The sequence below is a fragment of the Somniosus microcephalus genome, chromosome 1 (genome assembly GCF_052327205.1).
Source record: "Somniosus microcephalus isolate GS21.2 chromosome 1, FLI_Smic_1.0, whole genome shotgun sequence".
NCBI classification, from domain to species: domain Eukaryota; kingdom Metazoa; phylum Chordata; class Chondrichthyes; order Squaliformes; family Somniosidae; genus Somniosus; species Somniosus microcephalus.
In genome coordinates this window covers 116,533,039-116,677,217 of record NC_140987.1, presented here as the reverse complement: position 1 = coordinate 116,677,217, position 144,179 = coordinate 116,533,039, and the positions used below count along the sequence as shown (strand labels likewise).

General features: G+C 46.5%; 1 protein-coding gene across 2 annotated transcripts; it reads right to left on the bottom strand.

The window, feature by feature from the left end:
* Positions 1-29,588: 29,588 nt before the first annotated feature.
* Positions 29,589-141,245, bottom strand: hsd17b3 (hydroxysteroid (17-beta) dehydrogenase 3). Of its 2 annotated transcripts, XM_085984952.1 has the most exons (11): positions 141,053-141,245; positions 113,859-113,905; positions 110,895-110,970; positions 91,296-91,403; positions 81,433-81,500; positions 78,260-78,304; positions 77,438-77,472; positions 66,095-66,176; positions 62,916-62,981; positions 29,956-30,102; positions 29,589-29,825 (listed from the first exon to the last, which is right to left on the bottom strand). In XM_085984952.1, exons 1-11 carry the CDS (start codon positions 141,204-141,206, stop codon positions 29,727-29,729), a joined length of 927 nt encoding a protein of 308 aa, XP_085841078.1. In that variant the 5' UTR covers positions 141,207-141,245; the 3' UTR covers positions 29,589-29,726. The 2 variants fall into 2 exon arrangements, with proteins under 2 accessions (XP_085841078.1, XP_085841082.1); XM_085984956.1 differs by lacking the exon at positions 29,956-30,102.
* Positions 141,246-144,179: the final 2,934 nt, after the last annotated feature.

The following is a 144,179-nucleotide window of genomic DNA, read 5'->3' as shown; positions in this document are numbered from 1 at the left end:
GGACGGCACCACTGATCACCTGGCCAGTCGCTGACAGAGCTGCCCCGAATTCCGCCCGACTCGCTGCCTGATCTGCCCGGTATTCCGCCCGACTGGTGGCCTCTGAGGGCCCGAACTCGGCCACACTCCGAGAGAGGGAATCGATGGACTCAGGCAACCGTGCCACTGCCGCCATAGAGCTCCATGTGCCGGCACTCCGAGTCCGCGGACAAGTCTTCGAGGCGTTCCATCTCCTCGGCGAAGAGCATCTCCTGACTGGAGGCTGGACTCTCCCTCTGGGGAGAAGGCCGCCGAGCTGGCCGACCCTTCCTGCATTGCTGGAGGCCGCTGGGCCCAGCAATTGGACTCCCCTCCGACGCTTCCCCCCTCTGGGGAGAAGGCCGCCGAGCTTCCACCCCCCTCCCGCCTTTCTGCAGCCCGCAGGTCCCAGGAGCTCCCCTCCCCTTCAACACTTCTGCCACGCTGCCCTCCAGGGAAGACGTGTCCCCTACATTGGCCTGCGTGGCCGCGGCTGAGGGTTCCCCTGATGGGCCACCTTCCTCTTGCTCCTCCTCCTGCTCCTCTTCGGAGGGTCTGTCACTGGCAAGTTCAGGGACCTCCTCTTCACCATCTGAAAGCAGGAAGGCACAAGAGTAGCTTTAGAGTGAGGAGAGGGCGTCAGTGCGGGATGCATGAGTGGTGGCATTCAGCGCATTGGTCGGACAGTGGCAAAGGATGTAGATCTGATGCGCAAGTGGGACGAGAGAGGTGCAAAAGGTGATGTCCTTACCACTGCTGCCCAGAACAGGGTCGGCATCTCCACATGCAACGGGCCCAATCACCCGGCCACCCATGAGGCGCTCCACGCGATGTTGCAGGTCGGTGAGTGGCTGGATATGGGGTCGGCCTCCCCCGGTCGCAGTCTGGCTCTTGCGATTATTCGCCAGCTTGGCCTGCAAGATAAAGGACGGCCTCTAAGTACAGTGTGTCGCCATGATCTTGTGTGCACTGCCTCCCATGGTGGAATAGCTTGGCCAGTGTGTCACCATGATCTGGTGTGCACTGCCTCCCATGGTGGAATAGCCTGGCCAGTGTGTCACCATGATCTGGTGTGCACTGCCTCCCATGGTGGAATAGCCTGGCCAGTGTGTCGCCATGATCTGGTGTGCAATGCCTCCCATGGTGGAATAGCTTGGCCAGTGTGTTAAGTGCAGAATGTGCAATTGATGCTCATGCCTGTCCCGTAGCTGCTGGATGAAGGCTGGCCATTAGAGCTTTCAGGTCCCTTTGCCCATAATGTGAGGTGCACATGCAAGGATGAGGAGGTCACTGGAAAGGGTACGCACCCTGACAATGCGTGTGAGGTCATTTAACTTTTTGCGGCATTGGGCACCGCTCCTGGGGACGTCCCTGTTGGCTGACAGCTTGGTGGCGACATGCCTCCAGGCTCTCCTGTAGACGCGGACCCTCGCCTTCTTGCCATTGTCCGGGTACAAAACATGGCGCCTCTTCTCCACAGCAGCAAGCAGCACACTCAGATCACGCTCTGAGAAGCGCTGCGCACGTTCATGGGCCTTCTCCATGTCTTCAGGCGCTATTTGGGTCCAGCAGCAGTGTTCAGGCCTAGCTGGAGGGCTCCACTATCCAGGGCGTGGCAGCAGACACAGTCGACCCTTCCCCCTTAAGAGCTGGCTGGTGCCAGGGTGTCTGCTGTCAATCATGAGATGGCCGCACCTGTGCTGCGCCCGGCCTCGGCGCTATCGACCACCACCTCCGGCTTAGCGCCCAAAGAGAGGCGTCCAGCAGCCGTTTTAGCGCTCGCCCGAACTCCTAGGGCGAAGCTAATGAATATCGGAGAAGTGGCATCGATTTGGCGGCGGCCGCAAACTTTAGCGGACGCCCCACTTTAGCGCCCCAAAAGTGGCATCAATGAATTTCTAGGCCTGTATCTTTTACTGTTTCTTCTGCTATTTGCTTTGATTTTGTGTCTGACATGGGCAGCGCAGCAGTGACCATACTCACATGAACATCCACGTCTTCTTCAGTAGAGCTCACTTGACTCATTGTGGGTGCTCGGGATAGTGCATCTGCTAACACTATGTATTTGCCTGGTGTGTAGATCAGTTCAAAGCCATATCTTTGTAGCTTCATCATGAGTCGTTGAATCCTTGGAGACATCTCATTCAGATTTTTTTTTATGATGGCAACCAGTGGGCTGTGGTCTGTCTCAACTGTGAAGGTGGGAAGTCCATATATGTAGCCATGGAACTTTTCTAATCAAACTACCAAGCCTAGACATTCCTTTTCAATCTGGGCATATCGACACTCAGTATCAGTCATAGACCTGGAGGCATAGGCAACAGGCTTCCAATCTTCACCCTCTGCTTGTAGCAAGACTGCGCCTAGGCCATCCTTTGATGCATCCGTTGACACTTTGATTCTCTTTGTTGGGTCAAGGAAAGTGAGTACAGGTGTGGTTGTCAGCACGGTTTTGAGATTCATCCACTCTTGTTCATGTCTTTCTGTCCATGCGAACTCATTTGTTTTATGTAGCAGGTCTCGCAGACAGGTTGTCTTGGCTGACAAGTTCGGAATGAACTTTCCAATGAAGTTTATCATCCCCATGATGCGTAGCACTCCTTTTTTATCAGTGGGTCGGGGCATGTTGAGTATGGCATTTACTTTTTCCATATCTGGCTCTATTCCTTTACCAGATAGATTATCTCCTAGGAAAGTGACTTCCTGGACGCCAAACTGACACTTGGCTTTGTTGAGCTTCAGTCCATTCCGGTGTATGCTCTGTAGCACTTTAGTCAGTCTCTCATTGTGTTCTTTCAGTGTGGAGCCCCAGATGATGATGTCATCAACATAGACACGGGCTCCTTCCAGACCTTCAATTATGTGTTCCATCGCTCTATGAAAGATTTCAGATGAAGATATTATCCCGAAAGGCATTCTGAGGAAACAATACCTGCCAAATGGTGTGTCGAAGGTACAGTATTTGGTGCTTTCATCCAGTTTTAGTTGCCAAAATCCTTGTGAGGCATCGACCTTTGTAAAGTATCTGGCACCTGACATTTCACTGGTGATTTCTTCTCGCTTGGGAATCTGGTAGTGTTCACGTTTTATGTTTGCATTTAAGCCCTTTGGATCCATGCATATTCTTAGATCATTGGTCTTTTTCTTTACACATACCATGGTGTTAACCCAGTCTGTTGGCTCTTCGACTTTCCTGATGACTCCTAGTGTGGTCATTCTGTCCAGTTCTTTCTTGAGCCGGTCACGCAGGGGTGCTGGAACTCTTCGTGGAGCATGTACCACTGGCTGAGCATCCTCCTTTAGCTGGATCTTGTAAGTGAATGGTAGAACTCCAAATCCTTTGAACACATCCTGGAAATTACTCACTACAGAATCCACTGAGTCATCTGGTCTGCTTATGGCAGAGTTTATACGGTAGACTCTCTTGACCAGTTCTAAGTCTTCACAAGCTTTGTCACCTAGTAGTGAATCAAGTCCTTCAGCCACAACAGAAAACATGAGATGATGCACTTTGTCTTTGACTGTCACTTTAAGTCTGCATACACCTAAGCTATCTATTTTCTGACCATTATAGTTCTTCAGTAGTACTGACTTTTTCTGTATTTTGGGCTTTTCTTTCATGTTTTTAATGTCACTCATACTGATTAAGTTTGCTTTTGTTCCAGCGTCTAGTTTCAATGTAACTAATGCTCCATTTACCTGCAGTGGGATCATCCATTTGTCCTCTTTTACTGCATTGACGTTATGTTCAGCATTGTCCATATCTGAGGGCTGCACATTTCCTGTATCATTTTTGATATTGTCACATGACACCATTCGTACAAAAAATGTCTCACTTAAATCAGTGTCCTCAATCACATTGACTTGGACTTGTTGCCCTTTCTTTGTTTTTACTTTTGAAAAGCATTGTTCGGCAAAGTGATTCTTTCCATGACATTTTGTGCACATTTTTCCAAAGGCTGGGCATTGTCTTAACTGGTGTTTGTAACCACAGCGTTTACAATTAAAAATTCCTTCCTCCGATTGCTTTTCATTTCTGTTCTGCCCATGTTTCTTCCCTTTGTAGGACACAGCACCGACAGCAGCACTTACTACAATCGCATCATTATTGATTTCACTGAAAGTCTTCGCATGCTTTTGAGCTAGCTCGCTGGCTTGGCATATTGTCACAGCATTTTCCAATGTTAGTTCGGTTTCTCTCAACAGACATTCCCTGACCTTTTTATCATGAATACCAAACACAATTTGGGCATGAATCATGGATGCTTTCAGCTCAGAGAAATTACATGTCTGTGCTTTCAGTTTCAGATCGGTCACAAAGCTATCAAAAGTCTCATTTTGCTGCTGTGTCCTTGAACAGAACACGTATCTTTCATAGGTCTCATTCTTTTTTGGAGAACAATGTGTATCAAATTTCTTTAGCACATCGTCTAAATTTTCTCTGTTCTCCTCTGGATTAAATACAAATGTATTAAATACCTCTATCGCCTGTGGGCCTGCAACCGTGAGCAGCAACGCTATCTTCCTTGCGTCTGGCTTCGTACCGTACCCGATGGCAGCAATGTAGAGTTCGAATTGTTGTTTGAAAGCCCGCCAATTGTAGTCGACATTTCCCATGAGATTCAAACCTCCTGGTGGCTTCAAATTCTCCATGTCGCGTTTCACAATGTTTAGCAGATTTTCACAACTCCTGGTACCATGTTATGTTCATTAATAACTAGACATTCTTATTATGAACAGCTAGCTTCTAGCTAGTCATTTATTCAGTACACGTTCTCTAGGTACAGCATCTGTAGAGATCCAGCATGTGTACTTCTGTGTGCAGGCAGCCATCTTGACTACTGCCTTGTGGGTAGCCTAGTGCATCGTGGGTAGTGTAGTCTTAAACACATACAACTAAATATACAGCTCTATACAGCTCTACGGCTCCATCTAGTGTACCACTCTAGAATGACATGTTATTGATCATTACACCAATGGTCTGCTCGATGGCGTTCTTCATGGCAGCATAGCTGTCATTATATGAGTGCTGGCCACGAGTGGTGGGGTTGCAGAGGGGTGTCAACAGCCAGGTGCAGAGCAGATAGCCCTTGTCTCCAAGCAACCACCCTCGTGGTGACTGGAAGATTGCTGACACACCAGACTGGTGCAGGATAAAGGTATCATGACTGCTGCCAGGATAGCGGGCATTCACCATCATGATGCGTTGGGCAGGGCCGCACAACAACTGCATATTAAGTGAGTGTTGGCCTTTGCGGTTATGAAACATCTCAGGTTTGGTATACGGCAACCGCAAAGCCACATGTGTGCAGTCAATGGCAACCTGCACCATGGGGAAGCCTGCTATTCTGGCAAAGCCACTTGTGCTCTCGTCCTGCTTCTCTCTGTTCAGAGAGAAGACAATGAAGTCCCTTTTCCTGGAGTGCAGAGCCTCTGTGGCCTCCCGGATGCACAGCAAACTGGGAGATGTTAGCTATGTCTCCTGCTCCAGACTGGAAAGATCCGGTGGCAAAAAAAGTGAAGCCCACGATGACCTTGAAGTCCACTGGGAGATCCATCATTGCCCTCCTCCGAGACTGTAGGTCTGGTTGCAGGAGGTGGCAGAGTTTTGTGACCACCTCCTTGGTGAAGCGGAGCCTCCTCTAATACACTGCTCCTGGCTTAAGTGCAGGTAGGAGAAATGCTCTTGGAAGAGCCTAGGTGAGTCAGGCCTCCTGCTAAGAGCCCTCCTGGCCCTCCCCCTCCTCCCTCTCTGTGAGCATTGTAAAGTATTATCACATAGTTTGTCACATGGTTTAGTATGGCCTAGTAAAGCAAGCACATGAACTAGCAGCTCATCATGTCTCTGTCCTTCATTTGTTCTATCTACATATATTACATTTTGGCGATGAGAATCGGATCCCAAAGCCATTTTTAGGGATAATGGAAGGACACAGTGTTCAACCTTGGAGTGGAAAAGTTTAAAGTGAATTTGTGACACCTAAACTGAATTTTTGCGATGTTTTACTGTTGATGCTCATGCAGAATCGTCTGTGCTTCACCTTTGTGTGTATGTATACAAAGGAACAGTGGCGTTGATTCTCACAGGTACACAGGTAGTGTGCTGAGTCACTGCTCGACATGATCGGGACAATCATGGGTGCACCTACGGGATTCATCGGAAGCCTCGACATGTATGACCGAGCTCGCAAGCCATTCAGTTCTTACATTGAGCAGATGGAGATGTTTTTTAAGGCCAATAACATTATTGAGACCGAAGGTGCAGACGAGAATGTTCAAGCTCAAAATAAAGTTAAGTAATTTGTGAATGTAAAAAAGCAATTTTTCTAACGGAGATCGGGCCAGATGTCTACGAAACATTGACAAACCAGGGAAAGCGAAGGATGTGTCGTTTGAAGATATTGTCGAGAAACACAAGGACCATTTTGACCCAAAGCTGTTAGAAATAGCAGAGAGCTTTACGTTTGGTACCAGAAACCAAAAACAAAGTGAAATCATCAGTGAGTACATTGTAGCTCTTAAGAACCTGTCTTTGCATTGTAAATTCGGAACATTTTTGGATCGTGTGTTGCAAGTTACTGAACACTCTGAACCTAACATTCGACATAACATGCAAAATTGCCTTTTCTATGCAAATGGCGTCTAAGAATGCTAGGGAGTTCCGTCCAACTCAAGTGACTAGTGCAGCTGAGGTCTACCATCACACGAACCTAAAGCTATGAGACCAGGTCAAAAGCATGTTGGTGAGAGCAGTTCAGTGAATTGTTATTGCTGCAATAGAAATCACTCACCACAGTCCTGCCAATACAGAAATGTGAAGTATTTTCACTGCCAGAAGCAAGGCCATATTTCAACAGCTTGTAGAGCTAGATCAAAAGCAGGGAGTAGTGGCAATGCATAACAGCGACAACAAAAGGGAGGAATTCACAATGTTGAAGTGAACACACCTGATATTGAAGAACTAGGCATCTACAGTATCTATGCCACTAGCAGCAACACCAGCAGTCACAAGAAAGACTTCCATACAAAACTTTTGATCAATGAGCAATATATTGATATATGTATCGACACATCAGCGGACTGCTCTATCATGAGTAAGAACATAAGAAATGGGAGCAGGAGTAGGCCATTCGGCGTAGATGCTTCAAAAAAGCGACTCGACACAATGCTGAAGAAGTATGAAAGCATGTTCACAGACAGTTGTGAGGGCATCACTGGGTATGACGCACATATCCGCATAAAGTCCAACGCGAAGCCTGTCCATTGACTCGGCCAACGTTGTCTACCTCATACGTTGCAGGAAAGGATGCCCCGGAGCATGGTACATCGGCGAGACCATGCAGACACTGCGACAACGGATGAATGGACACCGCACAACAATCACCAGGCAGGAGTGTTCCCTCCCAGTCGGGGAACACTTCAGCAGTCAAGGACATTCAGCCTCCGATCTTCGGGTAAGCATTCTCCAAGGTGGCCTTCGAGACACACGACAACGTAAAATCGTCGAGCAGAAACTGATAGCCAAGTTCCGCACCCATGAGGACGGCCTCAACCGAGATCTTGGGTTCATGTCACGCTACATGTAACCCCACCTGATGCAGGGTCATCCAGACTCGAGTCGACATTGGCTTGTTCTCTCTACACAGATGCGGCCGGACCTGCTGTGATTTCCAGCCAAAAAAAAATAAAATGTTTTTTGTCTGTTTTTTTGTTTTTCATACAGACCCCAGCATCTGCAATATTTGACCCCTTGTGACCCCACCTCATTGTTCTTTGATGTAATGTTTCCCTGACTGACCTGTTTGGACGCCATTCACACCTTTGACTGCTGTGATTATCTCTCTGCCGAGGTGTGATAAATGGCAGTTGGAAAGGTTACCTGTAAACATCTGACATGATTCTCTGACTATATAAGCTGTGTCTTTATGCATTTCTCCACTTCACCTGAAGAAGGAGCAGCGCTCCGAAAGCTTGTGATTTCAAATAAAGCTGTTGGACTATAACCTGGTGTTGTGTGACTTCTTACATTTGTCCACCCCAGTCCAACTCCGGCATCTCCACACCATGGCTACTATCGACACCACAAACTGCCGGCTCAAAGTGGAGAGGATCTCCAAGAAGATCGCGCATATCGACACAGACATCAAGTTTCTACAGAGATGCAAGAAAGCAGACAAGATCCCGAAAGGACTACAGATCACTAACCCACTCAAGTCAAACCACAACACAGACTACGCTGAGAGAATCTGCCGTCGTACCTCTCGCACACTCCTCAACCATCTCGTACACCAGCTCTACAGCAGACGCCGCAACCTCGAAACCGAGATGGAGTCCATGTTCTCAGCCTGTGCTCAGGACGCAGCAGACCAGCTACGAGACACTGCCAAACAAACAAGGCAACGGAACTACGCTACCTACATGCACACCAAGAACAGGAAGCTTGAGAAACTTGGCATCACCAGCAGCAGCAACCAAGCCTCCCCCGGTACCACGGTTGAAACCACAGGGAAATCCATCGTCAACCTGTCCGACCACACCCTTCAACCAGACGAAATTGAAGTTCTCAGCCGAGGGCTCAATTTCTGCCCCACCACCAAAATAGACCCCATCGGTCTCGCGGCAGACACAGAGGAATTCATCAGGAGAATGAGGCTCCGGGAATTCTTCCACAAATCCCAAGATGTCAGCAGCGAACCCAATGAGACAATCAATGATCCGGAACAGCAGACAGAGGGATCCGCAGTGCAGCAACCGAAGAAGAAAGAGTCAAATTGGACCCCTCCGGAGGGTCGCTGCCCTAAGCTTGACATGTATGCTCAAGCTGTCAGGAGATGCATCAATGCCAGATTCATCAGCCGCACTCACAAGACAGCCCAGAATGTCACCCGAGCACAACGCAACGCCATCCACGCTCTCAAGACCAACCGCAACATCGTCATCAAACCAGCAGACAAAGGAGGTGCCATCGTCATACAGAACAGAACGGACTATTGCAAAGAAGTATACTGACAACTGGACAACCAGGAACACTACAGACAGTTACCCGCAGATCCGACCAAAGAACACACCCGCCAACTCAACAGACTGATCAAAACCTTCGATCCAGACCTTCAAAGCATCCTACATGCTCTCATCCCACGTACTCCCCGCGTGGGAGACTTCTACTGCCTCCCAAAGATACACAAAGCCAACACACCTGGACGTCCTATCGCATCAGGCAACGGAACCCTGTGTGAGAACCTCTCTGGATATGTCGAGGGCATCCTGAAACCCATCGTACAGGGAACCCCCAGCTTCTGTCGCGACACTACAGACTTCTTACAGAAGCTCAGCACCCACGGACCAGTTGAACCAGGAACACTCCTCGCCATGATGGACGTCTCGGCACTCTACACCAGTATCCCCCACGATGACGGCATCGCTGCGACAGCCTCAGTACTCAACACCAACAACAGCCAATCTCCAGACGCCATCCTACAACTCATCCGCTTCATCCTTGACCACAATGTCTTCACCTTCGACAACCAGTTCTTTACCCAAACACACGGAACAGCCATGGGGACCAAATTCGCACCCCAATACGCAAACATCTTCATGCACAAGTTCGAGCAAGACTTCTTCGCTGCACAGGATCTCCAACCAACGCTATACACCAGATACGTCGACGACATTTTCTTCCTATGGACCCACGGCGAAGAATCACTGAAAAGACTACACGATAACATCAACAAGTTCCATCCCACCATTAAACTCACCATGGACTACTCCTCAGAATCAGTCTCATTCCTGGACACACGAATCTCCATCAAAGACGGACACCTCAGCACTTCACTCTACCGCAAGCCCACGGACAACCTCACGATGCTTCACTTCTCCAGCTTCCACCCTAACCACGTTAAAGAAGCCATCCCCTATGGACAAGCCCTGCGAATACACAGGATCTGCTCAGACGAGGAGGAACGCGATGGACACCTACAGACACTGAAAGACGCCCTTGTAAGAATGGGATATGACGCGCGACTCGTCGATCGACAGTTCTGACGGGCCACAGCGAAAAATCGCATAGACCTCCTCAGAAGACAAACACGGGACACAACCAACAGAGTACCCTTCGTCGTCCAGTACCTCCCCGGAGCGGAGAAACTACGCCATGTTCTTCGCAGCCTTCAACATGTCATCGATGATGACGAACACCTCACTAAGGCCATCCCCACGCCTCCACTACTCGCTTTCAAACAGCCGCCTAACCTCAAACAGACCATCGTTCGCAGCAAATTACCCAGCTTTCAGGAGAACAGCGACCACGACACCACACAACCCTGCCACAGCAACCTCTGCAAGACATGCCAGATCATCAACACAGATACCATCATCACACGTGAGGACACCACCCACCAGGTACATGGTACATACTCATGTGACTCGGCCAACGTTGTCTACCTCATACGTTGCAGGAAAGGATGCCCCGGAGCATGGTACATCGGCGAGACCATGCAGACACTGCGACAACGGATGAACGGACACCGCGCAACAATCACCAGGCAGGAGTGTTCCCTCCCAGTCGGGGAACACTTCAGCAGTCAAGGACATTCAGCCTCCGATCTTCGGGTAAGCATTCTCCAAGGTGGCCTTCGAGACACACGACAACGTAAAATCGTCGAGCAAAAACTGATAGCCAAGTTCCGCACCCATGAGGACGGCCTCAACCGAGATCTTGGGTTCATGTCACGCTACATGTAACCCCACCTGATGCAGGGTCATCCAGACTCGAGTCGACATTGGCTTGTTCTCTCTACACAGATGCGGCCGGACCTGCTGTGATTTCCAGCCAAAAAAAAAAAATGTTTTTTGTCTGTTTTTTTGTTTTTCATACAGACCCCAGCATCTGCAATATTTGACCCCTTGTAACCCCACCTCATTGTTCTTTGATGTAATGTTTCCCTGACTGGCCTGTTTGGACACCATTCACACTTTTGACTGCTGTGATTATCTCTCTGCCGAGGTGTGATAAATGGCAGTTGGAAAGGTTACCTGTAAACATCTGACATGATTCTCTGACTATATAAGCTGTGTCTTTATGCATTTCTCCACTTCACCTGAAGAAGGAGCAGCGCTCCGAAAGCTTGTGATTTCAAATAAAGCTGTTGGACTATAACCTGGTGTTGTGTGACTTCTTACATTTGTCCATTGTAAGGCAAGGCCGGTCCCCTATGCATTGAAAAGTCAGGTGGAAGAAGAGCTAGTGAAGCTCAGAGAGAATGGAGTGCTAGTAAAAACTGACAAAAGTGAATGGGCTATCCCGATTGTGGTAGTGCCCAAAGCAGACAAAACTGTACTCTTGTGCGGTGACTACAAAGTTACTATCAAGTATCAACTAAGCAGTTGATGATGAGCAATACCTGTTACCTACATTGCAAGATTTGTATGCAGCACTCTCTGGATCAAAGGTTTTCTCCAAGCTTGACCTGTCGCACGCTTACACTCAGCTGAATGTTGACAAAGAGAGTCAACAGTATCTCACCATTGTAGGGGGTGGTGTGTGTGCAGTCCGCTTGCCCCTGACTGCTTTGAGCGGTTCGAATCACTCCCACACCCCTGGGTTCTAGACACTGGACTTAGGTACAGGTGGCGATACAGAATTGGAGTAGACAACTGGTTTGGTGCAAGAAAACTGTATTTTTATTAAAGGCACAATAAAATCACAACACTGAGAAGTACTAGAATAGTTACAGGCATACAAACGTACACTCAATTAAGAATGGGGAACACACGGCACAACGAGGGAAAAAAAATCACAGTAATAATCCCCCTACCCTTGTCCCACCCCCAATAGCTAACTAATTGTGCTGTAAGGGGCCAGGGATTATGCCCACCAATAAGGGTTTCTGGACAGGTCGAATCCTGTCGATTAAGCCAGTTGCGGTTTTGGGGGTTCGCTCTTTTGTGTCCTTTGGGGCCTGCCGTCGTCACGTGGTCTCAGGACACGGTGGTGGAGTCATCTGAGTAAAGTACCCTCTTTTCTCCATTAGAGATAGGGAGTAAAGTCTTTGTTGGGTACTTTACCTTGTAGAGTGGAAAACTTCGGGTTTTGTTCTTCTGGTGGTGGTCTGGTCATCGAAGTTTTGTTGCGGTTGGGGTTCAGTTGGCGGTCTTCGGTGTTATCTCAGTCGCGGTGGCCTAGATCACTACCTGTGCAGTGGTAATGATCTGAAGGTATGGTTTACCCGGCCCTTTTGTTACCGCGGTGCTCGTGGTCGTTCTGCTTCGTTGAGTTTCGAGTATCTCTGGACTGGAGCGTGTGCCTGCTCATCCCCAACTCTTCTCCACACTGCCCTTCTCTGCTTGTTCGTCGGCCTTGCCGTTCATCTCGCCTCGCTTGCCCGCTTGCTGCACCGTGTCCTTTTGGTTACCGGTGGGCCTACAATTATACTATTTTGGAGATTGTTATCTGCACGCCAAATCAGGGTTGGTTAGTTCTTTGTCTAATTTTGGTGGGCTCGTCTAAGGTGATTATAGTCATTCACCTTAACTGCTTTTTGGGTGGTTGCCTGGTTGCTAAATGATCTTTAATGTCTCGGTGTTTGTTATTCATAATGTTTAATCGGCGTCTTCCTGGCTTGGTAGCTACTTCGAACTGTAACCGATTATTTATGCAAAGGTTTGATGGGTTCAAGATTAAGTCTTTCCTGAGTTGATTGGTTTCAAAATGAAGAATGTGTATTCTGCATTATCTAGTTGTCTGGCTTCAGAAATAACAAGTCTCTCATAGGCCCAGGCATGTCATTTGACCTGCCGTTTTTGCAGGGTCCTGCTTTCCAATCTTGCAGGCTTCTGCCATGAGGTCCAGAAGCCATTTTCTTTAGGGTACCCTTATTAATAACTTTGTCCTTCAGGGTCCCTTTATTACTAACTTTGGGGAATGTGGGAATTTTGAGAACCCTACACCATCAACACAAACAAGGACTGTACTCATACACCAAGCTGGCGTACGGTGGAAAGTCCTCCCCCAAACTCTTCCAGGCTATGATGGATAAGATTTTGCAAGGAGTTCCAAATTGCTTACACAATCAAGACGATGTGCTGATTGCAACAAGCAGTGAGGAAGAAAATCAATAAGTGTTAGATTTAGTGCTTCAAAGGTTGAATTTCCACAATGTCAAATTGAAAAGGAGCAAATGTGCTTTTGTGCAGCCCGAAGTTGTGTACCTTGGTCTGAAAGTTGATCTAGTTGTCTTGCAACCAGTTAAGGAAAAGGTTGATGCTGTCATCAATGCTCCAAAGCCACAGAACGTGTCTGAATTAAGAACTTTCCTTGGAATGGTCCAGTACAACACACGTTTCTTACCTGAGTTAGCGACCATGTTAGCTCCATTGCACGAGCTTCTCAAGAAAGATGTCCAGTGGAAGTGGACAAAAGCACAACAGGAAGCTTACGATGCTTGTAAGAGAAGTCTCTCTAGCGATGCTCTACTTGTGCACTATGGCACAGAGCGTGAGCTTAAGTTAGTGTGTGATGCTTCTAGTTATAGTGGGAGCTGTCATAAGCTATGTAATGGATGATGGCAAAGAGAAACCAATCACATTCGCATCGCGAACCCTCACAAATAGCGAAAGAAATTACCGCAAATTGAAAAGGAAGCACTCGCCATAGTGTTTGGAATCAAGAGATTCCAACAGTGCCTGATCAACAGAAACATTACCCTGATAACCAATCACAAACTGCTCTTAGCAATATCGGGGCCTAAATCTGCCATCCCTGAAATGGCCGCATCAAGAATGCAACGTTGGGCAGTGTTGTCACAATATGACTACACGATTTAATATCGCACTTCAAAGCAAAACACAATCACAGATGCTTTGTCCAGGTTGCCACATGAAGACTCATGTTGGAAGTGAAGGTGAGATTTTCACGCTAGATGCAGTTGACAAAGACTTTCCCGTGAATGCAACTGAGATTGCAGATGCTACTCAAAAGGACTCAGTACTGAAAAGAGTGTATGAAAACAACTTGAATGGATGGACTGATCAGTGTCTGGACACAGAATTGAAACCATTCCATAACCGTCGTACTGAATTGTCTTGTGAGCAAGGTTGTATCAAGTGGGGAAACAGAGTGGTGGTACCTACTTCTTTGAGAGATAGAATTCTGACCAAACTTCATACTGAACATCCAGGAATCGTCAGTATGATATCAATTGCAAGAAGCTTTGTTTATTGGCCTGGATTGGACAGTGATCTTGAATCACTTGTCAGCAAATGCAGCATTTGCCAAAATTGCAGAAACAAACCACCCAAAATTCCACTACAACCCTGGTCCTGGCCAAGTAGACGTTTTCAAAGAATACATGTAGACTTCTGTGAGAAAGCAAATGATTATTTCCTGGTACTTGTAGTCACTCAAAGTGGATTGAAGTGAAACACATGGGTTCAAATACGACAACTGAACGTATCATAGATGAGTTGAGGTCTATCTTTGCATGTCATGGCTTACCTGAAGAGCTTGTTTCTGACATTGGCCCTCAGTTCCATTCTGTGCTATTCCAAGAATTCATGAAACGGTATCAAACGCACTCTTGTTCCACCATATCATCCAACTTCAAACGGAGCAGCCGAAAAGTCAGTCAGACTAGTAAAAGAAGCTCTCAAAAAGCTAGTGTTGCAGGGTTGTTCGTGACTCAGCATGAAGCAACGTTTGGCAAATTTCTTGCTGAAGTACAGAGCTACTCTGCAAAATACAACTGGAAATATCCCAGCAGAACTCTTGATGAAGAGGAGATTGAGAACATGATTGAGTCTTGTTCAACTGGATTTGGCCTCAAGAGTTGAACAGAAACAGTTGAGTCAGAAACGTTATTATGACACCAATCAGAAACAATGCAGTTTCAAACAAAATAAGTGTGTTCGTGTTCTCAGTCTCCCTGCAAAGTCGAGTTCACACAAGTGGGATATAGGAACCATAGTAGAGGTTGGTGGAACCAAGAGATATTTGGTTGAAATTGGTGACAACATCTGAAGTGTTCATGTAGATCAAATGATCTCTGCTAGAGGTGAACCAAGACGTGATCTTGAACCACTTGATCATGAGTTTGATTCCGTTCAACCTTCAGTAACTGAAGTACCAGGTTCAAACAAATCTGAGATAGAAACAGAATCATCTTTGAGTTCAGTACCAAAACAGTCCGAAAATTGGTTCAACACCTTCTTTAAGGAGGTCAGGAAGGCTCCACAAACCAGTTATTAAACTGGATTTGTAGTTCATTTGTAGGATTTGTAGTTCATTTAAAAGAAAAAAGCCAGGAGCGTTTGTTGTGTGGTACATGTAATGCTGGGAAAAGTGGGACCATATTTTTGTTGTATTTGCGAGGGGAATACATACTTTTTTTTAAAGGGGAAAGCAGTGCAATGTGTTATCACATGGTTTGTCACATGGTTTAGTATGAGCATGCACAGTTCACTCTGGCCTAGTAAAGCAAGCACATGAATTAGCAGCTCATCGTGTCTCTGTCCTTCATTTGTTCTACCCACATATATTACAAGCATCTTGTCCTCTTCTTTGCTGCCTCCACTCCATCTCCCTGTCATACTCAAGTGCGAGGGGGACTGCAAGTAGAGCCCCCATAACTGAGAGCAAGTGATATGAACAGAAGCCTTTAAATAAGAAGCAAGGCATTTTCCACTTGCAGCAACACTCTGTCACCTCGGCAACTTTAAATATCTTTAGAAAGCTCCAAGCAGTTGCACACACTTAAGACACAACCAACAGAACTGAACAAGCAAGTCAGCTGCAAATTGTTGATGATCCTTTAAATAGCATTGCTGGAGATCCTTCCTGCAGCTGAACGCATGGTCAGCTGATCGTGATTAAGAGAGGGCGTGAAATGAAGTGGCGACATCCAAAATGGCAGATTGTATGTCAAATCAGTGTTGCACACTCATTGATGTCACAATCTGCCTCATCTAAATAAGTGGAGCAAGCGCAGGCAACGGCAGCGCTGCCGACCTCCCCAAAATGGGGGCAACCGTAGGACCTGCCGGAAGCGGGTGGAAGTGAGGCAGCCGCCATTTTCTTCAGCAAACCTGCCTTAGTGGCCAGCACTAAACCTCCAAATTTCACAGCCTCTCATTTCCCTGAGTTTCCGCTCACTCATTTTGCATATCACCAAAAGCAAAATCTACCATGAACCAGTGCAATCGGGCAGCATTTTAAAATGTATTTTTTTCTTTAAATTGCTTTAAGAGAGATTCCTTGATATATTTAAGAGTGGTAACTTGGTAAAGTTTGATTAATACAGCTGAAAATGGGTTTATCACAAAAATAAGCAGTGTCAATCCACCACCTGAGTCTCCCAATTTTAAATGAAAATAACTTTTAATAAATATACAAAACTATTTTCTAGTTAGATTGGGGTACAATAGTAAATTTAAAAATTAATTCAAAACGAATCCTATTAATGTCCTTGTGCCCAAAAGTTCCAGCTTAATTTTTGGAGCCTCTTTGAAGGCCTGTAAACGAGCGCAATTAGCAGAAACTCCCAATGGTGATTAATTTACCCTGTGGGGTGTGGCCAGTTTTGTGGATGGGACAAGCCTCTAGTGTGATGTTTTTAAAACTAGCATGAAAGATTGCGGAAACTTTAGATGCGCTGAACGCAATTTGCCCTTAAAATTCTGTAAACTTTGGTGCCGGTTCCGCTGGTATTGGGGGAATTGCGCCGAAAAAACAGTGCAATCTAGCAGAAACTGCAGGCCAATCTGTGTTAATCACATGTGTGAAGTGCTTCCTGACGTCAATCCTGAACTTGCCTTTTTAGCAGTTTTAACCTAAATCCTTTTATCCTGTAGTAACTTGAAATAGTGCTGATGATTAATATGTTCTATGCCACTTAGTATCTTTTGTACCTCTGTAAGGCTGCTTCTCATTCACCTACATTTCAAGACTGAAGAGTCCTCATAACTCACTTTTCTGACCTGCCCAGCGGTAAACTGACAGGATCGGCTCAGCCACCCATCTTACAATTGCCGATTTTATTTTCCATTAAAGTCATTGGAAGGGAAAATCGGACAGGGTGTAAATCAAGCAACCAATCCGATCCAGAGTTAGGTTAAAATAACCTTCTGGCCTTTCTTTGCACCACTTCCAGGGTTTGGGTGTTTCCTTTGTGCTTCGGTGACCAGATCTGGATGTAATATTCAAGTTACCGTCTAAGGTTTAAATTTTAAATCTACAGATTCATGGGCCGCAGTTGTGCTTGTTGAAACAATGTCATAGCATAGTGCCCTGGACAGAATTATGATTGGTAACTGTTGTGACATGTAAAATGGTTTGCCAGACATAGCCTATTGGTTATGATTTTTTTAAATTAATTCACAGGATGTGGGTGTCGCTGATAAGGCCAGCAGTTATTGCCCATCCCTACCTGCCCACTCTAGCAGGTTGCTTTGTCTTGGATGGTGTCGAGCTTCTTGAGTGTTATTGGAGGTGCACTCATCCAGGCAAGTGGAGCGTATTCCATCATACTCCTGACTTGTGCCTTGTATATGGGGGAAAGGCTTTGGGGAGTCAGGTGAATCGCTCGCTCCAGAATACCCAATCTCTGACCTGTTCTTGTAGGCACAGTATTTATGTGGTTGGTCCACTTAAGTTTCTGGTCAATGGCGACTCCCCCGGTTGTTGATGGTTGGGGGATTCAATAATGGCAATGCCACTGAATGTTAAGGGGAGGTGGTTACACTCTTGTTGCAGATGGCCATTGCCTGAGACTTAAGTGGCAAGTAACATTCACACCACACATCAGCACAAGTCTGGATGTTGTCCAGGTCTTACTGCATGCAGGCACAGCCTGCTTCATTATTTGAGGGATCAATTTGGCCATTTGTCAGCTTGTCACCACCAACCCTGTCAATTGTGGATGATGTGCAACCTCATCAAAGCTGGCTGCTAAAATCTAAGCGAGATGGAGAGGCGCAAAGACAGAGACAGACAGAGCTTTTACTGCTAAAGTGTTTAAAGTGAAGTTTGAAATGAGAAAGCTAACTTGTTATTGGACATTATCAAGCTGTCTGTGTATGCAATACCAATATTATGTTGGGCTAGTCGGACCAGAAATCCGCAGCCCTTCCTGGTCTTGTATTTTTTCTCAATGGCCAAAAGCTATCGCACTCTTGCGGTAACTTTAGCAGAAGTGTGCTGGAAGGGCAGCAAATGAGGCTGGGATCCAAATACACTAGGACCCAGCTTAACATTGGGGATTCTGCAATAGTCTGTTGAGGGCGGTGCCTCGGCCCACCTCAAACAAGGCTTTTGGCATAACAAAGGGTGGGGGGCCAGGAACAGTGACTCCTTACATCAAGAGTTCTTGCTTTCCCAAAGGGACCCAACGTAGGGTTGGCAGAGGAATACCAGGTGTGCCATGCCATCAAATGGTGGAAGTGAGGTCTGTGTGTGCCCCATATCACCAGTCAGTGGCATAGTATCAAACTGTCATTTGCATCCTGGACCTGTAATTGGTCAATTTGGCAAAACCCAGGAGCAGACCCACCAGGAAGTCCTCCAGGCTGCTTGCCCTGCACACTAGATGATCAAAAATGAAGAGAATGAGGGAAATATGCAACCAAAAATCTAATTACAACCTCCTCGAAAATTGGAGAAAAGGGATGCAACTTTTCACACTGCACATAGATGAGAAATACAGACTAAGAAGTGCCACAAAAAGGGACAATCAGGGAGGGCCTGGAGGTGTAAAAGTGTGTCCATTAGTAAGGGTGAAAAAGGGTAAGGATTTGAGCAAAATCACTTGATACCCAGAAAGTATCTAGCCAATGTGAAGCAGTTGCCAATAAGTAAGCATGGTTGCATCTGGAGGGAAGTCAGAACAAATTACTATATTGTACAGGTCATGGGTGAGGCTGGCCTGGCGTGTGACGTGCAGCTTTGGTCAACCTATGTCAAAAAAAATATACAAACATTGAAAGGAGTCCAAGGCACAGTTATAAAGCAACCAAAATATACCATGTTGAGGTTGGGTACCAGGGCTGAGCTGGAGTGACCAGGAGCTGTTGCGTAGACCCTGGATGGTCCTGCTACAACCTCCCTTCTGGCTTTTGGACAGTCATGGGGAGGATGGATGGAGGTGTAGTGTAGAAGTACTTCTCTCCTGAGAGAGCAGCATCTTTCATGGCCTTTTCCACCCTAAACCTACCTGGAGCCTCTATGTCACTATGCCCTCTGATCTGCAGGTGCACAGACCTGATGGCTTCCATGGCATCTCAGAAGCCCAACCCTTTCGTCACACTTCATTTGTGTAACCATGCCCAATGATGTGCTGCTGGTACAGCCTAACATTCAGCTATTAACTGTGTGAGCTGTCTGGCAGACGACTGCGGTGCAGATAGTTCGGAAATTGCCATTCTATCCAAGGCTGTCAGTGCGCCATATCAATGATATAGGTTTGGATAAAGATGATCCGAAGGTAATACTTTGCCTTGTTAACTCAATTGATGTGGAACACAAGTTGGAAATAACCATTTTAAATACAGAATGTCACTGAAAGGAAAGAAATTGCTGTGCATTAAAATCACTACAACTGCTCAAAGAGGCAACTTGTGGAAATTCTGGCAACACACACGTGCCTGAATGAGCAGTAGCTAAAGCCCCAAAATTCACTGATGTCTCTGTGGAGGTCCTTCTGGCAGAAATAAGGGTGTATGCTCAAGCTTAGATGAGGGAAAGTACAGAATTTGGATTTGGTACACCTCTTGCCATCAGCTTAACCTACAGGTCTCAGTAAAATGAAGCAGTCTCGCTGTACAGAGGAAAATTAAATTCAATGGGAGGAATTTTAACCCCCAAGAAAGGGTGGTTTGGGGGCAGGTGGGTAGTTAAGAGATTAATTTAAAGATCGCGACTGCAACCTGACTCCAACGCGCCCACTTCCAGTTAATGGAGGCGCATTTGGATGCCATTGAGTAACCTACTCGCCACAGTCGAGACCTTAACTAGTGCAGGCGGGCGGGTACTTATTGCAGCAATTAACGTCCTTGGGAGACAGCTTTTTGAATTGAATTTGACCTACCTTTAAATTTAAGATCTCCAGCACAGGTGTCCCAGGGCTCAGGAAGCTGACCAGTGAAACGGAGGCGAGATTGAGCCACAGTTCAGGTGTGTAAGATTTGGATCACAGGTCACACACAGATTACCCAAAGGAGTCATAGGTCATAGGTCATAGGTCATTTTTATTAAGGAGCAGCAGTTCAAATATAATCAAATACTACACACAATCAGGATAGACATAGTAGACATATAATCCATAACAGCAGAGAACGGTTTACCAGCCTCGGAACGGATGAAAGGACAGACATTGAGGCAGAACGGTGGTCTCCGATCCCCACAGCAGTGGCTTCTTCCCTTTTGCTACTCCCTCGAGCTGGTGGAGGTGTTGGGCTGAAGCTAGCACGGATCCACCCGGGGAAGCCCTTCCCTTCTCTGCCTCCCCGGGGAAGCTCTTCCCCTTTTTGCCTGTTTTTCCCTTTCGGCTGCCCGTTTATATACCTTATTTTGGGGGGCCGGTGGATAGCTCACGTCAATAATTTGTTACCCATTCAATTGTCCAATTACAGGGGAACAGGTACCTACAGCAAACTCCGCCTGTCCCCATGAGTTCATCCCTCCACTTATCTCTTGTTTGGACCTCTGGTTACCTTCTCTTGGACAGGCTGTTCATCTCAAGGCTCCTTGCTCAATCTTCTTATCAGACCCAGTTATACCTACATGAAAGCCTGTTTCTGCATTATGCCCTTGTAAATGACCTCAGCCCTTTGTGCAACTCCTTATCTGACATGATTGGAATTCTTCTGCGTCATCCTGGCTGCTGAGCTAGGCAAACCCATTTCTTTTATAAAACCATTATTTTTTTACAAATCATAATTTCTTCCAATTCACAATTTCTTACAGGTGGGTATTTAAACTTGTGATCACCCTATCTGAGTAAAAACTCATTTATTTAAACAGTTCCCTCTGGCAAACGTTTGGCAGACAGTTTTTGTGTTGATGCAGCTTTTTCTAAACTTGGGAGGCTTTCAAACCGACAAGATCAGGATGGGAAGTGCATTGGATGTGTTTAACAGCACATCAGAAGAGGAAGGCCACCATCCACAACAACAACTATGTGCTGTGGTGGGATCAGCATGTGCACAGGAGAGGGGCCAAGGTTGCAGCAGGCGCTACCCAGGTCAGAGTTTACAGATAGAGACTCAGCTTCCTTGATCTCTCAGAAGAGCAGTGCTCATAGTCATAGAGTCATAGGCCTAGAAATTCGGTTGGTAGCGCCAGCGATTAGTGCCTAAAGAGCCCAAGAATTGGGGCGTTACCCAATTTTCGGGCGGGCGCAGTGAATATAGCGCCACCTCCCATATTGAGTACCCTTTTAGTGCCGGCGCTAACTCTTTGCGCGCGCCCGTGGGCGCAGGCAGATCATGACGTCATTTCAGTGTGCAACGCCTTTTTGGCGCCCCGGACCGGATATTCAGTGGTGCCCGCAACCTTTCCGCCTGGCACTATTAGTGACAGTTGGATGGAGCATTCCCAGGCCCTTCTCGGACTTGGGGGGTGCTATTTAAAGGGGACAGCACTAGTATAAAAGCTGCAGCCTTTTGGGCTGGCCATTCTGATCGTTGCTGGAGAGATTTGCTGACCTTCTGTTGGACAGTAATTTTCTCATTGAGCCTTCGGAGGCACTGGCACTGGCAGCTTGAGGGCCCGGCTCCCGAGCTGGTGATGCAGCATCTGAAAGCAGGGAGGTGGAAGAGCGGCTTTAGCAAAAGGACAGCTTGGCAGCAAGGGATGCCAGATTGCGGCAAGGCTATGACATGGGTCCAAAGTGAGAAAGCATGCTGGCGGGGGGAACAAGTGGAAGGAGACAGTTGTAAAAGGTGAGAACCTTACCATCGCTGTCGACAATGGGGTTGGCAGCTGCAGTGGTTACAGGACCACTCAGATGTCCTCCAAGAATCTGGTGGACTCTCTCCTCGAGATCCATGAGAGTGACCACTTGTGGAGGTCCTCCACCGGTGTGAAGCTGGTCTTTGCCAATCCTCGCCAGCTTGGACTGCAGGGGAAAGGAGGGGAAGTTATGTTACATGATGCCCTGAGTGATCATCTCATGCCCCCCATGGTGCAAGAGCCCTTACATGACGCCTTGAGTCAAATGTGCATGTGTGTGCCCAGAAAGGGCCATGGGTGCTTGCTGGCAGATGGCCAATGGGGCACAGCTCACCCTGTAGCCATAAAGTCAGGTGCAAATGAAGGGATACAGAAGTTTGCAGAAACAACACCCACCCTCACGACCCGAGTGAGGTTGTTGAATTTCTTTCTGCATTGGACAGGGCTCCTGGTCACCATGCTGCTGGAGTTGACCCTCTGGCATACATCCTTCGAAGCTCGTCGGTAGTCCTTATAATTCAGCCTCCTGCCATTGTCTGGGTAGAGAACATCTCGCCGGCGCTCCACTGCGGCCACCAATTGCTCCAGAGCCTCATTGGTGAAGCGCTCTGCTCTCTGTCTCACCTTCTCCATCTGGTCCAAGTTTTTAGCGCCAGAGAAGGGCCTGCGCCGATTCTGAGGCCTGCAAGGTGCAGAGTGTGGATGCTGAAGCTGACTGACCCACCCCTTTAAGAGCTGGCCAGCGCCTGGAAGTCTTGTGGTCATCTGTAATTGAGAGCACCTGTGCTGCGCCCGTCCGCTCCGATATTGGGTTGCGCCGGAAGTTTAGCGCCTTAGGAGTCCCATGTAATGCCTGAATTCGCGCCTCAATCACCTTTAGGGGCGATGTAACCCAATATCGCGCCAGGTGGCGATAAGTTTCGTCTGGCTATAAACTTTGCGCTGCACCAATTCTAACGCCCCAAGCGGGGCTATACCCAATTTCTAGGCCATAGAGTTATACAGCACAGAAAGAGGCCCTTCGGCCCATCACATCCGCGCCGGCCATCAAGCCCTGTCTAATCTAATCCCATTTTCCAGCATTTGGTCCGTAGCCCTGTATGCTATGGCATTTCAAGTGCTCATCTAAATGCTTCTTGAATGATGAGGGTTCCTGCCTCTACCACCCTTTCAGGCAGTGAGTTCCAGATTCCAACCACCCTCTGGGTGAAGAAGTTCTTCCTCAAATCCCCTCTAAACCTTCTGCCCCTTACCTTGAATCTATGCCCCCTTGTTATTGACCCCTCTACTAAGGGAAAAAGTTCCTATCTACCCTATCTATGCCCCTCATAATTTTGTACACCTCAATCAGGGAAGCTGATATCTGCAGCCTACTAGAAGACCTGGGCTCTACCAGAGACATAGCAAGGGTCTCGCAGTCCGCTGCACATAATACATGAGGCAGATGGCAGATGGATTGTTTGCCAGGGTTGGCAGTTATGTAAACTTCCCATGATGACAATGAGCAGGCACCCAGATTACCACAGGTACAGGGTGCCACCGATTGCACACACACACATGTAGCAATCCAAGAACCACCACAGCAACCAAGAGTTTTTATAAACCACAAGGGATATTCATCCATCAATACGCAGCTGGTGTGCAACCACAAGTGGTTCACGCAGATGTGCGCCAGATTCCCTGGGAGTCGTCATGGCGCCTTCATACTGCGGCAATCCAACATTCCTAGCCTTTTTGTTCCAGGAAACAAGGGATAACCTCTTCAAACATGGCTTGACACCCGTGAAGAACCTCAATGAGGCACAGGAGCGATATGAGCGCCACATGGCCACCAAGTGAGTCATCGAGAGAGCAATCAGAATGTTGAGATGTGCTTCAGATGTCTGAAAGCACCCTTCAATACTCACCAGCAAGGGTCCCCAGAATAGTGGTGTGCTGTACAACATTTAACAGCAGAGAGGATTGCAGGTGGAGGAGGATGTAGGGGTTCAATCTTCAGACGAGAACATAGGAGGAGGAGGATGAAGATGGGGCATCCATCGTCAGACCAGCCGTGTACATTGCTGGCTGGGCTGCCTTAATAGCATGAAAGTTCAGTCAGTGGTGATGCACAAGGAAACATCACGAATGAAATCCTCCAGCCAAAGACGGTACGGACACGGCAGCAACGGAGGCGGGGCATAAAGGGAGCGGAGAGGAGAAGGCCTAGAACACAGCGTGGACCTGAGCGGGAGCGGTGGCATAAAGAGAGCTGAGCAGCAACTTAAAAAGAACAAAAAATAAGGAGTGACTTCACAAGAGAGTAGGAGGCAGTGTATAAATTGAGCGGGAGGACCAGAGAGCAGATTCGAGCAGCGGCGGCAGCGAGGATGTGGAGGTCCTCCAAAAAAAAACCAACAAAAGCAACAACTGCGAAACAGCTAAAGTGGCATCACAACCAGGGAAGGAGCTAATTGGAGAGCAGCTGGTAAGTTATTTCTACTTAATAGTCTATTAAGTAAAGGCATGGCAGGGCAGCTCAGTCCTGTGGAATGCACATCCTGCGGCATGTGGGGACTACAGGACGCTTCCAGTGTCCTGGACAACCACATGTGCAGGAAGTGTAGTGAGCTGCAGGAGCTTGAGCTCCGGGTTTTGGAGCTTGAGCAGTAGCTTGCATCACTGCGGTGCATCCGTAGGGCTAAGAGCTTTGTGAATAGCACATTTCAGGAGGTGGCCACCCCACAGATAAAAAAGTGTGCGCAGGCAGAAAGGGAATGAGTGACCACCAGCCAGAAAAGAGGACGAGGAGACAGGTAGTGCACCTCGCTCTCCAACCAGTATTTCGGTTCTGAGTACTGGTGAGGGCGGTGGTTCCTCTGGGTAGTACAGCCAGAGCCAAGTTTGCAGCACCAAGGGTGGCTCAGCTGAAGGGGGATAAAGGGAAGAAGTGTGGGAAAGCAATAGTGGTAGGGGAATCGATAGTTAGAGGAGCAGGCAGGTGTTTCTGCGGCTGCAGACATGACTCCGGGATGGTATGTTGCCTCCCTGGTGCTAGGGTCAAGGATGTCACCAAGTAGCTGCAGAAGATTCTGAGGCGGGAGGGTGAACAGCCTGATGTCATTGTCCATATCAGTACTAATGACATAGGTAAAAAGAGGGATGAGTCCTTCTGGCAGATTTCAGGGAGTTAGGAAAGGGATTAAAAAGCAGGACCTCAAAAAGGTAATCTCCAGATTACTCCTGGTGCCACACGCTAGTGAGTATAGAAATAGGAGGATAGAGCGGATGAATGTGTGGATGGAGAGATGGTGCAGGAGGGAGGGCTGGCTTTAGATTCTTGAGAGATTGGGACCGGTTCTAGGGAAAGTGGGACCTGTACAGGCCAGACGGGTTGCACCTCAACAGGACTGGAACCAATATCCTCACGGGGAGGTTTGCTAGTGCTGTTGGGGAGTGTTTAAACTAATTTGACAGGGGGATGGGCACCAGGATGTAACATTAGGAAGGGGAAATAAAGTGCTCAAAAGGATTGGGAGAAGCAGAAAGCACTAAAGTAATAAAGGAAACTCTCGTTTAAACAGCACCGAATTATCCGGAATGCTCTAATAACCGGCAAAATTCTGGAGTAGGTTTTGAGGCTTCCGTATACTGTATATTTGTGGCTGTGTAACCGGGGTTCTCGTATCTTTTGCCGTGTAATCATGGCTCCTGCACCACTGGTTGTGTAACCTGATCCCCAGCACCTGTGGCCGTGGAAGGGGGCTCCAGCACCTGTGGCTGTGGAACGGGGCTCTCGTACCTTGGGCCATTGTCACTCCATGTCCCTTCTTTGTTATCCGGAATTTTTAATCAACCGGCACCATCCCGGTCCCGTATACCAAAGAGTTTCCTGTAGTAAGGTATTAGCAGGGGGTGGGGGAGGGGGGGTCAAACTAAGAATACAGGATGGTCTAAGATGGGTTTACAATGTATGTATGTGAACACACAAAGTGTAGTAAACAAGGTAAGTGAGCTGCTGGCACAAATAGCCACATGGGAATTTGATGATGTGGCAATAACAGACCTGGCTCAAAAAAGGGAAGGATTTGGTATTAAATATTCCTGGTTATAAAAAGTGTTCAGGAAAGATAGAAGGTGGTGTGGCAGTATTGGTCAAGGGGAATGTTAGTGCTGGAGAGGCTATATATAGAGAAGGTCAGAGGAGAAATGAAAAAGAAAATAAGAGGGGCAAAGAGAGGGTATGAGAATAGAATGGCAGCCAACATAAGGGTAATTCAAAAGTCTTCTATAGGCATATAAATAGTAAAAGGGTAGTTAGAGGAGGGGTGGGGCTGATTAGGGACCAAAAAGGAGACCTATGCATGGCTGAGGTACTAAACGAGTACTTTGCACCTGTCTTCACCAAGAGGATGCTGCCATAGACATAGTAATGGAGGAAGTAGTGGAGATACTGGATAGGATAAAAATTGATCGAGAGGAGCTATTAGAACGTCTGGCTGTACTTAAAGTAGATAAGTCACCAGGAGCAGATGGGATGCATCCTTGGATGCTGAGGGAATTGAGGGAGGAAATCGTGGAGGGACTGGCCATAATATTCCAATCCTCCTTAGATACGGCTGGGGTGGGGGGGGGGTGCCTGAGAACTGGAGAATTGCAAATATTACATTGTTCAGAAAAGGGTGTAAAGATAAACCCAGCAACTACAGGCCTGTCAGTTTGACCTTGGTAGTGGGGAAGCTTTTAGAAACAGTAATCAGGGACAAAATTAACAGGTCACTTGGACAAGTGTGGATTAATTAAAGGAAAGCCAGCACGGATTTGTTAAAGGCAAATCATGTTTAACTAACTTGATTGAGTTCTTTCATGAGGTAACAGAGAGGGTTGATGAGGGTAATGCAGTTGACGTAGTGTACATGGATTTCCAAAAGGCGTTCGACAAAGTGCCACATAATAGGTTTGCCAGCAAAATTGAAGCCCATGGAATAAAAGGGACAGTGGCAGCCTGGTTACAAAATTGGCTAAAATGACAGGAAACAGTATGGTGAACGATTGTTTTCGGACTGGAGGAACGTATACAGTGATGTTCCTAGGGGTCAGTTCTAGGACCACTGCTTTTCTTGATATATATTAATGACTTGGACGTGGGTGTACAGGGCACAATTTCAAAATGTGCAGATGGCAAAACTTGGAAGTATAGTGAACAGTGAAGAGCAGAGTGAGACTTCAGGAAGACTGACAGACTGGTGAAATGGGCAGACACGTGGCAGATGAAATTTAACACAGAAAAGTGTGAAGTGATATTCTTTCTACCGAAATGTGAGAGGACATAAACTAAATGGTACAATCCAGAAGGGGGTGCACGAACAGAGAGACCTGGGGGTATGTGTACACAAATCGTTGAAGGTGGCAGAGCAGGTTGAGAAAGCAGTTAAAAAAGCTTACGGGATCCTGGGCTTCATGAAGAGGTACAGAGTACAAAAGTGTGGAAATTATGATGAACCTGTATAAAACACTGGTTCGGCCACAACTGGAGTACTATGTCTAATTCTGGGCGCAACACTTAGGAAGGGTGTGAAGGCCTTAGAGAGGGTGCAGAAAAGACTTACGAGAATGATTCCAGGAATGAAGGACTTCAGTTACATTGACAGACTGGAGAAGCTGGGATGTTCTCCTTGGAGCAGAGAAGATTGAGAGGAAATTTGATAGGTGTTCAAAATCATGAGGGGTCTAGACAGTATAGAGGGAAACTGTTCCCATTGGTAGAAGGGTCGAGAACCAGAGGATACAGATTTAAGGTGATTGGCAAAAGACCCAAAGGTGACACAAGAAACAACTTTACTCAGCGAGTGGTTAAGATCTGGAATGCACTGCCTGAGAGGGTGGTGGGGACAGATTCAATCAATCATGGCTTTCAAAAGGGAGTTTTTGGCCTACGCCCTCTTGGTTTTGGAGCCCAAGGGCCATGCCAAAGACTGCTCCACTTGTATCATGCGGGGTGTGTAACTGGTGAGAAGTGGCTGCACTTTGATTGGGGTTCCAACTCCCATTTCCCTGTTCACCATCATTCCTCTCCTGGGCCAGTGCCACATCAAGCTGGTCTGCAGAATGGTTGGAGTGGAGATCAGTGATTCTTAAGGCAATGGCTAAGGTATGGCATCCTGGTTAAGGCAGCAGACATGTTGGCATCCCAAGTCTGCACAGCCATGGTCACTAACACATTTCGGAGCTATGCTTGAAGCTCCATGGAGGTAGCCACACTTGCCATGACAGACATTCTTGCAATTCCCTGAGCCACCAATCCACTAGCAATCAAGTTGGATTTCTCCATCCTCTCTGCTATTGTGGAGTGTGTGTGGCACAGGTCATTATCTCGCTAAGTTGCTGATGCACCACTAGCACTTCTCAATGATAGCCCCCAGGGCTCAGCATCGGTGTCCAGCTGAGCAAAGCTGAAAGGGTTGCAGCCCACCCCCGTGCAGGTGCTCCACAGCTATCCTACCACCAGTGTCTGCTCGTGCTCACTGGAGTTGTGAATTACCAGGTGAAAACTCAACTATCTAAAATGGACCTACTGCAGTGAGAGTATTTGTGCTGGTGCATGGCTGTATTTCCTATGACTGCATCCTCTGAGGAATTTTCCTCATGCATGTCCAGTGGCACTATGCATGAAGGCCTTAGAAAACAAGAAAGGGAAATCTGTGGAAGACCACCTCCGGTGCTCTATTCTCCTGCAATGGGTGAAAGAGCAGACCTATAAAAGTGACTACTGGCAGGTGTTCAGACGATGGATGCAGTGCATTTGTCGAGGGTGACAGGGGGCGGCACCAATTACATAAGGGTCAGGGCAAATGGATAGATGGGGCTGTGAAGACGTGCATCAAGAGAGAAGGATGGATGCACGTGCAAAGTAAGTCGTTGTGAGGAGTGATGTGATGGAGTAGGCTTGACAAGGCAGAGTGGGTGGGGGTGGTGGTGGTGATGCATAGGATGTAGGTGAATGTGCCACTGTACTCATGTTCCCTGAGCTGGTTAGGTCACTAAAACACATCTTGCACTGAAGCCAGGAGTGTGCCACAATGCTCCTGCTGCTGACCTCCTGGGCCGCCTCCAGCCATGCCTTCTTTGTTGCTGCTGCAAGTTTCTTCCTCCTGTTCTTGAGGAATAGAACTTGACTCCTCACTCCACCCAGCAGTACATCAAGCAATGCACCATTAAAGTGGGATGCAGCCTTTGTTCTGAATTGATGAGGAGACTTCATACTCTCTTGGTTCAAACTCCTAACTCCTTCAAATTCCATCTTTGGATTGGCCCTTTAAGTTGAGATCCTGTCACGTGGATCCGCACCACACCCACTGCTACACATTCACACCATACCCAGAAGTTCTATTCTAACGAGGTGGCTGTGTTAAAATGGCAGAGAGACATGCTGAAAGTTCTTCTGGGTCCCACCCACCCACATAGATATTGCACCACCTCTCCCTCCCCTAAACCCATTCCCCCCACCGCCCCCCCACCACCACCACCCCCCCCCCACCGCCACCCCCCCCCCCCCGCCACATATCCCTGTAAATGCGCCTTTGAGTTATCAGGGCCTATATTTCAATAGCCAAACTTCATTACATATTTGTAATTTTGATGAAAATTGTAGTAGTAAGCTTGTTAATATTTTTAATCAGAAAAACATTAAATATTTTTCAGCAAAGCTATAATTTGAATACAGTAGTGACATTACAGTGGACTATAAAATCACCATGAACTGGATGAAGATAATGAAGGGTTGATTGTTGCTCTATCCTTTGGCAGAACTCTGCACTATACAGTCCTTCATTTTATCCAGAACCACATCAGTGCAAATAATCCAGCGAGGGATTTTATCATAAACATAGGCCTAAAAAACAAATTGTTTAAAAGGTAATCTGATGTATCGAGTGTGATTTACAAATACACTTTTGCAATGATTAGTTAACATTCCATCACTAAGCCTGACAGCAAGATGAATTTTCACTGCAAATGATTACCAGAATCTCATGTGGCAGACACCCATAGCATCGATCTCCAAGCAAAGCACAATCCAATGATTTCCTCACATAGTCTTTGGCCGACTGTGCAATCACCCCAGGCTTAACACGTGACATTTGAGAAGCAACAGAATAGGGCATTAAACACTGTAAAATAAAGCAAAAAACAAATGCTGTATTCTAAGTGCTGCTAGAAAATAATGGAAAAGATTTTGGGCCCCAAATCACATAAATGTGAGTGAGACCCGAACACTGAAGGGTAAACATTTGTTCACATCAAAAAACAGGCACAGGGAACAATCCCTGCACCTCGATATGCCCGAGGTGCACCGAATATTGGGCCTCAAACACCTAATTGGTGTCTCCAGGCAGCTCGACAGAGGCCTCGAAGATCGGGCCATTGCGTTGCTGGCAGCAGATTTCAGTTAAGTCCTTAAAAGGGAACCAGGAGACGGGGGCAATTGAGAGATGAGGTTGTAATTGGAAAGAGGGGTGGTGGGAGTGATGGCCAGCTGCAGCCACTGTTATAACACAAGGTCGGTCAGAACACTCCTGCTCCTCCCGGGTCTACAGTCAGGTATTTTTATACAAACTTGCCTTTTTGGTGACAGCCTGCAGTGGTCCTTTTAGGCTGCTTTTTTTTTAAATTCATTCATGGGATGTGGGCGTCGCTGGCAAGGCCAGCATTTATTGCCCTTAAGGTGGTGGTGAGCAACTTGAACCGCCTGCAGTCTGTGTGGTGAAGGTACTCCCACAGTGCTTTTAAAGGAGGGAGTGCCAGGATTTTGACCCAGCGACGATGAAGGAACAGCGATATATTTCCAAGTCAGGATGGTGTGCGACTTGGAAGGGAACTTGCAGGTGGTGGTGTTCCCATGCGCTTGCTGCCCTTGTCCTTCTAGGTGGTATAGGTCACGGGTTTGAGAGGTGCTGTTGAAGCCTTGGTGAGTTGCTGCAGTGAATCTTGTAGATGGTACACACTGCAGCTAGTGCGCCAGTGGTGGAGGGAGAGAATGTTCTCCTGAATGCAGCCGGCACTGTCTGCCTTGAGGCAAACTGGTGATTCTGGCTGGCCTACTAGTGACTTGATAGTATTGTGTATTCCCTTTCCTTATTGCCCTCCCCAAATGCATTACTTCACACTAGAAGCTGGAAAGAGTAGAGCAGGGTTAGAGGCACAGTAGGAGGGAAACAGAAGGTAGAGAGGCATAGAGGGTGACAGAAAGAGAAATGTAGAGTATTGCAAGAGGTTACAGGTGAATTAGAGCCCTGCAGGGAAGAGAATAGAAGACTGCTGGAGGACAGAGCACAGAGGGAGGGGTGGGGAGGATGCAGCACCTCAACAAGGGACAGGTATAATTATAGCACGACAGGTTTAAATAGGCAGCCTTCATTATAAATATAGACATAGGAATTTGTAATAGAATAAATGGACAGGGTGGGCATATGCAAGATTTTTAATGTATTATTAGTCACTCAACTGTTACATGCTGCACACAGGATCACAGCCGATTTGTTTAATAAGGACAGGAGGATTAGACGGTACAATGGAAAATATAGCCCTAATTTTTTTAACTTGGGCCATGAATCAGGAAAGCAGCAAGCCCCCCATGAGCCAAGCCATTTTAACTCCCGGGTCTCATTTTAATTTTGATGGACTGCCTTCCAGATTGTGTTGCGAATCGGGTAGCCTGCTCACATTATGCATGCGACTCCCTAGGCCTGCTTAAAGCAGGGATGAACCTCAAGGGTGGTTGCATCCTCAGCTTGGATTTTACATTGGACAACTCAAACACATTTTGTCTGCAGAGTTGAGTCAAAGAGCTCGCCCTCCCTTGCTTTTCTGATGCCTCCCTGGAGGTCTTAGTGGAGAAGTAAGAGCAAGGAGGGAATAACTGTTCCCCAGAAGCTACAAGAGCATTCCCAAGGTCATAATATAATAATAATAATAATAATAATAATAATAATCAACTTTATTGTCATTGTTAGTGCACAAGTGCAGTACAACGAAATGTAGGCTTGCGGCTCCCGAGAGTGTACATTTAGATTAAGACATTTAAACATTCAACATTCATTTGGCTTGTAATACATTAACATAAACATAAACATAATAAAGTGCATTGGCAGATGTGCAGGCTTTAGAGTTTATTTGTAGAGTTCAGTAGGATGACAGCCCTGGGAAAGAAGCTGTTCCTAAATCTGGTCGTTCGGGTGTGAATGCATCTGTAGCGTCTCCCAGATGGCAGGAGGGTGAACAGACTGTGGCTGGGGTGGGTAGGGTCTTTGATGATGGTCCGTGACCTCCGTAAACAGCGTTTCTGGTATATGTGCTCTATGGTCGGTAGCCGGGTGCCGGTAATGCGTTGGGCAGTTTTGACTACCCGCTGCAGGGCTTTCCGGTCATAGTAGCTGGCCCAGATAGAGGTGGCCAAGTGTGTCAGTGAGAGGTTCGATAACCTCAAGAGCACCAAGGGCGAGTAGAGCTCTTCACTGCTCAATAGCAGCTCAGTACTCCTTGAACCTCCTCTCCATCCGAACAATTCTTTCCTCTCCATCACATCCTTCAGCATACAATCACTAGGGCACACTGCAACATCTCTCATTCAAACCACATTCACTTCCTTTCCACTCTTCACACCACACACTAACACTATGCTCTTCTCACATACTGCCAATTGCACAACCACCAACTCCTCCCTCACTTCACATTGCATCCACTTTACATGCATCACCTCCTCATCCAATCTTCCTTCTTCTAAAACTCACTACATCCATTATATGCATAAAGCCCACACATCTCCACTTACTTTTACAACAGCCACTCACTAACCTCCACCCCTTTCTACAGGACAAGATCATACACAAGGTTGAGAGGAACAAGACCAGGGGAGGGAGGATGAAGAGTTGTCGCCAACATCGTTGCCCTCACCCAGTATCAGTGGCTGAGACAGAGCAAACAACATCAGGGAAGGCGAGGCTGGTGACTTACCAGAGTAGCATGTTTGCATATTACTTGTAACCCTTCATTCACTTCAGCAAATATGCAGCAAGCTTCACATCTTCAAATTCTATTATGAACATACAAAAATTCAAGACTACTACCAGAAAATGTCCACCTTTCATCTGCCATTCTAACTCATCCCTTTTCTCCTTCTTCTATGTCCTACCCATGCACAGCAAGACACTTCAAAGGAGAACAACCAACCTGAGGCTGCAGCGTCACTCGATCCATCCCTCCCAGGCACCAGCTTAGACATTGGTACTCCGCATGGACTAGTGAGCCAGAGGCGGCTGCACGTGCTGAAATATCCAGAGTCAGTGAGCAGCAGCAGGTACCGATAGCAGAAGACAGGAGACAGTTTGCCAGAGGACAATGTCCTCACCCAGTTCTGCTGAGGAGGATAGAGATGAGGACTTCATGGGCCCAGCCATGAAACAAAAACTGCTGGTCTCAAACAGCTATACATGATGTACTGGAAGGCCTGCCAAGGAGTTTCAATGCTGGCAGAGAGTGTGGTGGAGTCTCTTTAAAGACTCTGTGGTGTCATCTTAGATAACAAGAATTAGGGGCAGGGGTAGGCCATACGGCCCCTTGAGCCTGCTCCGCCATTCAATAAGATCACGGCTGATCTTCGACCTCAACTCAACTTTCCCACCCGATCCCCATATCCCTCGATTCCCCTAGAGTCCAAAAACCTACCTCAACCTTGGATATACTCAATGACTTGGCACCACAGCCCTTTGGGGTAGAGAATTCCAAATATTTATAACCCTGAGTGAAGAAATTCCTCCTCATCTCAGTCTTAAGGGCAGACCCCTTATCCTGAGACTACACCCCCTGGTTCTAGACTCTCCAGTCAGGGGAAACAACCTCTCAGCATCTACCCGGTCAATCTCCCTCACAATCTATGTTTCAATGAGATCACCTCATTCTTCTAAACTCCACACAGTATAGGCCCAATCTTATCAGTCTCTCCTCATAGGACAACACTCATTCCAAGGATCAAATCTAGTGAACCTTCGTGGCACTGCCTCTAAGGCAAGTATGTCCTTCCTCAGATACGGAGACCAAAACTGTGCACCAAGGTGTGATCTCACCAAGGCCCTGTACAATTGTAGTAGGATTTCCCTACTCTTGTACTCCAACTCCCTTGCAATAAAGGCCAACATGCCATTTGCTTGCTGTACCTTCATGCTAACTTTGTTTCATGTATGAGGACACCTAAATCTCTGAACACCAACACTGAATAGTTTCTCACCATTAAATATACTGTTTTTCTAGTCTTCCTACAAAAAAGTGAATAACCTTACCTTTCCGCACATTGTACTCCATCTGCCACCTTCCTGCCCACTCACTTAACCTGTCTATACCCCTTTGCAGGCTCATTGCATCCTCCTCACAGCTTATTTTCCCACCTAGCTTTGTATCATCAGCAAAGTTAGAATCATAGAAAGTTACAGCACGGAAGGAGACCATTTTGGCCCATCGTGTCCACGCCAGCCAACAAAGAGCTATTCAGCCTAATCCCACTTCCCAGTTCTTGGTCTGTAGCCCTGCAGGTTAGAGTATCCCAAGTGCAAATCCAAGTACTTTTTAAATGTGGTTAGGGTTCCTGCCTCTCCCACCCTTTCAGACAGTGAGTTCCAGACTCCCTCATCCCTCTGGGTGCAGAAATTTCCCCTCAAACTTCCACCAATTACTTTAAATCTGTGCCCCCTGGTTTATGACCCCTCTGCTAAGGGAAATAGGTCCTTTCTATCCACTTTATCTATGCTCCTCAATTTTATACACCTCAATAAGGTCTCCCCTCAGCCTCCTCTGTTCCAAGGAAAACAGCTCCAACCTATCCAATCTTTCCTCATAGCTAAGGTTCTCTACTCCCAGCGACATCCTTGTAAATCTCCTCTGTACCCTCTCTAGTGCAATCACATCTTTCCTGTAATGTGGTGACCAGAACTGCACGCAGTACTCTAGCTGAGACCTAATTAGTGTTTTATACAGTTGAAGCATAACCCCCTGCTCTTATATTCTATGCCACAGCTAATAAAGGCAAGCATTCCGTATGCCTTCTTAACCACCTTATCTACTTGGCCTGCTACCTTCAGGGATCTGTGGACATGCACTCCAAGGTCCCTTTATTCCTCTACACTACTCAGTGTCCTACCATTTAATGTATATTCCTTTTCCTTGTTAACCCTCCCCAAAGGCATTAACTCACACTTTTCCGGACTGAATTCCATTTGCCACTGTTCTGCCCACCTGACTGATTTATTGATATCTTCCTGCAGTCTACAGCTTCCTTCTTCAGTATCAACTACACAGCCGATTTTATCATCCACAAGCTTCTTAATCATACCCTCTATATTCAAGTCAAGATCGTTGATATATACCACAAAAAGCAAGGGACCTAGTACTGAGCCCTGCGGAACCCCACTGGAAACAGCCTTCCGGTCACAAAAACACCCATCAACCATTACCCTTTGCTTCCTGTCTCCGAGCCAGTTTTGAATCCAACTTGACACTTTGCCCCGGATCCCATGGGCTTTTAACTTTGTGACCAGTCTGCCATGTGGAACCTTATCAAAAGCCTTGCTAAAGGTCATATACACTACATCAAATGCACTACCCTCATTTACCCACCTTGTTACCGCCCCAAAAAATTCAATCAAGTTTGTCAGACACGACCTTCCCTTAACAAATCCGTGCTGACTATCCTTGATTAATCCAGGTCTTTCTAAATGAAGATTTATCCTGTCCTTCAGAATTCTTTCCAATAATTTTCCCACCACCGAGGTTAGGCTGACTGGCCTGTAATTACTCGGTCTATCCTTTTCTCCCTTTTTAAACAAGGGTACCACATTAGCAGTCCTCCTGAAGCCAGAGAGGATTGAAAAATGATGGTCAGAGCCTCTGCTATTTCCCTTTTGCTTCGCTTAACAGCCTGGGATACATTTAATCCAGGCCTGGGGATTTATCCACTTTTAAAGCTGTTAAACCCCTTAATACTTCCTCTTTCACTATGTTTATTTCATCTAATATTTCACACACCTCCCCCGATAGCAATGTCTGCTTCGTCCCTCTCCTTTGTGAAAACAGACGCAAAAGTATTCATTAAGAACCCTACCGCTGTCTCCCGCCTCCACACACAGATTACCCTCATGATCTCGAATAGGCCCTACCCTTTCTTTAGTTATCCTCTTAATATATTTCTAAAACATCTTTGGGTTTTCCTTGATTTTACTTGCCAAGAATTTTTCATGCTCTTTGCTTTCCTAATATTTTTAATTGCACCCCTGCACTTTCTGTACTCCTCTAAAGATTCTGGAGTATTTAGCCCTCTGTATCTGTCATACGCCTCCCTTTTTTCCTTTATCCTACCCTGCATGTCCCTAGACATCCAGGGGGCTCTAGATTTGTTAGTCCCACCTTTTTTCTTCAAGGGCACATATTTGGTCTGAACCCTCCGGATCTCCTCCTTGAATGCCTCCCACTGCTTGGACACTCCTTTAAGTAGCTGTTTCCAGTCCAGTTGAATATATTGCACTTGGTCCCTTCATCCAAGTCATTAATATAGATTGTAAATAGCTGAGGCCCAAGCACTGATCCTTGCAGTACCCCATGAGTTACAGCCTGCCAGCCAGAAAATGACCCATTTATCCCTACTGTTCTGTCTGTTAACCAATCCTCTATCCAAGCTAATATTACCCCCAATCCCATGAGCCCTTATCTTGCGCAATAACTTTTTGTGCCACCTTATCAAATGCCTTTTCGAAATCCAAATATACTACATCCACTGGTTTCCCTTTATCTACCCTGCAAGTTACATCCTCAAAAAACACTAATGAAAGGGAAATCATGTTTAACACATTTTATCAAACCATGCTGACTTTGCCTAATCATATGATTTTCTAAGTGCCCTGTTACCACTTCCTTAATAGTGGATTCCAGCATTTTGCCAACTAATGTTAGGCTAATCTGCCTGTAGTTCTCGGTTTTCTCTCTCCCTCCTTTCTTGAATAGCAGGGTTACATTTGCTATCTTCTAATCTGCTGGGCCCGTTCTAGAATCTAGTGAATGTTGGAAGATCACAACCAATGCATTCACTATCTCTGCAGCCACTTCTTTTAGAACCCTAGGATGTAGGCCATCAGGTCCAGGGGATTTGTCAGCTTTTAGTCCCATTAGTTTCTCAAGTACTTTTTCCTCTACTGATAATTATTTTTAAGTTCCTCACTCATTAGCCTCTTGATTCCCCCCTATTTTTGGTATACTTTGTGTCTTCTACTGTGAAGACAGATACAAAATCTGTTTAAAGTCCCTGCCATTTCCTTATTCCCTATTATAATTTCTCCTGTCTCAGCCTCTAAGGGACCAATGCTTACTTTTGCAACTCTCCCTTTTTACATACTTGTAGAAATTCTTAGATTCTGTTTTTATATTTCTTGCTAGTTTACTCTCATTCTATTTTCTCCCTCATCAATTTTTGGTCATCCTTTGCTGGTTCCTAAAGCTCTCCCAAACCTCAAGCTTACTACTATTCTTTGTAACATTATAAGCCTCTTCTTTTAAGTTAATATGATCCTTAACTTCTTTAGTTAGCCTTGGATGGATCACTTTTCCCGTGGAGTTTCTATTTCTCCCCATACCCCTTGATGCCTTTTGTGTCTAGAAATCTATCACCTTCTTAAATATATTCAGTGACTTGGCCTCCACAGCCTTCTGTGGTAGAGAACTCCACAGGTTCACCACCCTGAGTGAAGAAACTTCTCATCTCAGTCCTAAATGTCCTACCCCGTATCCTGAGATTGTGACCCCCTCGTTCTAGACCCCCCAGCCAGGGGAAACATCCTCCCTGCATCCAGTCTGTCTAGCCCTGTCAGAATTTTATACGTTTCAATGAGATCCCCTCTCATTCTTCTAAACTCTAGTGAATACAGGCCTAGTCGACCCAATCTCTCCTCCTATGACAGTCCTGCCATCCCAGGAATCAGTCTGGTGAACCTTCGCTGCACTCCCTCTATGGCAAGTATATCCTCTCTTAGGTAAGGAGACCAAAACTGCACACAGTGCTCCAGGTGTGGTCTCACCAAGGCCCTGTATAACTGTAGTAAGACACCCTTGCTCTTCTACTCAAATCCTCTTGCAATGAAGGCCAACATACCATTTGCCTTCCTAACTGCTTGCTGCATCTTTGCTTTCAGTGACTGGTGTACAAGGACACCCAGGTCCCTTTGTACATCAACATTTCCCAATCTATCACCATTTAAATAATACTCTGCCTTTCTGTTTTTCCTACCAAAGTGGATAACTTCACATTTATCCATGTTATACTGCATCTGCCATGTATTTGCCCACTCACTCAACTTGTCTAAATTGCCTTGAAGCCTCTTTGCACCCTCCTCACAATCCCACCTAGTTTTGTGTCATCAGTAAACTTGGAAATATTACATTTGGTTCCCTCATCCAAATCATTGATATATATTGTGAATAGCTGGGGCCCAAGCACTGATCCCTGCGGTACCCCACTAGTCACCGCCTGCCACCCTGAAAAAGACCCATATATTCCTTCTCTGTTTACCAATTTTCAATCCATGCCAGTATATTACCCCCAATCCCATGTGCTTTAATTTTGCACACCATTCTCTTGTGGGACTTTATCAAAGGCCTTCTGAAAATCCAAATATACCACATCCACTGGTTCTCCTTTATCTATTCTACCAGTTACATCCTCAAAAAACTCCAGTAGGTTTGTCAAACACGATTTCCCTTTCATAAATCCATGTTGACTTTGTCTAATCCCATTGATATTTTCTAAGTGTCCTTTTATCACATCCTTTATAATAGACTCTAGCATTTTCCCTACTACTGATCTTAGGCTAACCAGTCTGTAGTTCCCTGTTTTCTCTCTCCCTCCTTTTTTAAATAGTGGGGTTACATTTGCCACCCTCCAATCTGTAGGAACTGTTCCATAATCTATAGAATTTGGGAAGATGACAACCAATGCATCCATTATTTCCATGGCTACCTTTTAGTACTCTGGGATGCAGATTATCAGGTCCTGGGGATTGATCAGTTTTCAGTCTCATTAATTTCTAAGCACTATTTTTTTACTAATACTAATTTCCTTTAATTCCTCCTTCTCACTAGACCCTTGGTTCCCTAGCATTTCTAGAAAGTTATTTGTGTCCTCTTCCGTGAAGACAGAACCAAAGTATTTGTTTAATTGCTCTTCCATTTCCTTGTTCCCCATTATAAATTCTCCCATTTCTGACTGTAAGGGACCTATATTTGTCTTCACTAATCTTTTACTTTTTCCATACTTGAAGCTTTTACAATCCACTTTTATCCTTTTACTCTCATACTCTATTTTTCCCCTCTTAATCAATCAATCTCTTGGTCCTTTTTGGCCAATTTGATTGCCTACTCTATGAAGATTAAAGTCGCACATGATTATTTTATTTCCTTTGTCACACGTTCCTATTATTACTTGATTAATACTCTGTCCAACAGTAAAGCTACTGTTAGGGGGCTGATCAACTACTCCCACCAGTGTTTTCCACCCCTTGTTATTTCTTATCTCCATCCAAACTGATTCTACTTCCTGATCTTCTGATCCAAGAACCTCTACTGTCCTTATATTGTCATCCCTTATCATCAGGGCTACCACCCCCTTTTTCATTCTGCCTGTCTTTTCAAAACATCAAGTACTCTGGAATATTTAATTCCCAACCTTGGTCATCTTGCAACCATGTCTCTAATGGCTATTAGATCAAAGATTTATCTCTATTTGTGCCACTAATTTATCTATCTTGTTACAAATGCTTCGTGCATTCAGATAAAGAGCCTTTAATTTTAACTTATTAATTCCAGCTTTCACTTTATTCATTGATGCACTATTACCGTTAAACTTTGTCCCCTTCCTGCCACACTCTGCTTCTCTGTACCCAAATCGCTACACTGCTCCATTGCCTTGACTTTACTCTTTAGGTTTCTAAATTTCCCTCACCTGACCCCTCCCCTCCCCACCCCCCTTCTTAAAAACCTAGTTAATTGATTCGCCAGGACACTGGTCCAGCCCAGTACAAGTGGAGCCCATCCCAATGGAACAGCTCAATCTTTCCCCAGTACTGGTGTCATTGCCCCATGAATCGAAACTCCTTCCTCCCACACCACTCTTGGAGCCACGCATTTAACTTGGATTTGCTTGTCCCTATGCCAATTTGCATGTGGCTCAGGTAACAATCCAGAGCTTATTACCTTTGAGGTTCTGTGTTTTAATTTGGACCCTAGCTCAAACGCTCAGCAGAACTATGAGGTTCTGCTATGTCGTTGGTTCCTACGTGGACCACAACAACTGGACACTCCCACTCCCACCGTGAGGAGATATCCTTAACCCTGGCACCAGGCAGGCAACACAACTTTCCGAACTCCTGGTCGCAACTGCAGAGAACAGTATCTATCCCCCCTGACTATAATGTCTCCAAACACTACAACATTCCTTTCACTCCCCCCACTTGAAGGGCCTCCTGTACCATTGTGCCTTGGTCAATTTGCTCATTCACCCTGCAGACTTTGCCTTCATACTCAGGCAGCAAGAACCTCATACCTATTGGATAAGGGCAAAGGCCGAGGCTCCTCCAGCACTGCACCGGGGGTCCCCTTACCTGCCAGAGTTGCAGTCATACCCTCCTGTTCCTGATCACTAACCAGACCTGTACTAGTACCTAACCCAAGTGGTGTGACTGCCTACTGGATTAAAGTGCCCAGATAACTGAGGCTCCTTGATGCCCTGTAATGGCTGCCCAGCTTAACAACTGAGCTGAAGTTCCTCAAGATGCAGAGACTTAGGGGTCAATTTTCCCACAGCTGCGGGGAATTGTCGGGTTCCCCGAACGTCGGGGTTCCCACACGAATATAAATGGGTCTGCCAGCTGGATGCAATTTTCCCTCAATTGGCCAATTCATTTGCAGCGTGTGGGCACCCTTGCTAATTGACTACTTCCAGTCAGAAAGCCCCACAATATGATGTCATCATTCATGGTGCTTTTAAAGTCTATAGCAAGCACTGCAACCTCTGCAGGCTTCCCAACGAGCCATTCAGTATGGCAGAGGGGCCTGCAGCAGCTGTGGCCAGTGCCAGACCCCGAGCTGCCGTCAAATTCGACGAGTCGTCACTACAGACATTATTGGATGGGGTGAGGGCCCACAGGGAGGTCCTCTTCCCTAGGTCAGGGAGGAAGAGGCCTCCCACTGAGACCAAGGCTGCATGGATGCAGGTGGCAGCAGATGTCAACTCGCTGGGAGTCACCAGAAGAACCTGGATACAGTGTCGGAAGCGATTCCATGACCTTCACCGTACAGGAAAAGTAAGTATGAAGTTTCCATCACCCTCAAACTGATCCCCATTGCCTTTCCCCACCAGCAGTCAGCTTTAGCACTCTCTTCCTCCACATCCCACTTCACAGTCACATCCATGCACCCATACCCATTCCCCCTCTCTATGCTCACATTCACATAACTATTCCACCATACAGCCCTCACACTCCCTCTCACTCTGATGCTTTAAGCACAACTGACAACACACAGAGAGGGCCCTTGGTCTTGCAGCCTCACACCATCTTTGTCTCCCTCTAAGTAGCTATGCTATGCAATCTACACTCACTCCTTCATTCTCACTCAAACTCTACTTGTCTTCCTCATTGCAGGAAAAGAGAGCTCACAACAACAGAGAGCGAGCCAGGACTAGAGGAGGCCCACCCTCAATAGCCCACCTGACACCCTGGGAGGAAGGAGTCCTGGAAATTGTCGGGGCCGATGTGGCTGCGGAAGGAGAGACAGGGGCAGGCCCGCAAGCTGGTGACAGAATAGTTTTCCATCTCTCTCATTGACATAACATGAGTCGCTGTTATGATTCTGAAGCTACATCATTTGGACCTATGAACATCTGCAAAATCCAATGTGCATGTAACCTTGGCATCACATCTCTAACTCTTTCCTTTACTCCCTCACAGGACTATCCAAAGCCCCCATCCCCAACCTCTGAGGGCGCAGCGTCAGCAGAATTCAGCGCACCCAGCACCAGCGCAGACACACACCTCGGTGGGACCTTCGCGAGATAGGGTAGTGTTGTCACCTGGTGTATCACAGCTCACAAGTGAGCATCAGCAGATTGTGGAGACAGGGACAGCAGTGGAGAGTCCTCGTCAGAGGGCGCAGGACTCTGCCAGCTCAGCTCTGCTGCATCTCGACCCTCTGCCTCTGGGTCCATCCACAAGAGAAGAGGTGATGGATCTCCATGCACAGATGCAGGAGACTCTGGCAGGTTTTGTCTCCAGGGTCGCTGCAAGTGTGGAGCAAATGGAGGAGTCCATAGCGAACATGAGCAGAGCCTTTGTGGAGTCATTGGTGCATGAACGCATCACCACAGAAAGGATGGCAACCTCCGCTGAAAGGATGGCTACAGTAGAGGAGAGGATGGCTACGGCCACGGAGGAGCTAAGTCGCCAGAGTGTTGAAAACATGGTGAGTGTTCAGAATAGACTGACATCTCTGGGGGAGCGATGGTCAGCTATTGAGCAGAGAAACCAGACCTTCATGGCAGGCCCTCCGAGTAGGACTGCCATTGTAGAAACGGGTCCCCATGGCCCCCCTGATGTGCAGCAAGCTGCTCTCAAGCCACTTGCAGGCACTGAGGGGGACCTGACCCATGAGAGGGAGGTTGGTGGCAGACCTCAAGGAAGTGGGGGCTCCTCTCCAAGCGTTCACACTTCCATGCCACTGCAGAGCCCTCGGTCAGAGCCCCACCGGAGTCCACACCCAACGGAGAAAGAGGTCTCAACCCCTGCACAGCCGCAGGAGCAGCAGACTGCTGGTGCGCCCTCACAGGCGCGCCACCCCAGAGGATGCCCACCAAAGGTGTCGAGACAGGAGCAGCAGGAAAGTGAGCAAGGGGCCTCCACATCTGCTGAAGCCACAGGGGAACCACTACGTAGGAGCACGCGTAAGAGAAAAATAAAGCACCACTAATCACAAGGGTAGTCACTTGGGTGAAATGTGTTTATTTTAAAAATGCCATCAGTTGGTTATTGTAAATAAAATTTCAGATGGCAACTTCTGCAGTTGTGGCGTTTGTCATTTCGCGATTGGGGCTGGAGGTCCTCTAATGCCAAGAGGGGAAGGAAAAAAAGGCCTCCCATGCTTCTGGTAGGTGCCTCAGTTGAGGAAGCGCTGAGTGAGGGTGGCGAGAGGGGACTCGCAGGAGGTCACACTGGAGAAGTGTGTGAGGCTCCAACCTTCCACAGCTGTGCCTAAGCCTGGAACAAGTTGCCCCAAACCTGAAACAACAAGTTCCTGCAACCTACAAATGCTGTCTGATTAAATCTCTTCTTTCCTGATTGACCTGCAGCTGAAAGTAAGCAAGCAGACATTGTTCACGCCAGGATCCATCAGCGGGGTTCTCACCAGGCGTGCTTAGTGGGGGGAAAGGCTGAAAATAGCAAGGGCCCCTTAAAATGGCATTAAAGATGCCAATTATTGGTGATTAGGCTCCCGACGACCAGTCCTGCCTGCTGCGGGCGGGACTGATTCGGGTCGGATTGAAACACCAGGGTGAAAGTCGGACGGAGCGGCGAATCAGGCGGGGGGAGGGTCACGACCCCCTATTTTTGCAATTTCCTCCCCCACACGCCTGAAACCCTGCCTGACGGCTCCAGGAAAATCGACCCCTTAGAGACGTGGTTGTCCAGGATCACAATGCTCTCCACAAACTCCCACATGTTGCAGTTGCAGCACACCACCAGCACCGCCATCCCTATATAACCTTTTTTTAGTTATTTAACTAAATACAAACTTTTCTTATAGTTTAGTTTTTAAACTAATTACTTGATCTAGTTTAATTTAATCTACCTATAAATTAAACCTGCAACAAAGTACTACAAGTATTGAAGACAAAATGCAGCACCTCCTTCCGAATTCCCACTCATTCCAAATCCCCAACTTTAACACGGTTTAGAAGCATTCCATTTAAGATAATTGGTGTTTACTTTTATACAAAACAAAAACAGAAAAGGGAAGGTCTGTGATAGATCTCCCCTCCTCTACCCCTTTCCCAGCCCCTACACTTGTTTAAAACCTGTTCGATCTCCAACTTTTTCCAGCTCTGACGAAGGGTCATCGACCTGAAACATTAACTATTTCTCTCTCTATGATGCTGCTGACCTGCTGAGTGTTTCCAGCATTTTCTGTTTTTGTTTCAGATTTCCAGCATCCCAGTATTTTGCTTGTTTACTTTTATAACCTTGGAGCCACACCCAAGTTACAAGTGCTGACTCAGCTCCCTGCTCACAGTAATTAGCACCTATTCAAGACAAACACTTACAACTGACAGTTAACTGCCACTGACAGGCAGTTTCTTCGTCCAGCCAGATTGCCTCCCTCTCTTCTGCGGCCATGTTCGCGCCTGGGTGGCCCTGGAGATGGAGCACGCGGTGTCCGCCGGCGCGCTTGAGCACTTCCGTGACCGGTGGGCGCCGTGGGGACTGGAGTGCATAATTGGATTGGACAACCAAATTTTAATTTGATTTGCTAAGGTTTATTTAAAGTTTTAGAGGTTTAATTACAGTTTATTTGTTTAATTTACTTGGTTCTTTTTAAAAAAGAGGGACAGGCAGTTTCTTCGTCCAGCCAGATTGCCTCCCTCTCTTCCGTGGCCATGTTCGCGCCCGGGTGGCCCTGGAGATGGAGCACGCGGTGTCCGCCGGCACGCTCGAGGACTTCCGTGACCGGTGGGCGCCGCGGGGACTGGAGTGCATAATTAATTTGGACAACCAAATTTTAATTTGATTTGCTAAGGTTTATTTAAAGTTTTAGAGTTTTAATTACAGTTTATTTGTTTAATTTACTTGGTCCATTTAAAAGAGGGACAGGCAGTTTCTGTTAACTACAGTTTTTAAAGTTCTAAGTTAAATTCAAACGGGCAAAAATTCGGTCACGCACCTTTTGGGCGCTAACTTCGCCGGGGTTAGCGCCACTGTGCCCGAAATTCAATGGTTGCACCCCAAGGAGGAGGCGGGGCGCTACTGGAAGCACTCCCCCTCCCTCTTGGGGCACTTCCAGAGAATATTGCGGCGCTATGTGCCGCAGCGCCACCCGCGTTGGCACGTCGCACTGTAGGCCTTCCTCCCCTTAAAGGGGAGGGGCTTTGCGCAGCGTGACCCGGGGCCCAGCTGGCCCACCAGGGATTGGGGTGCCGGCAGAAGAGTCCAGCACTCGAGGAGTGCCGGGCTGCCTGATCGGGGCCTGCACCCTGCTGGGGGATGGCAGAGGGGGCAGGTGCTAGCAGCCAAAAAATGGCTGCCCGGCACCTCCCCTTTAAATATCGTTGCCCCGGCTGCACATACACCCCCCTGACCCTGTCGGGCATAGCGTCCGGTGGCAATTCAGGTGGCTCGACCGAAGTATGCAGCCGGGGCGCTGCACATGATGACGTCACACAGCGCCACCGATAACCACCACCACGAACCTCCTGCTGAATTTAGCAGGAGGTGTTAGCGGTGCTGCGCCCGGGTGCTAGTTGCTTTGCGCCCTGTTACGAGCAAAGCAACCGAATTTTGCCCCCAAAATGTTAACTAAATTTCACTTTTTACAGCTCGTACTCTAGGACAAAGGGCCATAACCTTAAAATCAGAGCCAGACCAATGAGAAGTTAGGAAACACTTCACACAAAGGGTGGTAGAAGTATGGAACAAAAAGCAGTAGGTGCTAGATCAATTAATAATTTTAAATTGGAGATAGATTTTTGCTAGACAAGGGTATAAGGAGGTGGATGGAGTCAAGATGCAGATCAGCCATGATCTCATTGAATGGCAAAACAGGCTCGAGGGTCTGATTGTCCTACCCCTGTTCCTATGTTCTTTTACATCCACCTGGGTAGGCATCTGTTGAACGTCTCATCCAAAAAATGGATGTAGCAGAGGACATGGATGCAGAGTTGCTGAGGTCAAACAGAGGATAAAAGTTTGAATGGGGGTTGGAACAGCAGTTCATTGGGAGCATGCAGTCAGAAATTGTGCTGGGTGACTGATTTTTTAATTGAAATGGTTATCTTTTACATGTTGCCAGGTTGGTCTTCCTTCCTGTATTGAGTGTACATCTGGCAACTCCTCAGCCTTCAGCTTAATATCAGCATCCTCTTCAGGGCTTTTGCCATACTGACTGGCTACTAAACCAAGCAGGAGCAGATTTATGGATTGGGACATGGTTACACTGGGTCTCTGCTCCATTTGGGTTTCTTCAGATGTTGAAAGGTGGGGTGGGGGTGCTTATGTCCACTCCCTTCCTCCAGTTCCACTTGCTATCATCTGGGAACACCACCACACCAAATTCCATCTCTGTTGCCCTTAGTGCAATGTACACATGTATGAAGCAGGTGTATGTTACTTGCCAAGACTGCATCTTGGTGGAAAGATATTAAAAAATAACTTGCATTTATGGAATGCCTTTCACAACCTCAGATTGTCCCAAAGTGCTTTACAACTAATTAAGTACTTTGGAAGTGTAGTTACTGTTGTAATGTAGCAACAGCCAATTTGTGCACAGCAAGATCCCACAACTTGCAATGAAATAAGTGACCAGATAATCGGTTTTAGCAGTGTTGGGTGAGGGATAAATATTGGCCAGGACCCTAGAGAGAACTCACTTGCTCTTTGAAACAGTGTCATGGAATCTCAGAGGGGGCAGACTCTGTTTAGCAGCAACAACTTACAGTTATATAGCACCATTAACGTAGTAAAACATCCCAAGGTGCTTCACAGGAGCATTATCAAACAAAATTTGACAGTCATACAAGGACAAATGACCAAAACCTTGGTCAAAGAGATAGGTTAAGGAGGTAGAGAGGTTTAGGGAGGGAATTCAAGCTTAGGGTCTCAGCAGCTGAAGGCACAGCCACCAATGGTGGAGCGATTAAAATCAGGGATGTGCAAGAGGCCAGAATTGGAGGAGTGCAGAGATCCGAGGGTTGTAGGGCTGGAGGAGGTTAGAGATAGGGAGGGGAGAGTCCATGGAGGGATTAGTAAGCAAGGATGAGAATTTTAAAACACTCATCCGAAAGATGGCACCTTGATGTTGCAGTGCTCACTCAGTACTGCATTGAACTGTCAGGTCTAGATTATCGACTCAAGTCTCTGGAGTGGGACCTGAACCCACAAACTTTTGATTCAATGAAGTGATCCCTATTATAAGGCTGTTTTCCTTACGGCAGCCTGTCACAAAGCAATTGGCCTCGAAGGTTTCCAGCTTTTCTGGAAATGTGACAGTGTGGCGGTTCCACCGGGTGTCCCTTACACATATAATGTATATAATTCACTTTAACCTAACTGTACGTGTATTACTTACCTGTTTGGGCCATTGCCCCTTTAACTTACCTGTGGGGGCCGTTGCCCCTTTAAGATGCGCCCTAATGCGCTGACGTCAGACGTACGCGCGACAGCTGCCGGCACAGCCCGGCCTACCGCGACTTCGGCCGCATCGGCCGGCAGACATGAGCGACGCGATCCCCCACGGCAAGCGCCGGCTCAGCTCGGCCTCCAGCTTCTGCTACCGCGGTCACGACTTCGGCCTCAATGGCCAGCCTCCGCACCGGGTGAACGCGCCGACGTATTGGCGCGGGTCACATGACCGCCCCAAGCGCGGGCCAACGTGCTAGCGTCAGGACGCGGTCACATGACATCCGAAGAGCGGGAAAATGCGACTAAGCGTGATGACGTCATCATGCTCTCCCGAGGACTACGGACTCAGTCCTCATGGAGTCCCCATCGGGGTAAGACCTATCTCGCATTGCTCCTGTATAAAGCCAGCTTACCTGTTGTATTTCGTCAGTTCCAGTTAATAAACAACTTAGTGATTATTCATCCGAACTCGAACTAAATTATTTAGTAGGCATTCGTCCCGAGAGGTCAACACGAATACCTACAACAGTTTTTCCCCCTGCCCCCCCCTCAGGCCAGCTTCTTCTGGCCCTACCTGCTCTACTGCATCACAGCTAGCTTGCCACAAATCTCCTCCCACCCGCTGCTGCAGGTATCTGCCTACTTTAAGGGAAGCAACAAGAACAAACACCAAGTTATATGTACAAAATAAACAATGTAAAGGATGGAAACAGTTTGTTTCAGCTGGGTTTATACTTGCGCCAATAGAAAATACATATTTACCAGATTTGTACATAGGAAAGGGTGTAATATGCAAGGGTGCAGGTGGAAGATTTTTGTTGTTCACTTTATGGCAAAATGAATGCAAGGCTAACCATAACATTTTCTTTATACTCATTTATGATTTCACTATAAATTGTGAACAGCAGAAATAAAACCATGATAGCTATTGTAATCATGTTACTCATTGCACTAGCCCATACAAATTTTGTAACTATAAAACAGAACAAAGTTAATAATTTAAAACATATATTTTTTTAATTCTGTGCATTTAGGATGCATTATTAACAGGCCTGTGCCAACACAGGAAAGCAGCTTCCAGAGTAAAGATCCATAAACAAAGATCCATAAACAAAAAAGTACTGTATGTCAAACTTGACTGACCACCTAAATCAGACAAACTGGGATTCAACATTTGAATTTTAACTGCAAAAAACAAGCAAAGTTGTTAACCAATTTTAACAGCAATAATCTTCCTTTAAGAATCCAAGTGAAGCAGGTAAGTTTGTAGGATTACTCATGCATCCATTTCACATGGGAGAGTTCAGTGCTGTGGCAGAGGCTGCCCAAAATGCATGAAATCCTGAAGTGCATGATCTTCCTTACCTCCAAAACCCTTCATCTATAAAATATAGCAAAGCTTTGTATCTGATGCATGGGCCTGCAAGCTCAATTTTATGAGCTCACCGTGCCACAACAACACTCCCCCCCCCCCCCCCCTTACTGGGAGTGAAGTCCCACAAAGTGACCATATAGCCACTACTGCAATAGTCATTTATGGTAAAGCATTCCATATTTTAATAATCCCCTGAAAAAAGATTGCTTCCACTTTTGTGCAACTGGTCGCATTCCTGAGTTTGTACCCCCTTGTTACTAATTCGCCAACCAGAGAAAACAACCTTTACCCTCTGCAAACCTGTCAGAATTGTGAAAACTGCAATTCAATTCCCCCTCAAGTTAAAACACGCCCCAAGCCTTTCTTCACTAGAACCCTTCATCCCTGGTGTAATTCCAGTGAATTTTCACTGTACATAACTATACCTCTAGATCCTATTCACCCACTTGAAGAATCGTACCATTTAGTGTATACTTCATTTTGGCACCAGAACTTGCCACACTTGCTGCACAAAGAGCTGACCACAGAATAGAACATGAGGTAAGCTAATTTAAATAAATTCTGTGCCCTTCCAGCACTGTGCATGGCACAACAGGAGCACATTATGCAGCCCTCAAGACAGCGGAGAAAAAATTAAAGGGATGCAGCCACTTAAGGTAAAATGGCCACATTGGGAAAATGTGATCTAATTTTTTTTAAATAATCTAATATCTTTCAATTTAAAAAAAGATTTATAATCTTTCCAAAGCTTCCAAAAAGAGTCAGGCCAAAAATGATCCAATGTCATGGCTCAAAGTCAGCAGGTAAGAAATAGAGCAATGTATACTCTGACACCCTACTTGATGGCTGGTGAAGTGGGTATGCTATGGCACAAGGTGAATGTGAGCAGGGCACTCTCCTGCTCCTTCTGGATCCACACTCAGGTTAAAGTTAAGTATTTTTCAACCAACGTATCTTTTTCATGGCGGCCTCCTGCAGTCCCTTTAAGAATTGTTGGTTAGGACGCATGTGTTAAGTCTGTGTTATGGTTAATATGAATCACTGCACACAGACCACAAGAATAACTTTAACAGGTCTTTACTAGTAGTCGAAGGTCAGGGCTGAACTACCCAGCAAATTACTACACAGCACTTATATACCGGTGTGGTCACCACCGGTATTACCGTATACAGCAGCCAGAGAAAGTAGTACATCTCTTAAGGTGGAACAGGTTTAAGTTCTCTTAAGGTGGAACAAGTTACATACACCACAATCCTCCCTTTTTAGCTTAACAGTTATATCCCCATTTAACATAACATAATAACATATATACATATACTTCATGTAGAAATAACATATATACATATACAACTTCATGTAGAAACAGTTCAAAGGTTCAGTCTCTCAGGAGGCCTCCTGATTCGAGTTGGATAACGCCTTTCAGGGGTCTCTGATTCTTGTTGCTGAGGTGACTCCTCTAGTTGGTCTCTTATGTCTTGGACATCATCATCAGGTACATTCACTGCCGAGGTAGATGCTTCAGGTTCACTAACTTCTTCCACGGTTGTCTCTGTCGTAACCATGGGTTCGACCCTTGTTCTCGATTCTACCAGTTGGTCAGCATGACGCCGTATTACATTTTTACCAACATCTACCGTGTACATCAGGGGTCCTTGTCTGGCCCGAATTGTTCCGGATTGCCATTTCTCGTTTCCATAGTCCCTGGCCAACACTGGTTGTCCTACCTCAAAACTCCGAGTGGTCTTGTTATTTATATGCAGGAACTGTTTGTTTTCAACTTCCCTCCGCACATTTGGTTTTAACAAGTCCAACCTGGACCGCAACCTCCTGTTATAAAACATCATGGCAGGACTTTGGTTTGTCACTGCATGAGCGGCGTTTCGATATGCCAATAGAAACTTGTCCACCTTATGTTGTAGTGGAATCTGATCTTCGCTCATGGCCTTTATTGCCTTTTTGAATGTTTGTACAAATCTCTCGGCCAACCCATTTGTAGCCGGATGATATGGGGCAGAGGTATAATGTTTCACCCCATTCTTCTTTAAGAATTTTTGGAATTCTTCTGACACGAACTATGGTCCGTTGTCGGAACATATTTGTTCTGGCAATCCGTTCCTTGCGAATATCGTTCTTAACACCGCAATTGTCTTTTCTGAAGTAGTGGTAGTCATCTTGATCACTTCTGGCCATTTAGAATGTGCGTCCACCGCAATTAGAAACATGGAGTCCATGAATGGACCAGCAAAGTCAATATGTACGCGTTGCCATGGGGCTGAAGGCCATTCCCATGGATGCAGCGGTGCATCGGAGGTGCATTTTGCACTTTTTGGCACCCTGAGCAGCTTTTCGTCAGCTCCTCTATCTGTTGGTCGATACCCGGCCACCACACATAAGCCCTAGCAAGGCTTTTCATCTTGACTCCCCCCAGATGACCTTCATGCAGTTCCTTTAGAACTCTTTCCCTTAACTTAGGAGGAATAATCGCTCTCGTTCCATACATCAATGTTCCTTGACAGACGGACAGCTGGTCTCGTCTTGCCGAGAATGCCGGTAACAGAGAATCACCATGTGCTGGCCATCCCTTCACTGTCACCTCGTAGTGTCGGGTCGTTCCTGGTTTCTCTTTCAATACTTGCATTGGTGACTGGTAAACACTTGATGATGGTCGAGTGAAATAACTCAACAGGGTCAACCTTCGTTGTCTCCTCTTCTTCAGGTAGTGGCAGGCGCGACAGCCCATCAGCATTACCATGCTGCTTTGTACCTTTGAATTCTATCTGATATTGATGTGCCCCTAGGAAAAGGGACCATCTCTGGAGTCTCTGTGCTGTCATCACCGTCACACCCTTCTTGGGGTTAAAAATGGATACCAACGGCTGATGGTCTGTCAGAAGCGTAAACTTTTGGCCCTGCAGGTAATGATTAAACTTCTTTACTCCCCACACAAGGCTGAGAGCCTCCCTATCTATCTGAGCATAGTTGCGCTCAGCGGAGGTCAATGATCTGGATGCGAACGCGACTGGCCTCTCCGTGCCATTTGGCAACTTGTGTGAGAGTACTGCCCCAATACCATATGGAGAAGCATCACAAGCCAAACGAATAGGCAGTGTTGGGTTGAAGTGAGCCAACACTTCCTCTGAGGTTATCAATTCCTTGCTTTTGCGAAAGGCCTTCTTACAGTCCTCGCTCCACTCCCATGGTACTCCCTTCTGCAAAAGAGCGTTCAGCGGGTGCAGTACCGTGGATAAATTTGGCAGAAACTTATGGTAATAGTTAATCAATCCTAGGAACGACCTCAACTGAGATACATTAACCGGAGCAGGAGCCTTCACAACCACTTCGATCTTGTCAGGAGACTTATGAAGTCCCTCCTGGTCAATGACATGGCCACAGTTCGAGATCCGCTTCTGAAAGAACTCACATTTCTGCCGATTAACTCGAAGTCCATATTCTTTCAATCTGATGAGCACCAGTTCCAAATTTGCGAGGTGTTCCTCGTCACCCTCTCCTGTAATCAGAATATCGTCCAGGTAACATTGTGTGCCTGGAATTCCCTGTAATACCTGCTCCATGGCCCTCTGCCAAATTGCTGGAGCCGATGCCACTCCAAAAACCAGTCTATTATACCGGTACAAGCCTCTATGCGTGTTGATCGTGAGGTACTGGCGTGACTCTTCCTCAACTTCCATCTGTAAGTACGCCTGCGCCAGGTCTATCTTGGTGAAGTGTTTCCCGCCTGACAATGAAGCGAAGATATCCTCAATCCGCGGAAGCGGATACTGCACCGTGTGAAGCACCGGATTAACAGTGATCTTGAAATCTCCACTGATGTGAACCTTCCCTGGTTCTCCCGGCTTGTTGCTCGAAGGACGTTTCATCACGGGAACAATGGGCGTAGCCCACTCACTCCAGTCTACCTTAGACAGTACTCCTGAACGTTCTAGCGCTTCCAGCTCCGCTTCCACAGCAGGTCGTATCGCATAGGGTACCGGTCTGGCTTTGAAAAATTTTGGTTGTGCATGTTCTTCAATCTTGATGTTTGCCGTAATTCCTCTCAGTGTTCCCAGTCCCTGCTGGAACACCTCTTTAGCATTGTCCAATATTCTGGACAATCGTTTAGGTTTGACATCTGTTTCCCTGGCATCTACCGTTAGTGCTTTTAAGGAATGCCAGTCCATATTCATTTTTCTAATCCACTCCCGTCCCAGTAGTGGTGGACCTCCTTCAGGTAGCACATATAAGTCCATTCCTCGGCTTTCTTTGCCCTTGTGGACCACCTTTACCTCTATCTTTCCGATGGGGTATACTCTTTGCCCCGTGTATGTTTTCAATACAATCTCCATATCCTGTAGGGGAATATGTTGGAATAACCTTTTGTAATCTTTCTTATTCATGACCGTCAATGCCGATCCAGTGTCCAATTCCATCTTCACTTGGACTCCTGCTATCTGAAGTGTGACCCAAATTGTCTGGAGGTCTGCTTCCTTACCAACGTTGTGTACTCTTAAGCTACCCAGTTCATTACTGCTGGCGTCTGAATCTGACTTCTGTTCGTTCGAACTGTTCTCTGTCACCTTGTGTACCTTTCTGTACTTTTCCTGCGGTGACTTTTTGTTGCTGGTCTTCTCTCCTGACTGGCATACTTTAGCTATGTGACCAAGCCTGCCACATTTTCTGCATTCGTTATTTTTGAACCAGCACTGGTTCTGATCGTGCGTTGTCTTTCCACAACGATAACATTTGACTGTACCCAAGACCATTTGATTTGTGCTGAGTTCCGGTGACCGTAGCTGCATTACCGCCGTGCCTCTCGCTGCGGCTTCATGCGATGCTGCCATAGCGACAGCTTTATCAAGCGTCAGCTCATTCTCCTCAAGCAGTCGCTTTTGTGTCTCTTCTTTTAACAATCCACACACAAATTTATCTCTTAGCGCATCTGTTAGTCCTGTTCCAAACTGACAGTACTTTGCTAGCTTACGCAATTCAATTAAAAATTCAGCATTGCTTTCATCTTTCAGCTGCTTTCTGCTGTAAAATTTAAATCGTTCCGCTAGCATCAGCGGCGTGGGGCTTAAATGATTTTTCAGGACGGTAACAATATCCGCGAAAGTCTTATCCGGCGGTTTCTCTGGTGATAGAAGGTGTTTCAATTGCCCGTATGTCTTCGCACCCATTAAGTTTAATAAGGTTAGTGCTTTATCCTCATCTGATATCTTATTTGCTTTACAATAAACTTCTATGCGTTCTACATACGTGGCCCAATCTTCAACATCGGCATCGAAATCGTTGATGTTACCACGCTTAGGCATCCTTGCAATCTTCTTGAGAAACAAAAAAAAATTTCCTTTTTTTTCCTTTTATTTTAAAATGGCGGTTTCCCGTGCTTGTCTTCTTCCCCTGCCTATGAAAAGGGCGGCTTCCCGTGTTTGCCTTTCTCCCCCGCTGGCTGTAATGGTGATTGCCGTATTGCTGCCGATCGTGCCTCCCCAGCGGTTCTCAATTCGTGCCTCCCAGCCCCTCTTGCAGTCCGGTCCTTTCCACCGGCTGCGGCTGAGTTCTCCGCGTTTTTTTTTAAATTTTCTCCCGTGCCTTACGCTGTCCCGGTCGCTGCGCCTCGCGGCCTCGGTAGCTGCCCGGCCTTTTTCACCGGTCGCGGTCGAGCTCTCTCTCGATGCTGTTGCGTCTCCCAGCCCGCTTGCAGCCCGGTCTTTTACACCGGCTGTGTTTGCACTCACCGCAGCTCCCGTGCCTTACGCTGCCCCAGTCTCAGCGCCTCTGGCCCCGACTTCTGTCCGGCTCTTTTCCCTGGCCGTGGTCGAGTTCTCCGCCCTTATATCCTCCGTTTTCCCTCCCCTACTCCACAGCCAACGTGGCCGACTTGCTGCTCGTCGCTGATCGGCTTACCCACCACCGTGGTAGAAGGGATGATCACTGCCTGTCGCTGATGGAAGGCTTCGTGTCAGGATTCTTCCTTTGCTCTTCAGACCCGAGTCTCTTCTCAGCAGGATGATGAGGGCGGATGCCTCTTCTCGACGCCCGTTAAACTGCCTTGGATGTATCTCTGCCGCAGGGTAAGATCGTACTCGTCGCCACTGTTAAGTCTGTGTGTTCCAGTTATGGTTAATATGAATCACTGCACACAGACCACAAGAATAACTTTAACAGGTCTTTACTAGTCGAAGGTCAGGGCTGAACTACCCAGCAAATTACTACACAGCACTTATAGACCGGTGTGGTCACCACCGGTATTACCGTATACAGCAGCCAGAGAAAGTAGTACATCTCTTAAGGTGGAACAGGTTTAAGTTCTCTTAAGGTGGAACAAGTTACATACACCACAGCATGCATACCCTGTTTTGTGTTTAGGGCAGAACAACTATGCAAAGGGCTCAAACAGGCATTTGGCACCTTATTTACATATGCAAAAGGCCCAACACTTAAGTCAGGGCCTGGACACCTCTTTTCTGCCATTACCAACTTGGCAGGCAGTGCACTTCTGGTGTGCAATGTGCTAATGCACGCTGCCCAACATATTGGCTGCTTAGACGCCCGTAAAACAGATGTACGAGAGGAGCTTCCGACCACATATCCATGCCCTCAATAATACTGCCTATTTCCACCTCTAATATCCACCCCTGCCTCAGCTACTCCAGACTTTACTCTTCCACACACTCCTGCCCGGCCTCCCATTTACTGCCTTCTGTAAAACTTGGTCATCCAAAACTCTGCAGCCTGTCTCCCAACTCACACCAAGTCCTGCCACAAAGCAACACCTCGATTTTAAAATTCAACCTTGTTTTCAAATCCCTCCATGACCTCGACCCTCCCCATCTCTAATCTCCTCTAGCCCCATGACCCTCATATCGGCGCTCCTCCAATTCTAGCCTCTTGAGCATCCCTGATTTTAACTGCTCCACCACTGGCTGTGCCTTCAGCTGCCAAGGCCCCAAGCTTTGGAATTCCCTCCCTAAACTTCTCCTTAAAACCTCTCTGACCAAGCTTTTAGTCATCTGCACAAATATCTCCTTATTTGGCTTGGTGTTGTTAAGTCTGTGAGTTATATTGAGAATTAATACACAGACCACAAGAGTAAACTTTAACAGGTCTTTACTAGTCGAAGGTCAGGGCGGAACTGCCCAATAAATCTTTACACAGCACTTATATACCGGTGTGGTCACCACCGGTATTACAGTATACAGCAGCCAAGATAAAGTAGTGCAACTCTTAAAATAGTTCTCTTAAAGGTGGAACGGTTACATACACCACAATCCTCCCTTTTTAGCTTAACAGTATATATTCCCCATTAACATAACATAATAACATATATACACAACTTCATGTAAAAACAGTTCACAAATTCAGTCTCTCTGGAGGCTTCCTGACTCGGTCCGGATAACGCCTCGGTGGTGCAGTAGTTTTCGGTGGTGTAGTAGGTTCTTTTGGCAAGGTCGATTCGGCTTGAATGCCAGTGTCGGGTTCATCTGATTCCAGTATCACCGGATCGGAGGTAGATACTATGGGTATCTCTGCTTCATCATTAGGCGTATAGTGTTGTGGAGTAGGTTGTCCCTTTTCGGATGACTCTATGATCTGGTCAACATGGCGCTTTATTATGCTTTCACCAATGTCCACGGTATACATCAGCGGTCCTAGTCGTGTGCAAATAGTTCCAGGCTGCCATTTCTCGGTACGGTAGTCCCGGACCAAAACTTGTTGACCTATCTGGAAGGTTCTAGTTGGCCTTTCATTCATGCCTTGAAATTGCCGGTTCTCTACATCCCTTCTGATGTTTGGCTTGATCAAATCCAGCCAGCATCTTAGTCTTCTATTGAAAAACATCATGGCGGGAGTTTGGTTTGTAACCGCATGTGTTGCATTCCTGTACGCCAACAAGAAGTTATCTACCTTATGTTGTAGATTTATGTCTTCATTGCCCATGGCCTTTATGGCCTTCTTGAAGGTCTGGACAAACCTTTCAGCTAATCCATTGGTGGTGGGATGGTATGGGGCGGACGTGTAGTGCTTAACCCCATTGTTTTTTAAGAACTTCCTGAATTCTTCGGACACAAATTGCGGTCCATTATCAGAACAGATCTGTTCCGGCAGCCCATTCCTGGCAAATATGGTCCTTAATACTGTGATGGTTTTTTCCGTGGTGGTGGAGGACATCTTTATTACCTCCGGCCACTTGGAGTGGGCATCCACCGCGATTAAGAACATTGAGTCCATAAATGGACCAGCAAAGTCGATATGTACCCTTTGCCATGGAGATGAGGGCCACTCCCATGGATGTAGAGGAGCTTGTGGTGGGGCGTTTTGGACCTTCTGGCATCCTAGACAGCTCTTGCTCATTTCTTCGATGTCTCCATCGATACCTGGCCACCACACAAACGCTCTGGCTAGGTTCTTCATTTTTACTCCACCCAGATGCCCCTCGTGAAGCTCCTTTAGCACTTTATGCTGGAGTTTGGGTGGAATCACCACTCTGGATCCACACATCAAAGTTCCTCGGCACACTGACAGCTGCTCTCTTCTTTGCGAGAATGCTGGCAACAGTGGTTCGCCATGTGCTGGCCATCCCTTCACCGTTAAATCGTAGACTCGTGAGAGAGTCGGGTCATTTCTCGTTTCCTTTTCGATGGTAGAATTTGTTACTGGTAGACATTCCACTATGGTTGAGTGGAACATCTCCACTGGGTCCACTGTAGGCGCCTCTTCTATCGTTGGCAACGGTAGGCGCGATAAACCGTCAGCATTCCCATGCTGTTTTGATCCTTTGTATTCTATGTCATATTGGTGTGCCCCTAAGAAAAGGGACCACCTCTGTAGCCTTTGCGCTGTCATAATGGAAACGCCCTTTTTAGGGTTGAATATGGATACCAACGGCTGGTGGTCTGTCAGCAGTGTAAACTTCTGGCCCTGCAGCTAATGATTAAATTTCTTTACTCCCCACACCAGGCTGAGAGCCTCCCTATCTATCTGAGCATAGTTGCGCTCAGCGGAGGTCAATGATCTGGATGCAAATGCGACTGGCCTTTCCGAGCCATTTGGCAACTTGTGTGAGAGTACTGCTCCAATACCATAAGGAGAAGCATCACAAGCTAAACGAATAGGTAGCGTTGGGTTGAAGTGAGCCAACACTTCCTCCGAGGTGATCAATGCCTTGCTTTTGCGAAAGGCCTTCTTACAGTCCTCGCTCCACTTCCATGGTACTTCTTTCTGCAAAAGAGCATTCAGCGGGTGCAGCACCGTGGATAGATTTGGCAGAAACTTATGGTAATAGTTAATCAACCCTAGGAACGACCTCAACTGGGATACATTTTCCGGAGCGGGAGCCTTCACAACAGCTTTGATCTTGTCAGGTGACTTGTGCAGCCCCTCCTGGTCAATGACATGACCACAGTACGAGATCCGTTTCTGAAAGAGCTCACATTTCTGGCGATTAACTCGAAGGCCATATTCCTTCAACCTGGTGAGCACCAGTTTCAAATTTGCAAGGTGTTCCTCATCGTCATCTCCTGTAATCAGGATATCGTCCAAGTAACATTGAGTGCTTGGAATTCCCTGTAATACCTGCTCCATGGCCCTCTGCCAAATTGCTGGAGCCGAAGCCACTCCAAAAACCAGTCTATTATATCGATACAAGCCTCTGTGCGTGTTGATTGTGAGATACTGGCGTGACTCTTCCTCAACTTCCATCTGTAAGTACGCTTGCGCCAGGTCTATCTTGGTGAAGTGTTTCCCGCCAGACAATGAAGCAAAGATATCCTCAATCCGCGGAAGCGGATATTGCACCATGTGAAGCACCGGATTAACTGTGATCTTGAAGTCTCCACAGATGCGGACCTTTCCCGGTTCCCCTGGCTTGTTACTCGATGAACGCTTCATGACGGGAACAATGGGCGTGGCCCACTCACTCCAGTCCACCTTAGACAGTACTCCTGAACGTTCAAGCCCTTCCAGCTCAGCTTCCACAGCAGGTCGTATCGCATAAGGTACCGGTCTGGCTTTGAAAAATTTTGGGTTTGCATGTTCTGCAATCTTGATTTTTGCCTTAATTCCTCTCAGTGTTCCCAGTCCCTGTTGGAACACCTCTTTAGCCTCATCCAATATTCTGGACAATCGTTCAGGTTTGACATCTTTTTTTCCGGAATCTACCGTTATTGCATTTAGGGAGTGCCAGTCCATATTTATTTTCCTGATCCACTCCCGTCCCAGAAGTGGTGGACCTCCCTCAGGTAGTACATATATGTCCATTCCTTGGTGTTCTTTGCCCTTGTGTACCACCTTGACTTTTATCTTTCCGATGGGGTATACTTTTTGCCCCGTGTATGTCTGCAATACTATCTCCGTATCCCGTAGGGGAATATGTGTGAATAACCTTTTGTAATCTTGCTTATTCATGACCGTCAACGCCGATCCGGTGTCCAATTCCATCTTCACTTGGACTCCTGCTATCTGAAGTGTGACCCAGATAGTTTGTCGGTCAGCTTCCTTACTCACATTGTGAATTCTCAGACTACCCAGTTCCTTGCTGTTGGAGTCTAAATCCGAATTATGTTCATCCGAACTCTTCTCAGCCACCTTATGTACCTTTCTGCACTTTTCCTGCGGTGACTTTTTGTTGCTGATCTTCTTTCCTGACCGGCATACTTTAGCTATGTGACCAAGCTTGCCACATTTTCTACATTCCTGGTTTTTAAACCAGCATTGGTTCTGATCGTGTGTTGTCTTTCCACAACGATAACATTTCGTTGTCCCCAAAGCCATTTGATCTACGCTGAGTACCGCTGCCTTCAGCTGCATTTCCACAGTGCCTCTCGCTGCGGCTTCGTGCGATGCTGCAATAGTGACAGCCTTATCAAGTGTAAGATCATTCTCTTCAAGCAGCCGCTTTTGTGTTCCTTCTTTCGACAATCCACACACGAATTTGTCTCTCAGTGCCTCTGTCAGACTTTCCCCAAACTGACAGTATTTCGCTAGCTTCCGCAGTTCAATTAGATACTCCGCGTTGCTTTCCTCTTTCAGTTGCGTTCTCGCATAAAATTTAAATCGTTCCGCTAACATCAGCGGTGTGGGGTTCAAATGATTTTTCAGGATAGCAACAATTTTAGCGAAAGTCTGATCCGCCGGTTTAGCTGGTGCTAGAAGATGCTTCAATAGCCCGTATGTCTTCGCACCCATTGAGTTTAGTAAGGTTAATGCTTTATCTTCATCTGATATTTTATTTGCCTTACAATATATCTCTATGCGTTCTACATACGTGGCCCAATCTTCAACATCGGGATCGAAATCTTTGATGTTACCACGCTTAGGCATCCTCGCACTCTTCTTGAGAAACAAAAAGAAATTTTTCTTTAACTTTTTTTTTAAATGGCGGTTTCCCGCCCTCGTCTTCTTCCCCGCCTACAAAAATGGCGGCTTCCCGCGTTTGCCTTTCTCCCCCGCTGGCTGTAATGGCGATTGCCGTATTGCTGCGTTCGCCCTCCCCAGCGGTTTTCAAATCGTGCCTCCCAGCCCCTCTTGCAGTCCGGTCCTTTCCCCCCGGCTGCGACTGAGTTCTCCGCGTTTTTTTTTAATTTTTTTATTTTCTCCCGCGCCTTACGACGTCCCGGTCGCTGCGCCTCGCGGCCTCGGTAGCTGCCCGGCCTTTCTCACCGGTCACGGTCGAGCTCTCTCTCGACGCTGTTGCATCTCCCAGCCCGCTTGCAGCCCGGTCTTTTACACCGGCTGCGTTTGCATTCACCACGGCTCCCGTGCCTTATGCTGCCCCAGTCTCAGCGCCTCTGGCCCCGACTTCTGTCCGACTCTTTTCCCCGGCCGTGGTCGAGTTCTCCGCCCTTATATCCTCCGTTTTTCCCTCCCCTACTTCACAGTCAACGTGGCCGACTTGCTGCTCGTCGCTGATCAGCTTACCCACCACCGTGATAGAAGGGATGATCACTGCCTGTTGCTGATGGAAGGCTTCGTGTCAGAATTCTTCCTTTGCTCTGCAGACCCGAGTCTTTTCTCAGCAGAATGATGAGGGCGGATGCCTCCTTCTCGACGCCCGTTAAACTGCCTTGGATGTATCTCTGCCGCAGGGTAAGATCGTACTCGTCGCCACTGTTAAGTCTGTGAGTTATATTGAGAATTAATACACAGACCACAAGAGTAAACTTTAACAGGTCTTTACTAGTCGAAGGTCAGGGCGGAACTGCCCAATAAATCATAACACAGCACTTATATACCGGTGTGGTCACCACCGGTATTACAGTATACAGCAGCCAAGATAAAGTAGTGCAACTCTTAAAATAGTTCTCTTAAAGGTGGAACGGTTACATACACCACAGGTGTCACATTTTTTTTGGCAATGCTCCTGTGAAGCACCTTGGGACGTTTCAATAGGTTAAAGGCGCTATATAAATACAAGTTGTTGTCAACTAACTTCTAGGCTGCAAAGTCCAAAATGAATAACTTCATGAAGGAAATACAAAGCATGAAGTAGAAAAACTTACAACGTTGACGTACCTTTGGCACAATTCTCATGGAAGACAGAATTGAAAGCATAACCATGAGATACTGAACACAATCAGTAGCATGTGGATTATGTAGCAGAATTATGCATAAAACATACATAGAACAGATTTTCTGAGCTGCTTTGCCTCTGGATGAAACATTTGCAGCACAGAATTTTGAAATGGAAAATGCTCAAACAGCTGTAAAAAAAAAATTGCAGACAAAATATGACTTTAAATGATACTAAATAACATTGCTTCATTCTTTATCTTTTCCCCACCAATATTATCTCTTTCTCTGGCTCTAAAATAAATTGTAGATTTTGTCCTTGAAGATTTGACAACTCCAGCCCAATAAGTCTGTACTTCCAGCACAGACTTTGAAAAATAGATCCTGTGGAGTTGTACAGGATAACAGCCATACCATATTCAACTTGACCTATTCAACATGACCTATTCAGCAGAACTTTAATGGACAGCTGGGAGTTTTTGAAGCCATGCCGAGAAGGATGTCTCCACAATAATGTTCCACACTGCACCACAAGGTATGCTCTGGGCTTTGTGATGGTGAGATAGCATTCTTACTTCAATAGAGCACTGTAGATCTACATCAGCCAGTAGTCACTGCCAATGGTTGGTAATAGAAATACCACCAACACCATTAAAAAAAAAACAAGTAAAGTGGGCAGCAAAGATGTCTGATGACAAAAAGCCACAACTAGACAAGTCAGGCCCAAATTCTCTACTGATGTCCAGAGATTGTATAATAATACTTAATAAACATAGCAAATAATCAGTGGGAACCCATCTGTAGTAGTTATGCAGCAGTTTGGAAGGCAACCTTCACATACATTGGTAGTATGACTGCAGCAAGAATTAAAAATACTGCTTAGAAACCAAGGTGGTGAATTTCCATGGGGGTTCCCCAATTGTTCACTGTAACTTCAGCAGAAGAACCACAGAAACCCCTGAAAATGGCATGGTGTCAGGAATCTAAGTTATGATGAAAGGTTCAAATAAATTGGGCATTTTATCTTTGGAAGTGGAGACTTAAGTGATTTCAAGATTAGAAAGAAATTGACAAAAGTGGCCATGGAAAATTCTTCTTTTTGGTAAAGGGTTCAAATACCAGGGGGTAGAAGTTAAAAATTAGGAAGCTAGGGATAAGAAGGGAAGTGAGAAAGCACATTTTTCTCTCAAAGGGTAATACAGAATTGTGGAATAAATCATCAGAAAAGCTATTAAACCAGACAATATAAATGGGTTCAAGAAACAAGTTGATGCATTTCTGGAGAAAGGACTGAAGGAAAGTAATTAGGAGGGGTTGACCCATGAAATGGGACAAATGGCCTTTTCTTTTCTCAAGTTATTGTGTTCTAACTCACTATGTAAGGAGTTGTGTGAAACCATGTCCATTCATCCCTAGAACATTACTGCAATATGAATTGAACCATGCTATTTTGGATATATTTTTACTGGTCTGCTTCAACAAAGTTTACTATGAAGTTTATCTAAAATATTGTACTGCAAAACTAAAATACTAATATTTATATACAGTGGAAATGCAGCAGAAACACAGCACAGGCACCATGTTTTTGCATTTCACACAAGCATCCTCAAAAAGTATAATCCACTTTTACCTGTATGATAATTCCCTTTGAACCATATTCAGCTTGACAGCCTCTGGAGAATCTTTCCATAAAAACCTAGCAAATCATTTAAGAGAAACATAAATTTATGCATTTTAAATTATCCAGAATACTTCAAGCAAAAATCTATTTTAAAGATCTCAGCTTAATAAGAGGATTTCTTTAAATCAAGCGATATGCAATAGAATGCATTCATATCTATGGAATTTCAGACCTCACATTCATAAAGTCAAGAAAACAGCAAAACTGAATATTGTGGTGTTCTGCGTTGCCATTGTTCCTATTTCAAAGACAATGACCTTTTGAGGTGTATGTGCTCCCTCCTTCTGTCTCCAGATTAGTACCACCCTCTTTTCACTTGCTACTGACGTAGTTAACTGAACACGATTGGATGAGGAGAAAATAATTTGTTTAAAGGGTATGGTCATAAAAAAAATTCTAAGCCAATTTGCATTGTGGGAGACTTCAACTTTCCCAATAGTAAATGGTCTGTTGGTGAACCATCTAGTGTAATGGGGAGAGTAGCAGAGACTTCTGTGGACGCCAATGATTGTTTCCTCACACAAGGTGAGGCAACTAGGGGTAACAAATTCTAGGTCTTGTTTTTTAGCAATGACCCTGGTGCTGGATCAAACCTCCATGTGGTGGTGGGGGGGGGGGGGTGGGGGGACACCTGGCCAGCTCTGATCATAATATAATTAGGTTTAATCTTATTGGCCAATCCAAGGCTGCAGCCAATCTAATGCTGGTCCCAGGTTTAAGAACTAACTTTACAAAAATGGCTGAAAATCTGGCAAAAGTTGACTGGGCAACCCTACTAGATGGGAAAAGTACTGCATGCAAATAAGAAAGTCAAAAACAGCCATAAGATTAGCCAAGAGATCGCTGGGAAAGATGTTGCATGATTGTGGCAATAATAGCAAAAGTATTTTTAGCTATGTCAGAAGTCAGAAGACAAGGACAACATATAGGACCACTAACAGGTACTAGGGAATTTCAAATGGATTCTCAGGTTATGGCAGAGCTGCTAAGTGACTATTTTACATCAGTCTTTACTCCTGTAGATGAATCTTATGTTCCAGATGAGGGGTGCTCAGTATTGAATAGTATTGTTAAAGTAGATAGTAATGTTACCTTGGATAGATTAGCAAAGCTCAAAATTGATAGGGCTCCAGGTCCAGATAATATTCATCCAAGGGTAATTAACAAAATGGGACATGTGCTCCATGAGCCCCTTGCCTGTATCTTCAATAGTTCAAGAGTCAGGGATAGTTCCCTTAGACAGGAAGCTAGCTCATGTAGTTCTTAGTTAAAAAAAAAAAGACAAATCGGAGCCCAGGAATTACAGGCCTATCAGCCTGACATCCATTATTGGGAAGATGCTAGAAGTGATCACAAGAGATGCCCTGTATGATCACTGGGAAAGGGAAGGGGCCATAAGAAATTCACAACATGGCTTCTGAAAAAAGGTCATGCTTAACAAATGAGTTTTGAGGAAGTCACTAGGGTAATGGATGAAGAAAATCCAGTAAACATTGTCTACTGCGACTTTCAGAAAGCCTTTGACAAGTTACCTCACAATAATGGAATTTTGTGGTATCAATAGAAATGTGACATGCTGGATTAGGAATTGGCTCCAATCCCACCGCCAAAAAGTTGTAGTTGACTTGCGGTTTAGCTTGGAGACATGTTACTAGTGGTGTCCCCTAGGGATTGGTCCCAAGCCCGCTACTCTTCAGTCATGACCTGGACAGCAGTGTTGGAGTATGGCAAGTAAGTTTGCAGATGACACCAAAATCTGTACAATGGGTAAGATGGTAGAGAAGTGCAATCAAACCAAAAAAGATTCAGATGTGCTATGGGAGTGGGCTACACATTATATTTATCACAATTAATTTGTCAGTGTCATGCATGTTGGGTAGGGCCAACACAGAATACATGTATATTTGCAGGGAACAGTATTGAAAATGTCAAGAGAGAAAAAATCTTTGTTATTGTGCATAGATCACTGAAGGTTCATGAGAAATGTAGAGAAACTGTATCTAAAGCCAACAAGAGTGTTGTATTAATAGAGCCACTCATTACAAGGACATAATTTTGACACTGTATAGGTTGCTGGTCAGACCGCATCCAGAGTCATGCACCACATGAGTGACAGTGGCCTTGGAAAAAGTCCAGGAGAGCCATAAGAATGATTCCTAGATTAAAGAACCTCAGCTACTCAGGATCTTGGTCTATTTACTTTAGAGCAGCGTAGACTTAGGAGACCTGATAGAGGTCTATCAAATAATTAAAGGGCTGGATAGCGTCCCTATTGATAGATTATTCCAGTTCATCAGATTGGGGAGGGGAGGATCGGGACATGACTTTAAACTATGCAAGAGTAAGATAGACTGGGTGTTTGGTGGTTCTTCTTTTCCCAGAGATTTGTGAGCCTCTGGGATACATTCCCAGCTCTGTGGTGGGTGCCAACTCTTTGTATGCCTTCAAGAGGGAGCTAGACAGGTTCTTGACTAGGACAGAGATCACATCATAAGAGGAAAGTGTCTTTATAGGCAACACTTGGTCTATGTGATCGCCTGGACTGGTTTCAATCACCTGAAGGGGTTGGAGAAGAATTTTTTGAGTATCTTTATTAGCCCTGGGTTTTTATCCTCTCCCAGGAGCTTAAATGACTGAGGGTGGGGGGAGGAGAAGACAGGAGGAATTACTAAGTTTCACCTTCCAATAGCATTTAATTTATTCAGTTTCCTTATTGAGAGCATCCAAAATAATGGTAGTCAAATAAGACTTAAGAAAAATAATTTTTTGAAAAACCAGAAACAAGTTATCAGAATTCAGTTTTCATAATGCTTCCTGTATATTTTTCTGATCAGAGCTACACATCATTGGTTTAGACCAGGAATTTCTTCGAAGCTGCTCCTGCTCCACTGCTGTAACTTCACCGGAAATACAACAGAAACCCCATTTATGCACATAAATAAATGGGGTATCCACCATGCTTGTGATGAAATTACAAGGGCAGAGCTGGAGCAGATGTGAGGAAATACCCATCATTAATTGCTTATTCCATACTTTAGGAATTGTTACTTCTAGTTCTAAATAGAGGAATACAAAAATATATTTTACAGGGAAATATAGGCCTACTAGATTAAAATGATTAAATGCACCTTAGTAGAACTGTACAAACAATACAGAGGACATGGGGCATTAGCCACACCAGAGGAAATGTTCAGGATCAGACCCTTTTGCCTGAAAGTACAATATTGCTGTATAAGATTAAAATATACTTTACAGATAACCTTAATTGTCTTTCCAAAGAGAAAACAGATTAGATTCAGAATATCCAGTTATTTGCCATAACACTTTTTGTACATGTTTCTCTTCAGCCACATTGCCCCATTCTCTGGAACTCCCTGCCTATACCCATCCCACTACCACTCCATTTCTTTTTCCACCATAATAAACTCTTCTCAAAACTCATCTTTTCAACCAAGGTTTTAGTCACCTCCCCATGACTTGGCACCAGTTCCTTTAGTTTTAAAAAAAATGTATTTTACCTCCCCCCTCTCTAAAGGGTCTTGGGACATTTTCAATCTTAAGGGTGCCATATTTTTTAAATGGATGACATTATTCATCGACTTCCTGGAGTCAGCCACTCTGCTAGAGAGACACTGAATAAAAAAAACAGGCACCTTGGCTGTAAGTTTAAGTTTCTGACCCCATCCGGAGCAGGGGGCCCCCTGGTAGGCCACAGGAAGCCCAGAAGTTCCTTGCCCGGAAGTCAGCCTGATTGCACAGCAGGTTAAATCAGAGGCTTCCGGGTCTTATTATCATATTTAAAGTGCCAATCCGCCTCCTGGCAGCAGGTTGGCTGCCCAACTGGTCTCCATTCAACACGGAAGTGGGTGGGTTGGGGTCGGGATTCAGATTTTTAATACTTAACTTACCCCACTCTACCCATTAGGTTAAAATCTTTCTCCCCTCTTGTTCTCCTCCTCATCCCCTCCCCCCTTGTTCCTGGGGTCAAGAGAAGGGCAAATAATCACTGACAGAAGTGATTTCAAGTCACACTGCCAGAAAATGACAAAAAAAATTCCAAAAACCTGGCAGCATGTCTACTATCTGCCCTTTTGATCACAGCACCATTGCATCTACGATAAATTTCTCTTTTGCATTCAACATCGGAAACAAGTGCTGCAATTGAAGAACAGGTTTTCCACTAACACGTTGCAGCAGCAATTTAATTTCAGGTGCAAGAAGGGAAATAGCCTAATGTTCCAGAGTCTCATTCATCTAATAATTAGGCAGCACGCCCAGCACCGATTGGCCCACATGCCAGCCGTGGCAGAAATATGCCACAGCAGCACAGTAAGTGTAAGTGGCAACAAGTCAGTCCAGGTGCAGCAAGACTAGATCAGAGCAGATTGAAAATCTTACAGCTATGCTTCGCCAAACAAGATCATATCAGAAGTGGCTCATAGCAGTTAAAGTAATTGTGACTAGATTTCACTTCTTGTATTTAGTTATGTGATAAATAAAATTGAAATGAAATGAAATGGAGAATAAACAGGTTCACTTTGACTGTTTTTATGGCAGTATAGATAAAAGTCAAACTTAGTACAATTGCATCCAACTACCAACAGGTTATTTTCATCCTAGTACATGGCAAATGTTAATTATACATTTAACAGAAACCCAGTTTATACTACTCAACTCTGGGCTGGATATTCCAATTTGTCACTGTTTAGTCAGAAGTATGATGGTGCGGGAATTCTGCCTGCTCTTGTGATCCAGCACCCATCTCACTGAATTTTCCCCAGAGATAGGCTGGAGCAGCACAGCTAATCCTAGTGGGTCTACTCCCAGGCTCAATAAAATCCACAGTACACGTATCCCGGTGGCCAAAGATCACTGGGCATGATCTTTCAGAATGACTGCCCAGGTTTAGAGCTCTGGCATATGCCCACCAGTTCTCTAGAATCTTTCCCTAACCTGTGGGTACCAGAGGGATTGAATGCATCAATCCAATAACCGGACATTTAGTTTGTACAGACCGTCTGTTTATATTAGTGGGGACCACTTTAAATGGAATGGGGTGGAGTGGATGCTTTAAGTTGGTCTTGTGGCATTGGGTCGTTTTTCCCCCCCAACTGGTGGGTACTATAGGAAACTAAATGTATAATCCGGCCAAATTCCAGAGTTGTTATTTCAAGAATTTACTAGTTACTGACTTTTGGTTTGGACAGACCATCCATCATTTTATTCATGGTACTGTAGGAACGGAGGTTCCTATCTGAATAAGGTATTCGACTCGATGAATCAAATCAACAGGTTTTAATGAACAACGGAGCTAACAGGGAAACTACAGGAGAAATGGTACACAGGTCTAATCAGCTTGCTGGGCACTCGACGACTACTGGAAGATTCTGGAAGCTGACGTCATGACGTCATGGTGTTCTTCGCGCCACTGGCGGTCACGTGATCGGCGTCATGACGTCATCACGTGGAGTGCAGGAAAACACAATACAGTACAGTTAACAGGCAGTTTAAAGGTGCAGTCCGCGGCTGCACTACACTGTAGTTAAAGGGATTATTACTAATTGTTCTGAGACGCTTGGTGGCTCCGCCACAGGCGCCCCCCCAGAATCCACTTTAACGGACCTTGTCAACCGAGCAGGAGGTTTAATGATCCTGGACGAACAGCGACGAAACTCAGGCAGCGGAAACGGGGCGTTAGTAGACGAACCAGTGCCGGATTGCGGCAGAAGCGGTGTCTCGGGCGAGGCAGAAACGGTAGACAGAGGTGCAGGCGCATCTGAGGCTGAATCGGGCTGTTCGACGGTGGGCTGGCGCACGGCTGGTCTGGCGGCCGGTCTGGCGGCCAACGGCGGTCGACCACGGCGAGGCGGCTGGGCAGCCACGACAGGCTCACTCCGATCTAGGTGGCTGGTTTCAGCCGGTCGATAGAGATGGTATCGGACTTTCCACCGACTTCGACTGTGAAAAACTTTTCCCCTGATGAGATGACATGAAAAGGTCCAGTATACGGCGGTTTGAGCGGGTCTCTGTGGCCGTCCTGTCTAATAAAGACATAGTCCGAACTCATGAGCTCTGTCGGGACGTGAGGCCTCTGCAGGTCATGCTGCGAGGTTGGGACGGGTAGGAAATTCCTAGCCGCCTCCTGATGTAGTAGGAGCTGTTGAGCTGCAGACCATGGTTCAGTGTGTGGAGGGAGAAAGTCACCTGGCACTCTGAGTGTCTGGCCATAAACCAGCTCGGCCGATAAAGACTGAAGATCCTCCTTTGGGGCTGTCCGGAGGCCCAGCATCACCCATGGGAGCCTGTCCACCCAGTTGGGTCCCCTCAAGCTGGCACGGAGGGACGCTTTGAGAGACCGATGGAACCTTTCGCACAGACCATTCGCCTGCGGATGGTACGCAGTGGTACGGTGCAGCTTGGTACCCAGGCCTTGTGCCACTGTGTTCCACAGCTCTGATGTGAATTGCGGACCGTGGTCCGAGGAGATGTCCGATGGCACCCCGAACCGAGCCACCCACGACGAAAGAAACGCCCTGGCGACGTCTGCTGCGGTGGTAGCGGCCAAGGGAATCGCCTCTGGCCACCTGGTGGTCCAGTCTACCACCGTCAGGAGGTGTGTGAATCCACGAGACCCGGGAAGGGGACCTACTAAATCCACGTGAACGTGGCCAAAACGGCGCTCAGGCACCGGGAAGTTGGCCACCGGAGCCTTGACGTGACGGTGGACTTTGGATTTTTGACATTCGACGCAATTGTTTGTCCAGTCCCGGACGTCCAAATGCATGCCTTTCCAAACAAATTTGCGGGACATTAGCCATTGAGAAGCCCGCATCCCCGGGTGAGATAACCCGTGGATTGCCTGGAACACTTTCTTGCGCCATTTGACCGGCACAATGGGCCGGGGCACTCCCATGGATGTGTCGCACAAGAGCGTGGTTCCTGCCGCTTGAAACGGCACGTCTGCAACCTGCCAACTGGAAGGCGTGGTCCTAAATGCTTGTACCTCTGGGTCTGCCAGTTGATCCTCTGCCAGTCTGACGAAATCGATGCCCAGGTGTACTGCTTGGACTGGAAACCGGGACAGGCAATCCGCCACGAGATTATCCTTGCCTGACACGTGCCGCAAATCCGTTGTGAATTCGGATATAAACATGAGGTGGCGCTGCTGCCGAGCTGACCAAGGTTCCGCCGTTTTGGCCATGGCGAAGGTGAGCGGCTTGTGGTCCACGAATGCAGTGAACGGACGACCTTCTAGAAGGAAACGGAAATGCCGGATGGCCAAAAACAGGGCTAGCAACTCTCTGTCAAAAGTGCTATACTTTCGCTCGTTCTTGCGCAGTTGGCGGCTGAAAAAGGCTAACGGCTGCCAACCCCCGTCGACCCACTGCTCTTGAACTGCTCCGATGGCGTAGTCGGAGGCATCCGTAGTGAGGGCAACAGTCGCGCCCGGGAGTGGGTCTGCTAGCATAGTTGCATCCGCCAACGCCGCCTTGGTATCGCGGAACGCCTGGTCCATTTGCGGTGTCCAAGTGAGAAAATCCTTGCCCGACTTTCCTTTTAGTGCTTCGTACAGAGGTTGCATTAAGCGGGCCGCCTTGGGGACGAAACGATGATAAAAATTTACCATCCCCAAGAACTCTTGCAGGGGTTTGACTGTGTGAGGCCGCGGGAATGCGGTAACTGCCTCTACCTTGGTGGCTAGCGGGACGGCGCCTTCTGGGGTAATCCTGTGTCCCAGGAAATCAATACTGGATACTCCAAACGTGCATTTGGCCGGATTAACAATAAGGCCATGTTGGCTGAGCCGGGCGAAAAGTGTACGTAAATGGGCCATGTGGGCTGTCGTATCCTTGCTGGCTATTAGGATGTCATCCAAATATACAAAAATGAAGGGCAGATCCCGTAAGACAGAGTCCATCAACCGCTGGAATGCTTGAGCTGCGTTTTTCAGACCGTATGGCATGCGGAGGAACTCAAAAAGGCCGAACGGAGTGATGACTGCCGTTTTGGGGACGTCTGGAGGGTGCACCAGAACTTGGTGATACCCACGCACGAGATCCACTTTAGAAAATATAGAGTTGCCAGCCAGATGCGCCGAAAAATCTTGGATGTGGGGAATAGGATACCTGTCCGGTGTCGTGGCATCGTTTAAGCATCTGTAATCCCCGCAAGGTCGCCATCCGCTGCCTGGTTTGGGTACTATATGCAGTGGGGAGGACCAAGGGCTGTCCGAACGCCGGATGATCCGAGGCGCTCCATGGTCTGGAACTCAGCCTTTGTGGCTGCCAGCTTGCCGGCTTCTAGTCGCCGGTCATGGAGATATGGTGCTCCACCCCGTGCCATGTGACTGCAGCCGAAAAAGTAGGCCTGGTGAGCTCCGGGAATTCGCCGAGCAGGCGCGTAAACCCGTCTTGCGACGGAACCGCGCAGGCCACCGACCAGGACACGGCGGTGCTGCGGTGGCAGGGCACTGCGTGGAAAGTGGATGCATTAATGAGTCGGCAGTGTTGGACGTCGACCAGCAGACCGTTGGCGCAGAAAAAATCAGCTCCCAGTACGGCCTGTGAGACCTTAGCTGTAATAAAGTCGCAGACAAAACGCTGACCAGCGAAGGTTAAGTTTACCGACCGTTTACCGAACGTACGCATGGCAGCGCCGTTTATTGCCCATGGCCTCCGGATAGTAGGTCCAGTTTCGAAGCTGGCAGGATGCTGCACTGTGAACCAGTGTCGCACAGGAATTGTCGGCCCGTAACGTAAATGAGTTTGCCCGCTGAGCCCACCGCCATAGCTAACTTGCCGTGCTTTTCAGACCTTGTCGTCCGTCCGGGAGGACGCGGGCTTGTTGGAGTTTTTTTTCTCTTGAGGGAAACTGCAAGGAGGCCAGCAGCATCGAGCTTTGACGCCAAAACGGGCGTGGTACGCGGGCTGGGGGAGGGCTGGGCTTCGCTCGCGTGGGGGAAAGGTGCCTCGTGGCTGCACAACATTGCTGCGTAACAGTAAATATCTTGTCTGCCTCTGCAGCGAGTTCAGCACCGTCTGTGATGGCAGTGTTGGCCAAGGCCGCCTGAACCGGTTCGGGTAGCTGGCAGAGGAAAAGCTCACGGAATAAAAAACATTGGGGTTCCGCGCCCAACAGCGTGAGCATTTGACTCATCAGTTCTGACGGCTTTGAGTCCCCGAGGCCGGGCATGGAAATAAGCTCGCGTGCACGCTCCGACTTATTAAGATCAAATACCTGTAGCAAACGGGCTTTAAGCGCTTCGTACTTGCCCTCCTCCGGTGGGCTGCCAAGGATGCGGACAACCCGCGAGGCCATGGCACTGTCGAGAGCGGAAACCACATAATAATAACGGGTCGTATCCGCTGTGACCTCCCGGAGAGCGAACTGTGCTTCTGCCTAGAAAAACCATGCTGCTGGCTGCTGTTCCCAGAACTGCGGCAGTTTAAGGGCGACAGCGTTCGTGTTCATCCTCGACGAAAGTTGTCCGACGAGATCGGGGTCACCAATGTAGGAACGGAGGTTCCTATCTAAATAAGGTCTTCGACTCGATGAATCAAATCAACAGGTGTTAATGAACAACGAAGTTAACAAGGAAACTACAGGAGAAACGGTACACAGGTCTAATCAGCTTGCTGGGCACTCGACGACTACTGGAAGATTCTGGAAGCTGACGTCATGATGTCATCGCGTTCTTCGCGCCACTGGCGGTCACGTGATCGGCGTCATGACTGTGATGAAATATGTCATTCATCAGACTGTATTTAACTACATATATTGTATTGCCTGCTCCTGTGTTTTTACCTTGTATTGTATATAGGGCACCGCCCCCTTTCTCCCCATTGGGTGTGTCGGCTCCGCCCATACCTGGCCCTACTTAAGACAAGCCCAGGCTTGTCTTGCAGCAGAACAGCAGAATGCTAGGTGAAGACACAGGCATCTTTCTTTGCTAATAAAAGCCTTGTTTTATCCAGTTAACTTTGAGCCTTGAAGTTATTGAGGCGCATCAATGACGTCATCACGTGGAGTGCAGGAAAACACAATACAGTACAGTTAACAGGCAGTTTAAAGGTGCAGTCCGCGGCTGCACTACACTGTAGTTAAAGGGATTATTACTAATTGTTCTGAGACCCTTGGTGGCTCCGCCACAGTACCTTCCTTTTATGGGGGAGGGGCCTTGAATTGTTCTGGTGGCTTCACCCAATGCCACCAGTCAGTCCAAACAAAACAGGGCAAATGTTAAAGTAAGGGAATGTATACATTATCAACATCTATCCACTTTTGGACCAGCTAGTCCAGAAGTTTCTGTAATAAACTGGATACCAAATTGTTCTTTTTTGGAAGTAAAAGCCTATTTTCCCCAGCCCACTCTTCTTGGGACTTAAAATGTGGAAAGTTTATCAGCAGTGAAGAAAACTTCAAAAAGCAGTGATTCCCACCCTTTGCCCTGCCTCTATGCTACTCTGTCCTCATTTTGTTTTGGACTTGAAAAAGGAAGTCAACCTTAATCTGGGGAGACAGAAAAGCAATTGATCTATTCACGTACAAGTTTTTTAAAATTCATTTTTATGGGATGTGAGCATCGCTTGCAAGGCCAGCATTTATTGCCCATCCCGAATTGCCCCGGAGAAGGTGGTGGTGAGCCGCCTTCTTGAACCACTGCAGGCCATGTGATGAAGGTACTCCCACCGTGCTGTTAGGTAGGGAGCTCCAGGATTTTGACCCAGCGACGATGAAGGATTGGCGATATACTTTTAAGTCAGGATGATGTGAGACTTGGAGGGGAACTTGGAGGTGGTGGTGTTCCCATGCACCTGCTGCCCTTGTGCTTCTAGGTGGAAGAGGTCGCAGGTTTGGGAGGTGGTGCCAAAGATGCCTTGGCAAGTTGCTGCAGTGCATCTTGTCGATGGTACACACTGCAGCCACAGTATGCTGGTGGTGGAGGGAGTGGATGTTTAAGGTGGTGGAGGGGATACCAATCAAGCGGGCTGCTTTGTCCTGGATGGTGTAGAGTTTCTTTAACCCCATCACTCAAGAAGACGACTTGTATTTATATAGCACCTTTCACAACCTCAGTATGTCCGAAGTGCTTTACAGCCAATGAAGTACTTTTGAAATGTAGGCACTGTTGCAATGTAGGTAATTCATTTGAATGTATACATCAATGTATCATGCATTTGGTTACAAGAAAAAGGTTTGCTAAACAGCTTCAAGAAGACAGTACTCCTTTTAGGTACAGGATTGTTAGTTATTTCTACTTGAGACCCCAAAGTGCATATGCTTTTGTACTCAGTGGAATGGTGTTCAAGGAAGCAGGAAGTGAAGTTCATGTACAAGATGAGCTCGGGAGAGGGCATGAGGGGGGTTAAAAAGGAATTGCAGAAAGTAGTAGGTTCAGGACTGGGGTGAGATTTGGCTTGGTGGACATGGGGAAATGGCCGGGGAGGGGGGGATCCAGCAGAGGCAACTGAACATATGGTCTCAATCTTGGCGATAAAGAAGTCCATGAGCTCCTCACATGTGTTGAAGGATGGAGTGGGGTTTAAGGAGACAGTTGTTAATGGAGAAAAGAAGCCAGGGTTAGCGTTGGTCTCCAGGTGGTTGTTGTTATTTTTTCAAGGAGCAGGAGGCCCAATAGCACCTGAAGTGGTCCAGCCAAATCTGATGGATTATGATATTCCACAAAAGGAATGCCATGTGCTGTTTAAATCTAGCTTTTACTCCACCTTAGATACATTCTTGTACTATCTGGTCTTGTTAGATATGTTACAAAACATTTTAATTTTAGACTGAAAATCTCTCCTCAGATGCTGCCTGACCTGCTTAGTATTTATCATTTTCTGTTTTTATTTCAGGTTTTGAGCATCCGCGGTGTTTTGCTTTTGAAAAATACTGGCGCAGATCACCTGTTATCAACGTGATTTATGCCTCATGGTTCGCAGCCAGAGAGGGCCATAAAAGCCATGTGTGGAGCTTCATCTCTGCAGTCTGGAATCATGGGAATGGACTTTTACATTTCACCATCAAAAATAAGTAATCATTGAGTTCAATCTGAATGAGCTTGAAGCAAATGCAAAATCATTAACCGATTTATTTGATTTGTGAATGTATTTAAATTTGCAACGATAGATTGTGCAACAGGTAGATTGATGAGCAAAACAGCACAAGTCTCCAACTGCACCATTCCAGGAATCTAATTTGAATTCCTTGTAAAAACAGCCCAGGACTTGCCATTTATTTGCTAATCTCCCTCCCCTATATCCATTGATTTCTCTCATATGCTGTTAAAGCATGATAACAATTCACCCCATTTGCCCAATATGCAGCCTGTATTTTATGTGAGCATGCAAGATGCAGTACAATAATTCATCTGTGACTTTGACTCAGACTCGTACTTCTGTTATACTCTTCCTTAAGTAAGAATATTTAGTTGGTATCTGGATGGGCAAGGAGAATACTGGATAATACAGAACATGAAGCAAAGTTATATAGCAATAATTTTAGGCATTTGCTAAACCGGAGAGATTGCTCAGATAAGTATTTATTCCCCCAACTCTTGCTGCTTGTAACCCAGTCTCCAATTCTATTCATTTCTCTCGGTCTTCCTGTTTATCTCTCTGGGACCAATTTAATCTCCCTTTGCCCAGCATAAATGGGCAGTAGCAACTTTAAAATGGAATTACATGCTGCACCCTGCCGTCGCCATCTGAGTTGGATCTCGAGAAGCGCAGCCCATTTCAGGAGGTGGCCACCTGTAATATGCATATCGGGCTTCCAGTGAGCTACTGCTGAGAGCACCCCCAACCCCCCTCTGCCCACCCTTTATACTGCTTCACAGGCTCTCAGACACCAATCCCACTGGGTTTTGCTGGTAAGTCCAAGACTGGGTGGGGCACCTGCAATTTAGAGTTAAAATGCAGTGGGGGCAGATATAACATCAGAGTGTGACTTTGACCTTTTAATTAGGACCCCGCTTGCCTGGGGCAGGCACCTGATGTGCAATCAGCAACCTGGAGCTAAAATGGTTGAGATGCAGGGAGCTCCCAGACACCAATTTAACCCTTCACTCAGTTCCTGCCAAGCGGGGCTAGGTTAAAAACTAGGCAGCCCTGTGGAGGCTGGGATTGAGGCAGCTGGGAGAACAGAACCTGGAATGGACTCAGCAAGGCAGTCATGCAGGATGGGGAAGAGTCATAGCACTGGAGGAGTCTCCACATTCTTTCCAGCCCAGCACCGATTCATACTCCACCTGTGCCAAACCCAGCTATTCCACTCTGCACCCCTTTGAAAACAGTAAATCTAGCCAGTCAACTTCTTCCATAGCATACTACCTTACAATTTCAGGGGGCAGCTGCAGCAAGTTAATAATTAGGATGCAGTGGGGTGGGGGTGTTTAGCAGCTCAGGACTGGGCCAGGGAGAGGAGCACTCACGTCTGATGGTTTCCTGATTGGTGCATGGGACCTACATTCAGATCAACATACATTTAGGGATCATCTATAGTTTGGTAACTTGAGAATTGTTCCAAGTGTCTGGACTCACTGTAAACAGATGTGGAGAAACAGTGATGGTCACAATTTTTGTTTTAATATAGACATTGAATCAAATTTGTAAATTGACCATTGATACTGGCCTGACTTTTCAGCCCCCAATAAATCATAGTTTTTAAGCATCTGGTGCCAATCATTCCAAGTTATCCACAATAAACACACTTGACTCGCACTATTGCTGCGCTGCTAGAGTTTCCAACCGCATTGATTTCTATACATCAGCAAACTCTGTCCTTTATACCCAATGTATCTCATTAGGATGTATGAACAAGCCATTTTTAATTCATTTACATGTTGCCCTTAATTGGCTGAAAGAATGTATGCTGAACTGAGGTGGAATATTGTACAATGGCTACACATAAACAAAAACCTGCTGCCAAGTGCAAATGCAAGTTATCCTATTTAGTGATGTCAGCACTATACAGGAAACTTTCGATTAACCGGCCCCTAAATAACTGGAACGCTCTATCCACCGGCAAAATTCAGGAGTCGGTTCAGATAACTTATTACTTTTATTACATTTTTTACTCCATTTGTTGCTGTGCAAGGGTGTAGCTGAAGCTGTTGCTAAGCTACAGAGACGCTTGCAACTTGTGCCGATTGTTTTGAAGCTAAGCAACAGGGTTTGTTGCTTTATACGGAGCTCTGAGCTCCGTATCTTTTACTATAGCGTTCCGTTATCCGGAATTGTTGATGAACCGGCACCACGTCGGTCCTGTCCGTGCTGGATACCAGAAAGTTTCCTGTACTAATAAAATTCGGTTCCATTTATACAAATAAAATTCGGTTCTATTTATTTTAATTCCATTGATGTTTAGAATATATTGTTTTCCTTTTAAAAACCCCTCTAGTAAAATGATAAAGGACTTCTGCTAATGACTAATCAGACATCTCCAAATTATGAAAAAGTTCAAAGTCCTACCTCTCCTTCATTTTTGGCAGGACAAGCTGGGTCATCTGCAAATGATAGCAAGATAGAGTCTATTTAAAAATATGTTTTGACTGTTCAGCAATATGTATTGAAGAACCACCAAAATCAAACTACACAATTTCTTGCTGATATTAACTTGTAAAGCTTGTTACAAAACCAAGTCTGATCCCTAGGAGTCCAGTAGGAAGAGGGGAATTTGGGCTTATGGTGGTAAGTGTCCATGATGGACTGCTCTACATATGCCACTAATGGATTCCTCCATCTGAGCCACCATCTGCAGCACATTGCTAAACACAATCTAGTGACTGCATCAGTGCAGAGGTTTAGAATTCATCCTTCTTTAAAACAGGTCGCATGAGGTCTAGATCCCCAGGCTCAGTCAAGGAGGGATGCAAGCAGCAGGTTCCTCCTCCTCCGCTGCCACTTTTTATATGGATTAGCTTCTTGAATCCCCTTCAAAATTTAGTAACTATACATCAACACTAAACTGAATCTAAAAGTTATCATTCCAGTTTTGCAAACTTTCAGCATTATACTTCAATAGATTTGCTTGCCATCAGTGGAGCAGTTAACAACTTGTAAATAGTTACATTTTATCATGTATAAAAATACCAATTATTGCATTCATAACATACCAAGGCATCTACTTAACAATGAAAACCAATGACAGTGATTTAACAATTACAAAAGCCTTTCATTTGTAGAATTTACACAGGACATAGTCATGAAATGAGAATCATCCAATACTGCTTTAATAGTACTTGGTGTCACATTTCTATAAAAAAAAGCAAATCATAGTAATAGACCACATACCTTGGCAACAGATACCATGTTAACAGCGATCATATCACTGATGGTCTAATGTACAGAAACAAGAAAATTAGCAAGTGATACAGTAGGATTAGAATCGGTACTATTACAATAAGTGTAACAGATATTTTTGAATACCCATAAAGCAAATCCCGATCTCATATTTCCCATAAAATTAAAAATTACAATTGTATTAATACAAAGCAGGTTTGAAAGCCATCTTCTCAATGGCCAAATGACACTCCATTTACTAGAATGGGCAGCAAGCAGGGTGATGGAGGCAGGGAGGTTAATCCAGTCCCTTTGAGTGTTAATGCTGCAGTCACCAAGCAGGAAATCAGCAGTTCTGTTTAAGTAGAGAGTCACATTAAGTACATTTAAGGTGTAGCTAAACTTAACTATGTAACTATTATAGCTGTAGAAACTTCCAAGATAAAGCTATGTAACTATTATAGTTGTAGAAACTTCCAAGATAAAGCAATGAGTTTTATCAAAGAATATTGCTTTAAAGTAAATCCAACTGAACTATAAAATCTTACAAGGATCCAGATAAAGCAGCAAATGAAACAAAGCCAGCTTTATACAAACATCTCAAAGGGTTTATTTATACATTGCTGTCAATGCAAATCAATATTTCAGCCATATCAACCATTTGATCCACTTCAAAATTGTGTAGAATGTATAGGGGCAGCACGGTGGCATAGTGGTTAGCACTGTTGCCTCACAGCGCCAGGGACCCGGGTTCAAATCCGGCCTCGGGTGACTGTCTGTGTGGAGTTTGCACATTCTCCCTGTGTTTGTGTGGGTTTCCTCCGGGTGCTCCGGTTTCCTCCCACAGTCCAAAGATGTGCGGGTTAGGTTGACTGGCCATGATAAAAAAAAAAAATTGGCCCTTAGTGTTAGGGGGGATTAAATACGTGGGGTTACGGGGATAGGGCTTGGGTGGGATGGCTGTCAGTGTAGGGACCGGGTGCTAGGGTTTGGATGATCAGCCATGATCTCGTTGAATGGCGGAGCAGGCTCGAAGGGCCAAATGGCCTACTCCTGCTCCTATGTTTCTATAAGATTTTTTTCCCTCCTCTCCTGAAGCCACAGACTCCAGCTAGGTTAGAGCCATAGACATTACCATCCCGCTCAGCCCTCTCCCAAGTATTCATTCTTTCTATGGCAGCAAGAACTGGATTGTAGAAATGAAAAATTAACAGGAGTAGGGGAGGATGAACAAATCCCCACGCCTGCCAGCATAGTCAAGATTCTTCTGCCAACACCAACCCCCCCACCACATTAGTGAAGTCAGCCACCCAACCTTTGACTGTCCTGCCACATATCAATGATGACAGATTCCAGGAACCCCAACCAATTTCCTTGCCTCTCTCCTCAACAGCTGAACCCAGGGACCATGAGAGAGGTGGCAGCAGATTGCAAGGTAGTGGCAGCAAGCTCCCTAGTGCAAATGTTAGAGGAAGAAATCCAAATTGTGGGCACCTCTCCTTCTCTTCAGGCCCCTTACCATTATAGCTCAGCAAGGGCCTCTTTTTAAATTGCAATAAAAGTTTTCAGGTTGTTTCTGTCCCCTTTAATGGCTGCTCATTCTCTTCCTGACACTGTAGCAGGCATCCAACTGCAGCACTGCCACATGTCCCTTGTTGGCAATCTTGTACTTGTGGCCGGGATCCCACCAGAAGTCTACCCTGCAAAAATAATGAGCCTCAAACGGGTTGTGGTCACGGTGAGGTTGGGGCACATGAGAAGTACAGCCTTTACCCTCCTCCAGAGGAAAATTCAGACGAAAATGTCATCGGGCTATTTTACCATATACTGTATAAAGGGCATCACAATCAATCCTGATCTGGTTCTCGTCAGATGTAGACCAACATGCACTTTGTAGCAAACGTCAGTCACTGGATAGCAAACAGGAGCAGGAGCCCGGAGGCGATTTCTGCTCTCTAGGCATGTGCAGGCCATTTAAAAGCACCCCCAACTGCTGTCACAGCTGAAATCAGCCATCAACACAATGGCCCGTATTTTCCGATCGCAGGCCTCCCTCGTGGGGTGGCCTGCGATCTGGGAAAAATCTACGCCCTTACCCGAGGGCTCCCGGGATGCACACACTTCCGATCCTAGGCCTCTCCAAACTCCAAGTGCACAGGGCCCACGTATCCGAGGCACAGGCAGTTTGCAGCATCCCTGGGATCACGTGGGCCATGGCGAGCCAATCACAGAAGGGAATCTCCTTTCATACACTCGATAGGAAGACCTGTCAAATATATGAATGGAGATCACCCCCAAAAACACAGTAAAACTTTAAATAAATTTTAAAAACATCACATTTTTAAAATGACTTGAAATTACATTAAATTAAATATTTTAAACAAAAATTCAATTTTGAAAAAATTGAAGTTTTTTTACGGGGCTAAAAATAAACTTACCTTTTTTTTAAAGTATTTTTAAATGATAAATCAAAATGTTTTTTTTCTCACTTTTTTCAACTCTTATCCTGTTAAAAGCAGGCCTTACGCCTGCTTTTACCAGGTGTAAGAATTGTAAGGGTTTTCTGCAGGCGGAGGGCCTCCAAAAAGCAGAACTATCCACCTGCAGAGGCCCTTCTCCAGGGCAGGCGGAGAATCTGTCAAGAGCATTCTTGACAGATCGGAAATGCCGGTTTTTAGCACATGCGCTGTGTATGCCTGAAACTGGCATTTCCGATGTCCCTACGGGTGGGTACACAGCACATACACACCCGTAGGGAATTGCAATATCTGGGTCATTAGGGATTGAACTGCAGAGGGCAGTGTTTTTACCCACAAAGCCATTAGGGGAACATGTTGACAATTTTGACAAAGGAAATCGTCTACTGATGGTCTTGACAATACTGGGCAAAACAGCATAATTGGGATAAGTTTTAAACTCAACTAAATTAATTCTGTTTGCAAAGTATTAGCAAATGTATTAAAATAATCCTTACCATGCATTAGGATTTTTATACTTCGGCAACTCTTTGATGGCAATAGTTACCCCCCTAAATGGACAAAGAGTTACTTCAATGTCACAAAACCACTACAGCTATTTGATCCAGGATACTGTCACATATGGTGATTATGATTGTGAATGTATCGAAAAGTAAAGATTTGCTTCAAAATAACACCCAGATTCTGTGCATATAAAAAACATTGTACCTTATCTATGTCGGTCATTTCAAGAAACCTACACGGACTTGGGTTTGACATCATTCCAACATTGTTTACTACAAGAAAAATTAAAGTAGTTATATTTACTTTTACAATATACAGAAAAGGTAATACAATTTTGTATATACACTGCACTGATCTATTCAGTACCATAATAAATGAAAAAAATCCTTGCCCAAATCAAGTGAAAACAGCTCTGCACACTACCCACATTCAATTTGTAATCCCAATCCAACCCATAGAGCATCTGGTCAGAAGATTGCAAAAGCATTCCTGCTGCCCACAGCTAACTATATTATGGGTCTGTTTTTTATACCTGCATCATCAATCCTCCTCTTGTTAAACAAAAGTTTTAAAAATAAGCTACCAATGCCATCTTTTATTTTTCTGTATTTATATTGACTTTAAAAAACCTGTTAAAATATTGAATACTGTTGATACCATTGAGCTCAGTAACTTCTTTAAGTCAGTTCTTGGTGCAAGATATCTGAACAAAAGAAACTGAAGCACTCTGGGTATAAGGCTTACATCTACTGATTTTAATTTGGTTTCATGTTATAGCCATAATAGGGCACAAAACCCAGCTACTACTCATCCAATGACAATACTCCCACTCATACAACTTTTGCCTTGCTCAGCCAGGCTCCTTGGTCAAGGTCAATTGATAAAAAAAAGTTCTGAAAGAGGCAGCAATGTAGATTACTGGCAGCAGAGATGCTAGTGGTTGCAATGCTGGCTGGTTAGCACTGCCTGTTGGAGGTGGTAGTCAGGTCAGTTGCAGTGACAGCAGCCATAGCCTCAGCTTCATACAAAGTTATTGTATTGAGAACTGCAAGTTTTGTCATACTGAAAATGAAACTAGCCATGTCTGATGTAGTGCACATCCTCAGAGCGCTTTACAAATTACAAAGTCATAGTTATTGAATGTTTCAAACAATAGTTTGTGCCAGAGAATTCCAGAGTCTAGTTGCCCTCAAGGATTTCTTAATTAAAAAGTTCACTTTAAAATAAATTCTTAAATGTGTGCACTCCCATTACCATTCCACTGACTACTAGAAACAGCCTGGATTTTGCAGTTATAATGACAGCAAAATAGTCAGCGTTCACCATCATTATTCTGAAACCGACAGCAACTGCTGGGGCTAGATTTTCGTGGAGCCGTCAGGCGGGGTTTCAGGCGTGTGGGGGGGGGGAATCCCGAATTTGGGGGTCCCGACACCATCCCGCCCAAAACCCCGCCCCACATAAGTTTCAGGGGCGGCGGGTACCCGCCCCGCACTGGGACCCGCCGAAACCAGGCGGGAAGGGATTAGTGCCAATGAACTGCCTGTTAACAGGTAGTTAACAGGCAGTTTTTCGCCTAATCCCTATTTTGAGGGGTCCAAACCACGCCAGGTTAGAGCAGGCGGGCCGTCGGGTTGAAGGAGTTGGAGGGGTTGCGATGTCGGTGTTCAGGTGAGTGATGGGTGCATGAGTGTAAAGGTAAGTGTGTTTGGTGTGTCTAAAGTGTGTAAAGAACTTTTACTTACCTTTACTTACCTTAACAGCCTTTCTTCCTGTAGCCGTCAGGAGCCCATCACTCAGCCGGAACGGAAAGCTGAACGGCTGCGATCTGTCAAAAGTGACAGCCTTCAGCTTTGAGTGCCGGAGAGAGTTCTAACTGAGTCTGTGCAGAAGGACTCATGTTAGAACTCGGACTGTCAGTGTTTCACAGCTTCAAACAGCTGTGAAACGCTGATAATTGACAGGTGAAATTGCAGTCTGTGACGTCACCTGTTGCCGGGTGGCCCTTAATTGGCCTGCTGAGCCCGCTGGGCGGGCTCAACAAGGTCAATCAAGGGAAAACCGCGCGGATTGGCCGGACGTTGAAGTAGGTGGGTCAAAAACCCGAAAGGGGAAGTCCCACCTTCTTCCCGACAGGTTTGGGAAAATCTACCCCCTGGTGTCTGCACATGGCCATGACGATAATGACAACACTTAACATAGTAAAACATCCCAAGGCACTTCACAGGAGTATTAGAAAAAAAAAAAAAAACACCAAGCCATAAGGAGAAATTAGGGCAGATGACCAAAAGCTTGGTCGAAGAGGTAGGTTTTAAGGAGCGTCTTAGAGGAAAGAGAGGTAGCGAGGCAAAGGGGTTTAGAGAGAGAATTCCAGAGCTTAGGGCCCAGGCAGAGTGATGTGCACTACATCAGACATGGCTAGGCAGATGTGGCAGGGACCAAAGACAATGGCTTTGGTCTTCCCAATATTTAATTTGGAGAAATTTTCTGCTCATCTAGAACTGGATGTCAGACAAGCAGTCTGACAATTTGGAGACCGTGGAAGGGTCGAGAGAAGTGGTGGTGAGGTGAAGCTGGGTGTCATCAGCATGCATGTGGAAATTGACGTTGTTTTTGGATAATGTCACCAAGGAGCAGCATGTGGATGAGAAATAGGAGGGGGCCAAGGATAGATACCAGAGGCAGCGATGCAGGAGTGGGAAGACATTGCAGGTGATTCTTTGGCTACTGTTGTATCTATGCTTTAATACGTTCAATCAAGCATGTAGATACGTTGAATTAAATCAGAGTCAAGCAGACAGGCTCATAACTGTGATCTTTACTTTATTGGTAAAATGGCTGACTGCTGCGTTCCCGGGTAATTCCCACAATGCAATGCACATTACATTACCGTATTGACTGGTGTCAAACTTGCAATCAATACACGACATCCCCCTTTTCCTTGGAAACAAACTTGCAGTTTACAAACAGTTGCTTACAATAACACTGCATAACTTATTTGGTTTATAAACTTTTTACAAACTTGTGTCTTACCACACAACTAAATAATTCCCAGGTTTAAACATTTAACATCACCCATGCAGTTCTCGCACAGTTTATGTTGTGACATAATCAGACAGTCTTTGGGGTTTTCTTTTAACCCTTTGAGGTCTGGCTGTATTGGGTATGTCTGACATGTTGGTGTCAGTGGGTATTGCCTGTGTCACAGTGGTATGTGTGTCAGGATCTACTATACTGTCCTCAGTCCCTTGTGTTTCCTCCTGCTCATGGAGTGTCTCCTTTGGTCCATTGGTTCTGTATTTCTTTACAAACGTAGTGTTTCTCAAATGGCATGCTCCGTCTGGAGATTCTACTATTACTTGACTCCCTGGTTTACTCAAAACTTTGTGCGGTGTGGCATTAAAAGGAGTGGTGAACTTGTCCACTTTGTCCTGCTGTACCAGCACCGTGTCGCCAACTTCCACCTCTGAGTATTGTGTTCGCCGCTGTTCATCTGCGTATAGTTTGGACTTGCCTTTTTGTTCTGCATCCCGGTCATGTACTTCCATGTCTGCGCGTGACTCTGTGATGTCTGTCAGCTTTCCTCTCATTTTCCGTTTAAAGAGCAGCTCTGCCGGGCTCTTTCCTGTTGTGGCATGATCAATGCTCCTGTACACAGTCACATATTTTCTAAGTTCACGTTTCCAATCTAGTCCTTCTGACTGAGCAATTCTGATTCTCTTCATCAGCGATGCATTCTGGCGCTCGACTTCTCCGTTAGCCCGAGCCCATTTTGCTGTCGTTTTCAGGTGTTTGATCCCGTTGGTTTCACAGTATTCTTTGAATAATTCAGATCTGAATTGGGGACCATTATCAGATTTGCAGGTGATTGGCAAACCATGACGGCTGAAAATTGACTCTAAACTATCGATAACCTTCTCTGTTGTTGTGGAGGTCATGATGTCGTATTCATAGTAGCGACTATAATAATCAACTACCACAAGAATGGAGTGGTTGGATGGCAAGGGTCCCAGTAAGTCTATAGCTACATCCTGCCAGGGGCCCTCCGGTAATGGTGTTGGTCTCAATGGTTCAGGTGGGTCGGGTCTGGCTACTATCTGACAGCCGTGGCACGCTTTACAGTGTTTTTCAGCTGCCTTGTCCATGCCAGGCCACCAAACCTTGGTTCTGAGATGTTGCTTTGTTCCAACTATTCCCAAGTGTCCTTCATGTGACAGTGGGTCTGCAATGTTTTGCTTGCCTGGAATGTGTATCACCTTGAAATCGTACGGCTGTAATCTAAGTACCCATCTCTCTATACGGGCACAGGGTTTAGAGTGTGGGCCATATATCACTTGTAATGGCTTATGGTCAGTTACCAAGTTAAATTTTCAGCCATACACATATGGATGCAGCCTCTCAAGCCCATACAAGAGCCAAGGCCTCTCTCTCTGTTTGAGAGTATTTCCTCTCAGTCTGTTAAACTACGACTTACATAGCATATTGGCACCTCTTGTCCCTGTTGGTCCTGAACTAGTACTGCGCCTAAACCTACAGGACTGGCATCTGCTATCACCTTGGTTGGTGCATCCTTATCAAAATATGCTAAAGTGCCGGCTCTGGCCAACTCTTCCTTGAGTGCACTGAATGACTGTCTGTTGTGATCCAAATTTAAATGGTGTGTCTTTTCTCGTCAGGCATCGCAGTGGCTCTGATAGTGTTGCAAACTGCCGGATGAATCTGCTACTGTACCCAACGAGTCCCAAGAAACTCCTCACCTCTGTAGCATTCTCTGGTTCCCGAGCTTCTGCCACCGCTCGCACTCTCTCGGCTGTTGGTCCGATGCCCTTTTCAGACAACAGGATTCCCATGAAAATCAATCGGTCCATGTTGAATTGGCACTTCTGAGTTTAGTGTCAGTCCACTTTCCATTAGTCTGGTCATGACAGCCTGCAGGCGTCTGTCGTGAGTTTCCTGGTCGTGTGCATGCACGATAATGTCGTCTGAGATGTTTTCAACACCCTCTATTCCAGCTAAGGCATTAGCTATCTCGTGCTGATATTGCTCACTAGCTGAAGATACACCGAATATCAGCCTCTTGTACCTGTATATTCCGTTATGTACTGCAAACGTTGTGATTTCTCGTGACTCAGGGGTCAGTTCTAGCTGGTGATAACCCCATTTCAGGTCTAGCTTACTAAACACCGTCGAGCCGTTCATACCTTGGAGTTTCTCATCAACGGTGGGGATTGGATATTGTTCCCTCACTATTGCCTGGTTTGCTCGTCTCATGTCTAGGCATAACCTTACATCCTTATCCGCTTTTGGTACAATAACCACAGGATTTACCCATGGGGTGGGACCAGTTACAGGTTCGATAATGTCCATGTCCCTCAATTGTTTTATTTTGGCCTCTACTGCCCCCCTTAAGTTGAATGGTATACGCCTGAGTGGCTGGGCCACAGGCTTCACTTGTGGGTCGATGTACAAACTGATCTGTTTTGTGTTCAGCCTTCCTACTCCCTGGAACACCTTTGGATACCGCTGTTCTAGTAGCTGTCTTACATCTACCACAGCTGAGACATCTGCGCCTATTTTTAAAACTCCCAGTTTCATGGTTGTCTCCCTTCCTAGCAACGGCTCTCCATGGCCTTTAACCACAATGAACTCCGCCTGCTCAGTTCTCTTACCTATTGTAATCCTACATGTGAATACACCTTTAACTGACAGTGGTCGGCTAGAAGCATAAGAGAATAACTTTCTCTCTGTCTTAGGGACATGTGACTGACACTTAATGTGTTCTGACTTTAATCCCTCCCATGTATTCTCATCTATCACATTATTAGTTGCACCCGAATCAATTAACATTCTCAGGTTTACTCCCCCCACACAAAAGTCTCTCTGTCACGTTATTTCCAGTAACAGCAAATGCACAGTGTTCTGGACCAATGAACATTTTATGTGTGCAGATAGCACCCTCTGGTGGTGGTTATTGTGTTAACAGTTTGTATGCTGGAAAGGTCATCTGATCTTTCTTCCTGTGTGAGGTCATTTGACCTTTGTTCCTTTCTTCCTGTGAGAGGTCATTTGACCTTCCTACCTTTCTTCCTGTTGACCCCAGGAAGCAGTTTTGCTAGGAAGAACCTGACTTGAGTAATGGAGAATCTGCCATGAGAGGTTCCATTCACAATCCAATGTAATCTGATTTCATATGTTAGGCCAAGCGCAATATCTGTGAGTATCTTTGTTCCTTAGCATAATAGCAACATTGTCAGAGTAATATTTTGATAATACTATGTTTATAAAAGGTTAATATTTGATAGTTATAGAAGTTAGTCCAAATGTTAGTTAGTTATACAATTAGTCTATTCTACTGTTGTAAATGTGTTTATATCTTATGTAATATCGAATGTATAGTACTCAGTCTATGTACAAAACATACTTTGTCTTTGTTTACAGTTTCACAAATTTGTTCAAGTAAAGCTTCAAAACAACAACCGGCTTCAGAAGAATTATTTTTGAATAAGTGTTTAACTTGCTGGATAACTAGATAGGAGCACGTCTAGCGCGGCCAGTACACAGTTATTTTGTTCCTCTACATTGTTCACACTGTTTCTTTGTACCCTTCATGCAACATACTTTGGATAAATGATCCTTTCCCTTGCACTTATGACACGTTTGTCTGCGTGTTGGGCATTTCGGATCTCTGCCCATGTGGTCTGTGTGTCCACATCTGTAACATTTCCTTTCGTCCCTATCACCATTTCCCTTTGGTTTCACTGTCGAGCTTTTCGTATAATACCCTCTTTTCTGTGTAACACGATGAACAGTATCTGTCTCCGCCTTCTCTGTACATGACATGGTTGACATCTGCTCCTCGACATTTTCACATTGTGAGGCCAATTGTAACGTGCGGGCGAGCGTTAGACCATACCCTTCCTCTAGCAATTTCCTCCGCACATAGGCTGATGTGCACCTACTCAGGATAACATCTCTTATTTGATTATCCGCATCCCCCCCAAAAGCACAGTCTTTAGCAGCATGCCGCAAGTGAGTAGCAAATTGTTGCACAGTCTCACCTGTCTTCTGGGACAACTTATGAAAAGTCTGTCTAGCAAATGCTGCGTTGACCTGGGGCACGAAGTAGTGATTCAAAGCACTAACCGCCGCCGTGTAGTCTGCTGGCTCTCCTGTGTCCGGCAGAGTTGAAAAGATATCCTGGACATCTGGTCCTGCTAGGTGTAGAAGTAGAGCTCTTCTCCTCTGCTTTGTGGCAGCTGTAGAGGTATCGTCGATAATGAGTCCTTTGCCGTCGGCATAAAGCTCAAAAGACGTTAACCACCTCATCCATCTTGGACCCAACGTGGCTGGCTCAGCGAAGCATGCAAAATTTTGAATGCTGGTCTTCTCCATCCTAACTAACTAAAACTTGGGCATCTACCTTTTTTAAATGATTCTTTTCGTTATCCTCGTCACCAATGTTGTATCTATGCTTTAATACGTTCAATCAAGCATGTACATACGTCAAATTAAATCAGAGTCAGGCAGACAGGCTCATAACTGTGATCTTTACTTTATTGGTAAAATGGCTGACTGCTGCTTTCCTGGGTAATTCCCACAATGCAATGCACATTACATTACCGTATTGACTGGTGTCAAACTCGCAATCAATACACGACAGCTACAATTAGATAGATAAGAATGGAACCAGGTGAGTGCAGTCCCACCCAGCTGGACAACAGTGGAGAGGCGTTGGAGAAGGATGGAGTGGTCAACCATGTCAAAGGCCGCAGACAAGTCAAGAAGGATAAGGAGATAGTTTACCTTTGTCACAGTCATAAAGGATGTCATTTGTGACTTTGAGGGCTGTTTCAGTACTGTGGCAGGGGTGGAAACCTGACTGGAGGGATTCAAACATGGAGTTGTGGGAAAGATGGGCATGGATTTGGGAGGCAACAACACGTTCAAGAACTGGAGAGGAAAGGAAGATTGGAGCTAGGGCGGTAGTTTGCAAGGACAGAGGGGTCATGGAGAGGGGTGATGATGGCAGATTTGAAGGAGGGGGACAGTACCCGAGGAGAGAGAATCGTTAATAATGTCAGCTAACATGGGAGCCAGAAAAGGAAGTTGGTGGGAATAGGGTCGAGGGAGCAGGAAGTGGGTCTCCTGAACAAGATGAGCGCGGAGAGGTCATGAGGGGAGATCAGCGAGAAACTGGAGAAAGGAATTCAGGCTCAGGCAGGAGGAAACCTTAGAGGAGGTTTGGCTCAGTGAGCGAGGGGAAGGAAGGGAAGTGTCAGTCAGTCGGTCTGTCTTTTTAAATAGGGACTAGGGCATCAAAGGTGGTGGTGAGGGTGTGGTTGAGCAGATCAGTAGCTGCAGAAATGTTGTGGTGAATGGAGGGCCAAAGGCTGGACAGTTAGGATTTTATAAATATAGTTGTAAGAGTTAGGAGAGAGAGGTTTTTCCAGGGGTGGACACAGGAGGAAGTAGGGTGGGGCAGGGGAAGAGGGATGTGGGTGGAGAGCGATACAAGGAAGTGGTCAAAGATGGGCCTTAAGAGATGTAACTGGGTTTTAAATGGCATACCAAGTCATAACTACTGCTGAATAACTGGCCCTGAAAAACTAATTTTATATTTGTGGATGTCAAATTTTTCCATGGTAAAAAGCTCCATAGGTTTTTAATGTAATTTTTTTTTTTAATGTTTGATGTTTCAGCTTCAAGCTTAATCCCATGTGTATGTCCCAATGTTCATCCTTTTTAGAAATTTTAGCTTGAAATAATCAGTGAATTTTACTTCCTGGTTGGCTGACTGAGAATTCCTCAATGTGATTGGCTGCTTAGCCTGCTTGAGGGCACTGTTGCTGCATATCCACTAGAGTTGGCACCAGAATGAAATTATCAGGAAAGGCAAAATTGACACCACAGATTGCTAGATCTTGGTGGGCAGTGCCGGCATTTCACTGCTGACCGCAAAATCCGTGCCAAAAATCACTATTTATCCTATCATATTTTTTCCATAATCTTAAAGGCCCTCATCAGATCACTCCTTCACCTTCTCAGCACTATTGAAAAAAGCCTCTCATGTCTTTGTAACTGCAATCCCTCAGTGGCAACATCCTAGGTTCAATACATGAGCGCACAATATATAAACCAATTTTGCAGGTACTATATACTAGGAAAGAACATAAGAAATAGGAGCAGGAGTAGGCCATACGGCCCCTCGGGCCTGCTCCGCCATTCAATAGGATCATGGCTGATCTGAATCTAGACTCACATCCACTTCCCTGCCCTCTCCCCGTAACCCCTAATTCCCTTATCTGCTAGGAAAATGTATATCTCCATTTTAAATTTATTTAATGTCGCAGCTTCCACAGCTCTCTGGGGTAGCAAATTCCATAGATTTACTACCCTCTGAGTGAAGAAGTTTCTCCTCATCTCAGTTTTGAAAGGGCAGCCCCTTATTCTAAGATTATGCCCCCTAGTTCTAGTCTCACCCATCAGTGGAAACATCCTCCCCGCATCCACCCGATCAAGCCCCCTCACAATCTTATATGTTTCGATAAGATCGCCTCATTCTTCTGAACTCCAATGAGTAGAGTCCCAACCTACTCAACCTTTCCTCATACGTCAACCCCCTCATCTCTGGAATCAACCGAGTGAACCTTCTCTGAACCGCCTCGAGAGCAAGTATATCTTTTCTTAAATATGGAAACCAAAACTGCACGCAGTATTCCAGGTGTGGCCTCACCAATACCCTGTATAACTGCAGCAAGACTTCCCTGTTTTTATACTCCATCCCCCTTGCAATAAAAGCCAAGATTCCATTGGCCTTCCTGATCACCTGCTGCACCTGCATACTAACTTTTTGTGTTTCATGCACCAGGACCCCCAGATCCCTTTGTACTGCAGTACTTTGCAGTTTCTCTCCATTTAGATAATAACTTGCTCTTTGATTTTTTCTGCCAAAGAATTTGATCAATTTGAACCTATTTGCTTATGTCCAGGACAGTGGAGCCCCCATAATCTTAAAGTAAGGAGTTATGTAATGTATCATCCTAAACTGAACAAAAGATTTAACTTACCCAGGACCCCAATTTCAAGTCCTCTCAAGTTTTCCTCGATGTGCTGATATATGTCCCTTTTAATAAAGTTGACCTGAATGGTCTTTACTTTTCTTCCTGTTGCTTGCTCTGTCAAATATAAAAAACACAAACATCTCACTTAATTCCTTGGGTATGCCCAATTTAAAATTTCAGGATTATCCATGCTCATGTTTCTAAACATTTATTTTTACATTCCATCAATGCAGACACAGACATTGGCAGGCAAGTGGAATTCATTTGTGGCTGGAGCCACAACAAACATTTATTTTTAAATACCTCATGCTGGTGGGGCAGGGAGAGTGGTAGCCATCAATTTCTGATGGTCTGCATGTGGCTTCCTGGCAGTTTAGTGTCAAGTACATATCCATATTCTGCCCCTCATATATACTCACATACAATGCAAACCACATTTATAAATTTTCTAAGGGGAGGGAACAACCCTTATATACTGATATTATTGGAGCTTCTGGCCACCAAGATGCTTCCCTTCATGTTGGCTGACCTTCAAATACATTATCCTGTTCTTTCATGCTAACTAGCTCATTCTTATCCAATATTCTCTGCTCCTCCAGCATAAACATAAATAGCAACTCTGTCTAGACTTGAAGACAGGCTCCAGTTGCTGATCCATATCCTTTGATACCCTTGCCCAATAAAAATTTCAATTCACCCAGCATCCACAGCTTTTTTAGAATAGATAATTCCACATTTCGACTATCCTTTGTAAAAAGTGCTTCCTCATTTCACTCGTGCCCCTTGTTCTGGACTCCCCCACCAGAGGAAATAGATTCTCTATCTACTATCAAATCCTTTTATCATTGTAAACACCTCAATTAGACCCCCCCCCCTTAACTTCTAAACCAGGTTTATGAAACTGTCCTCATGATTTAATCTTTTAAACCCTGATGCAATTCTGGTGAATTTGTACTGTACTCCTTCCAAGACCAATACATCCTGCGAGGTGTGGTGCCAAAACTCCAGATGGGGCCCAACCAAGGCTCTGTACAACTCTAGCATCCTTTCGATACCAAGCCCGTTGCGATAAAAGCCAACATTCCATTAGTCTTTTTAAATTACTTTTTGTATCTGTGCACTAAGTTTTAGTGATCTGTGTTGCTGGACACCCAAGTTCCTTTGCTCTTCCACAGTGCCCAGGCCTATAAATTCAGTATCCCCCAAGCACGTCCGTTTGGAGGACTGCAGGCAGCATGCAAAATTCGTACTGCCTGCTACATTACATGATTGTAGCATTCAGTAGAGTGCCTGAACACTCAGGAGGGGAGACCAAAATTTGTGCAAGGCTAGCTCCAATTAAAGCTAGCCTGCATCTCAAAAGGGAGAGGTCCCCTCTGCCTGCTACAGGTGCTGGAACATGTTAAAGAAGACTGAGTAATGGCTCAATGAGCCAGAGAAAGAGCTCCAGGGTTCTCTGATGCAGCACTAGAGGCCTTGGTCCAGGAGGTCTCCGCAAGTTCCTGCAAATCCATTGGGCAGGATAGGCGCACCAACGTCAGTATTCTTGCTCAGGCCAACATCCCCAGCATCGAAGCTTTGACCACGCTCGATCAGCTCCGATGGACGGGTCACATTGTCCGCATGCCTGGTACGAGACTCCCAAAACAAGCGCTCTACTCGGAGCTCCGGCACGGCAAGAGAGCTCCAGGTGGGCAGAGGAAACGCTTCAAGGACACCCTCAAAGCCTCCTTGAAAAAGTGTAACATCCCCACCGACACATGGGAATCCCTGGCCCAAGACCGCACAAAGTGGAGGAGAAGCATCCGGGAAGGTGCCGAACACCTCAAGTCTTTTCGCCGGGAGCAAGCGGTAGCCAAGCGCAGGCAGCGCAAGAAGCGCACGTCAACCCAAGCACCCCACCAACCCACCCCTTCAACCACCGTCTGCCCCACCTGTGACAGAGACTGTAGGGCCCGCATTGGACTCAGTCACCTGAGAACTCATTTTTAATGTGGAAGCAAGTCATCCTCGGTTCCGAGGGACTGCCTAAGAAGGCGGCCCAGGAGGTCAACTCCATGAGAGGTTCTCTTGCCACAGGGGGCCAGGAGGCCCTCCAGGCAACAGAAAAAACTGCAGTGAGAGCAGATAGCTGATGTGGCCACGAGGACCTGGACTCAGTGCAGGAAGTTTAACGACCTCACACGAGTGGTCAAGGTCAATGAATTCAACATCTTACCACTAGCCTCACACACTGTTCAATACACCTACTCAATTACTGACAATCTCTATGACTCACACCTCACATTCATAGCTTTACCTCACCTGCAAGCCTCACACCCACACCTCAGCTTGAACACTGCCAGCTATTCAACCATGACTGGCACATCACCTAAACACATTGCACCACTCAATTACACACTCCCTTTCCCTTGCAGGAAAAGGTGGCACATAACCAGCGCTAGCAGGCCTTAACTGGCGAAGGACAGGCTCACCTGCATCACCTCACCCCCTTAGAGGAAACTGTACTGGCCAATCTTGGAAGGGGCATGGCTGAGCCAGTGGCCAGCAGCAGGGCTGAAAGACTAGAAGATGCCATTGTTCAGGAGGGTCACAGCAATCCAGCAGTCTGTACTCCATCAGATTACTAGGATTGCTGAGGCACTATCCCAGGGGACTGGTAATGGATCTGTGGAGGACGACCCTTCTATCCTCTCAGGATGACAGCATTTGCCCTCCCACCACTGCCACTGCCCTTGCCCATTAGCCAGCCAGCTCAGACTGCTGCCACCCATAACAAGGTGGTGCAATTCAAAGCCAAACTTGGAAGGCCATCTGCAGTCTCCCCCACAAAGACAGCAGCCTGCCACCAGCCATGCTGCTGCCACTGGGGTAGCACTGCATAGAACATAAGAACATAAGAAATAGGAGCAGGAGTAGGCCATTGGCCCATTGAGCCTGCTCCGCCATTCAATAAGATCATGGCTGATCTTCAACCTCAACTCCACTTTCCTGCACTATCCCCATATCCAAAAATTATCGCTCTTAGTCTTGAATATATTCAACGACTGAGCCTCCATAGCCCTGTGGGGTTGAGAATTCCACAGGTTCACCACCCTCAGTGAAGAAATTTCTCCTCATCAGTCCTAATGGCCAACCCCTTATTCTGAGACTGTGACACCTGGTTCAAGACTCCCCAGCCAGGGGAACATCCTTCCCTTTACCTACTGCCATGAAACTGAAAATAGGCACTCAAGGAAATTTGCATGGTAGCTCACCAGTATGGAATTACAGGCTATTGTAGGATTGATACCCTTAACCACTTCACTTCACTTCAATTCACTTCAACCCCTCATCTAGCTAATAATGCCTAAAGTTGGCATTGGACTGTTCTACATCAGCTAGTTCAGATTATATTAGCATTTATATCAGGATCAGCACAAGCTACTGTGTGAATAAATTAACTGCCAATTATCAAAGTAGTCAGACAGTTATCAATTGTTTATTAACCTCAGAACCATAGTTAGCAGCAGTTAAAAATAGATTTTAAAATAATTAGTAGATATTGTTAATTGATGAAATAACAGGATACAAAGGCAGTTCAGTTAGGTTATAGTAATTTAGCATTAACTACTTGCAGATTCTAAAATTTACAGTGTGTCAGATTAAACTCCTTAGGTAACTGGCATTAATGGCATAGTTAGCCAGGCTAGTCAATAGATTAAAGTCGATATGCTTGTAGTGAGCCATGTTTCCAGAACTTGTACAACCCCATCCTCATGAGCTGGCATAGATGAACTGGTTGCCTTGCCCTGCTCTGGAGAACAATGTTAGCCTGGAGAGAGTCTGTAGAGCTTCTATCCATTGTTCCTAGAGCCTCTGCTCTTGGTTAGATTCACCTTCTGCAATGGTAGCTGTATCTGGACTAGTGGCTTAAATCTCACCTCCCTTGATCGCAGGGAAATTTGTACATCTGGCTGTTATAGCTGTAAAATTTAAACTTTCTCTGTTGGAAATTAACTATTTTACAGAGGCACCTTTCTACATATAGTAGACAATGAACACCTACACCCTATGCTAAAAGACTACAAGAACTACTTGATGTGCCATCAATAACTCAAGGACAAGAAATTAAAGGATTCAACTGAAGGCTTTTAATCGCTAAGAACATTGCACGTCATTCCACATTGGATTCGTCTGGCAGAATGACTCATACAGCTCTTGAGACCTTTATATGACAAAAGACAGGGGCGGAGCCAATACACACAACAGGGGAAAAGGGGGCGGTACACACAATACAATGCAGGTAAAACACAGGGCTGATGAAGACATATATTTCATCACATTCACCCCTTCTACAGATTTAGTCTGTCCGGGGGTGTGATAGTCCTTCCTGAACGTCGCAACAGTACCTCGGGTTCCGACCGGGAGTCCGTGGTGCCCTCCTGGGCATACCCATGTGCTGGGGGTGTTGCAGGTACTTCTGGGGGTGGTGAGGATACCTCTGGGGATGGTGGAGGTTCTTCTGGGGGTGGTGAGGATGGGTCGTCGTCGCTTCCTGCCGGGGCGAGGTCCTTTATGGACACGGTGTCCTCACGCCCGTCGGCGTGCTTGACGTACGCGTACTGTGGGTTTGCGTGGAGTAGGTGTACTGCCTCCACGAGGGGATCCGTTTTGTGGCCCCTCACATGCTTCCGTAATAGGACTGTCCCTGGGGTGGAGAGCCATGAAGGTAGAGACGCTCCCGAGGTTGATTTGCGGGGAAAAACAAACATCTTCTCGTGAGGAGTGGCGTTAGTAGCAGTACACAGTAGCGACCTTGTCGAGTGGAGTACGTCTGGGAGGACCTCTTGCCAGCGGGAGGTAGGGAGGCCTTTGGACCTTAGTGCTAAGGTGACCGCCTTCCACACCATCGCGTTCTCCCTCGTCACTTGCCCATTACCCCGGGGGTTATAACTAGTGGTCCGACTCGTGGCTATCCCCTTCGACAGCAGGTATTGGCGCAGTTCGTCGCTCATGAACGACGCCCCCCTGTCAGTGTGGATGTAGTTCGGCATGCCGAATGTGCAAAACAGGCTGCCGAGGCACTTGATGACCGTGGCACTGGTCATGTCTGGGCAGGGGTAGGCGAATGGGAAGCGGGAGTACTGCCTTGTGCATTGAGTGGTGCTGGAGTTTTGCTAAGTGGGAGAAAAATCATTTAAGTGTATTTTGTGAATTTTAGTGTGTTAAGAAGTCAATTATTTGAAGTAAGTTTAATTTGTCAAGGGTTTTTTAAACTCTTCGGCAGTTTAAACCGGAAGTAGAATCCGGGTATAAAAGGGGAGGGGCTAGTGCAGTGCACGGAGTGCCTTGTGCATTGAGTGTCATAGAGTCATAGAGTTATACAGCACGGATAGAGGTCCTTCGGCCCATCGTGTCCGCGCCGGCCATCAAGCCCTGTCTAATCTAATCCCATATTCCAGCATTTGGTCCGTAGCCTTGTATGCTATGGCATTTCAAGTGCTCATCCAAATGCTTCTTAAATGTTGTGAGGGTTCCTGCCTCCACAACCCTTTCAGGCAGTGAGTTCCAGACTCCAACCACCCTCTGGGTGAAAAAGTTCTTTCTCAAATCCCCTCTAAACCTCCCGCCCTTTACCTTGAATCTATGCCCCCTAGTTATTGACCCCTCTACTAAGGGAAAAAGCTCCTCAGCATCCATCCTATCTATGCCCCTCATAATTTTGTACACCTCAATCATGTCCCCCCTCAGCCTCCTCTGCTCCAAGGAAAACAAACCCAATCTGCCCAGTCTCTCTTCATAGCTGAAGCGCTCCAGCCCTGGTAACATCCTGGTGAACCTCCTCTGCACCCTCTCTAATGCGATCACATCCTTCCTGTAGTGTGGCGACCAGAACTACACACAGTATTCCAGCTGTGGCCTAACCAGTGTTTTATACAGCTCCATCATAACCTCCTTGCTCTTATATTCAATGCCTCGGCTAATGAAGGCAAGTATCCCATATGCCTTTTTTACCACCTTATCCACCTGTTCCGCCGCCTTCAGGGATCTGTGTACTTGCACACCCAGATCCCTCTGACCCTCCGTCTTGCCTAGGGTCTTTCCATTCATTGTGTATTCCCTTGCCTTGTTAGTCCCCACAAAGTGCATCACCTCGCAGTTTTCCGGGTTAAATTCCATTTGCCACTGTTCCGCCCATCTGACCAACCCATCTATATCGTCCTGCAGACTGAGGCTACCCTCCTCGCTATTTACCACCCTACCAATTTTTGTATCATCCGCGAACTTACTGATCATACCTTTTACATTCATATCCAAGTCATTAATGTAGACCACAAACAGCAAGGGACCCAGCACCGATCCCTGTGGTACGCCACTGGCCACAGGCTTCCAGTCACAAAAACAACCTTCGACCATCACCCTCTGCCTTCTGCCACTAAGCCAGTTTTGTATCCAATGTGCCAAGGCACCCTGGATTCCATGGGCTCTTACCTTCTTGACCAGTCTCCTGTGCGGGACTTTATCGAAGGCCTTACTGAAATCCATGTATACCACATCCACTGCGATACCCTCATCCACACACCTAGTCACCCCCTCAAAACATTCAATCAAATTAGTCAGACATGATCTTCCCTTGACAAAGCCATGTTGACTATCCCTGATTAATCCTTGCCTCTCCAAGTGGAGACAAATTTTGTCCCTCAGAATTTTTTCCAATAATTTTCCTACCACTGATGTTAGGCTCACTGGCCTGTAGTTCCCCGGTTTTTCCCTACTACCCTTCTTGAATAATGATACTACATTAGCGGTTCTCCAGTCCTCTGGCACATCCCCTGTGGCCAGAGAGGTCCTGAATATATGTGTTAGAGCCCCCGCAATCTCTTCCTTTGCCTCACACAGCAGCCTGGGATACATTTCATCCGGGCCTGGGGATTTATCCATTTTTAGGCCAGCTAAAACCGCCAATACCTCCTCCCTCTCGATGTTAATATGTTCGAGCATATCACAGTCCCCCCACCCTATTTCTATGTCTACATCGTCCTTCTCCATAGTGAAAACAGACGCAAAAAATTCATTTAGAACCCCTCCTACATCTTCCGGCTCCACACACAGATTGCCACTTTTGTCCCTAATGGGCCCTATTTTTTCCCTAGTTATCCTCTTACCCTTAATATACTTATAAAACATCTTAGGATTTTCCTTTATTTTGCTCGCCAGTGTTATTTCATGGCCCCTCCTTGATCTCCTAATTTCTTTTTTAAGTATCCCCCTGCACTTTTTGTACTCCTCTAGGGCTTCCTTCGTCTTTAGCCTTTTGTATCTGCCAAAAGCCCTCCTTTTTTTCCTAATCCATTCTCGTATATCCCCTGACATCCAAGGTTCCCTGTGGTTTTTGGAACCACCCTTGACCTTTACGGGAACATGTTGCCATTGTATGATCTCAATCTCCCTTCTGAAAGCCTCCCATTGCTCCGATGCGGATTTTCCTACAAGTAGCTGATCCCAGTCCATTTTGGCCAGATCCTGCCTTATCCTATTAAAATCGGCCTTCCCCCAATTTAGAACCTTTATTTCCGGCCCATCCCTCTCCCTTTCCATGACCACCTTAAATCTTACCATATTATGGTCACTGTCACCAAAGTGCTCACCTACTAGCACTTTTTCCACTTGGCCGGCCACATTCCCTAGAATTAGGTCCAGTACCGCCCCCTCTCTTGTAGGACTTTCTACATGCTGGCTCAAAAAGCTCTCCTGGATGCACTTTAAGAATTCTACACCCTCTGAGCCTTTCACACTCTGACTATCCCAGTTAATATTGGGGAAGTTGAAATCCCCCATTATTATTACCCTATTATTTGCACATTTCTCTGAGATTTGCCTACACATCTGTTCCTCTATCTCCCCCTGACTGTTTGGAGGCCTATAGTACACTCCCAGCAAAATGCTTGCCCCCTTTTTGTTTTTAAGCTCCACCCATATGGCCTCATTAGAGGAACCTGCTAATATATCATCCCTCCTTACTGCAGTAATTGACTCCTTAATTAAGATTGCGACACCCCCTCCTCTTATACCTCCCCCTCTGTCTCGCCTGAAGATTCTGTACCCCGGAATATTGAGCTGCCAGTCTTGCCCCTCCCTCAACCATGTCTCCGTGATAGCAACAATATCATACTCCCATGTGTTTATCAACACCTTCAGTTCATCCACCTTATTTGCAAGACTCCTTGCATTAAAATAGATGCCATCCAGCCTTGCCCTTATATATTTGCCCTGTCTACCAAGCTGACTTGTTTTTTTCTCTATAATTGGCAGCACATCCCCCCCTATTTCAGCTCCCCTCTGTATCCCATCCCCCTGCCAAGTTAGTTTAAACCCCCCCCAACAGTGCTAGCAAACCTCCCCGCAAGGATATTTGTCCCGCTCTGGTTCAGGTGCAACCCGTCCGACTTGTACAAGTCCCACCTTTCCCAGAAGCAGGCCCAGTGATCCAGGAAAGTAAAACCCTCCCCCCTACACCAACTCTTTAGCCACGCATTCATCTGCTCTATCCTCCCATTCCTATACTCACTAGCACGTGGCACTGGGAGTAATCCAGAGATTACAACCTTTGAGGTCCTGCTCTTTAATCTGTTACCTAGCTCCCTAAATTCTTGATGCAGGACCTCATCCCCCTTCCTTCCTATGTCGTTGGTCCCAATGTGGACCATGACCTCTGCCTGCTCACCCTCCCCCTTAAGAATGCCCTGTAGCCGCTCAGTGACATCCCTGACCCTGGCCCCAGGGAGGCAACAAACCATCCTGGAGTCACGTTTGCGGCCACAGAAACGCCTATCTGTTCCCCTTACGATAGAATCCCCTACCACTATTGCTCTCCCACTCTTTTTCCTCCCTTCCTGAGCAGCAGAAGCGTCCCTGGTGCCAGGAAGCTGGCTGCTGCTGCTGCCTTCCCCTGGTGAGTCATCCCCCTCAACAGTATCCAACTTGGTATACCTGTTTGAAAGGGGGATGTCCGCAGGGGTTCCCTGCACTTCCTGCCTGCCTCTGTTGCTCCGCCTGATGGTCACCCCCTGTGCAGCCCTACCCTGAGGCGTGAACAACTCGCTAAACGTGCTATCCACGACCCTCTCAGCATCGCGCATGCTCCAAAATTCATCCACCCGCAGCTTGAGCGCCGCAATGCGGTCTACAAGTAGCTGCAGCTGGATGCATTTCCCGCACACATGGTCGTCAGGGACACTGGCAGCGTCCCTGACTTCCCACATGGAGCAAGAGGAGCAGAACACGGGTCTGAACGCTCCTGCCATGACTTACTCCTTTAATTAATTTAAAAATGTATTCAATACCCCAGTTACAGGTATACTCTAGGGCGCTTTATTTACCAACTGTCCCCACTACACCAGAGACCCTAGAAATTTAACACCACAGAAGTCAAGCTTGTATTGAAAAGAGAGAAATACTCACCAACCAATCACTTACCTGCTCCCTGGTGACGTCACACTCTGATTACTTTTTACCTCTCTCCCCGCTGCTGAGTTGGTAAGGCTCCCCTCCTCTCTGCTGCCGCCCCTGAACTGGTCTCGGGCCTCGGTCTTCGCGCCGGTTTTTATACCGGGCTCACCTCCTCTCTGCTGCCGCCCCCGAACTGGTCTCGGGCCTTGGTCTTCGCGCCGGTTTTTATACCGGGCTCACCTCCTCTCTGCTGCCGCCCCCGAACTGGTGGTGCTGGAGTTTTGCTAAGTGGGAGAGTTCGGATAAGTGGGAGGTGAGGGTGTGTTTTTTGCTCTGTTTTGTTCCCCACTCCCAGGCTTGGACAACACTGCGGAGGCGGAGCAGCGAGACGAGTCAACCAAACAGGCCCCACAGACAGTATTCAAGGAGGAGGTTGGTGGTCAGCTGGTTGGTTGGTTTTCTTCCTTCTCTCCTCTTTTATACCTTTAAGTTGGTAAGTCCTTTGAATAGTGGTGTAACATTATCATCTATATCCGGGCAGGGTCTTCATAACTAATAATAAGAAATTTAATTAATTATATAGAATGGAGCAGGTGATGTGTTACTGTTGCGAGATGTGGGAGCCGGTGGTCCCCATTGAGGATCACGGTGATTACATCTGCGACAAGTGTTTGCTGCTAGAGGAACTCAAGTTCCATGTTATGGAGCTTGAGACCGAGCTTCAGACACTGCGACACATCAGGGAGGGGGAGAAGTTCCTGGACTCAGTTTCAGGAGATGGTCACACCTATGAAGTTAATTACTGCAGATGTAGTCCGTGGTCAGGGACAGGACGGTGTGACTACGAGTGAGGAAGGTACAGGGATCCAGGATGTAGTGTTGAAGGAGACGCAGCCCTTGTTCTTGTCCAGCAGGATCGAGGTTCTTACTCCCTGTGAGGGCGGGAGCGGGGACTGCAGGGAGGATGAGTAACCTGGCCACAGCACCGTGGTACAGGGGGCCATTCAAGTGGAGGGAGTAAAAAGAAATGTTGTAGTGGTAGGGGATAGTATCATTAGGGGGATAGATAGGGTTCTCTGCAGTCAAGAGCGGGAGTCCCGAAGGCTGTGTTGCCTGCCCGGTGCGAGGGTTAAGGACATCTTTTCTGGGCTGGAAAGAAACTTGGAGTGGGAGGGGGAGGATCCAGTTGTCGTGGTCCATGTTGGTACAAACGACGTACTTAGGACAAGGAAGACGGTTCTGTTAAAGGAGTATGAGCAGCTAGGGGTCAAACTAAAAAACAGAACCTCAAGGGTAATAATCTCTGGGTTATTACCTGAGCCACGAGCGAATATGGCTAGGATAAATAAAATTAAAGAGTTAAATGCGTGGCTCAAAGACTGGTGTGGGAGAAATGGGTTTTGCATCTTGGGACACTGGCACCAATACTGGGACAGGAGGGAGCTGTTCCATTGGGACGGACTCCACTTGGCCAGTGCTGGGACTAGAGTCCTGGCGAATCATATAACTAGGGCTGTAGAGAGGGCTTTAAACTAATTAGTGGGGGGGAGGTTTCTAGAGAGCAAATAATAGAAATGACAACAGAGAAGGTCATAGACTTAGGTAGCAGTGGGGGAATTAAAAAACAGAACGTGTCAGGAAGGGACAGAAGGTATGGAGCAAAAAGTAAAGTACTAAAAAGGGAAAAAAACAGGAACTAAGTGTTACAAAACATATTTGAAGGTTCTTTATCTGAATGCACGTAGCATTCGTAACAAAATGAATGAGTTAACGGCACAAATAACGACATATGGGTATGATCTTGTGGCCATTACAGAAACATGGCTGCAGGGTGACCATGACTGGGAATTAAACATACCAGGTTATTTAACAATCAGGAAGGACAGGCAGGAAGGGAGAGGAGGTGGGGTGGCTATGTTAATAAAGGAAGGAATCACTATAATACAGAGAAATGATATTGGGTCAAAGGAGCAGGATAGTGAAACAGTTTGGGTGGAGATAAGGAATAATAAGGGGAAAAAAACACTAGTGGGTGTAGTCTATAAGCCTCCGAACAGTTGCAACTCTGTTGGACGGAGTATTAATCAGGAAATAGTTGAGGCTTGTAATAAGGGAACACCTATAATTATGGGGGATTTTAATTATCATATTAACTGGACAAATCAAATTGGGCAGAGCAGCCTTGAGGATGAGTTCATTGAGTGTATTAGGGATGGGTTTCTTGAGCAGTATGTAACTGAACCGACCAGGGGGCAAGCAACCTTAGATTTGGTCCTGTGTAATGAGACAGGATTAATTAAAAATGTCCTAGTATAGGATCCCCTTGGAATGAGTGACCATAACATGGTTGAATTCCATATTCAATTAGAGGGTGAGAAGGTTGGATCTCAAACAAGCGTGCTGAGCTTGAATAAAGGAGACTATGAAGGTATGAGAGCGGAATTGATTCGAGTGGACTGGGAAAATAGATTAAAGGGTAAGACGGTACATGATCAGTGGTGTACATTTAAGGAGTTATTTTACAACTTCCAAAAAATATATATTCTACTGAGGAAAAAAGGGTGTAAGAGAAAAGATAGCCATCCGTGGCTAAGTAAAGTAATTAAGGATAGTATCCGACTAAAAACAAGGGCATATAAGGTAGCCAAATCTAGTGGGAGGATAGAAGATTGGGAAGTCTTTAAAAGACAGCAAAAAATAACTAAAAGATTGATTAAGAAAGGGAAGATAGATTATGAAAGTAAATTATCAAAAGATATAAAAACAGACAGTAAAAGTTTCTATAGTTATATAAAAAGAAAAAGGGTGGCTAAAGTAAATGTTGGTCCCTTAGAGGATGAGACCGGGAAATTAATGGTGGGAAATATGGAGATGGCAAAAACACTGAATGAATATTTTACATCAGTCTTTACAGTAGAAGACACTAAGAATATCCCAACACTGGACAAACAGGGGGCTAAAGGGGGGGAGGAACTAAATACGATTAAAATCACTAAGGGAGTGGTACTTGGTAAAATAATGGGACTCAAGGCGGATAAATCCCCTGGGCCTGATGGCTTGCATCCTAGGGTCTTGAGGGATTGTGGATGCATTGGTAATAATTTTCCAAAACTCACTGGGCTCAGCAAAGGTCCCGGCAGATTGGAAAACTGCTAATGTAACACCCTTATTTAAAAAGGGTAGTAGGCAGAAGGCTGGAAACTATAGACCAGTTAGCCTAACATCTGTGGTTGGTAAAATGTTAGAGTCCATTATTAAGGAGACAGTAACGGGACATTTGGTTAAACATAATTTAATAGGACAAACTCAGTATGGTTTCATGAAGGGGAAGTCATGTTTGACAAATTTGCTGGAGTTCTTTGAGGAAGTAACATACAGGGTGGATAAAGGGGAACCAGTGGACGTAGTGTATTTAGACTTCCAAAAGGCATTTGACAAGGTGCCACACAAAAGATTATTGCTCAAGATAAAAAATCACGGGATTGGGCGTAATATTCTGGCGTGGGTGGAGGATTGGCTATCTAACAGAAAGCAGAGAGTTGGGATAAATGGTTCGTTCTCAGATTGGCAACCAGTAACTAGTGGTGTTCCGCAGGGGTCAGTGCTGGGTCCCCAACTCTTTACAATCTATATTAACGATTTGGAGGAGGGGACCGAGTGTAACATATCAAAGTTTGCAGATGATACAAAGATGGGACGGAAAGTAGTGAGTGAGGAGGACATAAAAAACCTGCAAAGGGACATAGACAGGCTAAGTAAGTGGGCAGAGATTTGGCAGATGGAATACAATACTGGAAAGTGTGAGGTTATGCACTTTGGCAGGAAAAATCATAGAGCAAGTTATTATCTTAATGGCAAGAAACTGGAAAGTACTGTAGTACAAAGGGATCTGGGGGTCCTGGTGCACGAAACTCAAAAAGTTAGTATGCAGGTGCAGCAAGTGATCAAGAAGGCCAATGGAATGTTGGCTTTTATTGCTAGGGGGATGGAATATAAAAACAGGGAGGTATTGCTGCAGTTGTACAAGGTATTGGTGAGACCGCACCTGGAATACTGCATACAGTTTTGGTGTCCATACTTAAGAAAAGACATACTTGCTCTCGAGTCAGTACAAAGAAGGTTCACTCGGTTAATCCCAGGGATGAGGGAGTGGTCATATGAGGAGAGGTTGAGTAGATTGGGACTCTACTCATTGGAGTTCAGAAGAATGAGAGGCGATCTTATTGAAACATATAAGATTGTGAAGGGGCTTGATCAGGTGGATGCGGTGAGGATGTTCCCAATGATGGGTGAAACTAGAACTAGGGGGCATAATCTTAAAATAAGGGGCTGCTCTTTCAAAACTGAGATGAGGAGAAACTTCTTCACTCAGAGGGTGGTAGGTTTGTGGAATTTGCTGCCCCAGAAAGCTGTGGAAGCTACATCATTAAATAAATTTAAAACAGAAATAGATAGTTTCCTAGAAGTAAAGGGAATTAAGGGCTACGGGGAGCAGGCAGGAAATTGGACATGAGTCTAGGTTCGGAATGGTCATGGCCCTGTGGGTAGTGGAGTGGGCCCAGGGGCCGTGTAGCCTGGTTCTGCTCCTACTGTGTTCTAATTCTGTGTTAGATTTCAGGAGATGGTTTAATTCCTGTTCCTGGCTGGGGTGGAGATCGCCTTTACAGAAGGTAAGTACTGTAGAAAATATAGGGGCAGAGTGATCTCCTGGAAGAATTTCGATCGCCTAGATGGGTCGGAGAGGAATTTCCCAGATTTTTTTCTCCCAAATTGGCCATTGGGTCTTTATCTGGTTTTTTGCCTCTCCCGGGAGATCACATGGGTTCGGGTGGATGCACAGTGATAGAAGATTTGAGGTTAGGATCAGATCAGCCATGATCTTATTGAATGGTGGAGCAGGCTCGAGGGGCCGATTGGCCTACTCCTGCTCCTATTTCTTATGTTCTTATGTTCGTCCACAATGTTGAGAAAGTACACATTGCGGTCGGTGGAGGGGAGTGGTCCCTTGAAATCTAAGCTCAGGCGCTCAAATGGCCGTGTAGCTTTGATCAGGTGGGCTCGGTCGGGCCTGAAAAAACGGGGCTTGCATTCCGCACAGGTGCGGCAGTCCCTGGTCATAGACCGGACCTCCTCGATGGAATAGGGCAGGTTACGGGATTTTATTAAGTGAAATAGCCGGGTGACCCCCGGGTGGCAGCGGCCATTGTGGAGGCCCTGTAGCCTGTCCCCCTGGATGCTGGCACACATCCCTCGTGATAGGGCGTCGGGGGATTCGTTGAGGGCCCCCGGCCTATATATTATGTCGTACTCAAATGTGGAGAGTTCGATCCGCCACCTGAGAATTTTGTCGTTCTTGATCTTCCCCCTCTGCTTGTTGTTAAACATGAAGGCTACCGACCGCTGGTCGGTAAGCAGGGTGAAGCGTTTGCCGGCTAGGTAGTGCCTCCAGTGCCGCACTGCCTCCACTATGGCCTGGGCCTCCTTCTCTACCGAGGAGTGCCTGATCTCGGGCCCTTGGAGGGTTCTTGAGAAAAAGGCTACGGGCCGCCCATCCTGGTTGAGGGTGGCTGCTAAAGCGAAGTCGGACGCATCACTTTCGACCTGGAAAGGGATGTTTTCGTCCACTGCCTGCAGCGCGGCCTTCTCAATGTCGTGTTTAATGCTGTTGAAGGCGGCGTGGGCCTCGGCCGTGAGCGGGAAGGACGTTGATTTCAGGAGGGGACGGGCCTTGTCGGAATAATTGGGGACCCATTGGACGTAATAGGAGAAAAACCCCAGGCACCTTTTCAGGGCCTTGGGAGTGTTTGGTAGGGGTAGCTCCCGTAGGGGGCACAATCGGTCGGGGTCCGGACCGATTTCCCCGTTTTCCACCACGCAGCCCAGGATACAGAGGCGCGTGGTGCTAAAGACACACTTATCCTCGTTGTAGGTGAGATTGAGTCTGAGGGCAGTTTTCAGAAATCTCGCGAGGTTCGAGTCGTGGTCTTGCTGGTCGTGGCCGCAGATGGTGATGTTGTCTAGGTATGGATAGGTGGCTGTTAACTGGTTCTCATCGACCATGCGGTCCATCTCCCGCTGGAAGACCGAGACCCCATTCGTTACCCCAAAGGGGACTCTGAGGAAGTGGTAGAGGCGTCCGTTCGCCTCGAAGGCGGTGTATGGACGGTCCTCCAGCCTAATGGGGAGCTGGTGGTATGCCGATTTTAGGTCGATGGTGGAAAACACCCGGTATTGCGCAATTTGGTTAACCATATCCGCTATGCGGGGCAGAGGGTAGGCGTCTAGCTGGGTGTATAGATTAACCGTCTGGCTATAATCTATCACCATCCGCTTCTTTTCGCTACCCTCAACTACTACTACCTGGGCGCGCCACAGGCTGGTACTGCATTCGATGATACCCTCCCGCTTGAGTCTTTCTACTTCAGACGCAATGAACCGTCTGTCCTCCCAGCTGTACCGCCTACTCTTGGTCGCAATGGGTCGACAGTTGGGTGCGAGGTTGGCGAACAGAGAGGGCGGCTTGACCTTCAGGGTAGCCAGACCGCACACTGAGGGGCGGCTGGGACCCACCGTAGGTAAGCGTGATACTTTGGTGGTGGCACTGGAAGTCCAGACCCAAGATCACGCTCACAGAGATCTGGCATTATCAACAGTTTAAAATCTCTGTAATCAGTGCCTTTTACCGACAACATAACCGCGCAGAAACCTGTAATTTTTGAGGTATGAGTCTTATCAGCCATGGCGATTTTGCCCTGTGTAGGGGCTATCGTTAGTGAAAGTCGTTTTACCAGGCTAGGATGAATAAAGCTTTTGGTGCTCCCGCAATCAATCAAGCATTTAACCTTGTTCCCGTTTACCTCTATGTCCATCATCGATCTAGACAACGGATGCGGCCTGGATTGATCCACTGTGATTGAGGCCACCAGTGGGTCCTGGGGGTCCATGTAGTCGAGACAAGATGGTGGACTCCATGAGGGTGGACAAGATGGCGTCCAAGATGGCCGCCCCCACGGCGTGCACGCGGCGGTGGCGGAGTTGGAGGCGGGGTTCCCTCTGCAGACTTTACTGAAATGTCCTTTCTTCCCGCATTTAAAACAGGTGGTGCCCTTCGCTGGGCACAAATGCCTGGAGTGTTTGTCCTGGCCGCAGAAGTAGCATTTCGGGCCCCGATGCATCGCGGCAGTAGTGGGGCTCCTGGGTGGAGGCTGGGGCTCCGACGGTGCTGGGCTGGCCTGAGACCTGGGAGGTGAAGATGGCTTCCAAGATGGCGGCCCCCACGGCGTGCACGAGGCGGAGTGGGCCGCGTGGCCTGAGGAACAGGATTCAGAGTTCCTCTGGGCCATATCCAGCGATCGCGCTATGCCCATAGCCTGTTTTAAGTCCAGTCCCTCCTTTTCAGTTTCTGCCGAATGTAATTTGAACTGAGGCCCGCAATAAAGGAGTCTCGGATCAGCTCCTCCGTGTACACGGTGGCAGACACGGCCTTACAGTTACAGTCTCTGCCCAGTACTTTTAGGCTTAGCATGAAGTCCTCTAGTGACTCACCATGCCGCTGCGTGCGAGTAGTCAGAAGATGCCTGGCGTACACCTCGTTTATTGGCCGCACGTAGTGGGCCTTCAGAATGGTGCAGGCATCCTCGTAGCTGGTGGCATCTCGGATGAGAGGGGAGACCCGATGACTCACCCGATTTTGCAGGATTCCCAGTTTCACGTCTCCGGTGGCGGTCGCGGCTGCTATGGCGGTGGCTGAGGTTTCGATGAAAAATTCGAAGCATTGGAACCAGTGTCCGAACTGTGTGGCTGCGTCTGTGGCATGGGGGTCCAGATCCAAGCGCTCTGGTTTCAGGAGTCGATCCATCTTGGTGTTTTAGCGATTAAAATTGATGTGCCATCAATAACTCAAGGACAAGAAGTTAAAGGATTCAACTGAAGGCTTTTAATCGCTAAGAACATTGCACGTCATTCCACATCGGATTCGTCTGGCAGAATGACTCATACAGCTCTTGAGACCTTTATATGACAAAAGACAGGGGCGGAGCCAATACACACAATAGGGGAAAAGGGGGCGGTACACACAATACAATGCAGGTAAAACACAGGGGCTGATGAAGACATATATTTCATCACACTGCTAAACTACCTCCCAGATCAGCCATGATCTTACTGAATGGAGGAGCAGGCTCTAAGGGCCAAATGGCATACTCCTGCTCTTATTTCTTACGTAAACCAAGTAGCAAGGACTGAAAACTGAGCTTTAGTGTCAAAAATACTGCCTCAATACTTTTGACCAATCTTAGTAGCCGTGTGTTAAAAGTCTTCAGCCTTTCTGGTGTCAATCACCTCACAACTATGTTGGCACCTGATGACCTACAAATCAATGAATTACTCCTGAGGTCTTTGCTCAAAAGGGCCTCACAGGTTGAACATTGTTATGCCTCCTTAAAATGAGCTATCTACATGCCTCTGGTCTTGATAGCTTGTTTTCTACCCCAGTAAATAATATTTTGTTTGTATAACCTCTCATGGTTTAATTAGCATTAGCTCTTTCTTGTCTGAGCATTCAGTCTGACTACTGACTCCATTTCAAGGACACCTTTAAGGCAATTCTTTCCTACACTGCCTACTAACGGTTACTAACAGAACACTTCCACTGATGCAACTGTCTTGGAAGAAATCATTTTTCTAAAATTGAAACAAAATCACGAGTTGCACATACAGCCAACATTTATTACAGAGTGCACCAAACTCTGAAGGACTACAAAGTGTAATGATCAGTAACCTGTCATTCTGAAATGGTACACTAGGTGGTGCTGTATGTATATAAGAGTGGGCTACCCAGGATGCACTAGGGTACCCACAAGGCAGCAGTCAAGATGGAGGCCTCTACAGATACTGTACCTAGTCCACATGTGCTCAATAAAGTGTCTAGCAAAAGCTAGCTGTTCTTAATAAAAACGACTAGTTATTAATGAACATAACACAAAGTACATCAGAATCACAAACAGTGCTTTATACTTCAGAAAGCCTCAAACATAAGGGGTCATTTTATGAATGCACACTATTGGCAGGGTGCCTCCCTCACTGTGCAGATCAAGAAATTACAGGCAAACGACCTACAGACAGAAAGCAGTGGGCAGTGAACCCAATATGTATGAACAGGAGAGGTTCCCCACTGGTACAGCTGTAACAATCAGCCCTGCATTCTTTAATCATAATATTTTTCCCACAGGGATTAAACAGTGAAAGAAAACCATTGGGGTGATTTTAATGTCTCTACTGCCACATCAAAGTTTAAAAACAGGATAGTGTGTGATCAAAATTACACGAGTGGTGGAAGTGCTGACTTATCAGTGTTACTGTCCATCCCGATTCAAGCAAACCTCCATTCTGGTGGCCAGAAATGCCACCTGAAGCAGGTGAGAGGCTCATACATGTGCTAATTAGGGTCAAGGCCCCAGCCTGCCTGACTACTGCCAGCTTCTGCTCCTGTCCAACTGTGGGAACTACAAATTGAAAGGTGACCATTTCCAGTGAATATTAAAAAAGGGATCCTCAGCTACAGCCAAGGAAAGCTGGATGAGGTTTGGGAAACATTTATGGCAGTCGCTGGTGGGTTTTGAATCCAAGACTTTCAAATTTAATGTAGTTGCTGCTGTAGGCTCTGCAAATATTCTGCCTGTTGCTTCTTTTCATTCCTGATGCTAATTAATCTCCTTTAAAAAAAAAGGTACTGTTAAAGGCCCTTCACATTCGACTGCCCATCTCCAGATTAGCAAACTGCCTACTGGGGAGCATGTTTCACACCAACCATCTTATAAGGACCCATGACCGAATCGATCAGGTCCCATGCAGACTCCTGTGGGCATGCAATATTTTTGTCATATCCACCATCCACCCAATTTATGTGCAACACAAAATTTGCCCCCCCCCCCCCTGTAGTGAAGCAGTCAAGTTCTATTTCTACCAATAGGCAAAAAAAAGCACAGAGCTCAAATTTAAAAAGGTGCAACTATTTCTTGTACTCCAATATTACACACAACTGTCCCATCAGCCATCCCCATTTACATAGTTTATCTGGGGTTTCTGTCAATCTTCCGCTGAAGAACCCAAAAGAAATTCCCAACATTGACATTTAGTTACAAAAAAATTGATAACAGAAAATAGTGATCTTACCAATTTCATCTGCAACCTTTATTAGCTTCTCCTTTGTTCTGCTGATAAGTACAATGTTTAAACCACGCTTGGCAAACTGTAGAAAAAAATACATTATCTCGCATTATGGACTTTGAAAGACAAGAGGGTAGATTTGTCAAAAGGGTGTAAATCAGTTCTAGATGCTTCCGAACTGGTGCAAATCCTGCCAGAAAGGTCAATGCTACTAGCACTCAGTTTGCGGAGGTAAACTCATTGAAATAATTATTCATAGGACCAGGTGCAGACTTGGATGGGCTGAGGAGTACATATGGCGAGATGGGGACAATTGCACGGTGAAGAGATGGTGCCAATTAAATTGGAGTGTCACAATAGGGGAACAAAGATTCAGAAAGCTTTGAGAACCTTAAAAGGCATCTCTGGCCTTTTGAAGCTTTAGCCAAGGCTGAGGGGGCAGATGATTAAAAGTGGCAGGCCGAAATGAAGGAAAGAGAACCCTCTGCAGATAGCACCAGCAGCCCAGTTTGATTGCTGCTACTGAAGGAGGTGCTTGTGAGCAACAGTGCTCTGTGGCATGCCATGCTACCATCCCCATAAGTCAACATTGTAGCATGCCTGCAAGGAGATGCAGCCAAGTTTCAGACCACAACTGTTATGGTCCCTGCATGTGCCAACCCTCTGCTACACATTACCCAGAGGTAACTTGCAGCAAATGGCACAGCTCTATTTTTTTTGCAGACAGATGTTCTGGGGTTTGCAGAAGTGTGGTATCTTGGCAGGTATGACCAATTATACAACACTGGCTCACAATCACCTGAGCATGCATTCTTTCATTGTGCATCATTGTAAGGCTCGCAAAATTACACAAGTTCCCCCAGAGTAAGAAAAGGAGAGATATTGGACTGTTTGAAGGAAATATTGGGCCAAAGGGATTTAAAAATCAAAACCCCAGGAAGATTTTGGCTGGTTTAAAAGGCATGTTCAGACCTGCGAAAAGCTGTGACAGAGGGGAGGTGGGATGGGCCCCCGAAACAGACAGTTTGAGTACTGGGCCGTCTGGGAATGTCCTGGGCCACCTCAGCCTTTACATAAAGACAATAAAACCTGTTCCCGCTGAAACTCGCAGAGCCCCAAAGTACATGAATAAAACAGTACATGCCCACAGCAAAACAAAAAAGAGAACATGGCCCAGCAGGAAACAACAATCAAACAGCAGTTCAAAACCAGAGAGATTTCCAAAACGTTTTACATTTTTAAACTGGTTTCAAGGCAATCCCAAAACCAGTTAAAGGCCAATTAAGAATAGATGGACCATCCCCGAAGCTCGTTAAAGTTTTAAAACATATTAAAAATAACGAGCCCGCCAAAACTTAACAAAGAAACCAGAGATTTGGCGGTCTGATAAGCCAGGCCTCAAACCAGTATAATTGAGGCCTGCTTGTCTAGTGAATCAGTTCAGTGCAGTCGGCTCAGTTGGTTCCAGTAAGACCGGTGAAGAAGTTCAGTTCAGTCATCCAACAGTAAGATCATCATCAGAGCACGAGTTTAGTACAGGAGAGAAAGTCGGAGAATCGGAGACTTGAAGGAAGAAGAAGGAAAAGAAAGTCGCAGCAACCAAAGGCTTCAAGAAACCAACAACTACCAATATTACCACCAACCAGGTAATACTGGGCCACCGCGACCAACAAGAAACCAACCACCGAAAATTCGAAAATCAAAACTTGTTTCCACTCTACAGGCTAGTCTGACTTACCCCTGGGTAAGATTTTGACACAAAAGACCCTAAAAACTTTACCTAGCCAAATTGGGTACTTACCCGATACATCCAACTACGCAGCTAACCGCATCAGCGGGCAAACCCAAACTGAAGACCCAACGCAGGTGCAGTCTTCTACCACGTCCGGAGTACGGCAGGCCCCAACCGCCACAACTAAGGAGAACCCCGAAATCGCAAACCTCTACAATCTGTCAAGAAAGTCGTTTGGTGAGCATTTCCTGGTCCTCTGGATTTCAACCTAGTTAGGATAGTGGGGTTGGGAGAGTAAGGGATTTTTGTCTATTGTAATTCTCCCTCACATGTTCCGAGTGTTCCCCACCTTTTTAGAGCATAAGTTTTATTGTATTGTATATTTTCCTGTCTCAAAATAAAGATCTCAATTCTTTTGACCAACCCAGGTGTCTGTTGCAAGTTCATTACAACCCCCAAATAAGTCCAAAGTCTAGAACCAAAGGAGTGGGAGCGATTCGAACCATTCAGGGAGTCAGAGGTGAAGGTGACCAAACCCACACACCACCCCTTACAATCATGAAGCACACACAACATGCCGTGAGAACCATCTAGCAGTGGTTAGTTATGCACTCATCTTAGTGATGCCATCAGGGGTCTGTTTTGGAAAAGGGAATCTCAATATTTGCCATAGGAAGGGAATGTCACTTCTACCTCCAGAAGTAGATGTTGGCGACAAGACAAAGTACCTCTGGCATCCCTCCATAGGGATTTGCAAAAAAATTAAATGGCAGTTAGCACTAGGCAGAGAATGTACACAGAAGACAACATTGCATTCAGGAAGTACAAAAGTTCAAATTTCCAATATTGGTGTTCTTGTTTTAGCCACAAATAATGACAGGTCAGTACATGCAACCATCAATAGGGATTGCTGAGCAAGGAATATAAATTTCAAGCTTGGAGGCATCAATATAAAAATTATTACTTGTGCCAACTTCAGAGCAGTGTCCTGGCAATACTTTCAGAATAGCTTCTCTATATATACTCAACTGCAAAAAAAAAAGTCTTTAACCCATCATCTTCAAAAATGTGGTTACCGAGTGTCGGAATAATTATTTTCTTTAGCATACCTGGAAATGAAGTATCTTGAAACAAATAATTGTAGATTAAATAAAATCAGAAGGAAGACAAAAATATCCAAAATAAGCAATTTAGTTTTGTAATTTATACAATGTGAAGGAATCATGGCAACATCTTACCTCGTGTGCATATGCTTCTCCAATGCCATCGGTTGCACCAGTGACAACTGAAAACAAATATTAAATGGTGGTCATTTATAGTAGCACTTAACTTAAACTCTACTTTTGAAAAAAACAACTTTTACCTGAAAAAGCAAGTAACTAGTTGATCCCTGACTGTAGGGATAAATTTATGTATTTGCGCTCCTGGAAGGAGCCACACTCGTTGAGAGTACATATTGGAAACTCAAGCATGCATTGCCCACGATTTTCCAAGTGCTAAAAATAGTCAGAAAATCATGGGCTGTCCGCAGACTTAGAATTATCCCTTATTTTTAAAGGGATTGACATTTTTTTAATTTTATATGCTAGCTGAATGATCACCTATTACCAACAATTAAATTTTCAGCAGGTAAGCAACAATGCTGGTTATATAGATCACGAGACCAGTTTCTTTACTGTTCAGTGTCAGCTGTGGCTCAGTTGGTAGCACTCGCACCTTGGAGTCAAGTCCCACTCTGGGCTGGAGTGCAAAAAAAAATCTAGGCTGACACTCCAGTGCAGTACTGAGTGAGTCCTGCACTGTTGGAGGTGCCGTCTATCAGATGAGATGTTAAACTGAGGCCTCATCTGTCCTCAGGTGGACGTAAAAGATCCTATGGCACTATTTCAAAGAACAGGAGAGTTCTCCCTGGTGTCAATATTTATCCCTCAATCAACATCACAAACAGATTATCTGGACATTTTTGTGGGAGTTTGCTGTGCACAAATTGGCTGCCATGTTTCCTACATTACAACAGTGGCTACCTCAAAAAGTACCTCATTGACTATAAAGCACTTGGGATGTCCGGTGGTTGTGAAAGGCACTATATAAATGCAAGACTCAAAACACTGAAGAACATTAGCATTGGGACACTTAAAGATGAAGTTCAATAGAAGACAAGATCCTAGATTTTTTCCCCACTCAGTACCACCTGCTTTGAGCACAAAATGGGCCGATATTGGTCATGCTGCTTTGCGTAAGCTGTGGAGGAATTGATGGGGCAAGAAGTGCCACCTGAGACTTCCACACAGTTTCCAAACGCTCGTGCATGCCCAACATGGAATCAGTCACTTGCTCATTAAAACTGGCAGCTAGGGACGGTGCTGTAAAATGGAAGAGGATGCATGATTCTTTGCAAAACTTAACCTTATCTTTATTTTTTGATTTGGTCACTCAAGTGCCAAGGAGCCTTTGTGAAAATTGTTTTGATGCATACTTCTCTTCCCCTGCCTGCCCCACCCCCATAATTCCTGCCCAACAGCTGCAATTGGTTTCCTTGTAGAAATCTCCCTATATTTCTGGTTCCAATAGATTCTTGGGCCATTAGAAGCTGCTGTGCATTGCCAACCTTTTATGATACACACTCCACTTATCCATCCTACTTTAACTATTCACACACTCTGGATCTCTTGTATCTCATTTCTCTAATTATGCCTCTTTGTCCTGCACTATTATCACTCCTGTAATTTAACCATCTTCTGTTCACCTAAATAACTTTACAAGTTACTAATTTTCTTTTGTAGGTAGTTTTTTCCCACCCTCCTTTCCCTTGCTGTTTGTCCAACTTATAGCCCATCTCCTACTGCTGCTGTTACCAGCTGAACTGTCCCACTGGGTTTTCAGCTTTATTTTGCTAGTATGGTAACTTGGCTGATGACACCTTCCAACTACTAAAGCCTCCCCATCTGTCTATACCTTCCATCACTTGCCCCGCCCAGACCAACACAGCGGCGATGTGGCGCTCAGCACCAGATCACACATTGGTCTGTCTTCTTACTCCTCTAGCGCCTTCTTCTCCTTTGAGCATCTCACCTCGTTCCACCCCTCTCTCCTCCTTTAATATCCTCATTCTCTACTGCCCACCCAAGTTTCTCATATCTTCAATGCTTTCCTCCCTCAGCCTCTGCACAGAGTGACGTCTGATCCTTGGTGATTTCAACTTCTATCTCAACTCATCATGCTCAAGTTCACTGCCCTTCTATCCTCCATTACCCTCTCCCTCCATATAAAAACTCGCCAACCCACATCCACAGCAACCCCCTCCACCTTGCCATCTCACGTGGACTCTACTCCCATCTACTTCCTTGTATCCCTCTCTACTCGCATCCTCCTCCAAAACCCACTTCCTTCAGTGTCCACCCCTGGAAAAAAACTCCAAGTCACTTACAAATTACCAACTGCCTAGCCATTGGTCCTCCATTTGCCATGACATTTCTGCAGCTACCAATCAGCTCAATCACATCCTCACCTTCACCTTTGATGCCTTTGTCCCCATTAAAACCATTGCACTCACCCTGGTCATATTGGATGAGCAGGAATTTCCTCCAATTAAATATTAGAAAGACCGAAGCCATTACTTTCAGTCCCCGCCACAGACTCTGTTCCCTAGCCACTGACTCAGTCCCTCTCCCTGGCCACTACGAGGCTAAACCAGACAGTTCTTGCTGTCCAATCAACCCAAAGCTGAGCTTGCGACTACATATCCGCTCAATCACCAAGACTGCCTGCTTCCACCTCCGTAACATTGTCTGTCTCCATGTGTCGCTCTGTCAAATTTTGTTTGAAAATGCTCCAGTGAAGCACCTTGGAACATTTAACTACATTAAAAGGCACTACATAATACAAGTTGTTGCTCCTTCTTATAAACTGTTCATCTGTAATAGTTCTTGTTAGATCCATGTGTTAATGGAGACACGGAATGCAGGAGTTGATTTAACAAGTGTTTACTGAACAAAGTCTGGAGGTGAACTAACTACACAAGGCGCTACACAGGCTTATATACCCGAGTGGTCACTACTGGTACTACAGTATACAGGGGCTTCAAAAACATAGTTCCTCTTAAAGGTACATACACCACAGTTCTAATGAATGGTTATACCCGAAAGATTAACTCCCCCCCACCCCCCCCCGCTTTCTCCACAGATGCTGTCTGGCCTGCTGGACGTTAGCATTTTCTGTTTCAGATTTCCATCATAGAAATTTACAGCACAGAAGGAAGCCATTTGGCCCATCATGTCTGCCATATTTTGTTCTATATGAATGCATAGATTTTGTCTCCATGATACTTCCCCTTGGTTACTGGTGTGTGATATACAAGTGTTAGCAAACACAAGCCTGGAAGTACCTGATGTTGGTAGGTTAGCAGTAAGGAGAGACTTCCCCAGTGGGATTCCCACCACCAAAGGGAAGCTACAAGTGCAGAAAATTCTGCAGTGCTACAGCAAGACTGCTGCTGTTGAAGTGGATTCAAAAGGAATGGGAAAGCCACAAAGGAGGAAATGAATATTTTTTGAATTTGTTTATTTATTTTAAGTCCTTTGCCAAGTCTGAGGACCTGGTTTCAATGTTGTAAAAAGTTCAAAGATGTGATCAGAAGAAGAGGCAAGATAAGAGTAGGTTCCTGCTCTGCTTTATCTGATGCCACTATGCAGTGCGAGGAATTGGCTACTACTTGAAATATTCAATACAGGTATGTAATTTGGGGGGAAAAAAGTAGCAATACAAGGCAATAAAATAAGTTGGGCTTTCATTTGCATGGTGTGCTAAGTGTTCCTGTAATGGTTTTGTTGTTTGAAACCTGACGAAATGAAGGGTCCAATCTTCAACTTCAGCAAGCTGCAGGTGCCTTTAAGGACTGCTGGTTAGGCCCCTCAAAGCCTTGTACAAGTAGGCACAGCTCGTGTGTGATACATGCTCTGCCCAGTTGTACTTGAAAATTGCAATCAGGGTCCAACAACTGGTGGAAGACCCAAATTTGCATATTGAAGCAGACGACCATCCAGGAACAGGCACACAGGCTGCTTGCCCATTTACAGGTCCAGCTGAAAATTACCAGTTGAAAAATCACCTCCAGTAGTCTTGTTGCTGTTGTACAGTTCACCTTGCTTATGGTGTGAAGGACACATTTAAAGGGAATGGGGAAGATAGTTGGCAAGATTAATCATACAGCAGAGAAGGCCATTCAGCCCATTGTGCCTGCTCTTTGAAAGCTAGCCAATTAATCCCACTTCCCTATTCCTTCCCCATAGCCCTGCAAATTTTCCTTCAAGTATTTATCCAATTCCCATTAGGATGTTATTAAATCTGCTTCCACCACCCTCAGGCAGTGCATTCCAGATCCCAACAACAGTGTAATTCCACCCCCCCCCCCCCCCCAGGCCCCCCAAACCTCTGGTTCTTTTGCCAATCACCTTATATATCTCCCCTCTGGTTACCAACCCTTCTGCCACCTGAAAAAAATTCTGCTCGTTTCATAACCTTTCATGATTTTGAACACCTATCCAATCTCCCCTTAACCTTCTCTGCTCAAAGGAGAACCACCCCAGTTTCTCTAGTCTCTTCACATACTGAAGGCTTTGATCTCTGGTACCATTCTAGTAAATCTCCCCTGCACCATCTCAAAGGCCTTGACATCCTTCCTAAAGTATGGGGCCCAGAATTGGTCATAATACTCCAGCTGGGGCTAACTAGTGATTTATAAAGGTTTAGCATAACATCCTTGTATATCTTTTGATATATATTAATGACCTGGACTTGGGCACAATTTCAAAGTTTGCAGTGACAAAACTCATTGTAGTAAACAGCAAGTAGGATATTAACAGACATCAGGAAGACAGACTGGTAAAATGGGCTGATGAAATTTAACACAGAAATGTGACAGGATTTATTTTGGTAGGAAGAATGAGACACAATATATGAACAGAATCATAGAATGATACAGAAGGAGCCACCCCATTACTCAACCAAACTTTCTGGTGTCATTGGCAGGAGGTGGGGGGAACCACTTGGGCCCCCCAAAAGGCATTTATATCAGACATATCTTGACCAACAAACTAGACTGGTGCATCTTGGCACTTAACACAGAGATGTCTTCAGAGCCATCCTGACATCGCAGACCTAAGCGGCAGCAGCAACGGAGGCAGCAGAATATAAACAGAGTGGGACCAGAGGACAGCACAGACGTGAGCAGCAGCAGCAGAATATAAACAGAGCAGGACCAGAGGACAGCGTGGACCTGAGCGGCAGCAGCAGTGGAGGCAGAGTATCTTCAGCAAATTCAAAAACAAAAAAACAAGGAGTGACAGCACAGGACAGCAGGTAGCTGATTGGTTGGGGAGTATTAACTTTTTTTTCCTCTAAGCTAGGACAGGGGTTTAAACTAAGAGCTGGGAAACTTTAATGCACTTTATTAAATTAATAAAGTAACTAGATAAACAAATTAATATAACTAAATCATTTGAATAAAGACTTTAACTAATTAAATAAATCAAACAAGGTTAGACTACAATATAGCAGAGCAGGTTGTATGTCTGGACTGCAGTAAGCGGGAGTTTGTGGACAGCGAGACTGTCCCGAACGAACACATCTGCAGTTGATATCTCCATCTCAAATCTCTGACTCATTGAGCTGGAGACATGTTGTCACATGGGGGGGAGGAAGGAAGAAAGAGGAGGAGCATCTGGAGAGTTTGCTCCAGACCTTGGTCACACCTTGTAAGAGAGGTGCAGGTTCAGAACGGGGTTGGTATGACCGATAATGTGCAGAGTAAGGGGAACTCAGGTGAGAAAGAAAGATGATCCACAGAAACTATCCTATCCAACAGATACAATGTACTTGCTACCTGTGAGGATAAGGATAAACACTGTCAGAAGGACAGCCAGAATGTGGACCATGGCACTTTAGAGCAGGAGACTGGCTAAGGGGGAGGGGGGGGAAGGAGGAGGAGGTGGTGAGGAACTGTAATGTGGTAGTTGTAGGGCATTCTATAATTAGGGGGACAGATAGCATTCTTTGTAAGCAAGATTGAGTCCCACATGGCATGTTGCCTACCTGGTGCCAAAAAGGATTGAAAGGATATTAGAGGGAGGACGAGGATCCATTGTGGTCCATGTTGGGACCAACAACATAGGGAAGAGTAGACAAGAGGTCCTGTTTGGGTAGTACCAGGAACTAGGAGCTAAATTAAAGAACAGGACCTCAAGGATTATAATCTCTGGATTAATGTGAAAATTGGTATAGGGATAAGCTGATTAGGGAAGTGAACACATGGCTAAAGGAGTAGTGCAAAAGAGGGGTTCCATTTCATGAGGTATTGGCATCAGTATTGGGATAGGAAGGAACAGTACTATTGGGACAGGCTCCACTTGAGCTAGTCTGGGGCCAGGGTCCTAGCGGAAAAGGATAAATAGGGTGGTCGCAAGGACTTTAAACTAGTAAATGGGAGTGGGGGGCCCTCAGGTGGAAATTGTAGTACAAATAATAATTCAAAAATAAACAAAAAGGGAATAGAGTAACAGTCAGAAATTATGCTTTAGGCACTACAGGTAAAGGGAAAACTAAAATATGTAATGTGATTAAACCAGGAGAGAAATAAGAAACATGTGAGCAAGACGTCAGAGCTGAAGGACAGGCTAGAGTGTGAGGCTCGAATAAACATTCTTTATATTTCACATGTCAATCTGCTATTTAAGAATGGCGAGAGAGGGAAACCAGGGAATTATAGACCAGTTAGCCTAACATCTGTTGTCAGGGAATTAAGGATAGGGTGACTGAACACCTCAAAAATGCTCAGCTGATCAGAGAGCCAGTATGGATTTGTGAAAGGTAGGTCATGCCTGATAAACCTGATTGATTTTTTTGAAGAGGTGACTAAAGTAGCGGACAGTGGAATGTCTATGGATGTTATTTATGTGGACTTCCAGAAGGTATTTGATAAAGCCCCACAAAAGAAGACTGTTAACCAAGATAGAGACCAATGGAATTGAAGGCAAATTATTGACCTGGTTAGGAAATTGGGTGAGCGGCAAGAGACAGCAGGGATAATGGTCAGGTAGTCTAATTGGCAGAATGTGACGAGTGGTGTCCCACAGGGATTGGTGTTGCGGCCTTAACTATTCAGTATTTATTAACATCTTAGATGATGGCATAGAAAGCCATATAACCAAATTTTCCAATGGCAAAGACAGACAGCACTGAGCAGTGCAGATGAAAGCATAAAAGGATATCGATAGATTAAGTGAATGGGTAAAACTGTGGCAAATTGATTTCAATGTCGGCAAATGTGAAGTCCTCCAATTTGGACCTAAAAAGGGATAGAACAAGGTACTTTCTAAATGGTGAAAAGCTAAACACAGTGAAGGTCCAAAGAGACTTGGGGGTCCAGGTACATAGATTCAAATGTCATGACTGTTAAGTATGTGTATTGTATTGAACAATTAACACAAAGACTTAAACGTATAACTCAAACAGGTCTTTACTGGTTGGAGGTAGGGACTATACATAGGTCTTTACTTCATGCCCACAGGCGGGAACTGAGGGGGATCAGTACCCACAGTACTATTTATACCCCTATGGCCAGGAGTGGTACTGCGTATCACTACGCCCAACAAGTAGTGCAGTCCTGTCCATAGGTTCAAAGTAGCACACATATTACATACACAACATTCCTCCCTTCCTAGCTTTACAGTCATCTCCCCATTTAACATAACGTAATAACATATATACATATATAACTTCAGGTTTACATAACAGAATAACATAGATACATAGATAACTTCATGTCAAAACAGATCACAGATTCAGTCTCTGCGGAAAACAGTTCACAGATTCAATCTCTGTGGTGTAGTCGGTTCACGTTGCTGGAGTGACTCATTCAATAGTCCTTCCATGGATTTAACAGTTTGAACTTCCGAACTGAATTGGCTCCGTTCGGAGGGACCACGTGTGTGATCTGGTAGAGGTGATAATGGTTCAGATGGGTCATCTTCTGTTTTTACTTTTCCTTTTCTGCTTCTTGGAGACTCTCTGGGCTCCATTGTCAGCTGCCACAGCTGCCAGCTGCATGCGCAGTTCCTCCTTCTCTTCCTCCTGTTTCCGTCGTAGAGCCAGCTTCTCCCGATGTTCCGTAGACTTTTGGTGCTCCTCCATGATTTCTGCACTTTGGGAGTCGAAGTTACAAGCTGGGCAGGACAGGACATCGTAATATTCGGTGTCGTCCTGAGCTAGACCAGTGAGAGGGTCGTCTATTTCCTCCATACCCAGCTGGACGTTAGCCAGCTCTTGTTCCAAATCCAGACATCTTTCCTGAAGAGACTTCTTCATGTGTATCTCTGCATCCAGCTTTTTCTGGGCTTTCAGCAAGTCGTTTACTAGTGACCTCATTTGTGATTTTAATACTTCAACTTCCTTTGGAGATTGATTGATCGGACTATGCAATCCCTCTACCGGAGCAGCTGTTTCAGCGGTCTGTTGTTCTACGTTGACGTGAGTCAGCGTACTTTTGGCATCCAAGGGCTGCTCTGTTGCAGTCATCTCAGTCTGTGTTGCCACCTCAGCTCTTCCAATAACCTTTGAGAGCTCCGAACCCCTTTCGTTTGAATATTGAAGTTCATGTTCAAGTTTTTCCCATTTCAGAGTCCTGTCCTTCAGCATATGCAGGAGTTGGCTGACCGTTAACTCCTCTGACATCAGACGTTTTGTGTGCTCCTGCTCCATTTTCTCCATCAGCTGCTTCTGTTGTCTTTCCAGATTCTCCAACTCTATATCAAAGAACTCTTTCGTTGCATTCAACTCTTGCTCAAAACGGCGAAGCATTTGTTCTAATTGCTGTTGTAGTTTGAAATGGAGTTGAGTTCGAGCCCGGTGTCCCTCAGAAATGGGCACATCAGTAGACTTGCCAGACTCAGAATCCACAGTTAAACTATGTTGTTGTTGCTCAGTGGAATTCTGTGCTGAAACTTTGTCTTTTGCACCTGAGTTGGGCTTACCATCATCCGTTCCAGAGTCTGGGCCGACTATCTTCACCGAGTTCTCACTCGTTATTGTTTGTAGGAAATGCCAGTCCATATTCATTTTCCTAATCCACTCCCGTCCTAGTAGTGGAGGACCTCCTTCAGATATCACATATAAGTCCATTATTTGACTGTCTTCGCCCTTGTGGACCACTGCAACCTCTATTTTCCCGATGGGGTACACTCTTTGCCCCGTGTATGTTTTCAATATAATCCCCGTATCCTGTAGGGGAATATGTTGGAATAACTTTCCGTAATCTTTCTTATTTATGACCGTCAATGCCGATCCAGTGTCCAATTCCAGTTTTACTTGGACTCCTTCTATCTGAAGAGTGACCCAAATTGTCTGGAGGTCTGCACCCTTACCAGCGTTGAGTACTCTTAAGCTAGCCAGTTCATTACAGCTTAAGCTAGCCAGTTCATTACTGCTAGCGTCTGAATCGGACTCCTGTTCGGTCACCTTGTGTACCTTTGCGTATTTTCCTTGCGGTGACTTCTTGTTGCTGGTCTTCTTCCCTGACCTGCATACTCTAGCTATATGTCCAAGCCTACCACAAGTTCTACATTCTTGGTTTTTAAACCAACACTGGTTCTGATCATGCGTTGTCTTTCCACAACGATAACATTTGCCAGAACTCACACCCAATTTGTGTGCACTGAGCTCCGGTGACCGTAGCTGCATTACTGCCGTGCCTCTCGCTGCGGCTTCGTGTGCTGCTGCCATAGTGACCGCCTTCTCAAGCGTCAGCTCATTCTCCTCGAGCAGTCGCTTTTGTGTATCCTGTTTAAATAAACCACACACAAATTTGTCTCGAAGTGCCTCTGTCAGTCCCGTTCCAAACTGGCAATATTTCGCTAATTTACGCAATTCCAGCAAATAATCAGCATTGCTTTCATGCTGTAGCTGCCTTCTGTCGTAAAATTTAAATCGTTCCGCTAGCATCAGCGGCATGGGGTTTAGATGATCTTTCAGGACAGTAACAATCTCATCGAACGTCTTATCCGCCGGTTCATCTGGTAATAACAGGTGTTTCAATTGCCCGTATGTCTTCGCACCCATTAAATTTAATAATGTTAGTGCTTTATCAGCCTCACGAATTTTATTGGCCTTACAATAATTTTTAACTCGTTCAACATATATGGCCCAATCTTCGATGTCACTATCAAAGTTGCTAATATTCCCGTGTTTAGGCATTGTAGTACTTTATCAGATTTGCAATTTCTCAGATTTTTTTTTTACTGTTATCCAAGATGGCGGCTTCCCGCTCTTGCCGTTGTCCTCCGCCCACAAAATGGCGGTTTTCCCGCTTCTGCCTTCTTCCCCAGCGGTTTTCCCGTGAAAAATGGCGGCTTTCCCGCGCTTCTCGCTCTCCCCGCCCACTTCAATGGCGGTTTTCCCGCGCTTCTCGTCGCTGACTTTCAGCCCGACTGCGGCTCTTATCTCCTGTGCGATCGCTGGTGCGCCGCCCGCCCGAAACGGTTCTCAGCCCTTATCACCGGTGCGATCGCTGGCCCGCTAAGCGCCTCCCGCTTGAAGCGGCTCCCGGCCTCTGGCTCACCCGCTCGGCGGCTCTTGCTCGCTCCCTCCCGGGCTCTGGCTTACCCGCTCGCGCCCTCCCGGGCTCTGGCTTACCCACGAGGTTATGGAGGCTTCAGGGTCCTAATGCCTGTCGCTTCCAGTCGCTGGAAGCTGTCAGGATTTCTGCTGCCCTTCAGTTTTCAGTGGGGTGTTGAGGATTGGAACCTCTCTTCAACGTCCTGTCTTTGGACGAAGCCGCTGTGGAATAACTGCCGCAGGGTTCGAACTGACTCGTCGCCAGTGTTAAGTATGTGTATTGTATTGAACAATTAACACAAAGACTTAAACGTATAACTCAAACAGGTCTTTACTGGTTGGAGGTAGGGACTATACATAGGTCTTTACTTCATGCCCACAGGCGGGAACTGAGGGGGATCAGTACCCACAGTACTATTTATACCCCTATGGCCAGGAGTGGTACTGTGTATCACTACGCCCAACAAGTAGTGCAGTCCTGTCCATAGGTTCAAAGTAGCACACATATTACATACACAACAATGACCAGGTACAGAAAATAATCCAAAAGGCTAATGGAATGCTGGCCTTTATATCTAGAGGACTAGGGTACAAGGGGGTAGAAGTTATGCTGCAGCTTACAAAACCCTGGTTAGACCACACCTGGAGTACTGTGAGCAGTTCTGGGCATCACACCTTAGGAAGGATATATTGGCCTTGGAGAGAATGCAACATAGGTTTACCAGAATGATACTGGACACCAAGGCCTAGAAATTCATTGACGCCATTTTTGGGGCGCTAAAGTGGGGCGTCCGCTAAAGTTTGCGGCCGCCGCCAAATCTAGGCCACTTCTCCGATATTCATTAGCTTCGCCCTACTAGTTCGGGCGAGCGCTAAAACTGCTGTTGGACGCCTCTCTTTGGGCGCTAAGCCGGAGGTGGTGATCGATAGCGCCGAGGCCGGGCGCAGCGCAGGTGCGGCCATCTCGTGACTGACAGCAGACACCCTGGCGCCGGCCAGCTCTTAAGGGGGAAGGGTCGACTGTGTCTGCTGCCACGCCCTGGATAGTGGAGCCCTCCAGCTAGGCCTGAACACTGCTGCTGGACCCAAATAGCGCCTGAAGACATGGAGAAGGCCCGTGAACGTGCGCAGCGCTTCTCAGAGCGTGATCTGAGTGTGCTGCTTGCTGCTGTGGAGAAGAGGCGCCATGTTTTGTACCCGGACAACGGCAAGAAGGCGACGGTCCGCGTCTACAGGAGAGCCTGGAGGCATGTCGCCAGCAAGCTGTCAGCCAACAGCGACGTCCCCAGGACCGGTGCCCAATGCCGCAAAAAGTTAAATGACCTCACACGCATTGTCAGGGTGAGTACCCTTTCCAATGACCTCCTCATCCTTGCATGTGCGCCTCACATTATGGGCAAAGGGACTTGAAAGCTCTAATGGCCAGCCTTCATCCAGCAGCTATGGCACAGGCATGAGTATCAATTGCACATTCTGCACTGAACACACTCGCCAAGCTATTCCACCATGGGAGGCAGTGCACACCAGATCATGGCGACACACTGGCCAGGCTATTCCACCATGGGAGGCAGTGCACACCAGATCATGGCGACACACTGGCCAGGCTATTCCACCATGGGAGGCAGTGCACACCAGATCATGGCGACACACTGGCCAGGCTATTCCACCATGGGAGGCAGTGCACACAAGATCACGGCGACACACTGTACTTAGAGGCTGTCCTTTCTCTAGCAGGCCAAGCTGGCGAATAATCGCAAGAGCCGGACTGCGACCGGGGGAGGACGACCCCATATCCAGCCACTCACCGACCTGCAACATCGCGTGGAGCGTCTCATGGGTGACCGGGTGATTGGGCCCGTTGCATGTGGAGATGCCGACCCTGTTCTGGGAAGCAATGGTAAGGACATCACCTTTTGCACCTCTCTCGTCCCACTTGCGCATCAGATCTACATCCTTTGCCACTGTCCGACCAATGCGCTGAATGCCACCACTCATGCATCCCGCACTGATGCCCTCTCCTCACTCTAAAGCTACTCTTGTGCCTTCCTGCTTTCAGATGGTCAAAAGGAGGTCCCTCAACTTGCCAGTGACAGACCCTCCGAGGAGGAGCAGGAGGAGGAGCAAGAGGAAGGCGGCCCATCAGGGGAACCCTCAGCCGCGGCCACCCAGGCCAATGTAGGGGACACGTCTTCCCTGGAGGGCAGCGTGGCGGAAGTGTCGAAGGGGAGGGGAGCTCCTGGGACCTGCGTGCTGCAGAAAGGCGGGAGGGGGGTGGAAGCTCGGCGGCCTTCTCCCCAGAGGGGGGATGCGTCGGAGGGGAGTCCAATTGCTGGGCCCAGCGGCCTCCAGCAACGCAGGAAGGGTCGGCCAGCTCGGCGGCCTTCTCCCCAGAGGAAGAGTCCGGCCTCCAGTCAGGAGATGCTCTTCGCCGAGGAGATGGAACGCCTCGAAGACTTGTCCGCGGACTCGGAGCGCCGGCACACGGAGCTCATGGCGGCAGTGGCACGGTTGCCTGAGTCCATCAATTCCCTCTCTCGGAGTGTGGCCGAGTTCGGGCCCTTAGAGGCCACCAGTCGGGCGGAATACCGGGCAGATCTTTCAGCGACTGGCCAGGTGATTAGTGGTGCCGTCCAGTCACTGGCTGCTCTGCTGCGGTCAGTGAACAGGTCAACACGGGCACTCACTGCTGCCACACTCGCTGTGTCAGCCAGGCATCGCCAGGGCACCCGGCGCGCTGCAGCAGCACATCGGTCTGTCCCTCGGCAGATTGGTGCGCATGCTGCAGTGCTGGCCCGGGCGAGTGCCAGTGTCTCAGGCGACCAGCGAGCGCCTGCCATCCGCCAGCTTTCAGCCATTCCTCCAGCCGCCACTGCCACTCCCCCAGTGGAGCTGCCAGGAGCTGCTGCAGTGACTGATGCTGGCCCACAGCCCCGAGACCGGAGGAGCAGCGGACCTGCGCGGAAGCAGCCCGAGGCGGGAGAGCTTAAAGGCTTGAGAGGGAGCAGTCAGAGGCACCGAGGCCCACAGCCCCGAGACCGGAGGAGCAGCGGACCTGCGCGGAAGCAGCCCGAGGCGGGAGAGCTTAAAGGCTTGAGAGGGAGCAGTCAGAGGCACCGAGGCCCACAGCCCCGAGACCGGAGGAGCAGCGGACCTGCGCGGAAGCAGCCCGAGGCGGGAGAGCTTAAAGGCTTGAGAGGGAGCAGTCAGAGGCACCGAGGCCCACAGCCCCGAGACCGGAGGAGCAGCGGACCTGCGCGGAAGCAGCCCGAGGCGGGAGAGCTTAAAGGCTTGAGAGGGAGCAGTCAGAGGCACCGAGGCCCACAGCCCCGAGACCGGAGGAGCAGCGGACCTGCGCGGAAGCAGCCCGAGGCGGGAGAGCTTAAAGGCTTGAGAGGGGGCAGTCAGAGGCACCGAGGCCCACAGCCCCGAGACCGGAGGAGCAGCGGACCTGCGCGGAAGCAGCCCGAGGCGGGAGAGCTTAAAGGCTTGAGAGGGGGCAGTCAGAGGCACCGAGGCCCACAGCCCCGAGACCGGAGGAGCAGCGGACCTGCGCGGAAGCAGCCCGAGGCGGGAGAGCTTAAAGGCTTGAGAGGGGGCAGTCAGAGGCACCGAGGCCCACAGCCCCGAGACCGGAGGAGCAGCGGACCTGCGCGGAAGCAGCCCGAGGCGGGAGAGCTTAAAGGCTTGAGAGGGGGCAGTCAGAGGCACCGAGGCCCACAGCCCCGAGACCGGAGGAGCAGCGGACCTGCGCGGAAGCAGCCCGAGGCGGGAGAGCTTAAAGGCTTGAGAGGGGGCAGTCAGAGGCACCGAGGCCCACAGCCCCGAGACCGGAGGAGCAGCGGACCTGCGCGGAAGCAGCCCGAGGCGGGAGAGTTTAAAAGCTCACCTTTCGCGGGCTTTTTCTTTCACAGCTGGTGCAATCAGGAGAGCAGGAGGCCAGTAACTCTTATATAGGTGGAGCTGTTGCTAAACCCGAAACACTACAGTGTAGTGTCTCCCACCCTTCCACCTCCTCTAACCTTTTAGGGGTTAGGGGAAGTTGAAAAGGTAGGTTCAACTTATTTTATTTCAGGAGTCTAACCTAGGTGGAAAAGGTTCCAGGACAGGAGGCGGCAGTGAAAATACAACACCAGAAAACAGGTAGGTGACTGGTTGGTGAGTACTTTCACAAACTTATTCTAAGTAGAATTCAATAATTAAGCTAAATCGTAGTAAATAAAAGGGTATTGTAAGGGTTAAGTCATGGAAGGGCAGCTCGGACCCGTGCCATGCTCCTCCTGTGCCATGTGGGAAATCAGGGACACTGTCCCTGACAACTATGTGTGCAGGAAGTGTGTCCAGCTGCAGCTCCTAGCGGACCGCATGGCGGCGCTGGAGCTGCGAATGGACTCACTCTGGAGCATACGCGATGCTGAGGATCTTGTGGATAGCACATTCAGTGAGTTGGTCACACCGCAGGTAAAGGCTAGCTCAGACAGTAAATGGGTGACCAAAAGGCAGGGTAAAGGCAGGAAGGTAGTGCAGGAGTCGCCTGCGGTCATCTCCCTCCAAAACAGGTTTACCGTTTTGGGTACTGTTGGGGGAGATGACTTATCAGGGGAAGGCACCAGCAGCCAGGTTCAGGGCACCATGACTGGCTCTGCTGCACAGAAGGGTGGAAAAAAGAGGGATAGGGCTATAGTGATAGGGGATTCAATTGTAAGGGGGATAGATAGGAGTTTCTGCGGCCGAGACCGAGACTCCAAGATGGTATGTTGCCTCCCTGGTGCAAGGGTCAAGGATGTCTCGGAGCGGGTGCAGAGCATTCTGAAGGGGGAGGGGGATCAGCCAGTTGTCGTGGTACATGTAGGTACCAACGATGTAGGTAAAAAGAGGGAGGAGGTCCTACAAGCTGAATTTAGGGAGTTAGGTGCTAAATTGAAAAGTAGGACCTCAAAGGTAGTAATCTCTGGATTGCTACCAGTGCCACGAGCTAATAAGTTTAGAGAGAGTAAGATAGATAAGCTAAATACGTGGCTTGAGCAGTGGTGCAAGGGAGAGGGATTTAAATTCCTGAGGCATTGGAACCAGTTCTTGGGGAGGAGTGACCTGTACCAAGGGGACGGTCTACACCTGAACTGTGAGGGAGCCGATGTCCTCGGGGTAATATTTTCTAGGGCGGTTCGGGAGGATTTAAACTAATTTGGCAGGGGGATGGGAACCTAGGTAGTGGAAAAGAGGGAAGTCATATGAAGTCAGAAATAGATGGTAGAAAGGTGAGAAGCAATAAGCAAAGGAGAGAAACACAAAGGGCCAAACTAATTCATAATGAGAGTGTGAAAAAAGCAAGCCTGAAGGCTTTGTATCTTAATGCTAGAAGCATTAGGAACAAGGTGGATGAATTAGTTGTGGAAATAGAGGTAAACAAGTATGATTTGATTGGGATTACAGAAACGTGGCTGCAGGGTGGGCAAGGCTGGGAACTTAACATCCAGGGATATACAATATTTAGGAAGGATCGGCAAAAAGGTAGGGGAGGTGGGGTAGCATTGCTGGTAAAGGAGGGGATTAATGCAATGGAAAGGAAGGATATTAACTCGGATGAAACGGAATCTGTATGGGTAGAAATGAGAAATAGCAAGGGGAGGAAAACGTTAGTGGGTGTGATATATAGGCCTCCAAATAGTAATATGGAGGTGAGGGAAGGCATAAAAAGGGAAATTAGAGAAGCGTGCGATAAGAGCACAGCTGTCATCATGGGTGACTTTAATTTACATATTGATTGGACTACCCAAATTAGTAAAAATTCTGAGGAGGAGGAATTCCTGGAATGTTTTCGGGACGGTTATCTGGACCAATATGTCGAGGAGCCGACTCGAGATCAGGCCATTTTAGACTGGGTATTGTGCAATGAGAAGGGACTTATCAGCAATCTTCTTGTACGAGGCCCCTTGGGTCAGAGCGATCATAATATGATCGAGCTCTCAGTCGAGATGGAGAGTGAGGAAATTGAATCAGAGACTAAGGTCCAGAACTTAAATAAAGGGAATTACGAGGGTATGAGACGGGAATTGGGTAAGATTGATTGGGTGGTGTTTCTGGGGGGATTGACAGTGGATAGACAATGGCAAGCATTCAAAGATAGAATGGAAGAATTCCAGAACATGTTTATACCGGTTTGGCATAAAAATAAACCTAAAAAGGTGACTCAACCGTGGATAACGAGGGAAATTAGGGACAGCATAAAATCAAAAAAAAGGGCATATCAACTGGCAAAAAAAAGCACCAGACCGGAAGATTGGGGGCAGTACAGGATACAGCAAAAGAGGACAAAGGGATTAATCAGGAAGGGGAAAATAGAATACGAAAGTAAACTTGCAGCAAACATAAAGACAGACTGCAAAAGCTTTTATCGGTATATCAGGAGGAAAAGACTGGTAAAATCCCAAGTCGGTCCCTTGCAGTCCGATTCGGGAGAATATATAATGGAGAATAAGGAAATGGCAGACCAATTAAACTCATACTTTGGTTCTGTATTCACAAAGGAGGACACAAATAACCTCCCAGGAATATCGGCAAACATAGGGACTAATGAGAGGGAGGAGCTGACAGAAATTAGTATCTCTAGGGATATGGTGTTGGGTAAGTTGAGGGGACTGAAGGCCGACAAATCCCCGGGGCCTGATAAACTACATCCTAGGGTACTTAAGGAGGTGGCCCTGGAGATAGCAGATGCTCTAAGGATCATCTTCCGGAACTCCATTGACTCGGGAACAGTACCCGTGGATTGGAGGGTAGCTAATGTTACCCCAATATTTAAAAAGGGGGGTAGAGAGAAAGCAGGGAATTATAGACCAGTAAGCCTTACATCGGTTGTGGGCAAAATGCTAGAGTCCATTATTAAGGATAAAATAGCGGAGCACTTGACAAATGGGGAAAGGATCGGACAGAGTCAACATGGATTTACAAAGGGTAAATCGTGTTTGACTAATCTGCTGGAATTTTTTGAGGAGGTAACTGGTAGAATAGATGGGGGAGAGCCAGTGGATGTGGTGTACCTTGACTTCCAGAAAGCCTTCGATAAGGTTCCACACAAAAGATTATCATGCAAAATTAAGGCTCATGGGATTGGGGGCAAAGTATTAACGTGGATAGAGAACTGGCTGGCGGATAGAAAACAGAGAGTTGGAATAAACGGCTCATTTTCGGAGTGGCAGGCAGTGACCAGCGGGGTGCCGCAAGGATCTGTCCTGGGACCCCAGCTGTTCACAATATATATAAATGATCTGGATCAGGGAATTGGATGCAATATTTCCAAATTCGCTGACGACACTAAACTAGGAGGAGGGGTGGGCTCTGATGAGGATGTCAGGAGGCTACAGTGCGATTTGGACAGGTTGGGGGAATGGGCGGATACGTGGCAGATGCACTATAATGTGGATAAATGCGAGGTTATCCACTTTGGGGGTAAAAACAGGAGGGTAGATTATTATCTAAATGGCAATAGATTGGGAGATGGGGAAGTGCAGAGGGACCTGGGTGTTCTTGTGCACCAGTCACTGAAGGAGAGCATGCAGGTGCAACAGGCGATTAAGAAGGCAAATGGTATGTTGGCCTTCATATCAAGGGGGTTCGAGTATAGGAATAGGGATACCTTACTACAGCTGTACAAGGTGCTGGTGAGACCGCATCTGGAGTATTGTGTACAGTTTTGGTCGCCCCATCTGCGGAAGGATGTTCTTGCCATGGAAAGAGTGCAACGGCGATTCACCAGGCTGATACCTGGAATGGCGGGAATGACCTACGAAGAGAGATTAAATAGTTTGGGCTTGTACTCACTGGAGTTTAGAAGATTGAGAGGGGATCTCATCGAAACATATAAAATTATGGCAGGCCTGGACAGGCTGAATTCAGAGAGAATGTTTCCAATGGCCGGGGAGGACAGAACCAGGGGCCACAGTCTAAAAATAGCGGGCAAATCATTTAAAACAGAGATGAGGAAGAATTTCTTCACTCAAAGAGTGGTGAGCCTGTGGAATTCCCTGCCACAGAGGGCTGTGAAGGCTAATTCAATAAATATTTTCAAGAGAGAATTGGATATATTTCTGAAGGCTAAGGGGATTAAGGGTTACGGAGAAAAGGCGGGGACGGGGTACTGAACTGGTAAGATCAGCTATGATCTCAGACTAAGATCAGCCATGATCTCATTGAATGGCGGAGCAGGCTCGAAGGGCCGAATGGCCTACTCCTGTTCCTATCTCTATGTATCTATGTAACAGCCGGCCGCTCGACGCCCAGACCTCGACTAGGCCGACCCCCAAGGGCATCTGCCGTCACGACATGTGCCCCTCAGGAGCCTGCCCCCAGCCTTGCAGCAGCCAATGGCCTTACTTTGAGGCGGAGCAGCAGGGCGGGCAGGGGCCACCCAAAGATGGCCAAGGCATCGCCCTAGCGGGCCAAATAGTCGAATGTGTGGCCATTTGTGTTTGTTTCTTGAGGCCGAGAATTGGATGTTTGTTTTTTGAAGGCCGATGATGTGATGTTTGTTTTGGACGAAGGCCGAGAATGACGGCCATTTTAGTTGCCCTATTTTGTTAATCCTCCCCAGGTTGTGGGAGCGAGTAATGTGTTTGAGTGTTTTTTGGGGGTTTCCTCTGTTTTTGGTTTTCATGTGGGAAGGGCCCAGAGTTTGTACAATAAAGCATTTTATTTATTCACATTGTCCATGTTTGATCTTTGAAGTGTTTGTTGCCTTAACCGGCTGAGGGCTTGCGGAGCGGCTGCAATCATGTTCTATCATTGGCACAAGCCATTCCCTGACAGGGGGCCTAGAAGTGACGTTCAATAAGCCGACGACGGGCGGCCCTTGGACCTTGTGCGTCCCTCCTGGGCTGGTACTCCTCGTCCTCGTCGTCCTCATGCTCCTCCTGCTCCTCCTCCTGAGGTGGTGGTCCAATGTGAGGTGGCAGTGCCTGAGTCCTGCGGATAGCCAGGTTGTGCAGTATGCAGCAAACGACGACGAATTGGGAGACTCGATCCTGCGAATACTGGAGGGCTCCCCCGGAGCGGTCGAGACAGCGGAACCGTTGCTTGAGCACGCCAATTGTTTGTTCTATGAGGTTCCTCGTCGCTTGATGGCTCTCGTTGTATGCCTCTTCAGCAGGGGTCGTGGGCGCGCGGAGTGGGGTCATGAGCCAGGTACACAAAGGATAGCCTTTGTCCCCGATAAGCCATCCTCTTGGGGGAGGCTGTGCCTGGAACATGACAGCCACAGTTGTCTGTCGCAGGATAAAGGCATCGTGGCTGCTGCCTGGAAAGCGGGCATTGACAGCTAGGATGCGCTGCCTGTGGTCACACACCAGCTGTACATTGAGGGAATGGTAGCCCTTCCGGTTGCGGTAATCCTCGGCATGCTCAAGAGGTGCCCGCAAAGCCACATGCGTGCAGTCAATGGCGCCTTGCACCATGGGGAAGCCCGCTATTCTTGCAAACCCCACTGCACGCTGCTGCTGCTTGTCCAGGGTCATGGGGAAGGAGATGAATTGATGTCTCCTTCTGAAAAGGGCTTCGGTCACCTGGCGGATGCAGCAATGCACGGCGAACTGGGAGATGTTAGCGCTGTCCCCAGTAGCAGATTGGAAGGAGCCGGAGGCATAGAAGTTGAGAGCCACCGTCACCTTCACTGCCACCGACAGAGACGTCCTGCGCATCAGCTGTGGCTGCAGATCTCTCTGAAGCAGCCGGCAGATATCTGTAACCACCTCCCTTCGGAATCGCAGCCTCCTAACACACATCGTGGCAGACATGGTCAGATAGGAGGTCTGCTGGCGGTATACCCTGCGTGGGTAAGGCCTCAGTTGGTGACGCCTGTTGCCCCCTCTGCGTCTAGCCAGGGCTGCCACTCTCTCACGGCGTCTGTAAGCCCTTCTGGCATAAGGCTGAAATTCAGCGTTGCCACCCAATGCAGCCCCCATTATATGCTGGCAAACACTGAGCTCTGAATGAAGGCTAAGATAATTGGTAAGCTCTGGCCTGAGCCAAAAATACCTGTCCAAGTGTTGGTCCAAACCAGTAAACTCTCCTCCTTGGTCTCTGTCCAAAAAACCGTTGCACAAGAGTGAATGCTGCAAAATGGCTGGCCTTTATACTGCTGGGTAAGTGCCCTTTAATTAGCGCTCCCCGCGGCCCGGCTGGCCTGTGTACCGTTCCACTTCACAGTCGCTCGGGACGCCCGGCGCACAATGGGCCGGCGCGAGTGAAGTTCCGGTTTGGGGCGCACAAAGGGCGTTGCACTATTAAATGACGTCATGATCTGCGCGCGCAGCAGGGCACGCGCTAAGACTTTGCGCCGGCGCTAAATGTGTCCTGAAGTTGGGGAGAGATGCAGATCGCGCTGCGCCCGGGCGATAAGCGCCTAGCGCTCGAGATCTACTCCCCCTAAGGCGCTAACGGCTGGCACGCCCAACTGAATTTCTAGGCCCAAGGGTTAAATTACAAGGAGCAATTACACAAATTAGGGTTGTATTCACTAGAATTTAGATGATTAAGGAGTGATCGGATCAAAGATCAAGATATTAAGGGGAACAGATAGGGTAGAGAGAAACTATTTCCACTGGTTGGGGAGTCTAGGACTAGGGGCCAAAGTCTAAAAATTAGAGCCAGACCTTTCAGGAGTGAAATTAGGAAACACTTCTACACAAAGGGTGGTGGAAGTTTGAAACTCTTCTGCAAACAGCAATTGACGCTAAATCAATTGTTAATTTTAAATCAGATTGATAGATTTTTGTTAACCAAAGGTATTAAGGGATATGGGGCAAAGGCAGGTATATGGGCCTAGAAATTCACTGGTGCCCCGCAGTCTCGCCAGGGCGCCGGAAGTACCGCCCCGGAAGGAGTCGCGAACGCCCGCCGGAAATTCAGTTTCAGTGCCTGTGGTGATTATTCTTTATGTTTAGTAAGAAGTATTGTGATTGGTTGTTTGTTTCCTGCCTTGGGATATATGCTGTAATCTCATTGGTAGTTGATGTCATGTGATTTGTGGTGGCCATCTTAAATTCAGTTCTTTCCAGCCTTTAGTTGGGACTGGGTGTTGAAGGTGTGCTACAGGATTTTTAAGTTAATAAAGCCTAGATTAGAAAGGCAAATCTATTCTTTATTTCAATTTATTAACTTTATGTCAGAATGGAGCGATATCTTCAACCAGAACGATTCAATGCTGACCCCAATTCTGCAGGAGTGGATGATAAATGGAAACATTGGTATTGTACATTTAAAAACTTTTTGGGCGTGTTGGATCAAGAGTCTCTAAATAAGCTGAATATGCTGATCAACTACATTGCTCCGGATGTGTCTAAGTACATTTTGGACTGTAAAACTTATGAAGTGGCTATTTCTACATTGGAAAAGATTTTTGTTAAACCAAAGAATGAGGTATTTGCACGTCACCTTTTATCTGCCCATAGGCAGCAGGTGGGAGAATCTTTGGATACTTATTTACAAGCACTTCGGTGCCTTAGTGTTAACTGTAATTATAAGGCCGTGACGGCTGAAGAATATAAGGAAGAATCGGTACGGGATGCTTTTATTAATGGATTACTGTCTAGATCAATTCGTCAGCGGTTGTTAGAAAATAAGACTTTGGATCTTAGGAGTGCTTTTGAGCAAGCTTCTACATTGGATGTGGCTCAGAGAAGTTCGGATTCTTATGCTCTTTTTAATCGGCCTGTGACTGTGGTTTCGGCAGTTCCGGATGAAAAGGAATTGTGTGGACTTAATAGGAGTGGTTTACTAGATTCTGAAACAGTTTCTACTTCAGCGGCTGTTGCCTCTAGGATTCAGAAGTGTTATTTTTGTGGGAACGTCCGGCACCCTCGTCTGAAGTGTCCTGCTCGGGAGGCTGTGTGTAGTAAATGCGGCAAGAGAGGTCATTATGCATGTGTGTGTAAATCATTAGGTTCAATTACCTCCTCTGTGACTATTCAGCCTTTAGATAGGACGTTTATTGCATCAATTTCTGCTGCATTTGCTCATGGCCTAAACAAAGCTATAGTTACGGCCCAAGTTAATGGGTTGGAAGTGAAGGCCCTTATAGATACGGGCAGTACCGAGAGTTTTATAAGTCTTCAGTTTGTAAAGGAGAAGCATTTGAAAATTTTGCCTGTTTCCTATCAGGTGTGTATGGCTCAGACGACTCTCACTTCACAAGTAGCTGGTTGTTGCCTCGTGAAATTGATTCTTCTAGGTAATACGTATACTGATATATGCCTATCTGTTTTGCCTAATCTCTGTGCGGATATTTTGATTGGTCATGATGTGCTTCAGTTACATGAGTCTCTCAGTCTTTCATTTGGCGGGACTAAGCCACCTTTATCTATTTGTGGATTAACCTCTTTATCCATTTCTCCATTATCACTTTTTTCCAATTTGATGCCGGATTGTAAGCCAATTGCTACCAAGTCAAGAAGGTATAGCAGTCAGGATAGAGAATTTATTAATTCTGAAGTTCAACGTCTCTTATTGGAAGGATTCATTGAACCTAGTTGTTCGCCTTGGCGGGCACAGGTAGTTGTCACGACTAACGAGAGACATAAGAAACGAAAGGTGATAGACTATTCCCAAACTATTAATAGGTATACTCAATTAGATGCGTACCCTTTGCCTAAGATTGATGAGCTTATCAATAAAGTATCTCAGTATAAGGTTTTTAGCACTATTGACCTAAAGAGTGCTTATCATCAGATTCCTATTGTTAAGAAGGATCAACCATATACGGCCTTTGAGGCTGGTGGAAAGCTGTATCAGTTTTGCCGAATACCATTTGGTGTTACGAATGGTGTTGCTTGTTTTCAACGGGCAATGGATGCTTTTATAAGTGATAACTCTCTCTCTGACACCTTTTCATACTTAGATGACATCACGGTGTGTGGCAAATCAAGGGTGGAGCATGATTCTAATTTAGAAAGATTCCTTCAAGCTGCGGAAAAAGTTGGTTTAACTTTCAATAAAGAGAAGTGTACCTTTTCGACCACTGAGGTAAATCTACTGGGGTACATTATCTTGGGAAACAAGATTAAACCAGACCCAGAACGTCTGCGACCATTGATTGATTTGCCTTGTCCTACTAATTCTAAGGCTTTGCAATGAGTTGTTGGACTGTTTTCTTACTATTCTAATTGGATTGCAAATTTTTCACAGAAGATCCGGCCTCTTATTCGGGTTACGACATATCCTCTATCATGGGAGGGCAGGACGTGTTTTGATAATTTTAAAAAGGATATCCTTGGAGCAGTTGTGCATTCTATTGATGAGCAGGTTCCTTTTGTGATTGAGATGGATGCTTCTGATTTTGCAATTGGGGCTACTCTGAACCAAAATGGAAGACCTGTGGCCTTTTTCTCACGTACCTTGAACAATAGCGAAAAAAGGCATTCTTCAATAGAGAAAGAGGCGTATGCAATAGTAGAAGCACTGCGTAAATGGAGGCATTATTTATCAGGGCGACATTTTACGTTGGTAACTGATCAAAAGTCTGTGTCCTTTATGTTTGATGTCAAACATTTTGGAAAGATTAAGAATGATAAAATAATGAGGTGGCATAGTGGTTAGCACTGTTGCCTCACAGCGCCAGGGACCCGGGTTCAAATCCAGCCTCGGGTGACTGTCTGTGTGGAGTTTGCACATTCTCCCCGTGTTTGCGTGGGTTCCCTCCGGGTGCTCCGGTTTCCTCCCACAGTCCAAAGATGTGCGGGTTAGGTTGATTGGCTATGATAAATTGACCCTTAGTGTTAGGGGGATTAAATACGTGGGGTTACGGGGATAGGGAGGGATATGTGTTGGTCTAGGGGTTATGGGGATCGGGTGGGATATGTGTCGGTGCAGGCTCGATGGGCCGAAATGGCCTCTATCTGCACTGTGGGGTTTCTGTGATTCTGTGATTGAGTTGGCATGTTACCATTTTGATATAGTTTATCGTCCGGGGAAGGATAATGTTGCTGCTGATGCGCTGTTGAGGGCTTATTGTTCTGTGATTCACGGAGATACGCTTATTAATCTTCACAATGCCTTATGCCATCCTGGGGTTACGAGGATGATACACTTTGTACGCAGTAAGAATTTGCCCTTTTCAGTTGAAGACGTCAAGCGGATGACTTCATCATGTTCTATCTGTGCTCGGTGTAAACCGAATTTCTTTAAGCCTCAACGAGCTCATCTTATAAAGGCTACTTCTCCTTTTGAACGTTTGAGCGTCGATTTTAAGGGGCCTCTTCCTTCAACTACTCAAAACCGATATATATTTACTGTTGTGGATGAGTTTTCAAGGTTCCCTTTTGCTTTTCCTTGCGCAGATGTATCAGCTGCTACAGTTATCAAATGTCTGACTCAACTTTTTGTCATCTTTGGGATGCCTGCGTATATCCATTCGGATCAGGGAAGTTCTTTTATGTCTTCCCAGTTGAAGGAATACCTTCAGAGTCGGGGAATTTCTACTAGCAGAACTACCCCGTATAATCCCCAGGGTAATGGACAGTGCGAACGATACAATGGGGTGATCTGGAAGGCAGTTATGTTGGCTTTGACATCCCGGAACCTTAAGAATACACAGTGGGAAATGGTACTGCCTGATGCCCTGCATGCCATTAGATCATTGCTTTCAACGGCTACTAATGTGACCCCCCATGAAAGGCTCTTTAACTATCCGCGGAGATCTACTACGGGATATTCGGTACCTTCATGGCTTACTATGCAGGGACCTGTGCTGCTTCGACGCCATGTTAGATTGTCAAAATATGATCCTTTAGTGGAGGAGGTGGAGCTGTTGGAGGCAAATTCCCAATATGCTCATATTCGATTCCAAGATGGGAAAGAAAGTACCGTTTCAATTAAAGACTTGGCTCCTTGTGGTGGCCAGCCCTCTTCTGAGGATATTAACAATAGTCATGATTCAGATAATGTGGATGCTGTTACAGATGCTACGAATATTTCCAATCCGACTGCAGATAATTATACTTCTATTAGTCAGCCCTCAATGGATGTTCATGGCCGTCCCAGTTTACCTCCTGATGGGATTTCTAATCCGGAAACCGTTGAAAACCGGGATATGGATAGCCTTCCTGCAGAAGATACTTCTGTGTCTCCTGGTGTGGGAGGGCAAGGAATTTCACCAAGGTTGAGAAGGTCGACACGAACAAGATATCCGGTCGACCGATTGAAAATGGACTTTTAAATTAATAGTAATGTTTTAAAATTGTTGAAATATTATATTATATTGTTTTAGTTGAGAGATACTTAATACTTATGTGCAATGTTACTAATTGTTGTTGCTCACTTAGTATTGTGTCATGTTGAATAGTTTTATTTTGTCTGTGCATAGTTTTAGTTGTAAATAATTAATTATAAATTGTAAAGGTTATTTAGGTTGGAGTATATTTTAAAAGGAGGGGTGAATGTGGTGATTATTCTTTATGTTTAGTAAGAAGTATTGCGATTGGTTGTTTGTTTCCTGCCTTGGGATATATGCTGTAATCTCATTGGTAGTTGATGTCATGTGATTTGTGGTGGCCATCTTAAATTCAGTTCTTTCCAGCCTTTAGTTGGGACTGGGTGTTGAAGATGTGCTACAGGATTTTTAAGTTAATAAAGCCTAGATTAGAAAGGCAAATCTATTCTTTATTTCAGTGCCCCAAACGGAAGCGCAGCGCTACTCGAGGCACCCCGCATCCCTCTTGGGGTGCTGCAACTGAAAATCGCAGTGCAATGTGCCGCAGCGCCACGGCGCACTGCGGTACTGCAGGCCTTCCTCCCCTTCTTAAAGGGGAGGGGCCTGGTGCAGCGTGATCAGCGATCGCGAGTGCCGGCAAAAGAGCCCGGCACCGAGGAGAAGTGCCGGGCTCTTGGGACACAGCCGGCACAACGCGGGGGGGGGGGGGCTCAGGAGGCCTGGGACGGCGGCGTGAAGAGGTGCTGGCAGGCGGCCAGCAAAAAAAAATGGCCACCCCGCGCCTCAGCGCCTCTACCGCCGCAGGTAGGCCCCCCTGAACCGGTTGCAAATTGCGACCGGCGTTAAAGCAGGGGGCACTACCAAATTTGGCGATCAGGGCGGTAGCGGGGCGCTGCGCACACCGCTGACGTCATCGGTGGCGGCGCAGCGCTAACGGCTAGCGCCGCCATTAGCGCCCCGCTAAATTTAGCGGGAGACGTGGCCAGAGGCGCAAAACCCACTAAGTGCCCTCTTTGGGCGCTAATGGGTGGCGCAGCCCACTGGATTTTTAGGCCATGGAGTTATGTCACAGATCAGCCATGATCTCATTGAATGGCAGAACAGGCTCAAGGACCAACTCCTGTTCCTATGACAGCTGGTCAAAAAAAGTGCAGAGTGATCTTGATCCCCTGCAGAGTAGCTGCTCTTTGGTAGAGTGAAATCCTTTGCGATGACTTAATCACTGTGGCCAGGACAATTCCTGCCAGCACTCAGTTCCACCAGCATTTAGCATGTATTTTAGAATAAATACAACTGGGGTGTATCTGAATTACGCCACAAATTCCGACCCCCTATGCTAGAAGTGCTCCACTTTCACCACTAAAAAAGTGCACAATTTTGGGACCTATATTCCAGATCACACACCCCCCCCCGCCCCCCATGAAACGCAAGCATTTTAAAGAAAAACTTCTGCATAATAGCAAATGTTGACTATCAGAAAGAATCCGATAGAATTTCCTAATACGGCAAAGATGTACATAACTAAACGAAAGAAAGCTCGAAACTTTGTAGATATCCCTTATTATTACTATATATTGACACATCAGTATTAAAGTGTAACAATTCATTAGTGTGTAAAGAATATTAAATTACCTGCCCATTCGCCCATGGAATTGAAGAACGAATTCGGTACTCCATACCACTTGGTGAGTATTAAATATTTCAAACAATTTATTACTTTTAGAAAAAAAATAAAAATAGCAAAAATGCCAAACAAAATGAACGCGTGCTCCAAGAGTTTCTCCATCGCTGCAGACGTGCCGACAGACTGAGACAGCAGCCGTAACCTGTGATAAGACTAGCTCAAGGCGAGCCTGCAGCATGTCATATAACGCAAGCCATCTGTCCATCACATATCGTAGCCATAATAACCACCAATCGCATGGGCTCGCCTTTTAACCAATAAGGCGTTCACTCCAATGGAGATTTATTGTTCAGGCAGAATTGCTTGAGATGTGATTTAGAATTGATTTAGAATTCAACTGTTCGCTTTTTGTGGTGAAATCCTCTTTAGACTCCAGTTACACTTTCACTACCAATGTCCTGGCCAATATTTATCCCTCAACCAACATCACTAAAACAGATTAACTGGTCATTATCACATTGCTGTTTGTGGGAGCTTGCTGTCCCCAAAATGTCTGCCACATTTCCTAGATTACAACAGCGACTACACTTCAAAAATTGTCTGTAAAGCGCTTTGGGACGTCCGATGGTCATGAAAAGCGTGAATATAAATGCAAGTCTTTATTTTTTTCTTTCAATAGTGAACAGGTGAAATATTACCCACCATGGCAGCAAAGGAGAAGGGAATAATCCTTGGGACATGATCCCAGCAGTTATGGCAGGATAGCATCCACCAGTGCCCTCCAGCCTTAACTCCACCTGTGTTTGCAGGGCCAATGGAAGGACACCGAATTAACATGGGGCAGACAGGCACAAGTCGTCGGTATGAGCACATCACTGTCATCTGCCTGTCCCATGTGGCCAGAAATGCCAGTGTATGCCCACAAGTGACGGTGGGGGCTATTGCCCAAGCCCCCCATGCTCCGTGCCTGATCAATTGCCCGTCGGACCCCAGAGCAAAAGGGCCAATCTTAATGGTTTTTATTAATGGTCGTCGTGAATGGTGGTGGACCATTGAACAACTAACGGGAGGAGGAGGCTCCATGAATATTCCCATCCTCAATGATGGTGGAGCCCAGCACGTGAGTGCAAAAGACAAGGCTACTCATATGGCCTCATTAGAGGAACCTGCTAAGATATCATCCCTCCTTACAGCAGTCCACAAAAAAAAGCAGGACAAATCCAATCCGACCAATTCCAGCCCCATCAGTCTACTCTCAATCATCAGCAATGTGATGGAAGATGTCATCGACGGTGCTATCAATCGGCACTTACTCACCAATAACCTGCTCACTGATGCCCGGTTCCGCCAAGACCACTCGAATCCCGACCTCATTATAGCCTCGGTCCAAACATGGACAAAGGAACTGAATTCCAGAGATGAGGTGAGAGTGAATGCCCGAGACATCAAGGCAGCATTTGACTGAGTGTGGCATCGGGGGGAAAACTCTCCACTGACTTGAGTCATACCTAACACAAATGAAGATGGTTGAGGTGGTTGAAAGTCAATCATCACTGCCCCAGGACATCGCTGCAGGAATTTCTCAGGGCAGTGTTCTCAGCCCAACCATCTTCAGCTGCTTCATCAATGACCTTCCCTCCAACATAAGGTCAGAAATGGGGATTGTTAGATCCGTGTATCTTGATGTTGTGTGTCCTTCAATAATTAAGACAAGAGACTGCAGGGAACAATCAACAGGTGTTTACTGGATGAGGGTTACTCTAAAACTAACTGTACAGATCCCTACTCAGGGTTTATATACAGGTGTGGTCACTACCGGTACTACAGTATACCGGAGCTGTAAAAAGTAGTTCTCCCCTTAAAGGTACTTACACTACAATTCCTCCCCTTTTAGATTAACAGTACCATAACATTCATTTAACAATTAAATATCAACTAATTACAATTAACACTTTTAACGTGCAACATTAACTGAAAATAGTCTATTTATAAATTCAGTCTTTGGGGCGGCTTCCTGATCCTTTCTGGATAGCGCCTTTCCTGAGTGTCTTGCTCTTGGTGCGGAGGCGATTCTGGCCCCCTGTCATCGGTTGGTTCATCAGCTTCCGATGCTACTGTTTCTGGGGTAGATGCTACCTGTATGTCGGGTTCATCACCAGGTACGCGAGACATGGGGTTGACTCGTTCCTGTGACTCTAGGATCTGGTCAACATGGCGTCTCACAATGTTCTTCCCAACATCCACTGTGTACATTAGTGGCCCCTACCATGTGCATATCGTTCCTGGTTGCCATTTCTCTGTTCGGTAGTCGCGAGCCAAGACTGGTTGCCCTATTTTGAAGCTCCTTGTCAGCTTCTCATTGATGTGCTGGAATTGTTTATTCTCAACATCTCTTCGTACATTTGGTCTGAGCAAATCCAGACGAGATCTCAACCTTCGGTTAAAGAACATCATGGCCGGGGTCTGGTTGGTGACTGCATGTGTTGCATTTCTGTAGGCTAACAGGAAATTGTCCACCTTATGCTGCAGTGGAATGTCGTCATTGCACATGGCCCTTACTGCGTTTTTAAAGGGTACGAACCTCTCAGCCAATCCATTTCTGGCTGGATGATACGGGGCGGATGTGTAATGCCTTACCCCATTCCTTTTCATAAATCTTCAAAACTCTTCGGACACAAACTGTGGTTCGTTATCAGAGCAAATCTGCTCTGGCAAGCCGTTCCTGGCAAATATGGTCCGTAGGACTGCAATAGTTTTCTCCGTGGTGGTGGAGGACATTTTGATCACCTCAGGCCATTTCGAGTGCGCATCCATGGCTATTAAAAACATTGAGTCCATGAATGGACCAGCAAAATCAATATGCACCCGTTGCCATGGAGATGAAGGCCACTCCCATGGGTGTAGAGGGGCATGTGGTGGTGCATTTTGGACCTTCTGGCATCCTGAGCAGCTCTTTGTCAGGTCCTCGATTTGCTGATCGATCCCCGGCCACCACACATAAGCCCTAGCAAGGCTTTTCATTTTCACCCCTCCCAGATGGCCTTTGTGAAGCTCATTGAGCACTCTCTCCCTTAGCTTGGGTGGAATTACCACTCGGGATCCACACATCAAGGTCCCCTGGCATACTGACAGCTG

Bases quoted from the DNA above. Each gene is read 5' to 3' on its own strand.
- hsd17b3 (XM_085984952.1), bottom strand. From the start codon at position 141,206: ATGGAGAAACTCTTGGAGCACGCGTTCATTTTGTTTGGCATTTTTGCT. The intron at 62,982-66,094 runs GTGCATTTAATC...ATGATTTGCTAG, and splicing joins GTTTGTACAGTTCTACTAAG to GTTTTTATGGAAAGATTCTC. The intron at 30,103-62,915 runs GTAAAAGTGGAT...TTTATTTTACAG, and splicing joins CAAAGGGAATTATCATACAG to TGTTTAATGCCCTATTCTGT.